Source organism: Paroedura picta, chromosome 10 (genome assembly GCF_049243985.1).
Source record: "Paroedura picta isolate Pp20150507F chromosome 10, Ppicta_v3.0, whole genome shotgun sequence".
Classification (NCBI taxonomy): Eukaryota; Metazoa; Chordata; class Lepidosauria; order Squamata; family Gekkonidae; genus Paroedura; species Paroedura picta.
The window spans coordinates 41,616,622-41,752,733 of record NC_135378.1 but is presented as its reverse complement, the minus strand read 5'-3'; the positions used below and the strand labels follow the sequence as shown (position 1 = coordinate 41,752,733).

The 136,112-nt window shown below is 41.4% G+C and overlaps 1 protein-coding gene across 2 annotated transcripts; it reads right to left on the bottom strand.

Moving 5' to 3' along the window:
* Positions 1-47,386: 47,386 nt before the first annotated feature.
* GLRA3 (glycine receptor alpha 3) lies at positions 47,387-126,814 on the bottom strand. Of its 2 annotated transcripts, XM_077302442.1 has the most exons (9): positions 126,223-126,814; positions 104,040-104,167; positions 95,076-95,143; positions 80,850-81,073; positions 77,100-77,182; positions 68,054-68,191; positions 65,822-66,036; positions 61,791-61,934; positions 47,387-55,105 (listed from the first exon to the last, which is right to left on the bottom strand). In XM_077302442.1, the coding sequence occupies exons 1-9, from the start codon at positions 126,291-126,293 to the stop codon at positions 54,833-54,835; spliced, it is 1,344 nt and encodes a 447-aa protein (XP_077158557.1). In that variant the 5' UTR covers positions 126,294-126,814; the 3' UTR covers positions 47,387-54,832. The 2 variants fall into 2 exon arrangements, with proteins under 2 accessions (XP_077158557.1, XP_077158558.1); XM_077302443.1 differs by lacking the exon at positions 95,076-95,143.
* Positions 126,815-136,112: the final 9,298 nt, after the last annotated feature.

The window sequence follows — 136,112 nt, the reverse complement described above, 5'->3', positions numbered from 1 at the left end:
CTCTCTCTATATTTTTAAACTGCAAACACTCCTGCATGAAAAAACTGATAATAGAATCCATATGGCAATGTTCATTATTTTTAGCAATGTAATAAAAGAAGTCAGTTATCCTACATTCAGCTAGCTCTTTGCATTGTATTTCCTTCTGTTGTTGAGCAAGTTAGTATGATTGCTTTACCACTCTCTGGGTAATGCCTGATTAAATAGAAGAAAAAGAATATTGCACGGATTTGCATTGCCTATAGGAGTTATAGGGAAGTTAGGGGGGGTTGTTTTTTGTTTTGTTTTACAATATCTTATACAGTGAAGTAATGATTTCACATATATAAAAGGCAAGTAGCATACTTATGATTGAATCTTATAGGCTACAATACTTACGAATAATTCTACAACTTTAGACTCACCCAAAACATATCTAGAAGTACTTTTTGCCCTGAAGTTTGATATTTGGGATAAAGTTGATGGATGAGTTGACTCTAAACAGGCCTTGCTTTTTGCACAGTCGAATACTTGCTTTTTTATGTTGACTAGCTGCTATTCTATATAGTATTTTTGCATCAGAATATTCCACATCCTTCCAAACAGTGTGGCTTGCATGACTATGAGCCAGATATGGAAGGGGCTATCGGTTAGTAGTTGAGCATCTTCTTGGCATGTCGTAGTCCCAGGCTCAATCCCTGACATCTCCAGCAAAAAGGATCAGGTGGTAGATAGTGAAAGCCTGAGACTCATGAGAGAGACAGTACTGGCCTTGATTGAGCAATGGTATGATGTGTGCATTCATACCTAATTTCTCAAGATGTAGACTGAGAACTGAGATGTTTGGAAAATGTGTGCACTCCGTCCAGGTTGGGTAGGCATGCTTTCTCACTTGGAATCTTCCATCCCAGCCAAAGGCTTTGAAGGATTGAGCTTCAGACAACTCTGCTTGAGCCACCTCATCACTACTTCCAGGCAGCTGGCTAATGCTTCTGGGGGAGAATCAGGGCAGCCATCCATCAGGAGGACGTGCTGGGTGTCATCAGTATATTGGTGACAACCCAGCCCAAACCTCTGCACCAGTTGAACATGAGGGCACATAAAGATATAGAATAGAATTGGAGAGAGAACTCTCCCTGAGGGACTCCACATGCAGGCTGGTGACGGCTTGATGAACTCTCTTCTATTGTTTGCGATCGTGGCGAAAGGAGATCAGCCACTGAAGGGCAGTTCCTCTAATCCTGACATTAGCGAGGCGGTGAGCTAGAAGCTCATGGTCGACTGTGTAGAACACTGCTGAGAGCTCTAATAACACAAGCCATGCCAATCCACCCTTTTACAACTTGCGACTGAGGTCATCTGTTAGGGCAACTAGTACAGTTTCTACCCCATGGCCAGACCATAAACCTGACTGGGATGGGTCTAAGACTGAAGCTTCTTCCAAGAATGCTTACAGTTGGTCTGCAACAGTCCTTTCAAGTATCTTCCCCAGAAATGCTAAGTGCAAGACAGGATGATAATTATTCTAGGAACTGCATACTTTTAGGGCTGACAACCTCGAGATTGGGCTTGGAGTTCTGCTGGAATTACTACTACTTTGGATACTGCAGAGATCAGTTTCCTGGGTGAAATGACAGCTTCTAAAGTTAGACTCTGTGACATCACCCTCCCCTCAACAAACTCATTTTTCAGTGTTAGAGACACCACTTAAAGGCCACATTAGGAGAGATAATGTTGGTATAAATTATCCTACTGGCAAGGCTACAGAGAAAGATGGGACATGCGTTTGGAACATTTTTGAGATGGAATATTTTTATGATTATCAGGAAAAAGATAAAGTTGACTTTGAACACAAAAACAAAGTGGATTCTTTGCTGTGCTGCTTTAATTTTACACGTTAAAAGAACAAGAAATCACTTTTAGCAAATCCTATGAGGAAAGCCTTTATTCCTGCACCAACCTAAATATGAAGCACATAGAAAGGAAATGCTGTTTGAGCAGCTGAAAATTCTATTCCTGAGGCATTTTTTTATACAAGGTAATATGCAGAACATGCTTGGAGAACCTGTTAAGTGGGAAAGCAGTCAGATTTTGGCTGCAGGATGATAACTGACAAACAAAAAGTTTATCTGAAACAAACTGATTTGCCAATCACAGGTTCATATGAGCTGTTTAGCATGGTTATACACAGAGTTCATCTTGGGAAAAATCCATGCAGCTAAGGCCTGCCTTCATCTATTTTCTTAAGTGGTGCCAATGAGAAAGGGGGAAACATGTCCTCATTCACACTTTGTCCAAAATGCACTGTGTCTCTTTGGAAATATGTGTAATAGCAGCCTTGACAGGCCTACATCAATGGCAAAATTGCAGAACACTGAGCCGTTTCTGTCCCATGAATTGAATTACCATGATTGGTGGAAGAGGTTGACATGGTATCAACTGGTACTTCCTTGCATAATGTTCTGTTGCAAAACACATTCTGAGAAAGTCCTCAAGAGTCATCTGGGGCACATATGTCATATGGGAATAGCACAAGGAGCACAGTGTAGGCCCAGAGGCAACGTTGCCATATCTGCAGCCAAGTACACAGCCTCTTTGCCAACCAACTGTACAATTAAAAAATGAGAGCTGTTTGTGGTACAGGGGGCTATTTGTGTGTTCTGAGTCAGTGTGCTGATATATGCTCCAGACTTCAGACATCAGATACAGATGAGAAAACGTGGGTAAAGGAAAGAAGAATCCGTATTGCATCATAGCATGCAATGCTAGAAGCCCTGCAGACATGCTATTAGAGAGGGAAGCGAACACAGCTGGCTGCACTGATTATAAAATAGTAATACATTATACACTGAATGTTATATTTGACATAGTTTCAAATATTCATTTAGAGATGAGCAATGAAGAAGAAATGGGAGAAACAAACTGATACATAAAGGAATGCAACTGGGTTTTCCACACTGTTCAGTGTCCTGCTGCTTCTTCAGTTCCACTAACTTAAAGTTGCTAGGTTGTCCCTGACAGTCCCAGGAGAAGTTGGAGGACTGAATCTGGGGAGGGGCATGATGTCATCTATGGCACTGTATGGCTTATTTTTAATTGTCACACACACACACACAGAGTGGTGGCAGGCAAGTAGGGTTGCCAGCAATTAGGGTCAGGGTCTTTCTGCTGTTTGGGCCCAAATCAAACAGAAAAACTTTATGCAAAACAGGCATTCTTTCCTCATCACCCAGAGTTAAATAACTATATACAATGTGAGAATCTGAACTTTCTTTCCAGTGGGTAGATGATCGTGAATCAGAACAAATTCTGAGGAAGAAGGCCAAATGAACACTGGAATTTTAACTGTGTTCAATTCTTTCTTATAGAGCAGCCAGTTTTTAAGGCTAGCTGTGCAATAGGAATGAACAAAGGGAAAACCCAGAACAGAGAGAAAATAAGCAAACTATACTTTCATCTTACTCTTTCAATTGAAAACATGCCACTTTATCCTATTTGGTGTTCTTTTATATTTAAGTTATAACAAGGTGCACTATTTTTAGGCTTCATAATTTGGTTGCAGAGGTAGCAGGATTTTAAAACTATTTATGTTGCTATCACTTGGGCGGGGGAGATTATTTCACTTCCCCTGTGGAAGAGGATCCTACACACATGATGCAGAAACAGGTTTACAACCCCCACATTATGAATGAACTTGAGAGGAGACTCCAATGCAGAATCTCTGTTTGCAGTATGTTAGCCTTTAATTAATGATAGCCTCATGGACAGACAATGACAATGGACAATGACCGGTAAACTTTGTTTAATCTATTTGTATGCCACCTTTCCTACCAGTTCAGGGTTCCCAAGCTTTGTAATAAGTCACATGAGATGCTCACTTTCCTAATTTCTTTTGGGGGTTTAGCTAGGAAGCACCCCAAAAGTAAATTGCATATCAGAAAACCAACAAGCAGTCAAGTATATTCCCTGCTGCATGCCTACAAAAAGTCAGACTGATTTCCTTCAAGAATTTCTGAAAATTCTATGTACATTGGATCAGAAACATGTTATTAAATATGGTACCAAATAAAATTAAAATGTGTAATGATCTTGTTAAACACATGGTAACAGCTTTTAGGATCCTTTACTCATCAAGATGGGAAAAAAGAATCCTTGCCAAATAATGTAGACTAGTTAAATAAACTGATGGAATAAGGGTCAATGGCAAAACTCACTTATCTGATATACAATACATCAGCATTAGAATTCAGAAAATTGACCGAGCAGTGATATCAGGACTCTCTCAGGGTGTCTGTTGTGGGGAGGGAAGGCAACTGTAAGCTGCTTTGAGACTCCTTCGGTTAAAGAAAAGTGGCATATAAGAACCAACTCTTCTTCTTCTAAATGTTTACAAGGTATAACATAGGCCCATTATGCACGGAGTGGAAAGTCCGCATTCAGGGTGGAATGGCGGTGGCTAAAATCACCAATTATGCACGTCGCAGGCGGCAACCGGGCGCAGAGTCAACGTATGCCACCAAAAAAGCCATGTTAGTGAGATACAGAAGAAAGTAGAGCTTCCCGGGACCAGGGCACAACCAGAAGCGGCTCTGGAGTATCCGCGTGCATAATTGGATACTCTGGGTTTTGCCGCCGTTGCGGTCCATCCCATGCGTATTTGATTTGCTTTGCTTTTTCCTCCTCCTCGTTCTCCATGCCACCGTTTCAGCAGCTGTGCATAATAGGCCATAGTGATCTAGCTTAGGCCAATTTTTTATGTGTTCAGAGCTGGGCAAGCCTCCTGGCCTGGGCCATGAATCAAGTATAGTGGGCCATGAACCAAGACTTAGGGACCATGATGGGGCTATTCCCCTGAAGTATTTAGGTCACCCTCAGGCCTCAGCAAATTGATGCATGCCCACAGGGTCCAAATTTGTCCTAGGTGGGCCAAGAGCAGGGAATCAATTGCTTTGAGCCAAATATTATCAGGGGTCCATCCGCAGCAGGGAAGGAAGAAGAAATACTGTGAGACTGATTTCATGGGGACAGGATCCTGGGAGAGGGCTTTCAGAGACTGTGAGGAGATATTTAAGATATCCAAAGTCCATGTTGTTAGGGCTGCTCTTCCCTTCAGATCAGTGGTTGCTGACAGAGATGGCATAGGAGAACTAACAGAATGAGGATAAGAACCAGGTTGAGTCCCAGTAACCCTCTCCCCTCAAGCCTCTGGAGAGATAACTAACTGTTCCTTGTTGAAGAAGAGGATGCTGCAGCTGAGGGGAAAATCCCATCTCATCTCTGAGACCATTTTCACACAAGGAATTTAGCCCAGCCAAGCGCTTATATGGTTGTGGGACTAATTCCCGTTTTCAGATGATGTTGGTACCAGCCCAGGGCAGTCCCAGGCCTGGTGTGATTTGGTCCTCAGTTAGCCTGTGCAAGGGAACACAGATAAATCCAGATTCCCAGGCCTCATCAGGGAATATATTGGACCCATCACGTCTGGAAAAGGAAGAATCGGGATGTCCTGGCCTGGCTTCTTCTCAACCTCGCCCATAATACCATGCTCTTAAAAATGATTTTTTTAAAGGCCCACGCAGCACAAATCCAAGGTATATGAGGGGGGGGAGTGGCCCAAATGCTCCTCCTGTGTGGTCCCTTGAGCCAGGAATTTAGCGGCAGCGCGATGTAACACCTCCAGTGCAGTAAAGTTAACACTGAATGTTCAGCTTACTTTACCTTTGGTGCCAGGCTGCCTCCTCATATTTTAGCAGTTCAATATTCAGCTAGAGCAATGTGAAGTAAGACAATCCTTTGGGGCTCAAGACTGAACTGTCTTAATGTAATTATAATAAGGATTCCCTAGCATTTCTCTCAAATGAGTATTACAGCCATTTCACATAATATTTCAAGAGATATGAAAAGGTTTGTGTGTGTGTGTGTGTGTGTGTGTGAGAGAGAGAAAGAGAGAGAGAGACAGAGAGAGAGAGAAAAGCAGAGATGTATAGAATGGAAGAAACTACATATTAGTGTAATCTTTTTAAAAAATGCATTTTGTGTGAGGACAAATTCTGATCACACACAAACTATTACTTTTTAAAAGTATTGACTAAAGCTTGGCTTGTAGATTCATCTTTATAAAGGGGCTATATTGATTTGGCAGTGCGAAGATGCTATTGTGGAGTTCGATACCCAGAATTTGCATAAGATTCAACAATGCTATACAGAGTAATGGCTGTGTAAATCTGATGATTCCAATGGACTTAGTGTTGCAACTCTGCATGTGACTGCATTCTAAAAAATTTCTATTTAAAAATGTTATTGTGACAGATCACACAATAAGCAGTTTTTCTCCCGTGGTAGATTTTAGAGAAGAAAAACTAGCTAGCTCAGCAGCCTGGGAAAAACCTTTCTGTTAGTGCTGTTGTGTATAACTGAATATGCTGTCTAAGAAGACACTCTTATCTGATATCTTTCTGCAGAGGATGAAATCATGCTTCCTGCTTTCCAGTAAAACTGAAGATAAATTCTGGAATGGCTTGCGAAGATACTGTGGATCATGAACCACATCAATGAAAACACACAATAATAGCATGTGATTTATGAGTTAACATTTCCATAGATATGCAACTTGGTGTTGATGTATTGGATCTTTAGAGGAAGAAATAAAGTGTCAACTTTCCTTAGTGAAAAAGTATAAAATAGTTGAACAAACTGAAAAGAGTTGAACAAACTGAAAACAAACTGAAATAAATAAAAATATTTATTTACTGGAACATTAAGAAATGCCTTAAAAAATTAATTGCCAGACTGATTTTGTATTGTTTGCTTGTATTTGCATGCCACCCTTTTCAAACTAAAAACTGTACTACTCGTTATAAGGAAAGCACTGCATCTGTTTAGTTTTATGATATCTGAAGGGATTTTGGCATAGCTGTACTCACTGTGATGCTTTCATCTCCAGTGAATGGCACACAAAGTAGCTTACAACAATTAATATCCAGCAAATTATACATATGTACCACTGATAGAATTTAGTTCTGTACTGGCTATAAAATGATTGCAATTTCTTACATGTACTGTATGGAGACTTGTATCTAAGGATTTATATCACACTTTTCCCAATACAATTTCTTCCCCATAAAGCAGCTACAGTAAGTTTTAGTGAAAGGTTCAGTTTCTGGGAAAATCAAAACATAGTAATCTGCCAACATTCTGATGAAAATTATACTTTTGTGTTAGTGCATCAGTCCTTGACTACGTTCTTATTTGCAACAGCTACAAAGGCACAGCAGACCTTTATCTTTGTTTCTAGAGTTAAGAACAGCTGGTAAAGAAAAACATTTAGCTTGATAAAATGGGAAGAAAAGACAAAGTTTATGAATTATGTTCAAATCCCAACGTGTTGTATTTGAATGATGAAAAATCAAAATGAAATCAATGCTGTGCTTCAAGCAAAAAATTATTCTAGAAGACAATCATTTAAATAAAATTAAAGCCAATGGAAGTAAACACCATTCACAACTGAGGTCATGTATTGCAAAACATCAAGCATGCTGTTTTGGCAGATTTGGCAGTATTTTTTGTTACCTACTAATAGGATGTTAGCCATTTTTGCATCCTTGAAACTTTGTTGCTTTGCTAGGCACATTGAATCTGAGGAGATGAAGCATGACATAAATATTTTTCAATAAATACATTAATTCTGTGAAAAAGGTGCCGAAATCTTTGAGTACCCACCACTATTTTTTTTTAATTCTGAGCCATTTTTACAAGTCTTGAAAGCAGAATAACTACTCTTTCCTGTATTTTATAATACAAACTTTCAAAACCATGCCATTTTATATTTTTTGATCTTGGAAAAACTTCTAATGCATGACACTGTATCTGCGACCTACCTTGCTTTGAGACCCTTTGTAACATTATAAAGGGTGCACTGAAAACAGAGCCATATTTTACTCTGTTTTACCAAGGAAGAGTTCTCTAGACAAATCCTCATCCTGGCTGTGGTCATTAGAAGATTCACATATATTTTATTTATTTTAAATATTAACATGCCCTCTAATTATATGCCTATCTTTCTCCTGACAGATCAAGATCCAAGGTAATAATGACAGGAAATTTAAAATACATTAAAGCTGTATACTCTGAAACATTAAACAATAAAAGATAACCAGTCTAATAAACACCAAATTCATGGCAATAACAATATTCCCTTGTTTGTTTGTTTATTAGTCTTATATATTATCATTCCCACTTTACAATTAGGCTCTGGGTGGTTCACAAAATCATCAGTTAAAACAGACAGTAGAATTAAAACATCCACAGTCAATTAAGTAATTAAAATAATAAAATATCTCAAATCAATTTCCCAGCTTAGTCCATAAGTACAGGGCAACCAATGAAGAAGCCTGGGCTTTTCAGGAGTCAGCTGTATATTGCCTGGGAACCAAATGTGGCTTACCATAAAAACAAATAGGTCTCTGAGAGCATCTAGGGTTACTCAGAGACATTCCTCTGGCTTTTGCAGAACTGCACACGGGAGCCATGTAAAAGGGCAATCTTAGATTGTCATAGAAGCATTAGGTGGAAAGTGGTGATGCAGGAAGTAACAGGAACCACTTCCCCAAGTCCTGATTGGCCACTCCTAAGAAGCCAGTTGCCTGTGAACAACCTGGAGAGCTGATTAGTCTTGGGGTCTTTATCATGAATTAGAAAAGGAAGGGGAATGTGGAGAATCAAAAAGGTAGGGGAAAACAGGCTTACAGAAAGAAGGAAAGGTCTTTGTTTCTCTATGAAGGGCTAGCTGGTGATCAAGACTGAAAAATAATGTCTGTAGAAATTGCAAATATTAGGCTAATATCAGTCATATTAAGTTGTATATTTTTTAGTTATGTAAATATATTTTTAATACTGGTTCTTAATGGATGTATTCTGGATTTTGACATAGTTTAGCTTTTAAATTCTAAATGGTTGCTATCCCCTGCCTTAAACAAAGAGAGAAAAGATAATAGAACTCATGAGGGTCATATGACATGGGAATGTATAAGGAGATGCTGACCTTCCATTATGTGGGCCCCAAGTCCTATAGAGTTTTAAAGGGAAACACCAGCCTCTCAAAAATGGTTCTGGAAACAGATAAGCAGATCTCAGATGGAACCAACATAGTCCCAGTGGCTGGCACCTAAGAGCAAATAGGCAGATTCATTTTGCAACAGCTGAAGTTTCCAGATCATCTTCAAGTGCAGTCCCATGCAGAGTGTGTTACAGTAATTTAGGCACAATCATGAATCAGCACGGCCAATTGGATATCAGGAAACTAGCTCACTTATTACAGGTAAAGTGAAGATGTGGAAGAGGGGAAGGTTGCTGTCATAGTCACAAAATCCAATAAGACTCCCAGGTTCTTAACAAATGTTCTTATCAAAATCTGCACTCCATCGATGGCAAAGATGGCCGAAGCTGCAGGCTTTTAAAAAGTGATATATAGCTAAGTATCATCATCATATTGGTGACAACCCACACCAGAACTTCTGAAAATCTCATTGAAGGGTTTAGATAGTTATTACACAATATGGTAGATCTCCTCACACCTCCATCCCAACTCCTAAGGGGCCAATTCAGTATCTTCCCTGAAGCTTTATATGACACAGAGAGATCACAGATTCTATGCTATAGAAAAAAAGAACACAAGAAAAACCTGAGATGTCCTTCTTGTAGGAAAAGAGGGGAGACTACTTCTGTACATGAGTAGTGTGTGAACAGTTAACAGTACAAGCATAAGATGTCTTCTCGAATAATCATCACAAGAATAGAAATAGCTTTCTGTTGATGTTATTGCAAAAAGTAAAGCTTTGAATTTTTTGGTTGTCCCCTGAACTTGAAAAGAAGAGATGCATTTGTGCTCAGTATTTATGTTCATCTTAATTGCAATACTGGGTGCCTCTGATTTGAAGATACAAGTTTTTTTTAAAAGCTCACTTTAAATCCCTATGGGCAAGGAGTCAAAAGGGGCGTGTGTTTTCCTAATTGTTCCACCAAAGAAAGAAGTGTAACTAAACTGCAGAATGAAACACTAAGCCAAGTATTTCCTGAAAAACGTTATGCAAGTCATGAGTAATGACGAAACAACAGTTTTGAAAGAAAGTGAGATAACAGAAGATAATTTCATTTAGAATCTCCCTCACTGTGTGGCATCAACAACTGTTTTTGTTACTGATGCAACAGAAAGCGTTCATAGGAATTGTTTACTTTGACAACTGAACTGTCAGTACTAGTACAATTTATGATCAATCAATACAGATACTACTACCACTCCTTTCTCAGTCTGAAGCAACAGTGCAAAGAATCATTTCTTTTTAAATTAACTCTGTATATTAATTTTAGACTTTTTTGCATTTTTGGCAGGGAATGCAGAATATAACTGTTTAAATAAGTAAATATTCTCTAATGTGATATTAAAACTAAACCAAAATCTCAATGAAATCCAGAATGTGCTTTGTTAGAGATGCATTAATTGTAACAAGGTACACCAGGGATCTCTAAATAAAAATTCCCTAGATTCTATGCTGGGTAGACATCCACAAACCTCAAGGAAGCCATGGTGGTGATTTAACTATGATATTCTGCAGTTATGGAAATGCACCAGAAATTTTGTTTTCAGAATGTCTGAAAATGTTTGCCATGATTTCAGTTATGTATGGGCTCAGTTATAGTGTCTAATTTTTAGAAATCAGTGTCTGTCTTTGTAGATGCTAGATATTTTTTAAAAAGCAAAGTTGGTCAGAATGCTCTTTGGAAGCTTCATGTAATAGAATTTGATCTGATTATCATTTTGTGGGGGCTGATTGAAAGTTGAAATCTGGATTTCCATTAATACAATGCTCTGCACTCTGCCTTCAAGGATACTGAATGGAACAACAAGTTCAAAGTCTTACTAGGTGCTCTTAAACTTAACACTAAACACTTCACTAATTTTTAGATTAATATAACTATTATGATAACATATTACATTACGATCTTTTTAAAGACAACTTGGAGTTCTTACTAGAACAGGGAAGTAAATCTAATACTTGTCTAGTAGTTTCTTTTTTCCCTCTTGGTATATATTTTAAGAAAAATGGGTACATTCTGCATCCCAAGAAGCACCTGTGGGGAGTCTTCTGCTTCTGCATTTCATTACAAGAAAGCAAGTTTTTTTTATTTAAAAGAAACTCAATTTCCCATGATGTTCCATGCAATGCTTGGCTTGTTATTGTGAGGGCCACAGGATTGTAAAGGACTGAGCGTCATTTTCTGCTTAGGCCAAGTTCTGGTTCCTGCAGCAGCGGCCTCCTTCAAGAGTTCACTAGGCACTCCTGCCTGCTGTGCTTCTTCTGCATGTAGATATAGAACCTGCCTGGGAGAGAGATAAGGAAAGTCTGCTTGCCCTGCCTTCTTCTTAAAATGAACTGGGTGGAGTGAGCACTCTGTAAGAGAATCCTTCTCACACTTCACATGTTTTGAAAATAATGCATTTCTAATGAGTAAGAAAGCCAAACTGCTGATAACCTCTTTGACATGGATCAAAATGGCTGTGTTAGACTGTCTGCAGCAGTAGAAAGGAGTAAGTCCAGTAGCACCTTAAGGACTAACATTTGTGGTAGGGGATGAGCTTTCATGAGTCACTGTTCACTTCTTTCACACATTTTGGTATTCGTTAATGTGCTGTTGGAGACCCTTTTCTACTCTTTGAGGAATTAGAGAGTTCTTTCTGCTGGCTTTTTTAATTTGTAGAAATCTGGACATATTCCACTTTTGTATGTATTAGTGTGCTAAAGGCTTCTCCTGATTTCTTTATTTTCGGAACTTGCACAGACATCGTGGAAGAGCATCAGCAAATGGTTTCTATAACAGAGAAAGAGTTTAGTGTATATTTATTCATATGAAAGGTATGCTCATGTTGAAATACTACCAAATTCTTATGTCTTATCTGGATGAATGAAGCCCCGTGCAGTCCTAAGCACTACTATGTCCTTCTCAGCCCATTGACTTTAGAGACTTATCAGTTATGGTGGCGTATTTAATCCTTGTGTGCATCAAACAACCATATTCTCAGGAAACATTACTGCAAGCTGAATCTTCTTAAAGGATTCTGCCTTGATCTTTAATAGCCTGACGTAACTGGAAGTTGCCATTCAGGAACCACCACTCAGGAGTACATTCTGGCTCCTTCCCACAAGGAGAGATGTCACAAACATTTAAAACATTACAGCTGCCGCAGTTGAAATTGCCGCTGTGGCATGTAGACTTTACTCACAGTTCCTGTTTAATGTTCCATTTAAAAGCAGCCTGACTGTATGAAGATATTTACTTGCAAAAGTATAGACCTTAAGACAAGACAATGGAAGGCCCTATGACCTCACCTGAACTTGTTGGGTTGTTCAGGAAAAACAGGATCTAAATTCCAAGAAGGTTACACATTTATATACAGGATCTCTTCTCTTAGCCTCGACAGCTTCACCTAAGTGGCATGTTATCACTTGCCACTGGAAGACAAACCTCACGTGGGCCAGGGATGGGAAGGAACGGGCTGTCAAGGCTTTTGTATCTCAAACTGTATCTATCTTAAACTGCATTCTTTGTTTGTAGCTCTTAACCTATTAAGGTCAAAGGACAAGTTGTGCCTAATTGTTTCTATCCTTTGTTTTCCTTTTAAAAATGAAAATAGCCTTCAAGGCTAGAAGTTTTAATGAGGAATATCAGGGGAAAGGAAAAGCTACTATTTTACACTGACACCCCCTCCTCCGCAATTCTCTAAACCCTAAGATTTTGAGTGAGGGAAATGGCTAAAAGGGACAGCATTCTGCATGGATCATTATCCTGCCAGTCATCTGTTGAAAGTGGATGTTGGTATTTAAGAAAGTATTGCTGCCAGTAACATGTAGGTTCAACCATCAGTTCATTGTTCTTTTGGGCACAAAGAGTTCACCCGATATACTTGAAAGAACAAGGCACACTGAATTCCTACATTCTTCTTCAGCAGGAGAGATGCCAACATGCCGTGGGAAGATGAAAGAACCTCTCCCATCTTGGAGCCTCAGTCACTTTATTCCAGAAAGTGTATATAGCACATTGGCTTTTAGGCAAGAATAATATAAGTTAAAATATAAAGGAACATAATATTATTCCTGAATTTCAAGTATCATGCATTAAAAGACACTGGGAAAAAATCAACAAACTTGATTTTCCTAACACTGAAGTAATGAGGATGGCCTAGATTTTAAGAGCAGGTGAAATATATTTGACAATATCCAGAGTGGTATAATTTTCATATCCAGACAGTAGGATTATGCATGTGATAGTAATCTGAATGGTCAGGAAATTATCAAAAAGTAGCTTACTTTTTCCTTTCAAGCATTTTCGATGGTAGTTTTTCTCCTAACAACCTTCTGGCTAATGATGGTGTGTTCCCAAAAGATCTATCCATATGAGCTTCAATTCCCTGATACCCCAAGTCACTTTTTCTTTTCATGCATTTTCTATGATAGTTTTTCTCCTAATGCGTTGGGATTTCAGGGAATTTGTGGATTGGGAACACACCAACAATTTAACAGATTTTCTTCTTCACTCCCATCTCCATCTGGTTCTTTTGGCATCTCTCAAGTCTCGATTGTCTCTTAGCAGCTCTCCACATGCACCAAACAATCATACAATGGACTTGTGACTGACAGAAAGGGGCAGGAGCAGTCACAGTGCCCTTCATGCAGTTAATGCTGTCTCTCCCCCATCTTAATTTGCTGGAATGTTTCTATTGTTCCACGCAACAGGAGTGCTCCCCGCCCTCCCGCCAAATGGAGAAGCAAGAGGAGAGACCACTTGAGTACCAAAAGGGTTGAAATGTATTTTGCTAGCAAAAAGAAAAGTCCCTCTACAGTCAGACAAATAAACAATTTTCAACTCAATGAAGATAACTATTTTCTTTTATGCTCTGTTTTGTTTCTTGCCCTTATGTCTCATTGGATTGATTTTAAAGTTAAGTTAAGGCATAACCTAAGGCATAACCCAAGTTAACTACACATGTATTAATTTCTGCGTTACATCAGCTCATTTCTGATGAGGCTCTGATCTTGCATTTTCCCTCTGTCTGTTCTGTCTTGTGCTGGGGAGATAGCCAACAACTTCATACAAGTGAAGTCTTTGCCACAATGGGATGAACTCTGAACATGTTCTAAAATCATAGATCCTCACGTACCACATATTGCCAAGAACACCAAAGAGCAGTAGGTAAGAGTACGTTTTTAACCTGGTGTACAGATGATGCTTCATTACATGAAAAGTCAATTATAAGAAAAGCAGCTTTCTCTTCAGATTGCATACTAAAATGGTAGGAGAGATGAGAAACAGTGGCTGTCTCCCTAAAAGTCTTACTGATGGACATGAAGACAGCTTTTCTGGATGACCTCAAGCTAGATCAATAGGAAATGGTATGCCAGGGGGAGTGGCACATTTGGAATTCTGCATTTTTCTGATTTTTCACAGTTTTATTGATTTTAACTGTATTCCATTGTCTTTTACTGTATTGTAAACTGCCCACATATTTATAAATAAGCAGTCTCCAGTGGGTCAGTGCCCTTCAGGGTTACATGGATCTAGGCAGTTGCCTACATGACTAATATTTCTCAGTTGTAAGGGAAGGCTTTATTTTCAGAGGCAATCAGGAATGCACAAGGAGGTAATGCATAATGGAAGCCACATGGTAAGAAAAGTTATCCACAGTACTGAGAACATTGCTGGAGTCATGCTCCGTGTAAAGTGCTGGCAACACTCTTGCACTGTGCTTCTGAGATGCCAACTCTTTTTCTGTAGATGATTTTCATGTGACATGTCAAAATACCATGGCGATTTGTTTATGAGGCCATTATGCAGAGGACACAAAATGGGGGGGGGGGGACAGTAAAACTGGTGAAACTTGCTGTCATTTTATGAAGGACATTTTCTGATTATGTGGTGGTTGCCAGTGTCAACAGGTGACTGTGATGAAAACATATTTGCTTTCCACAGGTGTAGTCAGAGTCCTTTGTACACAAGAAACCCAATAAATCTTGCCTAATAAATCAAAAGTAAAATGGAAAATCTCAAAGTGCAAATATTTGCATAATTATATTAGAGGTTCTTATTTGCTGGAGCACCCCTTACTTACTAATATGTGACTATTGCAGAATATAACAAATCTCTTTCAGAAAGAATTTGTACATACATCACAAGCTAATTTGTGAACCTTTTAATTCATATTTGTGGATGACATTTGTGATTTGTTCTCCCAGAAAAGGGAATATAGGCTTTCCTCCCAACAATATGCTAAACTGTGTACATGACCTGGAAATAACTTATCAAGCCACAAGACACCTAAGAATGTTTAAGTTTTCTTACATAACTTGTTATTTTTAAAAGAAATCCTGTACGCTAATTTTGTTAAATCATGCATTCCAGAGTAGTAGGAACTTGAGCATTCTCTATTTATCTTCTCGATTTATGTTCCACACCAAGGTTGCATTTAGCTTCTACAAGCAAACCTCAGTGAGATTGTTTCAAAAATTACTCCCTGCCCCTCCTGTCCTCTCCTCTCCCACTGCACTGAAAATACAACTCAAGAAACTTTCAATAATCCAGTTTTCTGCAACTTCCCCACTGGATGATTTAACAAAGTGCAATTTTTTCAAGTGTGGTATAATTCTGGTTTTCAAACAAGAACTAAACTGAACTGTATTAAAGGAACCGAGTTTGTACTTTAGAAGAAGTAGAAGTTTTCCTAATTTATAGTTTTGGTACTCTGCATGAATAGAAGGGAAGAGAAAGACTAAGCAGGAGGGAACACCTGAGTGTCAATTATACATTTGTTGTACAATAGCATGAGAACTTTGAATAAAATGTTTAATGAGAGTTTTATGCCTTTTCTCCTCATAACCATGACATCTTGTTATGTGGCTGGCATACTATCTGCAACAGCCAGTGGCACTCCCCAATAGTCTAGGTTTATGCCAAAGCCAGACACTGTTAAAGTCTGCCAAGATCCTGCTGGGCCAGACTCGATCTTTCCCCCACCTCCTCCTCAGATTGTTCTCAGCCACAGATTCAACATCACAGCCACAGCCTGAAATATGTTTTGCTCTCCTCGTCCATCTGTCCCCTCCATTGTATTGCTGATCAAGTGGTCAGCAGAGCTATGTTTGCCTAGAGGCTTCTAGGCAAGATCCTTTGTCTCACACCTCTATCTCACTCTAAGCCAATCTGCTTCCCCCACCTCCATAACTAGACCTCTTGACATAATAGCTCCTTTTGTGTAAACACAACACCCATCTCTGGACCTGGCTAGGCCATTTCCCAACTTCCTACCTATAGTAAATTCCATCATGTGCCTACCATGCCCTTATCACATCCCCATCATGAGCTCAGTATGATCCCCTCTCCCCCAAAACCTATTAAAACTCTGGCTTTGCCAAGCCAAAGTGTGCTTCTGATTCGGGACCTATTCGGAACACCCTTCAGGCTGTTGCTTTGTCGTGTCACTCTCTGCCTCTCTGCTCTCCAGGACTGGTAAAAATATCTACTACAACCCTTTCCCATCTTTAAATTCCTATCTGCTTGACTGTTATTGTGCCTGATATATGTTTGTCTACTTCTTTTTATTATTTTATTTCTTATAAAGATTATTCATTATTTTACTATAACTACTTGTTGTCTGCCTTGATTTCTAAAGGGCATCACCTCATAAACACTGGCAAACGATCCTTAACGCTACATTACCAAACATCTCACAAAGCAATTCCCCACTGCTGATATGTCTTGGACATGTGTGCACGTTTCTGGTAACAATGTGGGCAGAAGCAGCTGCAACCTTTATTTCCACCCAGTTTTCTCTCCTGAAAACCACCCCATGGAGCTGCTCCACTTGCAAAATCACCTTGCTTATATGGCTACATGTAAGTTTCAGAACAAAGCCAACAGTAGTTCCTGGGCCAGTTTAAGGAGGAGAAAACAGGAAAGAAAACTTGCAGCCACTTTTACCCATACAGCCCAGTCACCACCAGAGAAGGACATGTGTGAGCCAGGAAGGCATAAAACTCCCACCGAGTGCTTGATTCAAAGTCCATCACCCAGCAAACATGAGAACTTTGTAATGTGTAAATTGGCCTTCTCTGATGGAGACCTTTGGCTTATTGTTGTCACAAATCAGTCTCAGTTTGCTTTTGACATCTAAGTGCTGCCACAAAATGTCCTTTGTCACTTTCGCCTCTGCTATAAATGTTCAATGAGAGCTGGAGTGCAAAACTTCACCGCTCAGCAGCAAAACACTTTTTGTAACTTTGTTAAAGTAAGTTTATGACCCACAGAGTTGAGTGACCAATCTGTTTCAATCGGGGGAGCAATCAATTATTTCATTCATTCATTCATTCATTCATTCATTCATTCATTCATTCATTCATTCATATACCGCCCTCCCCAGAGGCTCAGGGCGGTTTACATAGAACATAAGAACAATACATGAAACAGTCTATAACATATGAATAACCGTACAATATGAATAACTAACAGCATAACATTATAGCAGTATAACAATATAACTGTATAAACAATGCAACAGTGCAACAGTGTAAACAGGTCTAGAGCAGTCTGGTGGAGTTCTGAGAGGGAGGGGCCCTTCAGTCGCTCTTGGTTATGCCTGGTCTCAACCAAATGCCTGGCGGAAGAGCTCCTTTTTGGAAGCCCTGCGGAACTGTTTAAGCTCCGTCAGGGCCCTGATCTCCTCCAGGAGCTCATTCTCTGTGTACATATGTAGAATCTTCAAGTGTTTTTGGCAGCTAGCAATACATCCATTCCCATAAAAGAACAGGAAGCCCTGGTTGCTGAAACTAATAACATGATTTCCCCATCAAATGGTTTAATCATTCAGAACCTTTAACAGATGTGTCTTCAGTATCTAGCCTTGTATCCTGATCAGATGCATTTTTAAAGTAAGTAAGCAGGATTTCCATGTCAAGATTCTTATAAGAGATCATTATAAAAGTAGCATGAGAAATGATAAAAGACAATCAACTCTCCTCAGTCTTATCAGTGCCTTGCTTTCCAGAGTAAACCAAAGCTAGGAAAGTAAAATAACATGGATAGCATGATTTGGATGTCTTGAAGAGGACATTTTCCAGGAGTCAGTGGTTCATGCCAATTTTTCAATTGTTGTCTGAGAAGGTGGATTTGTTCTCATTTCCCATTGTTATTAATAAAAATACAGCCATCAAGTGGATCATATAATAGCATAACCAGGCAAATAGTTTTCTGCAATGGGAAATTATAGCAAGATATGTTAGGCCAAAAATAATTAATTTTAAAAAGAAAATTAATTGATTAATTAAAATTCTGACTTCCTCCCAGTATTTGCCCAACACTCAATTTCTAGACTGTATTGAGTTATAAAATTTTTCAATTTAAAATTTTAAAATTATTACAAAGAAAAAATACGACAAGAACAACAGAAACAGAGGAAAAATAAAAGCAACGTACTTAACAAAATGAAATAACTTTTGCATTAAAAGTTTTGCTGCAGATCTTTCCGATTCCTGGAATCAATCAGTTTTATCAGTTGATATATCTCCAGACATTTTTGTGCTCATTCTTAAGTTGATGGGACTGTCTCACAAACACATTTATAGTTGCCACAATGAGATGTAGCACTGTAGAGCCCAGAGGTTTAGGAATGTTTGTACATAATTGAGCAACAAGGTCTTAACTGGCAGAGAAAAACTTTTCCCAAACTAGTTTCATGATATCTGAACAAGTTTGCCAATAGTTTTTTCTTGCTAAGAAGTCTACCGCATATGGTGAATGTTTGCTCTTAATGATTTACAATACCAACACTTGTTATGAGTTTATGTGGCATAAGTTACCACTGATTTAACATTTTCAAAAAATTCTCTATATTGAGAGTATACCACAGCTGTATAATTGCTAGAGTGTAGAAGTAGGATAATAAATAAATAAATAATATCACTGGGAACGGGTCAATGCTTGACAATTTTACTGAGGCCTGGGAGGGTAGTCTTTTGCCGAGGGACGCTCCTGCCACCTGAGCACTTGCTTTCCCCCCCAACGCCCGTGACTTCCCGCCATCCGCTGGGGGGCGCTGCCAGCAGCAGCTGCACAGTGCCATGCCGAGGGAGAGCCCCAACCATGGCGGCCGCTGGAGAGCACCAAAGGTGAGCGGCAGAGTGGCAGGGCAGCCCCTGAGGCAGCAGCCGGGGAGGAGGACAAGGAGGAGCCGCGGCCTGGTACCAACTGATCTACGGACCAGTCCCTGTCTCCAGACCAGGGGTTGGGAAACGCTGATGTAGACCATATTGAACCGAACAAACAAATAAGTGAAGAGTCATGCTAGACTATACCTAACATTGGGGGGGGGGGGGAGAGGTGAATTTCAAAAGCAAGGTGCCATGATGGATAAGGCCAGGGAATTGTCCACATCACCTCTGAAGATGAGAAATGCATAGCAGGTCATCTGCTAAACATTTTAATTTATGAGCAGAAGGAAGCTTTCTGTATCCCAGCCCCTAACAATTTAGTTTTTTAAAGGTAAGAACCAGGTCTGGAACAAATACGCCAGCAGTGTGCATAGTTTTTAGAATGCCAGACTATAAGTGGGGAAACACTTCTGTTCAAATCCTCAATGCACCATGAAACTCACAGGATCTTAAGCCTCTCATGCTCCCCAGGCGCGTTTTTCCTTAGTTGCCCAAGAAGCATTATATCTTCAGCAATACTTCAGTCATGATTTAACTGAGCTTCAGTTGATTGGCTTTCATCCAGTTACATGCAGCCTCCAGACATAGAATCGAAACTTACGCTGTCTTATCTGGCACAGTGGAAAAAAATAAAAATAAAGTAGAGCTGTCACGGGCACAGAGGCATCATCACAATCACTTTATGGTGTAATAAAATCCAGTAGCTACTGAATCATTAAGTCAGCTCGACAAAGCTTTACAAGGGACAGTTGATTTGTAAACTGAACTCCACCTCCTAAGGGTGCTTCCTTTCCCACCCACTTACCAGATCTCTCCCTCCTCCGATCTTGGAACTGTATGGAGAGGAAAGATAAGGATAAGCAAAGACCTTTAAGCTTACAATCTGTAGCAGAAAGGTAGGCAGATTGGGCTGCAAGAAGAAGGTCATTCCTCTCATTGGTAATAAAAGGTAGAACAGTGTTATAGGGATTGTGGATTGCCACATCTAAATCTAGAATTGGACTGTGCCAGGAGCTGAAGTGGTTTACAGTTGGTGCCACGTTGGACTTTGAAAGAGCATGCAGGAAATACTGAGTTGCTTTTTAAAGGTCATTCTAGAAGCTTTCTGCTCCCTGCCCTGCCCATTCCAATCCCAACCCTTTTGAGTAATTCTAAACACAGAGTGGTGGGTACAACCAAATAATAGCTCCTCCAGAGAGAGAGGTTATGCATAATTTAAATAGATCTTGACATTTCAAGTAGAAGATGTGTTTAACAGAATGCCTTTTAAAATAAATATATTGTTTAAAAATATTTTCTTGCATTCAGTCACAGAACGAAGACCCTTGTGCTGTAGAGGCAGCTGCCACTGAAACTACCGTATTTGCCGGCGTATAAGACGACTGGGCGTATAAGACCACCCCCCAACATTTCCACTCAAAATATAGAATTTGTTATATACTCGACGTATAAGACTACCCCCTCTTCCACACACCAAATAAAACGTAAAAGAGCATCAGAAGGGGGGGGGGGAGGAGAGAGAGAGAAAGAGAGAGAGCTATAAAAAAAGAAAAGAAAGCAAGAAACTATGCTCGGATTAGTGATTACCTCCCTTCCCCAAAAAAAGGCGGGAGGAGAGGGGTAACTCTCTCTCTCTCTCTCTCTCTCTCTCTCTCTCTCTCTCTCTCTCTCTCTCAGAGGCAGCGCCTCTGTGCATTGAACTGAAACAGCTTCCTCTGCTTATTTAACTGCAAAGAAAGAGGGAGCGAGAAAGCGAGCGGAGGACAGATCAAGGGGTAGCATTCCCTGCGCACCAAGCTTTCAGGCCCCAGCACCGGGCTGGCCGCGTGTTCTCTCTTCCTGAATGGGGGTGGCTTCAAAACACCAGAAACCGTGAAAGGGGAAGGGAGGGGAGCAGAGGCTGGCACCTCTCCCCCCAGCATCCTCCTCCTTTCCACTCCTTTGCCACTGGCTCACCTGGCCAGTCCTTCGGGAGCTCTCTCTCCCTTCCCCCTCCCGCTTCAGACTCTTATGTGGCAGGGAGGGCCCGTCGCTGCCATGGTTAGGTGGGGTGTGCACGCAGGCATATGTTTGGCGGGCCCAGAGAGTTCCAAGCCAGGAGGAGTTCACAAGACAGCAGCAGAGTTGGTGAGCCCAGTGGGGGGGGGGGAGCACCGCCGCAGCCTCCGCCTCGGCGTCCCTTAATTCTGGTCACCTTAAAGTATGGGCACTGGGCGAGTATCAGGAGGCCACTATGGGCAGCTATATCTATCCCAACTGAAGTGTACCCTGCGTATAGGACAGCCCCCCCACTTGGAGGCATGTTTTTCAGGGGGGCGAAAGTCATCTTATACGCTGGCAAATACGGTATATATATATTTTTTAAAATCTACAAACCAATCAGATCTCCAATGGTCAATCAGAAAACCTGTTGCCAAAAGTCCTATTGCTCCCTCACTGTCTTGAAACACTTGGCAGGCACCAGGCGTGCTGTTGATGGGTGCCGTGGTGTTCATGGGCACCACCTTGAGGGCCACAGCTGTACATGGATTCAACAATGCAATCCTGGGTGGAGTGTTGCCTTTTAAAGTCAGTTGAAGTCAATAGGCTCAGAAGGATGTGACTGTTTATGACTGCAATGCTGTTGCAGGACTGGCAAGCAAGCTGGTTCTCTTCCCCACCCCATCTCAGACGGGTGGGTGGGAGGGAGAGCTCATCTGAGGCCTAGGGCAGAGCCGAGGCCATGCTCACCGCAGCAGGGTTGGTATGGGGGCCAGCTCTCTCCCCCTCCCCCTGTCCTTGGTGGGAGGTAGGTCTGGAACAGAGCAGGCTGACTCAGCCAGGGGATCCTGTTTGCCAAGGCCAGGACCCCACCTGGCTTCCCTCCCCCTGCTTGCTTGGTGGCCAGGAGGGCTGGTACAGAGCACAGCAGCCCAACCAGGGGAGTTTGGTTGCTGAGGCCAGCACAGCACCATGGAGCACAGCCAGCTCTCTTCCCCCACTGAGGGCCAATCACATAGGGTATGCATCATCCGTGCATTATTATCATTACAGATAAAGTGTTGGTGCAAAGTTTCTGACTATCATTGTGTTGTTGTTTTTTTAAAGTCAGAATGATGAAGAGACTTTCATCTGTTTTTTGTTTACTTTTCAAGAATGAAAGCCAATAAAGCCAATGCCGCCCATTCCATCATGAACAAACCAGTGTATGTGACCTTACCAGACTCCTATAGTTTGAGGCAGTACTAATAATATTTACTGACTTAAGCCTGAGATAACGCTGTGTATGTTGGCCTAAATCTGCTTAAATCAGCAAACTCCTAACTTTTGAATGGAAGATACCCACATTCCATTTTGACTAAAGGTCATTTTATTCCTTTAGGCTATGTTTCCACTTGAAATTTCCCATACAATCAGCAATTTGTGCAATCTAAAGCTTAATTTCCAGAGAGTAAGCCCCAATGAAAAAATCAGACATATTTCTGAGTATATCTTAAAATTCCTCCCTAATTGACTTGAATGGTGTATGCTTTGAACAAATGTAATCTTCAGAAGGGATTTCCTTTATTCTCCTCCAACAAATAGTACTCAAAAATTATTTTCTTTGGGGGGGGGAGGGGAATGAAATAAGAAAATACTATTATTGTGTCCCCAGCATGAACACAATGGGAGATAGGTCAGTATTATTTCTATCCCTGTGACTAAATCTGAAAGTGCAGCAGCTGGTATTTGAACAATACCTAATGTATATAGAACCAAAGCACTCTTCCTATATTTATGTACAAAACATGATAGATGCCTCTCTGTCGTTAAAAAATGGGGGTGGAGGGGAGGATATCAGACCTGTTTTTTTATTAAGTCATCCTCCAACTAATCCAATAGTAAAGGACAGGATTAATCAAAGTAAAGAGAATGCAGCATGTTTTAAAACCACTCAGTAAATTTATAGCAAAGCTGTTTATACCACCCAGAAATTCAGGCTTCTAACACCCCAATAATTGGGGCCCAGTCTATCCTAACTAAATGTTTTCTTTTTGGGTGAGGGGATAATTCTACAAACCTGGATCATTAATTGTGGTCTGAACTTTGATGAACTTTCAGGAAGACAAAGAACAGAACTATTGTCACGGGAATGTCTCTAGATCCCTGAGGGATGTGGCCACATACCTGTGAGTCAGCTATTCTGTTATCTGCGTCCTGATACCAGTTTCTCAGTTTTAATATAAAAAATGGCTTCCATAATCTCAGACAGCAAATGGACTGGCAAGTCATGAAGGTGACCCAGAAGCATGGCTCCAACTCAGCTCTGCTTTTGGGGTTACAGTTCAGCTCACGTCCTTGTCATGAACATAGACCAGATTTTTCTACTATTGGTTTAATAGTTCATCAGTCCATCCTTTGGTGTTTAATGATTCACTAGATTCCTTCTCAAAACAATGGCTTTCACACATGTAGTTCTCACACAGCCTGATTGAATTCTATTAACCCCCTGTTCTGGTCAGCAGGGAATTGTTTAAATAGACAGATCAGTCACAAAAGATACTCTGCAGCCATAAATAAGCATTGTGAGTCAACCAAATCCTATGCTTTAGCATTGGTCTATGTAATCCTTAGAGCGAGTTTGGTGCAGTGGGTAAAGTGAATCTGGAAAATCCAGGTTCAAATTTCTGTCTATAATGACTATTTCTAGATAGGAATCTCAAAACATCACAAGCTTGGTTTATTTCATTGGGGCATTGTTCCATGATAATGAGCGGGAGATGTTTTAGCATGATTGGAGCATTACATCTTTAGTCTTTACCAACAAAAGAACCATAGAGAAATTGAATCATAGAATCATAGAGTTGGAGGGGCCATACTGGCCATCTAGTCCAACCCCCTGTTAAACGCAGGATCAGCCCTAAGCATCCTAAAGCATCCAAGAAAAGTGTGTATCCAACCTTTGCTTGAAGACTGCCAGTGAGGGGGAGTTCACCACCTCCTTATGCAGCCTATTCCTCTGCTGAACTACTCTGTGAATTTTTTTTTCCTGATATCTAGCCTATATTGTTGTACTTTAAACCGTTACTGCATGTCCTCTCCTCTGCAGCCAACAGAAAGAGCATCCTGCCCTCCTCCATGTGACAACCTTTCAAATACTTAAAGAGGGCTATCATGTCCCCTCTCAACCGCCTTTTCTCCAGGCTGAACATTCCCAAGTCCCTCAACCTATCTTCATAGGGCTTGGTCCCTTGGCCCCAGATCATCTTCGTCGCTCTCTTCTGTACCCTTTCAATTTTATCTACATCTTTCTTGAAGTGAGGCCTCCAGAACTGCACACAGTACTCCAGGTATGGTCTGACCAGTGCCGTATACAATGGGACTATGACATCTTGTGATTTTAATGTGATGCCCCTGTTGATACAGGGGCATTTGACTTTTTTTTTTTACCGCTGCATCACACTGCCTGCTCATGTTTAGTTTACAATCTACAAGTACCCAAAGGTCTCGTTCACACACAGTGTTACCTAGAAGCGTATCCCCCATCCAGTAGGCATGCTTTTCATTTTTCTGACCCAGATGCAGAACTTTACACTTATCTTTATTAAATTGCATCTTGTTCTCATATGCTCATTTTTCCATTGTGTTCAGATCTCGTTGAACTCTGTCTCTATCTTCTGGAGTATTTGCCAGTCCTCCCAATTTGGTGTCATCTGTAAACTTGATGAGTAGTCCCTCCACCCCCTCATCTAGATCATTAATAAATATGTTAAAAAGTACCCCAATAGTGGCTGGTTTGACCAAGAATGCAAAACCCTCAGGAAAAAGCTAGTCAAATGTATGAGGCTGAGCCGTCGCAGTAGAGAGGATAACAGAATGTTAGAGCTCATCAGATTAAGATCCCAATATAAGAGTCTCCTCAAAAGTAAGAAAGCTGACTATGCTAAACATATGTGGAACAAACTAAATCTGGCAGTAAAGGAGAAAAATGAGTCTCAATTCTGGAACCTTGTTTCTTTCGGGCTTGCAAAATCACCCCAACAGGTTGAAGCCCAAATATCTGGAAACACTTGGTTTACACACTTTTCGAAAACCTTTGGAGCCTGGCCACCTCCCCCACCATATACAGAACCAAACACCCAGGCTATTTCCATTGACTCTCTAAGTTTACCAGCTTGGCCCCCAGTCACAGAGGCTGAAGTCAGAGGCCTTATTACATCCCTAGCTTCCAATAAATCACCTGGAGAAGATCTGATTCCACCTGATTTATTTAAAGCGTTCCCTAACTGGTGGGCCCCAGTCTTAGCTAGGGTCTTCACCCAGATAAATGAATCAGGCATTTTCCCCAATGGCTGGAAGATGAGCATAGTGGTTCCTATCCACAAAAAAGGCAACAAGACCGACCCACAAAACTACCGCCCCATTAGTTTACTAAATATCGCATCTAAACTCTACGGAAAATTCCTCTTACATAAACTAGAGGACTGGGCTGCTGACAACCATATCTTACACCCACACCAAGCAGGATTTAGAAGAGGCCATTCTACCACTGACCACTGTCAAACCCTCCATTACTTAGTCTACTCCAGTATAGAAGGCCCTACGAGAGCCTTATACGCAGCTTTCATTGATTTAGCCACAGCTTTTGACTCCATTGATAGGGACAGACTCTGGTCAAAGCTGAGGGAAACTAACATCGATAAACGCCTACTGTTTCTGATGCATGAACTGCACTCAGGCACCCACACAAAAATTAGGGTAGGTGCTTCAGGCTCTCTAACTAATGAAATTGCAGTAAGGAAAGGGGTAAAGCAAGGGTGTGTACTAGCCCCTCTGCTTTTCAATATTTATATCAACGATATAGTTCAAAGACTATCGGGCCCAGAATTTGTACCCCCTTCTGTTGGTCAGCAAAAGGTCTCTATCCTGCTTTATGCAGATGACATGGTCCTGGTTTCCCTTACAAGAGTTGGTCTGAAAAAGCTACTTAACAACTTAGGTACTTATTGTAAGGAAGAGTCCCTTTCCATTAACTACACAAAAACAAAAGTTATGGTTTTCAGGAAAAGACCTAAAAAATTTATCTGGAGTATAAACAATATTCCTATAGAACAGTGTAGTACGTTTAAATATCTTGGAATCACTTACAGTGAGACCCTAAACTGGAATGCCCACCTTGCAACTATAAAGGCCTCTGGTCTAAAAATCATTGGAGCCATTCTGAGATTTTATTATACCAGGGGAGGGTTTCTAGTTGACCCAGCTCTAAAGCTCTTTGCAGCCAAGGTCATTCCTCACCTACTATATGGCATTGACATCTGGGGCTGGAAAGAACAAACAATCAATAGCTTGGAGCCCATTCAGAACTTTTTCTTCAGACGTATCCTGGCTCTTCCAAAAGGGTCCCCTGCAGCCCTGATGAGGGCAGAGCTTGGTTTTCCCTCACTCAAAGCCCGTGCCCACTTAGCTATTCTGAAATCTTGGAAGAAAGACATCTCAACCAAATTAGATTCTTTAAGCCATCAAAGTTTTAAGCTCTTATTGAGCAAGGACAGGACTCGGTCTGATTTTTTTAGCTCCATTCTTTCACGCTATACCATACCAGATGACTTACTGCATACATCAGCCAATATTTCTGATTTACGTGATTGGGTGTTCAAAGCTGACTCTCTGATCGACCACTCTTCAATACAGCTATCACAAGCAGCCCCATGGTATAAAACAATTAAAAAAGACCATTCCAGAGCATCATATTTAGTAAATATAACGACACGTAATCTTAGAATGGCCCTAACATCTTTGCGGTTTGAAATGATGCCATCAGCCATGCTCTCTGGGCGATATCTCCGAATACCCACAGCCCAACGCCTGTGCATATGTGGAAATCCATCTGTGGAGGACCTGCCCCACTATGTCTTGGCTTGTCCCCTGTACTCCGAACCCAGGGGCAAATTCCTTGCCAAGCTATTACCAAACTCTCACCCTATTTCTGATTTTAACAAAGTCACCTATCTGTTATCAGATGTCGACCCCTATATCTCTTATAGGGTGGCACTTTTTGCTCTGGCTGCCAGGAAGATTCGAGCTAATGCATTTTTACAGGAGCCTCCACCTTGATACACCATTTTATCTCTTTTATTGTAACTTAGTAGTCCATGTTTACATTTTTAGGTACACAATATTGGAGAAATATTGTTTTATTTATTTATATTTGTGCCATATTGTTTTAATTGTGTTTTGTAATGGCCTTTGGCTACATACAATAAATGTTTATCGTATCGTATGTTAAAAAGTATCGGACCGAGCACCGAGCCCTGAGGTACCCTGCTACTCACCTCCCTCCAATCTGATGAAACACCATTGACAACAGCAGTTTTCTAACCAATTTCCTATCCACCTAACTATCTCAAAATCCAGATTGCAGTCCTTCAATTTATCCATCAGAACATATGGGGAACCTTATCAAAAGCTTTACTAAAATCCAAGTAAACGACATCAACCGAATTTCCACAATCCAGCAAACCTGTCACTTGGTCTAAAAAGGAAACCAGGTTGGTCTGACAGGACCTGTTGGAGACAAATCCATGCGGACTTCCGTGGATCTCCAAATTGTCCTCCAGATGTTTGCAGATCACTCCCTTTAATATCTGCTCCATTATCTTCCCCACAACAGAGGTCAGATGCACTGGTCTGTAGTTTCCCGGGTCATCCTTCCTCCCTTTTTTGAAGATCAGGATAACGTTTGCTCTCTTCCAGTCCTCCGGGACATCTCCAGTCCTTAAAGAGGTCCTGAAGATGATGGACAAGGGTTCTGCAAGTTCTCCGGAAAGTTCTTTGAGCACTCTCGGGTGCATTTCATCCAGCCCAGGGGATTTGAACTCATCCAGTGCAGCTAAATGCCTCTCGACAACCTCTCTGTCCATGGAAACCTGCCACCCAGTCACTATCTCTTGGCTACTGCCATCTCTAGATGTGCCTAAACCCTTTGACCTGTGGGGAAAAACAGATGCAAAATAGGCACTAAGCCTTTCTGCTTTCTCTGCTTCTTCCATTAGAGTTTGTCCATCCGTACCCAACAGTGGGCCTATTGCCTCCTTTGCTTTACATTTGCTCCTCACATAACTGAAAAATCTTTTCTTGTTACAGTGGACTTCCCTGGCCAGTCTTAGCTCACTCTCAGCTTTGGCCTTTCTGGTGATAGATCTACAGTGCCTAGTAACCTGTAAGTACTCTTCTTTAGAGCTCTGTCCTTCCCTCCATTTCCTGAACACTTCCCTTTTCTTTTTTAGTTCCTCTTGAAGGAACTACATTAGCTTGGCATATTGTCCGCTGGGGGAAAGCACTTTTTAGGTTGTGCTTTAAAATAAAGGATTTAGTGTGAAGTTTGCTGGCCAGAGGCGGGAGGTTGGTGATGTAATGCAGAGTGCCCAGAATATAGCATCTTCGGGAGGTAAGTATCATACTAAATTTATGGCTGGTGGAAAGACCCCCAGTTTCCCTATGTTCTGAACACAGATGGCTCCTGTGTTCCAATTTCAATTTATTGTGTTGGATAATCTGAATCATGGGGGAGGGGGAAATTCTGAGTTTGATTCAATAGCTTTCTTCTGCTTAATGGGGATTCTTCCATTGGTGGGGAGAGCCATCTTTTGTTGGATACTTATTTTGATGTGGGGAGGGCAGTGAAAGAGAACCACTGGATCTCACCCTATGTAGATAGGTTCTAGTTTTCTACTGTGTGTGACAAATACAGCTAGTAATATAGCTACTAATATTCTACGAAGCTGACTCTGACTTAAATTAGAAATCATGAGGATTGTGGTTAGTCAGGCCTAAAAACTTGTGTTCTAGTGCTATACATTGCAGTCCCCAACACACCTGGCTTTTGTCCACATGGATAACAGAACTTCTGACATAGTCTTTTTGAAAGGCCCTTCTTCCCTCTTTTCCTAGCAGAAAAGCTGGCAGGATCCCATTCAATATGTGCAGCAGCATCTTCAGCAACTGGCAGATAGTAAGAAAGCTCTGAATGGGCCAGTGCTTATTATCAATATTTGTCTATCTTTGTCTGGTCAATAGAACTAGAACTTGTGCTTGTTGCTCTTTAGGCTCAATGCTCCAGCTTCAGCCTCAGGCCTTGGAGAAACAAGAACCTGAACTGGTCAGCACACCCTTCAGCATTACCCTAATATGTTTAAAGTTCACTGTTTTCACATTACCACAAGTACAATATTTAAACCAATTTACAGTCCACAGATCGTCAGATGTGCAAGAAAGTGACCAACTCAAGTGTCAACATCAAAGTCGGTTTCAGTAGCTAATTGACGTTCCTACAGAGTTGTAGCAGCTGACAGCTTTGAGAACCAAATAGCTACGTCTCTGAGTTGGCAGTGTTTTATACAACCTTTGGAACAACCTTTGCTTGAACAAACAATACAGAAAGCAAGAAAGCCGGTCTGCCCATATTTATACATCCATATCAATGAAGTTCCAAATCTCAAAAGAATGCATCAGATGAGGGTGTTTTCTGATTTACCTAGAGGGAAGGACAACACTTGAAGGGTTTTAGTTTTTGTTCAACTAAAAGCATGATATGTAAGAACAACAACCAAAATCCACATTTGTATCAGAATTTCCACAGGGCTGTGTAACCTGAATGAAAAACAAACAATACAAGGGAATTACAGAAGATCCTTCAAGATCTCTTCAGAAAGGTGTAACCTTTAAATTCACTCAACTATATGTCAGTGGCACATCCTTCACACTTTGTAATACAGCTGAGTACAAGCAGGGCTTCCGTGCCAGGATGAGACATAGGTGTGGCAGGAGAGAAAGGAGGGCTTGTTGAGGAGATAGCTGTTTTGACATAATTTTATTTTTTTATTTTAAAGGAAGTTCATTTCTCACTGTGATAAAGCATAGGAGTTGATTTGGCCCATTTCTTTTCCAAGAAAGGAAGATACCAGAAGCTTGGGAGAGCATCATGGGAAGCCTCAGATTGCCTGGCCAATCAGGAAAAACTACATTTAAATAAGTTCCACCTCTCAGGATCAGGAAGTTTATTTTTCATTCCCTTTGATAAAACAGCTTGGCATTAGCTGGTTGCTTTAAAATAAGGCAGGAATGTTTCATGCCCTTCTCTGAGTGATTGACAGAAGGACTGTCTTTCACCTGTTTCAGATCAGAAGTGTCCCAAATGTCTAACTCCAAAAAGCAGGAAACACAGCAGCTGCACAGGATACCACAGCATACCACTCACACCTAACAATAATGCTCTGGTTTGTCAACATGTGCCATATATGGGATGTTGCCAACTAGGCCAGAATGATGTTGACATGCCTTCCTGAAGTCATTCTGTGCACACCCACAGAACAGAACTATGCAAGGAAGAAAGAAAGGCACTGTGGCCCACAACTACACGCTTCTGCTGCAATATATCACTGACATTAGTGGAATAGGTTTTGTGCTTGTATATTTACTCACTATGACATGGAGTCATGGATTCTGTAATCTTAATGTAGCATACAGTGGCATCATTAAGCCTTAAATTACTTTATGAGAATACATTAATATAAGAATTTGTTGTGGTTGTTATTTGCGAAGTCGTGTCCGACCCATTGTGACCCCATGGACAATGATCCTCCAGGCCTTCCTGTCCTCTACCATTCACCGGTTAAGAGTGGTGGCTCTAATCTGACAAACTGAGTTTGATGTCCCACTTTTCCACATGCAGCCAGCTGGGTGATCTTGGGCTAGTCACAGTTATGTTCTCACAGAGCAGTCCTGTCTGAGCTCTCTCAACCCCGCCTACCTCACAGGCTGTCTGTTTTGGGGAGAGGAAAGGGAAGGCACTTGTAAGCCATTTTGAGACTCCTAGTAGAGAAAAGTGATATATAAAAACCATCTCTTCTTCTTCTTCTTCTTCTTCTTCTTCTTCTTCTTCAGTTTTCATTAATTCAAGCAAACACAAAGGCATGGATAACAGGATTTCTTTTTCTTTGACGATGGTTGTGGCCATAATCTATTTTTACTTCATTGTTTTATAACTTGTGACCTACCTTTTTCATTGTTTGACATCTTTTTCCTTTACATTGTTTCCAGTTTGCATTGTTCCCTAATTCTGTCATTCCTAGCCCTATTGAATTAATCATCCATTAACTTGTGTTGTCTGTCTACACTGGATTTTTGTTGCTGCTGCTGTTTATTTATCCTCTAATCCAGGGGTAGTCAACCTGTGGTCCTCCAGATGTTCATGGACCACAATTCCCACGAGCCCCTGCTAGCGTTTGCTGGCAGGGGCTCATGGGAATTGTAGTCCATGAACATCTAGATGACCACAGGTTGACTACCCCTGCTCTAATCCATCTTGAGAAACGTGGACTATAAACTACGTAAGTATAAAAAATACAATAGGTATTGCAGGGATAAACTGATATATAGAAGAGCAGGCAGATTTTCACCAAAACAGGTAGACTGCAATTGATTTTTAACAAAACAATATTTTGTATTGAGCTGAAACAACAGGGCTGGCACAAGCCTCTAAGTCACTCTTCTTTTACTGGTATCTTTTGGCCATGAACTCTTGTTGTGACCTTACTTGTACTTATGAATCTTGACACTCATACCAAGAGGTATTCTGCATGTAGCCAAATAAAACAGTTTAAAAAACAACCAGTTTAGACCGCTTTATTATGTTACAATCGTTGTTCTGCTTTGAATATAGTCTGTTGAAAAACTACATTGTAATGCTCTCTGCATGAAACAATTCATAGCCCTGCCCCTTGTAGTTTTGCCAACTCCACTTTGTTCTCGAATGCAGTCACTAATATGCATAACTAAGGAGTTTCTCTGCATGACTAATAGGTCGCACCAAGTAATAGGTCGTATCAGGCAGGCAGGAGAGAAATGAATAAGTGAAAAGCATCGTTCAGAAACAATGCTTAAAAGACGCTTAAAGCACCGAAGAGGCAGTTCACCATGCAGAGCAAAATCTCTGTGGAGTAAATTCACTCTTCTGTGCAGAGATCAGAAAAACAACAATGTATTTAGTGAGTTTTCATCAGCTTATTCATCATGTAGAAGAGGCCCAAGACTAGTGGCATTTTCACCCATGTGCTTTTCATGCACTTTAGCCATTGTTTACAAGTGAATTTTTTCCATTTCGCACAGTAAATTCCAGTTGTAAAAGGCACTGAAAGCATATTGAAAATGCATTATTCAGTATGTGTGAACGCAGGCTCTTTACCACTCTTTCTGCTAGTGTGAACTGCAGCAAAGCATCAATCTCATTGCTTTCCTCCTGCATTGAGGCTACTCATTTCTGCCTGCTTATTTCATTTGTGCATGAAAGTTGTGGGCAGCAGCAGGAAAAAACCTAGGAGGATACATTCTGGATCACACAAGTAACTCGTGGAAGCCACTTTGAGCTCCCAGGCTACCAGTTACCTAATCCTACAACAGAGGACGCCCTTTCCATCATCTAGCTATCAGGTACTGCTTTTAATAGTGTGGCAGCAGTGTTTGATGAACTACGCCCTTTGGCTCTTGAGTCAAGAATCCTCCCAAGGCACTTTTTAAAATGCAGTCAGTGTTGAAGGAAAATCCTAATATTTGCATCAGAGTGGGGAGGAAGAGACCATACAGATAAGTCCCTGCACTAACCAAATACTCTTGATCACCATGGCTAATTCAGTCTATTTAGCAGTGCATTCTCATATGAAATGTGCAAAATATACCACATATTTATTCTCAATGGACAGATTTATTACACCGAATATTGGCTGCTTGTCATTGAGACTTAACTCAGATCAGCTCATAAAAAAGATTAAGAATTGGCTTGCTGAGACAAGTTAATAGAGCATTTTTCAACATCTGGATTGTGAGTAATAACAGAATGAAACTAGTATTACAATAGTGGAGGGAAAACTCTGTTTAGATTGTCCCATGTAATCAAAACTATCTGGCTCTCCCTCGCCTCTGGTTCCAATCTAATCAAAGTAAATTTGGATCTGATGATTTTATTTCACTTGTATCCTACAAAATGTTGTTGCATCGGAACCACATAGAAAGCAAAGGAGCTAAATTTCCATTATTTTAATATGATTTGTATTGTTCAGGAAAAAATGGTTAAATTAACCACATAACCACAGGAATTAGATTGATGGAAATATGCCTCACTAAAGGAATTCCACAGCCATGTGTATTAATTCTATTAATGTTCTTTCTTTCTTTCTTTCTTTCTTTCTTTCTTTCTTTCTTTCTTTCTTTCTTTCTTTCTTTCTTTCTTTCTTTCTTTCTTTCTTTCTTTCTTCCTTCCTTCCTTCCTTCCTTCCTTCCTTCCTTCCTTCCTTCCTTCCTTCCTTCCTTCCTTCCTTCCTTCCTTCCTTCCTTCCTTCCTTCCTTCCTTCCTTCCTTCCTTCCTTCCTTCCTTTCATTCTCAGAAACATTAGAAGAGCCCTACTGGATCAGACCAGTGGTCTATCTAGTCCAGCATCCAATTTCACACGGTGGCCCACTGTGGGAGGCCAATAAACAGGACATAGATACCAAAGTGTTCTCTTTATGTAGGCTTCTAGTATGGCCATTCAGTGGTTTGCTGCAATGGTAAATGGGAGCACCCTTCAGTCACCTTGGCTAGTAGCCATTGATGGACCTCTCGTCCAAGAATCCATCAGCTTGTATCTAGCCCTACCTCCACTATCAGTGAGTTCCACAATTTTATTTTTCATTAAGTAAAGAAACTTTCTTTTTTGATTTCTCTGTGTCACAGTCTGTCTTGTACAATGCAGTGTGAACTGCACAATACATTACACAAACCACCTTCCTTGATACAAGCTACATTCTGTGAAGCTTCTCCATCATGTGTTAACATTTTTTCCCATTGGCCCTTTCATTTTTTTATTTTTTCTTTAGAGTTTTAAGGAACTTGAAAACTTACTACTATACAACATTTGTGTCCAGTGATAATCACTGTGGCATCCCACATATTGGATGATGCTCCTTTGCTTCTTGAGTCATATTACATATTTGTTTGATTCTCTGATACTTCACATTTTCAGTCCATATGGACACCAAGGGAGTGAATAGATTCATATTTGAAGCATACAAACATATGCAATTATTTTTAAAATTAGAGAATACTTCATAAAACTTCTAGACAGACCCATTTCCCTACTGTTGATTTTGAATTTTTTTTTTCCTGTTGGACCACCACCACAACAAAAAGGGATAGATACAGAGGTGGGGGGTGTTAAATATAAATGCTTGGAATTTGGAGAACTGGATACACAGATCATTATGCTGGCATGATTCTTCTTCCTAGGAATTGAATGGAACCATTTTCTTCACATCTCACATGCAGATTGATGCCATATGTTGCAAATCACATTTCACTGTCTTCATTAAGACTTCATATAGAACTGCTGATACATACAAACTGTGCTTGCTATGAGATATTCCAGACTGAATGGTTATCCCTCTTGCAGCAAAACAACTTCCTTCCCTGGAATCCTTCTTTAAAATTCTCAATTTCTCTATGGTTCTTTTGTAGGTGAAGACTAAAGATGCAATGCTCCAATGATACTAAAACATCTCCCACTCATTATCATGGAACAATGCCCCAATGAAATAAACCAAGCTTGTGACGTTTTGAGATTCCTATCTAGAAATGGTCATTATAGACAGAAAATTAAAACAGGATATTCTATATCAGGCCCATTGTACATGGTGGCAGCCATACTGGGCTGCCACCAGTGTGATACTGTGGAACTTTATGCTCTGCAACTTTCTGGGTTCCTATGGCATTTCAGTGCCAGATCTGCTCCAGTGCTGAAATGTCCCTACACAGGAAACACATTTCAGTGGGACACCTGATGTCCCACTGAAATGTGTCTCCCTTGGAAACACAGAGGTGGAGGAATGGTTCTGCTATGGGGGGGCTGTGGGGGTTATTTTGCAGTAAGGTGGAATTCTGTGGAATGCAATCCCACCTTCCTGCAAAATAAAAAGAAATGCCCTGGTCCGCCCTGTGGCACAGCAAAGCACCGTGATGCCAACCGGGTCATTTTTTGCCCCCTGTGGGTCACTGTCTACAAGGGGCTGTCATGGGGCAGGCTCTGCTGTCCCCCACAGTGGCTAAGGGAATGCAGATTCTCCCCATGTTCCTTTAACCCGGGGCAACTGAGGGCCTGGTCTACAGCAGGCCTGGGAGGGGGCCTGCCTAGTGGCTGCGTCATGTGGAAGCAGGAATAAGTCCCACTTCCATATGACCACCCTCTCAGCCTTTTCTGCCTGTGTGGAATCAGTCTCAGTGTCATTTTTACCATCTCATCCCAACAACATTTCTCTTATAGTTGCTTCCAATACTGCCCAGCAGCTACAGCTGTTGTTGAGTCCTTCTAGCTAGGTGCACAAATCCTGCTGTATGTTTAATTGAACCTGAGTGTGGTGTCTTAATGCATCCTGGAATGGAACAGGAGGACATCAAATCTGTAAGAGAACATGGTTGTTTTCAAGGTATAATTATTGTTTCACCATTTGTGATTCTTCTGGGAAAACAAAGGAGTTTTATTTGCCTAGTGTTTAAAACACACACTTCTGTAAAAGAGGCAAGTCATTAAACCTAAAGGGGTAAATTACAAACTTTACACATCAATGGTCAGATGGCCAATTGCAACACCTCTGTTGTCAACTAGGGCTGACTGCTGAATATACTCAGGAAGACAAGTTTGAATTCAACAGTCAGACTTGCCATGTTAAAGTCAGTCGCCCAATCCATTCATGCTAAAAAGGAAAGAATGCCTGCTGAACTGGTTTGCATCAGGTTTTTGCAGAACTGCACATACAACACTGCTTATTCAAATGGCAGCCATTAGCATCATCAAGAAGTACTTTTTGTACAGTCAATTCGCAGCTGACTTGCAATAACCCTTTAGAGTCTTCAAGGCAAGAGACGTTTGGAGGTGGCTTGCCACTGTCTGCCTCCATATCAGCCTTGCTTAGCTTCTGAGATCTGACAAGATCAAGCTAACGTTGGGCTATCCAGGTCAGGGCTAAGCTGAGTGTAATGTCACAAGCATCACGGTTCCATGGCATGAGCGGGCATTTGAACCTGGATTTTCCAGATTCATTTTACCCACTGCACCAAATTCGCTCTAAGGACTACGTAGACCAATGCTAAAGCATAGGATTTGATTGACTCACAATGCTTATTTATGGCTGCAGAGTATCTTTTGTGACTGATCAGTCTATTTAAACAATTCCCTTCCGACCAGAACAGGGGGTTAATAGAATTCAATCAGGCTGTGTGAGAACTACATGTGTGAAAGCCATTGTTTTGAGAAGGAATCTAGTGAAGCATTAAACACCAAAGGATGGACTGATGAACTATTAAACCAATAGCAGAAAAATCTGGTCTATGTTCATGACAAGGATGTGAGCTGTACTGTAACCCCAAAAGCAGAGCTGAGTTGGAGCCATGCTTCTGGGTCACCTTCATGACTTGCCAGTCCATTTGCTGTCTGAGATTATGGAAGCCATTTTTTATATTAAAACTGAGAAACTGGTATCAGGACGCAGATAACACAAAAGCTGACTCACAGGTATGTGGCCACATCCCTCAGGGATCTAGAGACATTCCCTTGACAATAGTTCTATTCTTTGTCTTCCTGAAAGTTCATCAAAGTTCAGACCACAATTAGTAAGTATGTTTATTCGGTCGATTGACCCATATAAATAATTCATCAATAGAGACTGCAATCCATTGTAAAAGTTAATCAATGTGTGTAGTAAAAAAATACAAAAGTATTGCTACATAAAAATATTAAGATAATAAAACAATGTTAAAAACAATGTATTGATGGAAACAATATGTTATTGTAGGCAGGGGGGAAGGGTTATAACATGTAAAGAAGAAGGGGGGAGAAACCTCAAAGGAGTTAACTGCAGGGACAGGGAATCAATACATCTTCTAGAACAGTCTGTTAACCCAAGTGATAAGATGGCCTTTCCATTACCCATTACTATCGTTCAGACATTCTTTCCGATCTAATTCTAGTAGAGATGTAAAGGAATTTTGCTACCATGTTAGAAATGAATGGGTCTTTATCCCTTAGCAAAAATTTAACTAGAATGTCACTATTATGAGATGATAAGGATGAGTGTCCAGTGTAGTGGGATAGTAAAGGTAGGATTAGATGTTTTTGGGAGCTTTCATAAAAAGGACAATATAATAAGTTGTGCAAAATTGTCTCAGGTCGGGAGTTATCACAGGGGCATACACTTAGCTCCAGCGGACGATTGAGAAACCTGCCCTCGAGGGCGGCTGAGGGGAATGAGTTAAAACGTGCTCTTGAGAAGGCCCAGCGGTATTTTGCTATTGAGATGTTTGTGAGATACGGAGCTGGAGTATATCCTGACCATCCTTTCAGAGTGCTATAGATTCTAGGAAGAACTGAGGGCCTTTACGCACGGGGATCTTTGTTGCAAATTGTTTGCGGAATGAAAAATCGCCATTTAAAATAGTGGAATTCGTCGTTATGCATACCTGCCTTTGTAGTGGAATCAGTTGCGTTTTTTAGCGTTTCCCACAGGCTTCCGGTCTCGGCAGAAATCGCTAGAAAGGAAGCGCTATTGCCAAGCTCGTCCCGCCCCTGGCCGTCAAGCAGCCAATGGGCAGCCGTTAGCATGCTCCCAAACAGCCCCTTTCCCTTTAAGAAAGGTTTTTAAAAAAAAAAAACAGACCCATAGCAACGAATCTAGGTAGATTCGTTGCAACGGAGAGACCCATCCAGCTGCCTAATGTGAGCTGTCGTTTGATCGTATGATCGTTGCCACGCTGCCTCGAGTGATAAAAAAAAAATCCCCCCCCCTCTCACGGGCCCGATTTTCGGCTGAATTAATGTGTAAAAAATAAAGGGACTTTATTTCAGCAAACGGGCTTTTATGTGGTTTGTGCTTAGTGACTAAAGGTAAAGGACTGAAGCCAGGGAAGCCTCTAAACAGAAAGAGGCTCGCTGGTGCGTTTATCCCCGCTCGCTCGGAGAAAAAAAAATGGCGATCGCTTCGCTGGAAGTTTGGAGGACAGGCTCAGGAGGAGGGACTTTGAAGAAACCGCAACAATGGTAACGCACAGGTCTTTATCGCTAGTGTTACAGATTGTTTGCAAGAGTGTAGCGCTTTCCGGAGGGTGAATCCACTTTTTGGGATTCCCCTGAAAGCGCTACAATGAAGCGCTTTTTGCTGATCGGTTTCAGGAGTGTTGCAGATTGTCTACGATGTCGTGCGTTAAGGCAAATCAATAGCGTTTCCAATTAGCAACCATTGTGCGATTTTGAAGCCGTGCAAAAAGCCCCTGAGAATTCCTCTTGAGAATCTATATCGGAAAGACGTTGCTGTATGACAGCTTTGGCTGTTTTAAGGCCAAGTTCTATTAGATAGTTCGGATCGAGGCCCAGAGTTTGGATTTTTCCAATGATTTTACTATTCCATGGGAATTGCGAGGAGACTGCTAAAAATTTCGGGATTAGTCCCTTAGGATAGAGGTAAATTTTTAGCCAGTAATTGATGGTTGTCAGCCAGGCACGGGTTTCTACCTTCAGAAGGCCAGATTCTTGGCGTAGAATAACATTTGGTGTGCAGTTAGGTGTTTTATAAAGGTCTCTCAAAATTTTTGATTGCACTCTTTCAAGCAGCACATAGCTCCTGTAAGGACTCAATTGGGTACCGTATAGGATTTGCGCTAATACCTTTGCAGAATAAAGCTTCAGGGCTGCTGGAATAAATTTGCCACCTTTGGTATGAAAGAATCTAAGGATGGCTAGAGCACTTTTTTTTACTCTTTAAGTATTTGAAAGGTTGTCATTTGGAGGAGGGCAGGATGCTGTTCCCGTTAGCTGCAGAGGAAAGGACACATAGTAATGGGTTTAAACTACAAGTACAACAATATAGGCTAGATATTAGGGAAAAAATTTTCACAGTCAGAGTAGTTCAGCAGTCGAATAGGCTGCCTAAGGAGGTGGTGAGCTCCCCCTCACTAGCAGTCTTCAAGCAAAAGTTGGATGCACACTTTTCTTGGATGCTTTAGGATGCTTTGGGCTGATTCTGCATTGAGCAGGGGGTTGGACTAGATGGCCTGTATGGCCCCTTCCAACTCTATGATTCTATGATTCTATGATTCTAGGGAGGCAAAGAAGCACTATCTCCGCCTCTAATCTACAGCCCTCACACTCACCTCCCTCTCCCTTCTCCCAGGGGCAAGATTTTTTTTAAAAAAGCAAACTGCCTGGAGCAACAAATAGGCGTACAAACATGCAGGAAAATACAAAAATATTTTTTTCTGAAAGTTGTCACACAAAGCATGCCTCTCTAAAGTTCTCGTCCCCCAAATCAGGAACAAGATTAATTTTTTAAAGATTCAAGACTCGTGATTCCATAAGGGATGGCATTATAAAAAGCACTATGGATCTATGATAAGATGCATAGGTGTTTCAATTGAGAACTATATATTAAAAAAAATGGCAGGCTTTGCAGGACCTTTGAAAAAAAGAGAAAGGGGATTGGCTGCCTGGCTTGATCAACAGGCGGAATAGAATCATGGATAAGCCGTGTTGCTTTCTTCCACCATTTCCAGCAGCGCTTGTGGAGTATAAGAGGTGCGAAAAGAGAGGCAGACAGCAGCGAGATGGCAAAGTGAGGAATGGCTGGAGGTGCAATAATATTTAGTGCTATGCCATTCAGCTGGCGTATTACTATTTTTTGTGATGTGCAGAGATACCCTGGAATTATTGGTCCATGGAAAGCAAGTAAATGTTGCCTTATTTGCCAGTTTTCAGACACAGGGGTTCAGAGGAACAATAACCTTGCTATATGTCAAGGCTGATTTTTAATTTTCTGAATCTCCTGTTCTTCAGAAAACAATAATATAACATTATCACTATTTCCTAAGCCCTAATTGCCTCAATTTCCCTATCTATGATAGGCTTGCTTAAATACAGGTGTATCTTACTGGTACACATTTTAAAATGTGACTCATATGAGCTATTTTTATATCAATACATATCATACATAGTTAAACCGAAAGACAACCACTTCATTGCACCATTAGGCATCAATGAGAAGGGCAAGATCCAAAGAAGGGATATGAATATGAGGGATGGAAACACCAAGTTGCACCATGGTTGTACAGCAGTAGTGCATGACCCCCTTTGAAACCATCTCTGGCAGCTTATGTCACCCCCCTATATTTACCCCATAGGTAGGGGTCGCTTTTTAAATTGGTTTCATTGCAACCATCTTGAGGTTTAATTTATGTGATGTAACTTATAAATGTTTAGGGGTAGTTTTATTGGGGTTTTTATCTATTATATTCTGTAACCCGCCACGGGCCTTTGGAGAGTGGCAGGATAAAAATCTAATAAATAAATAAATAAATAAATAAATAAATAAATAAATAAATAAATAAATAAATAAATAAATAAATAGGTATTGAAGGTGCAGAGTTGGAAGAAGTATTTGTTTTTTGAAGATAGTAGGAGTCAATTAACAGTCCTTTCAATGCACTAGTGGGCTCCCACAATGATACCTCTTGGAAATAGTATTGTATTTGTTCATAAATATTATGGAATTTGAGGTAGGCAGTGTAATAGTTAGGATTAAACAGCGCATACCAGATCACTCAGTGATAAGCAAAGTGCACTGAGCTCCAAGAATATCTCTCAGAGCGAATGAATAGGCAACCCAGTGGTAAATGTGTGAAACAAAATGTGTGGGACAAAAATTATGAACTTTAAATATAATCTTGCAGACACATTTGGAATACAGTGCACAGTTCAGGTTCCCAAAAAAGAGATAATGCAGGCAAGATGATCAAGGGCATAGGGCAGATTTCCAGTGAGGAAAGGCTGATGGGTCTGGGCATTTCAGATTGCAGAAAAGGCAACTAACTGGTCCATTAAAGGTTTGTAGATAGAGAAAGTAAATAATTTTTTTTCACCCCCTCTGATAATATTAGTACTTGGAACCATGCTATGGAATATATGGACAATAACTTCAGAATGCATTCCTAGGCAACAACATTGAGAGGTCTTGGTTTCTTTGACCTGTTTTCTGGCCCTCCAGAGAAACTGTTTGGCCGCTGTGACTGATTAAGCATGGCAGTGGCAGTGGTAGCCCGCTGCAAATTCTTAGTGGTGGGGCAGCATGCCCTGCCACATCCCGTATATGCATGAGGGGAAGAAATCCCTTGGCGGTCAGGGTCCACCCTGGAGCTGTGTATGTGTACACACAACTCTGGTTGGGTTCCATTGCATCTTGCAGTGGTGGCCAGCATGCAGGGGGGTCCCACCGCACTATTGTAGGAGAGCAGCAACCACTATCCCACCACTGTGTGTGTGTATGGGCAAAAACACCCCGTTTGGCTCCACAGCACCACAACACCAAATGGGGTGTTTTGTGTCCCTGCAGGAACATCGTATCGACAGGCCTGGCCTGGCTGGGCCTCTGATGGCTGTCATGGCAAAAAGAAATGCAGAAGAATCTACATTCCTTTGCCATGGGCCATCGGAGGCCCTAAAGTGGGCCAGGGCCTGAAGGGGGCATGGATGGTACCAGCATCAGGCATAAGCAGGGATTAGCCCTGCTGTCATGTAGGTGCTGGCCCATGCATAATCAGTCTGTGTGAGAAAATATGATGGTCCATCAGGGCAAGTCTTTTGTTCTTATGCAAACTAAGGATGCTCACTATTTGCTGGTCACAGTCAGGTAGTCAGTTGTCCATGAAAGGAAGAGCCATCGCTCAATAGGAAATTATCTGCTTTCCACTAGAAGGTCCCAGGTTCAATTCCCAGAATATCCAGGTAAACAGATAAGATAATGGGTGATAGAAAGAACTGAGCATGAAGCTCTGGAGAGTTGCTGTAGACAATATTGACCCTGACAGACCAATAATCTAATTCAGGATAAGGCAACTTTATGTGTTCACTGTTTGCAAGCAGTTTGACCACGTGTATTAGTATTGTTCAAGTATTTAAACAAAACAGTATTGTGCAGAGCAATCACATGTGTATTTTGGGACATGTTGTTTGCTCCGTCTGGCGTCATTATCTGACAGTGCACAGGTGCAAGGGAAAAGGAAATGCAACTGTAGCAGCACAGCTACTGTGCCATTACAAAGCTATCTAGCGCCTTAAATGAATCAGACTGCATTGAGGCAAAGGGATGTGAGACTTGGATCACAAGCAATTTAACTGTCAAAAATGATAAGGTGATCTATGTTTGCTGCAAAGTTCTCAGCATCCTTAACATTCTGCAGGTGCCAAGATCTATTCAATTGTAGGACGTCTGCATTTTTTAACCCAATGAACTGACTGTCTTGGCTTTGAAACCCATGCAGGCCTTGTAAAGGAACACCATATACAATAGGAGAGACACAGCTTTAAGCAACCTGTGATAGTTGTGTGTAAAGCTGTAGAAAACAGAGACATACTCTTCTAAGTTCACTGAAGAGATTAGAAGGGTTCAATGTTTAGGGTTGAAATGATCTTTGGGATAAGGCTTGACTTGTTACAATGGGAGGCTATTTCCATCTGTGAAATGTTGTAGGATATGCATACATATGTTCTGGAAGTCTAATATGGGTGATACACTCTAGCAGATGATGAAAGGGAGCCACCTTGTGGCTTTCTCGCAGTGGTATTGTCAAGTAACAGGTACTAGTACTAGGAAAAAAGATTCTCCAAAATCAGTAAAGAACATTTCATCTAATGTTTTTCAACAAACACTTCTGACTGTGTGCAGTAAATGTGAAGCTATCACATACATATTGCTCTTATGATGTTAACTTTTAATTTATATTTGTTTTTACAGCAAAAAAGGGAAAGGGGGCATGACATAAATAATCCAAAAAGTCCCAGTAAAGTGTTGTAGGAGTTTTCATTTTGTGTGCTTTTTAATGGCATTAGACAAAAAAAAAAAAAAACCAGACTACAAGTTGCATTTTGTCCTAGTTGGGTACATCAGGAATAGTAACCTATTTCTCATTTTCACAGGTGTATACATAGCAGGTTATTTAAAAAAAATATTTTTCAGACCTTGGCAATCAAGGGGTTTCAGGAGGGGAGAGACCTCAGGAGGCTCTAATACGACAGGTTCCACCTTCTAAGGCAATAATTTCCCCCCAGGATCAGTTGTAACTCTGGGAGCTCTCTAAAACTCAGAGGGAATGGCCACACCAAGCTCCTTACGCCCATCTTGTGTCCATGACATTGATTCACAGGGCGGCTACTTGTGCCAATGAAGACTCGACTCGTTGCTGGCATGAAAAAGCCACAGCCATTTATTTCCTCCCCCACCCTATGGGGGTTGGTCCAGTATGGTAGGAGCCTCCTTCAGCCATGTTGGCTGTTCTCCTGAGGGTCCCTGGCACCTCGGTTCTCGCCTCATCCCGGCCGGGAGAGCTGTTCTTTTGCACCTGGGATCCCTCACCGAGGAAGCAACCATACATGAGGGCCACCAGATGTCCACCTGACTTTGGCCCCCTCAGTTGCTTGGCCATGAGCCCCGGGCCTCCCAGCAGAGTAGGCCACACTTGTTTGTTTGCCGGTCTCGTTAAGAAGACCCGTAACTCCCAGGGAGTCAGGTACGCAGACCGGACTCCCTGCCAACAGGCTCCTACCATTGCTAAACCGCAGTTGCGACAAATTGTTCTGGTCCTTACAGGGCCTGACCCGCTGAATTACACTAAAACTACGTAACATAGGGCGGGAGGGTGAGAGCTGGCCGGCTGCAGTGCATGGGAGTGGCCGGGGACAATGTGTGCATGCCCTTTAAAAGCACACACCCCCTGACCCCCTCCACCCCATACACGCTAGCGTGGTGTGCATGCCGATGCCACCTTGCCCATCTCCATCGGCGGCCACCTGCATCATCAAAGGGCGGCCGAGGGGTGAGTCTCCGCCGCTTCTGGGGGGCTAGCATGCTTTGGAGCCTGATACAAAGTGCAGATAGCCTGACACAATGTCTCAAACATATGGGCAGTCACTGCACAGGGCGCGAGAGCTGGCCTAGCCCCCTGTCTCCACACAATCTCTAAGTGGTCTGTGAAGGGAAAAACATGCTAAAGAAGTCCCTGTGCACATCACTCTCTCCCTGTGATCAGTGATGCTGGTTTTGGAATGTTGCTGATCACGTGGAAAGGGTATATGCATGTCCCCATGCATTTCCCCCACGCACACCACTCTAATATCATATGGAGGCAGGGAATGGAGCCAGCACATTTATGCCAGCTCTCCATCCCTGAGTGGCGAGTGCCCCTGAGATTGGGATGACTACATAGAGGTGCTGCTAACTTCTAACACCTACCCAGTTAGGCAATTGTTTTAGAAAACGGCCGAAACGGTGATTTTGGGTCACATGGAAAATGCAGAGGGGTAGAAGCAAAGCAAACTGCTTATGCATGGGACAGGACACAACGGTGGCAAAACCGAGAGTAACTTATTATGCATGCAGCGACCCTGGCGCCGCTTCTGGTTGCACCCCAGTCACCCGGAAGCTGCGCTTTCTTCCGCATTTCGCTAACGGGGCTTTTTCGGCGGCATGCACCCAATCTGCGGCTGGTTGCAGCCGGCACCATGCGTTATCGGTGATTTTAGTCACCGCCATTCCACCCTGAATGCACGCTATTCCCCCCATGCATAATGGGCCCATTCAAGGTCCTTACAATGGGCAAAAGAATAGAAATATTCTTTCTTTCTTTCCCATCACTTTCCATAGACTCATGGTGGGTTACATAAACAGATAAAATCTCCAATAAAACCAATTAACTACCTTAAAACAAACATAACAAGGCAGCATAATCCCTGTCTACTCTCCCACATTCTCAGCTAATCACCATAGGACAGGGTTCTTACGATGTTATAGCATTGCCCAAAGGAAGGGCCCCAGTTGTTCCTAGCCCCAGGCCTCAACCAAATCAACGTCTTAAAAATATTCTTCTAATCGCTTTATATAAATTGGAATTTATTATTGGAATCAAATATTCTATCGACTCAAATGCTTCTTTCCCCACCTTTGAAACCAACAGTTTATCTACTTTTTTCTCAAAGAACAAATATGTACATGAAAATACCAACATTAATGATCTAATTTTATCCAATGGCCCATAAATATATCGGAATTCTTGTACAGAAGCGCTCTGTTCAACTGATCATATCAGTTGCTAATTGACTTCTAGATTCAGTTCAAGGTTCTGGCTCATCCTCCAAAACTCCACAAGGTGAAAGCAACATATAGTGTGAGGACAGTATGGAGCTGCATACTGTCCCTATTTGTATCTGTGCATCAGCTTGAAAAAGCTTATCACTCCCTGCAGATGGTTCCCTCTAGTTGGATAGTCCAGAGGCACCAAGGTTTGTTGTTTCTTGATTGTGGAGCTCACACACAGTGGAATGGCCTACTGGAGGAATATGGGAAGTTCCTCATTTGTTATCTTTTTGTGAGGCATGCAGAAGTTTTGTGGTTCCCAGGGCCTTTTCGTGATTAGATTGCTGCTGTACTTTCATCCTATTGTGCTGTGTATTGATTTGGTAAAAGTGTTTTTGAAAACTGGTCACAGGCTGCCTTGAATGCAAGAAGGGCACAGAAGGAACTCTTGAATGCATTAATTTTCCTTCCATTCCTAACATTAACTTTCAGCACAAGTCATGAATGGCTGTTCGGGGGCACAAAGGGCTGCAGTAGGAAATGGGTGCCAGAAAATGTACAGAATGCTAGCAGCGTTAATGAGGAATGGTGACTTACCGTCACAAAGCCATGGAAGAGTGCCAGGGATCCCAGTGCCTGTAGCTGAAGAGTGGTGTTACAGCAGTGTGCTTGCTCCAAAGCATTCTCAGTGCAAGGAGTATCTTACTTGACATTTTTGCTAACTATATTTTATACGCACATGCAGATTTCCCTTTCATGAAGTCTGGAGTATAAGAGAAAAAAGCTGCTTTTTCAGATCCCAACAAAAGACTTTATACTCTTCTACCCGTCAGGGTAGCTCCAACAAATGTTCCGTGCAGGTGAGTCCCCCTTGACCATCAAAAAAGGTGTGCTGGGACATGCATGGACAAAAGCCATGTGAGCCAGGAGCTGTAACAAAGAGGGTAATCAGGCAAGATCAAGGGGCATAGGATGGATTCTATTCCTAGGAAGCTTGTACATCCTACATTATTCACAGAATCGTCTTTACCTTAAGCTTGTTTGTTCCTTTGTCAACAAGAGGAATGTCCCTTCCCGCAGCCCCTAACCATTAACCACTTGACTTTCTGAAGTCAGCACTTAAGTTTCAGTAACTGCTGCAGCAGAATCTTGGAAAAATTGCAGTTTTTATTCTCATTTTAGAACAAAGATCTCTACAATTAACATGAATACCATAGCCTGCACATACCTTTTTACCCTTTCATTAGCAAAGCATTTTAACTGGAATGCCGAATATAGGATTAATACAAGAACGGAAAGGAGTTTTATCAAACTCATGCATGATGACATTTTTCATTAGATTTTACTGAAAAGAAATACATCTAGAAACAAATTGGCAATTGTTGTCCAGACAGAACTCACAGGATGATATGTTTAAAAATCACAGACATGTATTTAACACACTATTATATCCATGTTTTTGTTTTTGCTGTAGCCTTTTTAAAAGGAAGCTTGGTTCACTATCACAAAAGCTACTGTATATAATGTTTAAATTTCATGTTAAAAGCTTATGGCACAATTTCTTTCTATGCAGCTCACAAATAAATAGCCACAGAATGCTGATATTGACTTTAATCCATTGATGCCATTCCATCAGATGTTGCCATTACAAGAAATGTCTTTTGCATATTTCACAGAGATGAACATGAAGGAGTGCAATAATAGTGAAGCATTGCAAAAATACAGGATGAGTTAGCATTGGATAGCCTTGAACCTAAATGCTTCCCACAGTCTCAGGGGCTTTCATAAACTGATAATTGTTTAGGAACACCAGGGTACAACTTACCATTTTGCCTCAGGGAGCTATGTTGGGCAACCACCGAGAAGACACAATTCCCATACAACACACAGTCCATTTCTGCACTGCAGTCTTCGTGCCAGCTGGAGTTTGAGTCAGGACAGGTCGTCCTGCCTCTTCCTGCTCCCGCACAGGGGAGCATTTGGCCTGGTGTATCTTGTCTGTCCTGGATTTGTGCTCCCGTATGGGAGCCAGGGCAGCAAAGTTCCCAGTGTAGAAACTGTACACACACACACACACACACACACACACATGCACACACACAGTCCTTCCCAAACCTGCTAGTGCACTTTGTTATTTCCAAGAAGCTTATGTTTGAATTTAGATACCAATATTCTAATCAAAAGAACCCCCCAAATTATGCTTGTTTAATATAATGGATTTATTCCACAAAGTATTGAAGGTTCAAACATTTTATTGAGTTCCAGGATTGATAATTGAGAGAACTAATTTGAAACTTATCTCATAGAGTCATAAATGACATCTGTGCAATTCCTACTTTAGCCACACTGAATCTTTTCACATTAGAAGTTATTTTCTGCTCTGAGTATGTCACTTAACTGAATTAACTGTTGAATTGGGACTTAATGATTATATTAGGCATTTTTTCCATCTACTTCGAAAATAAAGTAAAAAGACAATTTATATTTTTAAGGGAGATTTTAACTTCATATTTTTAATTGCAAAAATTAAAAGAATGGGTATTTCGTCCGTTCTGTAACACCAGTGAAATTAATTAAAATGAGGAGTATGTAAGGAAAATATGTGCTTGTAATAAAGATTTGCAATCAGTACTTTTCTAAAATATAATCAATTTATAGCAATGTATCAAAAACAGCTCAGTAAAGAATATGATTAAATTAGAGCTGAACACTGATGAACTCTTTCAAAGTCCATTAAAACAAACAGTACCCATAATCGATGTTCCTTAAACCATATTAAAACATATTAATTACCCCACTTGGTTAGCATTTACCTCTTCAATGAACATCTTCCATGCTTGGAAGCATCATGGAGAATGTGAAGCAAGGACACATTGATTAACCCTTATATTCAAAAGTACAACCAGACAGCTTTGCTGTGCTTTGCATCTATATGACCGTTTATGCACTGGAGGTTTCATGCTGGGCTGCAGGCTGGAGTTTTAGTCATGGCAGGTTGCCCCACCTCTTCCTGCACCCACATGGGGGAGCATTTGGCCTGGTGCACTTCATCAGCCCCCGATCTGTGCTCCTGACAGGGGGGTGGGGCAGTGAAGTTCCCAGTGCATAAACGGTCTATGTGTTGTAAGCTGATAAGCAGAGAGCAGCTTTCAGTTTAGGAAAGCTGTCATCCTGGAACAGGATTCCTAGCTGGTGGTGTTAATAAGCAATTATCTTCTGATTCCTTTATTACGATTCTTAGTGGTACGATCCAAGCTTAGTGTACCTTTAAAATATACCAAAGAAGTGGGCTTCATGTTTATGATTTTCAGATCAGAGAAGTGCCCAAAGTTTCTTCCCCTTCCATGCATTGCCATGTAACCTCTTCCTTATATCATCATGCTGCATTTCCATTTCCAGCACCTCTGCCGTATAGAGGTAAATAGTGGCCAAAGCTGCCCCAAGCAGCATGCCATAATGTGAGGATGCTAAGATCTGGTCCTTTGAGAATGAATCAGGAGTTAACATTTCATCAAATTCCAACAATGATAGCACATTTTTCAGTGTACACTACTATATAGTCAGATACCCATACAAATTGCTCTGAAAGTATGCTACAGCAAAATGGTCCTCCTTAACACTAATATTGCCACTGATTCTATCAGAACTGAATTTATATCTTCATGTATGATTGGTTTGCCCTCCCAAATACAGTTAGACTTACCATCCCACACTAAATATTTGCCCTGGTGTATGCCTTGCAATATCCATAGGAACTGAATACTACTTTGTCTCATTTTAAGCACTAATTGTCTGCGTCAAGATAGAATATTGTGCCGAAATATATTGAGGTGAAAAAATGAAGAATCAGAAGCCCAGAGAAGGAATATCAATTAGATTGTGGAGTTTTTGCTTATGCATAGTAAGCCTACAACAGTAAAGATCGGACAGGACTCCCTCAGGCATATGATTTGGGGCTGAAAAAGTCTCCTCTTCCATATGGCATTGCAAAAATATCCTTGTGTTAATGAATCCTGTCAAAGACAGCAGAGTTGATATAAGAATTCTGGAAAACATACATTTCAGAATGTCTTCATATAGAATAAAAGCTTGTTTGGGGCTTTTCTCCATCCCAAATCGAGACAGAAGAACTCAAATTCTACACCAGCATTCATTTCCAACCACTGCCAGCCAGAAGTACCTATTCTTGTCATCAAGGCTCATTCAGGGGTCACAGACAAGCCATGCTGAAGTGAACAGAGCTGGCACAGTTAGTACTGCATGTTGGGTTGTATCCCACAGAACCAAACCATGGCACACTTTCTAGCATCCTGTCTTGAATGCCACCTCCCTAACTTGTCATCCCATCACAAAAACCATTCAGGGCTTCATAAAGATGGATTACATCTACTAGCCATAAGAATCATTTTGCCTGGCAAGCCTGTAACACCACTCCCTGAGTTATTTGTGATGAGTTCTCATATGTCTGCTGGTATTTTGGACGTTTAAAAATAGGCACTACTGGATTGCTGGTTTTTTGTTGTTATTGTTGCACGAGACAATGCAACATATTTATGCAACATTCTATACTGCAAAGGAGTGGTATGAATTAAATGCCCCTGTAGATATGTTTGACATGCTCTTGAATTTATTTATCCCTTATCTTATCCCTTTGCATATGCTTTACATTCAGTGTAAAAAATTGCAAGCAAAGCTGTTTGATTATGCTGAAAGTGAAATGTCCCTTAGCTGTAGCCTAGCCAAGAGTGGCAGGGTCCACTCCCGCAAAGGATTCAGCAGCAGTCACAGGTCATGGTTTGGGAAATGCTAAGCCATCTCTATTGGCTGACACACCTAGTCCAAAGCTAAAAATTAATGTGCTACAAAGAGATTGAATTCATTAGGGCAGCAAACTTCTGGTTGTGAGGCAGAAGACGTCATCACAGGAGCAGCCCAATCAAATATGCCTGATATATGATATGGATTTAGATACTTCCCAAACATCTCCCCTATCTGTGTTAATGAAAAAGAAGAAAATCACCTGTGGAACTCATAACCAAGATGCAAATATCTTTCCTTTCCTTGGCTATAATAGAACTGTATAAGTGTGCAAATGGCACCCTGGGTACACCTGGCTCCAGTGTGTCTGTAAAACTTAGACTTTTAGGAATTGTATGCAGTTCAAGCTATGTTCATACTGATATTTCCTTAATCCTTTAAATTATCACACAGAAAGCCAATTCCAGCAATAATATCTGAAGAGGGAAGTCATAGAGTACACAGCTTGACTACCTAAAGTTTTGTGTGTAGGGAGGTATCATTTGTTTGAACACATTCCTGAGTCACTGTCCTTCTCCACATCAAGAAACATATCTTTAGAGAGAAGTGTTTTTAACTTAGGAGTCTATCATTCTTGAAGTTTGGATGGAGGTATCACTTCAAATTATGTTTAGTCTCCATCTCTTCAAATACTTTACAGGAAAAAAAATCCAGTTTAACTGTCCTTCAAAGTAGTATCAATGTTAACCATTTTGGTTTCCCTAGTGGCACAAACCTGCAAAATAAATAATGCCACTGTGTGAGAAATGTTGTACATAGTCCCTAACAGAACTAACAAGCCCATATAAATCATCACCTTTACAGTCCAACCATGGACCCTCAGCTTGTTATATTTTGTTCTCTACTGTCTTTTGTTTACTTACTGTTCTATTGTTCTACTGGATGCTGCCTATTGTTATTACTGTTACTAGATTGTCATTTATAGCCACTGATTCTCTGTACTGTTCCCATTCTGTCAAATTTTATGTAAACTGCCCTGAGCCCCAGGGGAGGGCAGTATATACATGTATAAATAAATGTATAAATAAACAAACAAACAAACAAATAAATAACAGTCATCAGAACATATCATATTAGACTACATTTGTAGATCCAAAGAGGTAAAACTTAGGACGTGGCTAGTGACATTCTTTTCTTGAATACAAGACTTTGTTGACATATCACAAATTACTTGTGAAGGTTCCCTTCCTTGTTCTAATATTTGTTGACCATGTGGCATAATCAGTAAATTTTTTAAAACCTCTCACTCCTTCTTTGTACAGTTCTGTATGTCTGTGTTAAGTGCTGACAACAGCACTTACAGCAACTCTATGAATAAATATTTGCCAGAATGTCCTATTGTGAGCAGCCATTCTCAGGCCCTGCAAACTGAGGTCCATGGCTTCTTTTACTGAGTCAATCCATATCATTTTGGGTCACCTAGCTTGGTGTAGTGGTTAGGAGTGCAGACTTCTAATCTGGCGAGCTGGATTTGATTCCCAGCTTCTCCACATGCAGCCAGCAGGGTGACCTTGGGCTCACCACAGCATTGATAAAGCTGTTCTGACTGAGCAGTAATATCAGGGCTCTCTCAGTCTCACCTACTTCACAGGCTGTCTGTTGTGGGGAGAGGAAAAGGAAGGTGAATGTTAACCACTTTGAGACTCCTCTGATAGAAAAAAGCGGCATATAAGAACCAACTCATCTTCTTTCTCTTTTCCTGCCACCTTCAACTTTCCCTAGCATCATTGCCTTTTCCACTGATTATTGTCTTCTCATAGCAATTCTGAATAATTCTGTTTTGATAGCTGCCTTCATCTTAGATGATTTCTATGTCAATAGCCCTACTAGTCATAATCAGAGCATCATATAGACTTTTGCCCACCGACAACAGGAAAATCCTGTCCTTGTCCCCAGTCCCTCATTCTTGATGAGCAGGAGAAAAAATGGGGGCAACAAGATCACAGAGTGTGGGGACCTAGAGAGTCACCTGGAAGTTTCATCACAATCTCTGAGCCTTCACATCTCCATGATGCTCTTGGAATTTCTCCATGGTGTTTAGGGGAATTAGGGGAATTCCTAGTGAGTAACAAAGGCTATGATATCATAAACCTTAGAGACAGCCCCCAGAATCTCCTAATATCTGTCAATGCAGGGCTGGCTACCTTTAGCATTTGTAGTGGAATAATTATGTTTCCACAAAATGGGTATACATTCACTTAAGTGTGAATGCCTGTTTCCCCTTTAAATGACAGGGCTTTCCCCCAAAGAACAGAGGAATGTAATATAGTTATCTCTTCATATATGCATATGAGAAAGGCCTTGTTAGTAATTAAATTAAAACATGGCAATTGATAGGAATGGATCTGTGCCTCTGCCTACTTTATCTATTTCTCTTGAGTACAGGATTAATTTGCTGTTAATTTCTATGGGAAGGGAAAATTGATGAACATTTAAAATAAACCTTGCACAACATGAATTGAATGTATTTCACTTGCAGTGTCTTTGGCTTGCTTGAGTAGTCCAATATGTACAGCAACTCCACCCCAAAATTGTTTTTTTTTACTGAACTGCTGGTAAGCCAACATAAAGGCCCATGTAACACTTGTTAGACCACTAGTTGTGCACATGGGAAGGAATTGCATATAAGACGGCATTTGTATTCCTCTAGAAATGTGCCACTAGACTTCATGATCCAAAAAACTGAATACATGAACTCACCACATCTGATTTATAAACTCTGGGGATTTGGGTTTGTTGAATTTTGGTCTGAGGCTTCAAAACAAAGTGCTTATAACTAACTGCTATTTTTAGAATAAACAGCCTTCCTCAATCTGTATTTGGAATCTATCTATAAGGGCTATAAAACTACATAAAAATTATTTTAGATCAAGGAAGTTGTTGAGTTGGATCCTACAACTCTTCTGGTCAATCTTATCGGACTCCGTTTACAATGCTGCCTGTTAGTGTGCATCTAGTCAGTAATGCATGAGATTTAAATCCTAGAGATCTTTTGCTTATCTGAAGGAACAATTTCTATGCAGCTGCACACTATAAACACCATCCACTGGGAACGTCTTGTGCAAAAGCTCAATGAGAATGACTAGTGCAATTCCTATTTAAGCTGTTCATTCCAGAGGTGCTTGTAGCGACTACTGGCAAATGATTTCCTAAACTCTTAAAACATAACGAAACCTCATCATTAGGCCCACTGAAATGAACAGTGCAATCCTAACAGACTTCTAAATTGATTAGTAACAGTTTAGAATTCCATTTAATTTTTTAAAATTTGGTAGGATCATGCTCAGACAATTTCATTTCTGGCTTTGACTTCAATTAAGAAAAAACAAAAACAGAATGTAAACATATCTACCTATAACTATCAATAGATTTCAGAACTGGAACAAAACTACCTCTTCATACAAAGTATTGTAGATTTACAACAATCCAATAAAGTAATTTTGAAAGATGAAATGAAACAAATTGTGCAGTTTCTTGGATGAGTTTCAGTAATCATGATGCCCTATAACGTGACATTTAGCATACTAGAAAATGCTGAATTTGCTTTCAAACAAAGGGGGCATTATTTTCTAATGTCATGTTTTGGCTAAAGTCAACTGAGCTGGGTAAAATCAATGGTGCTTACAGACTGACCTTAAGAAGTCTAATCATACTTCCTAGAAAGCATATACATTAAGTAAGTCATTGTACATTCACAGTATCCCATAAATTTTCAATAATTTAAAAGCATATTTAGCTTTCTCTGAGATGTACCCTGCTTCTACTCCCCCTTTGAGCTTTGAAGGTGACACTGAAATGACTGTGACTGCCTAGCCCCACATCCCATCCTGTAGGTTACTGCCAGGAATCTGTCCAGTGTTTTCTTAAGTCAGCAGAAGGTCAATTTCTGCTGTGATTTTCACTATATGATAAGACACTTACCTTGTATAGTCTTGGAAATACTAGCACTTGGACAAAGTACACTTGTGTATCATCTCAAACAGGGCTCACAATCAATAAACTGCTTGGGTCAGAGTACCATCGAATCAGTACTAGAAACATAATGGAATTGGTTTGTGAATGATAGCTATTGAATCTTTGTGAAGGATTTTGTACAAAGTGTCCCTTTGAAGTGCCATGAATCTAAAATATCCCTGTGTTTGTTATAAAAACTACTGGCAGTGCTCTTAAGTCTAGAAAACCTGCTTTGGCACTTAAAAGGGAAACTGCCAATGGTTACATTTCCAGAATGTTGCATCTTTAAAATAAAGGCTCAAGGCAAATTTTCAGCAGATTTAAAATGGTAATAGCATCTCTGCTAGTATGGCACTTATCTGAAGACATTTGGGGCTCCCTTTTGATTGATTTAAAAATACAGTTGAATTAAAAATTACAGTAAGGAACTACAAAGAAATATTATACCATCACGTAACGGTATGTATAAACATGTTGGCAGTATCGTTTAGTCAAGGGATTTGTTTTTACTGTGAAAAAAAATGGGTTACTTTTAATTAGTGTGCAGTAAAAACTCTGTTGTAACATATCTTCATTGAGTGTCATTCTTCTATTCCATTGTGACTTTGCACAGCAAGTCAAATACGATTTTTTTTTCTCCATGCCCATTACGAGCCAGTCTCTAGTACTTAATTTCATTACTGGTGAATGTCTTCGTGCCTAATGATTTTGTAGATAACCCAGTAAAAAATGTTGAATATCAGAAAGGCTAATGGAAAGCAGGCTCTGGAGATGGTATCAATCTTTTTGGCTCGATCAATGAACACCTTCCTCATTTCTTCAGGGCTTTTTGGTACAACTTGAACTGGATTATTTGGCCCCTTGGGAGTGACACCATCTTTTGCTTGAATACATGGTGGCCCCATTCCATAGCCTGTGAAGCTGAACCGATTCTCTCTTATATCATCATCCTGGGGAAAAATCAAAATCAAAATCTTAATTCTAAAAGTATTGGCAACCATATATGATTTTTACATAGTAATTTGCTGTTGTAAACTACATTATTGCTTCTTTTTGTTACTGCCATTTTCGTCACAATTTTGCAGTTCTGAAGTTGTAATCAACAACTTATTACCTGCGATTATATAATGCTCTTTCTTGATTTATGTCATGTATAGATGGATCTATCATGAAGTTTAGGGTCTGTTCCTACATGGATAGTGGAATGGAACAATAAATTGGTAAGATATATATATATATATATATATATATATATATATATATATATATATATATATATATATATATATATATATATATATATATATATAAATTGTCTGCTATATTGGTGTAACACTACAGCATCATTATTACTTTCCTCATTATTCTGTTGCATTATGAGCTTGTATTCAGGTGAGCAGTAACTAGACTGCTAGGGAGTGATATGAAACCATAGCTAATCCTATGCTCATTGGCCTACTATAATTTTCGTTTTTTAGACTGAGTATATGGTTGCTGGCACATATCAATAACTCAGATTACTTATAATCCATCCTGCCATCTAAGAAAATCAGATCTTGCAAGAACATCAGATGTCTTGGATTAATGAAAAGGTTTGAATGCCCAATGAATTATGGGGAACATTGTACTGAAACAGGATCGAAAGTTCTCCATTTTGGGTGTATTTATTCTCTCTAAATAATCTTAATCTGCTGGGTAGGAGTTCTTCCTGCCTCAATTTGTACTCTAATATTTGTAAATCAGGGGGGAAGTGCACTGTAAGTTTTTAGTATTTTATCCTTGATGTTTGGACAAAGGAATCCTGGCTTGTTTCTATTTTGTTTAGTTCCCTTGAGTCTTGCATTATTGCTGTTGGCCAGTACTTCCTTTCCATCCTTTCTCACAATGTAAAATAACAGATTTGTACAGTATAATATGGGTCTTGTGGCTTAGCCACTCAGGCAACTTGATCTATAAAGGCTGCACTAACTTTCCACAAATAATATAACTTTTGAATTGTATTTATGTAATATTATATAATTCTGAGACATTCCCTTATTTTTATGAGCATTAAACAATTGGGAATTTGTAGACTTGCCTTAAGATTGTATTGCCCTAGTGCTGGAACAATGCATAGTAACTGCAAAATGCTCTAGTTTCATGCCATTCCTTATTCAAGCAGTCCATCTGTGGACTCAGAAATGTTACATATATGAAACTATTTTGCTTGTTCTGTCCATGATTTTCTTTCTTGTTCCTATATAGTTCAATAGAGTATGTTAAATGAAATCTTTTTAAATTTGAGGTGGTAAATTCACATGAGAAAATGTTTATCTGGAGCCTGGACCTTCCAAGCGAGAGCCTTGGGTGGCCAGCCAGCGCTAGGAGGTCCAGATAATGTTGCTACTACACCAGAGGTAGTCAACTTGTGGTCCTCCAGATGTTCATGGACTACAATTCCCATGAGCATTTGGCGGACCACAGGTTGATTACCCCTGTACTACACTATAGCATAATGTTTATTTTTGTTCAACAAACTGGGGTGATAAGATCTGATATTTAACATAAAGCTGTTTTTTAATGTAAATTTAAGTTCTCCTCTCAAGATTGTGGCTTCTGGCTTGTATGTCTCTTTCTCTCTTTGCTGCCTAGCTGTGTTGTTTTTCAGTGCCTCAGTTGCAGAGAGTTGCTTCTGAAACCAGCAGATGGTGCCAGCCCAATTCGTACAAAAAGACTAGACTCTTTCTGGCATGTGCAGCTTGTTCTGTACAGAAAATATATATGTATATTTCTAACTTGACTGTGCTGCAGCTCTTGCTGCCCTTAGACACTAAAACAAAATGCAAAGGGCAAATAACACCAAGAAAATGAAGAAGCTGGGGATTGCTAGCAAATGAAGGAGAGTCATAAGACTATAAAACAGCAGCAAAAATCCAAATGCATATGATTCAAAATGAATTATATTCTGAAAAAGAAATCTTGCTTTTACTTCATAACTTGTGAAACAACGTACTTGTTGCAGTTAATTGTGGTCAATGTTATTTAAAATTCAAGAGACTTATACAGAGTCAATGTGGCTTCCACAATAATTGCATAATAATGTTTATTATTACTATTATTATTAAATGTATGGTATTTTGTATTTTATATGTATTGCATATAGCGAGGAGATCCTAAAATTGTCTGCCAGGCAGAAGGTATTCTAAGGTAGTTTTCCCATTAACTGCCTCCAAGACCCATTATGCACGGGGGTTTTAGCACACATTCGGGGTGGAATGGCGGTGACTAAAATCACGGATAACGCACGGAGCCGGCTGCAACCGGCTGCAGCTTCGGTGCATGCCGCCGAAAAAGCCGCGTCAGTGAAACGCGGAAGAAAGCGCAGCTTCCGGGTGAGCGGGGCGCAACCAGAAGCGGCGCCCGGATCGGCGCGTGCATAATCGGTTACTCTGGGTTTTGCCGCCGTCGCGCCCCGCCCCGTGTATAACCGGTATGCGTCGCGTCTTCCCCCTCCGCGTTTTCCATGTGACCCAAAATCGCCGTTTCGGCGGCCATGCATAATGGGCCCAAGTCATGACTCTGGTATTCTTTTGAGGTTCCAAGTCCTAGCCAGGGCCAACCCTGCTTAGCTTCTAAGATCTGATGGAATCAGGCTTGCCTGGGCTATTCAGAACAGATGCATAATATTTTCTATTGTTCACCATGTCACTGTAGCAAGCACCATTCCTAGTAGAATTTAGTGACAGCAGCAAAGAGGATCATGTTAAGCTTCAGCTTCTATGTGTATTCCTTCTCCTCAGATTCCAACCAACCTGAGCCTTCCACTTATTGGTAAGGAATATATTATCTAATTTCTATGACTATCAATGAAATACTTTGTGAGTAGCTAGCTGATACTTTGTGATACAGAACAGATTAGATCACTCTGTTGTCTAAACATCTCATTTCAATGAATTCAATCCTCCCTCCTTCCTCTTCAGAACATCCTACCATTGAATACATGGAGAAGATATAGGGTAGCGATCCCCAACCTGTGGGCTGCGGACCACATGTGGTCCTTCGACTAATTGGAGGTGGGCCGCGAAGGACGCCTTCCCCCCCCGGCCCTTTACTTCATCCCCCCCGGCCCTTCACAACACACTTTGGGTGTCATTGTCTCCCATCACTCCCAGATGGGACTATCTCGTTGCAGAGAAACAAGCTCAGGGTTCCCATTGATTTGTCATTGTCATGAGTTAAAATTTCCATGAAAATAAAATGTTCCTTATGTTCATTGTTGTGGTGTGTCTGTATCTTATTTTGAAGGGATGTTTAAACATTACCATAGCGATCAGAGAGCGTTAGGGAAGTGGTTGAGAGTAGAGGAGTAAACTACCCCCCCCCCCACCGGGCCTCAGTAAAAGGCGTTGAGTGGTCCCCGGTGAGTGGTCCCTGGTGATAAAAAGGTTGGGGACGATTGATATAGGGAACTGGAGCAAGGAGGTACTTATTACTTTACTGTTTTTATTGTATTTTACACTGAATTTGAATAAGTTGTAAACTGCCCCAAGCCTGTTTGCAGAGAGGGGAATTCTATGCATTTAATAAATAATTATAATAATTAAGAAGAGATCTGGTGTTATATCTCTGATCACTTACAAGGAAAATGAGGGAAAATATGCTTTTCTGCATTTTGTTACCAGTTGAGCCTTAATTCTTACATCTTTAAATGCCTGTGAGATCTCATTGAGTGCTCTGTTATTCCACCAGTGCATGACGGAGGATACCATGCTTACTCATTGGCAGTCATACTGTTTTTCTGGAAATACTGAAATGCTAGTCCTTAAACAGCCAGAGAAACAGTTGAAGGTAACCACATGTGAACTTGGGTCACAATCTCTCAGTAACTTTGATTCCAGGAAGAAACAAGATCTATTTTTCTAATAACAGTCTTATCATATAGAGATAGCAATGGAAGTTAACAGAGCCCACATGGAAAGACATTAGTTCAGACAAATGGACTGGGCCTTTGATAATTACTGGAAATCACATTAGAACAAATGGGACATCTTTTACATAGTTAACCATAAGGTTATATTGTAGATTTGAGCCAAAGTCCCATCTGTGAAATTAGCACTTCTCAAGCCATTGCTATGCTGCAACGATTCATGGATTTCATTTCCATCACATACTCCCTCTTAAAATTTTCACCAAAATGGAAGAAATGGAAGAAAACAAAAGGAAATAAAAGAGAAAGGCATGATTAAAATGGGGGGTGGTGGTGATGTAATCAGCCTAGCTCAACGATCTGTTTGCTTTGAGAGTAATTTGTGCTGCTTAGATTTTAAATAAAAAGTAAAATGCTTCTGAAAAGCAAATATGGAATATTAAAACGTAGCCTTCAAGCAAACTACATGTTTCAGCTCAAGTATAAAATTAGTATGCATGCTTGCTTCTTTTAAAGTAGAAATGTCAACAAGCAAAAGAATTATCCATAGTATCAATTATGTATGCATATCTCCATGTTCTATTCTACTAGTTTTATTTTGGTAAGTTTTTTAAAGATCAAAGTGTAAATTCATTTAAAATATGTTTAGAAGTCAGCTCTTATAGATATGGTTCTAGAAAGGCAGGATACTGATGTAGATCAAAGAAAGCAGTGTCCTAAGAATCCAAAGGTAACTAATTTTTCCATTGCCTCCTTTCAAAAAGATGTAGGTTGGAACCATCACATTATCAATATCCTGTATATTTTTCAGGTTAGCTTTTCACATGCCACCTATGTATGGCTTCTTGGAGTTAAATTTTTCTTGCAGATTTCTCATGACTCATCTGTTGTTGTTTTTTGGTGTGGACAAAGGGAAGTAGGTAGAAAATAATGCAGTACATTATCTAACCATTCTCCAACCTGTAACCAGCCTGACAAAGTAGTGGAAATGAACTGAATTTCTTAAATGAGTCCTGGAGTGCTCTAATGTGAGATATATTATCAGTAGACTAATAGTGACTCTTCATATTTCACTTCATATTTCTCTCTTTGGGAGGAAATAAACAGGTTATCTTTATATTGCCTATATATTTTCCTTCAGATGGAGCACATAGGAATGCCTAGAAGTCATTTGAAATCAGAAACACAGTATGTGTGGGTAAATAAAGTTAAACCCAGACTAAACTCCTCTTCCCTCACCCCAACAGTGTCCTAGAGTAACTTCTATTTAGCAAGAGAAAATATACTGGAAATTTAATCATGTATTTGTGGCATCTTGTCTAGCTAGACTCACAGATTCTGAATGCCATCATTTATACGGTTGCTCTGAACTAAAAAAAACCAAATCAAATAGATATTCTGGACTGTCAAAATATAAAGCAACCATTTTTATATCAGAAGAGGCAATTATATTACCACTAATGAGCAAATAACCAATCTGTTATTCCTCACCACACTTCAGTTGAAGTATTTAGTAAAACTTTGCCAAAAACCCACTGCTTTGATCCATTTAGATTTTTAAAATGATCATTATTAAAGGAAATAAATGCTGAATCAAACAAATTGATTTCCTAACCTTGGGACACTTCCCAGACTCACTTTTTAGATCTTTCCATTTTCTCCACAGGGATTTAGATGTGCTGTACAAGCTCTGCATCACTCCAGCCGCCCACATATGAAAAGAAGTGTTAGGTGGTCCTGAACACCTATAAATGATTTCTTCCCGTGGTTTTCTCTCTAAGTTCCTTGCCAAATGATAAATCATATCTCTCCTCCCTACAGTGTAGATAGAAATGCTTCTAAAAGCAAAATTCTAATCAGTCACTTTTGTAAGTAGCTCACAAAGCAACTTTCATTTTACAGTGGTTCCATGAAAGCGAGCTATGAGAAAGCCTGCTGCTTTCATCAGAAAATGAAAACATGATACCCAGCTTTGGTCCATATTGAGAAGGCTGGAGTTTAAAGGAAGTAAATAAACACATACAATGTTGCTTGTTCCTAAACATTGTATTCTCTTTTGCTTTCATACCACATAACAGTAGTGAAAATGGACTTTCAAATGGACAAGAAACTTGTCAAGCTTTAAAGGAAATGCTCTAACTTTACAGTTCTGTAATGGGAAAATCCCAGAGAATATGGGAAGGGCAAAGTTTGTGGAAGGCAGGAAGGTCAGCGGAAATGTGATGCCACAGAATCTACACTCCCAGTATAATGCAATATAATCCATCCTCCAAAAGAGCCATTTTCTTCAGTGGCACTAAACAGACTATAGGAATCACTTGTAATTTTGGAAGATCTCCAGAGACCACCTGGAAATTGGCAAGTTTTGAATCCAGCTACAAAAGCCTTTAACTTTGTTCCTATAGGAAACGGTTTTACCATTTCTTATCAGCAGTTGCCATCCATGAAATGACAATCTACTAATATTCTCAAATGGTAAACTTAAACCATGCAGAAAGCTTCGACAGAGTTCTCAACCCACTTAAATCCCTTTTTAATCCTTCTGCAGGTTTCATTGTGATTTGGGAATTACACAGTCTTTGCACTGACCTTCTTCAAAAGAGAGAATGTCATCCTGTGTTCACATGTTATTTGCACAGCCACCTTTGAAACAGGATGCTGTTTTTATGAAGCAGGCAACCTCTGCTTGCGCTTCCCGTATTTCTCTAATCTGCACTCATCATATTTACCTTGTTCTTCCTCTTACGGTGAAATCTCAAAAGTTCCTTATGCTGTCTTGACACAAAATTTACAGCTGCATATTCCAGAAGTGCCGAGAATACAAACAGCAGACACACAGCCATCCAGATGTCAATAGCCTTGACGTATGATACCTAAAGACAGCACCAAGTAGAATATTGAAGGCATTAGAAGAAGAGTTGGTTCTTATATGCCACTTTGCTCTACCAGATGGAGTCTCAAAGCAGTTTACAATCACCTTCCTTTTCCTTTCCCCCACTACAGAGACCCTGTGAGGTAGATGAGGCTGAGAGAGCCATGAGATTACTGCTTGGTCAGAACAGCTCGGTCAGTTCTGTGACAAGCCCAAGGTTGCATGTGAGGGAGTGGGGAATCAAATCTGTCTCACCAGATTAGAAGTCCTCACTCCTAACCACTATACCAAGCTTTTAGCATTTTGTAATGTCAAGGGATGAGAAATACACTCCCTGAAACCATAGTGAAAGTGAGCTATATAAGAGAGGACCAAAGACAATCTAGTTTCCATAGAAGTTCCTGTATAACTTTCTGTTAATTAGTGTAAATGGTTCTTATTAGCTAGCAATTGTGCTGAAACAGCATCACAAACTGTAGTGCATACACCAGTCTTTCTCCTATTGGGGAGAAAAATGGAGCATAAATATATGAACAACTTCTCCTGTAAGCATGTATAAGGGAACAGTATTTTATCCACTTCAGTGTAAGTTCATTCAGCCAAATGTCTACACATTACGAAAGTGTATGCATACAGGCTCTTCCATGCAATTAGAAAGCTGACATAGATTAATCAAATGGATGAACCTATACCCAAACACGTACATGCACTGGGCTTACTTTACTTGGTTGGCTGTGCTGGAATGTAACTATGTATATTCTCAGAAATACTAGTCTATTGTTTTGCTGAAGTCATGGTTTCTGCAAAGTAAAAAGAAGTTGACCTTTGAGTAATAAATCATATGCATGCTATCACCTTCTAGTGAGGTTTTGAGTTTTATGCCTGCCATCACTTTGAAAAACACAGAAAATTGTTGGATATTTATGAACAAGTCTGTGTGGGGAGTAACTGCCAACAATGTGTTTGGTAGAAAATGAAATAAAATACTATTCATCTCTATGGTATGATGCTAGTAATATACAGAGATCTCCAGGGCTATTTTGGGGACACAATTAAAATTATTATGCTAAATTTATAATGCAGTCCTATCCAAATAGGCTTCCATCTACATACCCAGGGTGGAACATTTACCAGTCCTCAGCCTGAATTACTTACAGTTCAGGTGTGGGAGAAAAATTACCTCTAGGAATTTCTACTAGTTACTAGGAATTTCCACATAGTCACTCTAGAAATTTCTAGAGACTGGCCAAATCCAGCCAGTCTACAGAGACTGGGGATACAGCTTGGAGTATAATCAGGAAGTGATATTACATTCTCAGCAAATTCCACCTTCCCCAGGCACCACCACTAAAATCTAGTATTTTCCAAAGCAATCTGGCGATCTAATCTGGCATGCCAGGTTTGATTCCATGCTCCCCCACAAGCAACCAGCTGGGGTGACCTTGGGCTCACCTCAGCACTGATAAAGTAATTTAGCACTGGCTTGCACTGCCAATAGCTAAGTTGCCATATTTAGTTTCAAACAATTTAAATAATGGACATTCCTCACAACTCAGTCAGTCATTAAATAAACAAACAATCAATCAGTCTTTATTCGTGTAGCTTGCCCTTCCTGTGAGGTTCATGCTGGTCAAGATGTAACTTCTATACAAATGTAAACTTTTGAAATAAATACTGAAGTGCATTATCAGTTGGGTTTGGTTTAGCCAGTAAACTCCAAGTCATAAAAGAAAGCTAACAACATTTCTGAAAGATAAGGATGTCACCAAATTGAGACAATCTATGTCCATTTAAAATGCATGCCAGTCTACTTTCCTGGTGGCTTCCTATGTGCATGGAGACTTGGGATGGACTAAATCCTGAAAGGAATTATGCAGATATTATGGTCAGGGCAGGAACTGTTTGCCTCAGAGTGGACATTTTTGGTTGCCTCTTTATGGCAACTATAATATACATGCCAAGCATCCAAGGTGAGTGGCAATCTATTCCAAGGGGTAGGGATTTCTCCAGTTGTGGGCCAACCAACATGGCTGCCTCTCTATGTACCTGTACTTCCTGTACACAGAGAAAGTATTATCAAGAAAGTATTGTTTTGATTTTAGAGATTATGCTTGCATATAGAAAGCTGAAAGAATCAGTGGGAAAAAATAATATACAGATGATCCTATAGAGATAAATAGTGGCCCGGAATAGCCTGAGGCCACCATTGATGTGGTGGGATGGGGCATATGGGAAGAGACACGGGGAGGGAGCAAGAGACTCATGAAGTGCATGAGGCTGCAGTGGCAGTGTGGCGCCTTATGATTGGAGGAGAAAGCACTGGTTTGTGCAGGCACAAGGAAGCGCCTTCTGACAACCGGCTTCTTGCTTGGAAGATGCGGACGAGCTTCCCACTATCCCTTGGTACAGAGCTTGGCATGATGCCAAGATGGGTTGGATGGCACAGGGTTCATGGCAAGTTGTGGTTTGTATGAGTTTTTTTGCTTATGTTCTCATCACAGCTTGTGGGTTGGCAGGGGACTGAACCAATTGGGGAGGGAGTATGCCTTGCATGGCAAATTCCTCAAACAAGGGGCCTCCTTAAAGAGGTGGAAAACCTGTGAGTGGGTGCCAAACCCAGCTGGGGGAGGCAAGGTTTCATGGGGCCAGGTGGCCTGGGACGGGTCTGGAAGAGGTTTGCACCTCTTCTAGGGATGATAGTGGCTTGCAGGGCCTGGGTTTCCAGCTGGGAACTGGGCAGAGGGTGGCAAGTTACTGCAATGGGGATAGAGCAGTTGGCTGACTGCAGAACGGTTCCCTACCTCCTGCCAGGCCAACACTTTAAGTTGTTTGGTTAATAAAAGCTGTTGCCTTATTACTGCCCACACGGTATGTCTGTTCGTAGCCTGAGACTCCCTTCCTGCAAGTCAATCTAAATTAGGAGCATCAACAGAAATTTGGCATATTCAGATAACAAACAACATGCATTAGAGTTGCCAACTCCAGCTAGGGAAATTCCTGGAGATAGAGGAACTACTTCCTGGGTAGGGTTTGAGGAAGATAAGACAGTTCAGCAGAGATGTCTACTCTCCAAAGCTGCAATTATCTCCAGGGTAACTAATTTCTGTTGTCTAGAAATCAATCATAAAGATCATAGAATCATAGAGTCATAGTTGGAAGGGACCTCCTGGGTCATCTAGTCCAACCCCCTGCATTATGCAGGACACTCACACTCCTATCGCTCATCCACTGTCACCTGTCACCCCCTTGAGCCTTCACAGAATCAGCCTCTCTGCTTAAAAATCTCCAAATATGGAGAACCCACCACCTCCCGAGGAAGCCTGTTCCACTGAGAAATCGCTCTAGCTGTCAGGAACTTCTTCTGGAGGGTTAAGATGGAATTTAGAATCACAGAGTTGGAAGGGGTCTCCTGGAACATCTAGTCTAACCCCCTGCACTGTGCAGGATACTATTGCTCATCCGCTGTCACCTGCCACCCCCTTGAGCCTTCACAGAATCAGCATCTCTGTCAGATGGCTATCTAGCCTCTGTTTAAACATTTCCAAAGATAGAGAACCTGTTCTGTTTTTACACTTCCCATTGGTCCTACAGCCCTAACCCTGTTGCATGGCTCATGAATGCCCGTCCCATCAACTGCACTGACTCGCTCTCCGTGATCCGATAGAAGAACTCAATGTGCCGCCTGGAGGTTGATAGTCCATGTAATTCATGAAGTTCACTAGTTGACAATGCCATCTCTTTTTTCTCCTGTAAGGTGCTGTGATACCCATATGTTGTATGGTAGCTGTTTTTGAAAGCTGTAAATACTACAGCCTATTTGACTAAAACAAATATCATTTGCCATAAAAGATAACAGTCAAACCAAAGCAAGTTCAACAGTTTCCCTACCTTTGGGAGTGATGCCCGTGACCCTGAACTCTGTGTTGTCATAGTAAGCACTGTTGTTATACCTAAAGCCACTCTGGCTGGAGCAGCATCCATATTGATCCAAAAGGACACCCAGGAGAGTATGACAATCAAGAGACTGGGTATATACATTTGAATGAGATAATAACCCATTTGCCGTTCAAGGTGGAATCGAACTTCAATACATGTAAACTTGCCTAGTTAACAATAGAGAAAGATTGTTAATGGAACTACTTGTACTTTTCTTCATCAGCAGCACATGATCAAACAATAGCAATTTAAAAACCTTTTCCCCACACATTTATTTTTTTTTAATTATACCCCGCCTTTCTGCCCTCATAAAGGCTGCCAGTCCAGATAACAAATTAAATTACATAACACAGCAACAAATTTACCAGTATATGATAAAGTAAAATAAAACATATGAGCCTATGACCATATGCAAGTAAATGTACCTAACATACACAGTACAATAACATCTTAAAAACCATTAAAACCAACATAATTGAAACCAAAGCTAAAATACAAACAAAAATATTTTTAAAACTGAATTAAAACATTGGGTAGGAAAGAAGAATGACTGAGGAAATTCCAAATAAAATGAAGACTTCAGCTGCTGGTGGGAGATGACAACAGAAGGAGACAGACAAGTATCCTTGGTTTCTAGAGTTTGGCTGCCATGACCAAGAAGGCCATTTCCCAGGTGGCCACCCACCTACTCTCAGAGGATTATCATAGTGGTAGCATGGCTTTATAAGGGGTTAAGTGGTCCTTTAGATTGCATTTATAACAGTTTTAAAATAAAACTGCCATGTAGTCATGGCTCCATGCTTTTCATTCATTCTGTTTAATGAAAAAAGTTGCTCATAAACACCTCTGATTCATAGGATCTTTCTGATTGCTCTAAGCTAGGCATAAATAGCATGGAATAGTCCTTTATGACATACTGATAATCCACAACAGAGAACTGTGATTGCTAGAAATCTGGAGTAATGTAGACCTTTCCTCTGACCCAGCAAGGCAGTTTTTAACTTTGTTAGAAGAACTGCAGTGCACTGATATTCTGTCATTCAGTCATTAGATAATTGTTTTCTTTTCCTATTCCAAAGGCTGGCCCACTCTATCCAGTGGAACATGCAAGTTTCTTCTCATGCCAAAAGAGAAGAAACAGACCCTAAATTATTACAGATGTCGTCAGAGAAATCTTTGTACAAAGGAATCCCAGTTGAGATTTGCATTAGCACAGAAGAGACACAGATTGTTAATTAAATATTAAAGGAAAAGCACTCATGCTTCTCTTAAAACATAAGGAAAGCAAAAAAAGAAGAAAATGTTGTTTACTACGTGTGAGACATGTATTCTTTGCTATTTTGTGTGGAACTGTGTACAAATCCACATTGGGCTCCAAAGATTCCTCCTCTTTGTGCTCTGATAATTTCATTTAATCAAGAAAGTGTTTGGCATATGGCTTGCTCTACAGGTTGATCAACAGTGGCACATGAACAGCTGTGCTTATTTTGTTTTCCTATCTAGCTAGCAGCAGTGCACACATAATATACTTGTGGGTTTTGAGAAACCCACAACTATTACTATAAACTATAACTATAAATGATATTGAGAAAAAGGTCTCCATACTGATAAATAGTTTGGAAATCAATTTTTCTACAGAAGCAGCACGCTAAACTGCACTGAATAGCTTGAATTGAGATATAGAGATTTTAGTATATTTCAGTGGTGCTTGAGACACAGGGAGAACTCTCTGAGTATGAATTTACTGCTCTCAGTTTCCTATCAGTAAACTGGGAAACAGCCTAATTTCAAGTATGCAACTTATATAGCTTCACTTTACTTTCTGTTTTGATTTTCCAACTGCTTCCTCTTCCTTAACTGCTACAACTTTCATTAAAGACAAATCTTCAACCTTCTTATTCCTTTGCTTCAGCCAACATCTGTATCGTTTCTTCTAGACTTTAAAATGGAATGTGGCCTAGTGACAGAAGACATGTTTCTATTCCAAAACACTGAGGAAGAGATCTCCTCCAGAGTTTAACAAATCACCCCCTGGGCTGTCATTTGGGGCTAGTGTGGCAGCTGTACCTGTGCAACTCCTCTGCTCATAGGCTATGGCATGGTTAAAGATAACCAAAGGATTAACATCACAATAAACAGCAACAACTGTCTTGCAGTTGATGGCAGACTGTATCAGGCTCCTACCTGTGTTGTAATTCTTGGTGCAATAACATAAATCTTTCTCTTCTTTCAACAGAAACTGAGGCAAAGTGAGCCCATCAGCAACCTGCACAGCACCCTTTTCTTGCCACTCAAAGATGAGATCATTCATCGTGTATCCAACTAGAAAGCAAAGCAAGGCCTATAAGATGCCATCAAAGCATATGTAATTCCAATATTAACCATCTAACAAAAGTAAATAAAGTGTTAGCCTGGGAAGATTCAAAAATCTATTCTGTTCCAAACCTATGCAATTTATATAGGCCTTATGCATATTACAAATAAATTCCCCACCTAACTTGGTGAGATCTTAATTGGCAAACAGGTTTTTGACAACAGCAGATGTTGTCCCACTACCATGACCTATGGCATTATTCTAAGGTAATCAACAAAAACAGGGACCATTTCTGCATGAGGAATCCATTCTGAATGGATTTCGAATGTTGGTGGGTTTTAGAGGCCCCTCCACATGATATTGCCTGCATCCCAAGGCTGTCCAATAGCTGTGTCAAGTTTTGGTCATTTTTAACTGGGAATCACCAAAACTGGATTTACATCCCTAAATTGTACATCCCATTGGTGAGCAACCAGTGAGCAACCAGGGATAAGATTGTATGGAGGAGAAATGCCTTGGCAGCTTTGTCCCAGCCTTGCACCCTCCCTCCTCTCTCCATTTCCTTCTCTGAGTAATTTTTATTTTAGTTTGGAATTCTGTGGTCTTTTGATTTTTTAAACAGAAATTTGAAATGCAGACTTAGCTCTTAACAAGATAGTATCAAAATAATATGCAATCCTATTTATATTCATCAGTGTTCCGTATAGGGAGTGACCCTCCAATGTGTATCTTGTATCATACCTTGTACGCATTCAGATGAAAACCAGCTGTGTGTAAAACAAATTTATCATTTGAAGCATGTACATTATAGCCAGGAGAAAAATCTCCAGAGTATAACTCATTGAACTGACAAGAAACAACTGCTGTGTCAAAATAGATTTTCCTAAATGAGATTCATTAATTTAATATGTGTTTTAATTATAATTATCTGTTGGGTAGCCTCTACCTCTTTCTATGATACAATTCATTTACATGTGGGAAAATTATGGCAGTCGTTAATATAGTATATTTCCTTTTACTCTATTCCTCTACATTGCTATATATGGAAATCACCATAAAATAATATTAGACCAATACAGCGTTAGGTGGATGTAAATTACTCCATAAGGTCAACAATTTGCCACCTCATTTGTATACAAACAATATGTTCCAATGGTTTATATTGTATTGATATTTACATAGAGCTGCTTTACCAATAGCTGGGCTAATTTCCTGTCCGAAAATGTGGCCTTGAAGAAGCATCATGGCACTAGATACAATATGAACCTTTCAGAAGAGAATACCTGTATGTACACTCAGCAATTTCTATTTCCTGTCTGTTCCTGAAGTTCTGTTGCATTAAAACAGCTACTTGGAGGTCCCTCATTTTGGCTGCTCTCTATTCCAGTGATCCCAGGAATTGAATGTGTGGGTCACATGTGAGGCATTTTGGCCATCTGTTTGGTGTACCATCTGTCTAATGCACCTGTAGATGCCCTGCCAAATTTCCTGGAATTAGTTGCTGGGTGCACTATACAGTTCTCCAGATTATAAATATCTGGGGGGGCTATAATGTTCATGCAGAGAAGGCTGACTCCTTGCTGAGTTCAGACCTAGTATCAGCCATACAACACTAGGACTCATCCAATTTCCTGCTGGTCCCATACATCAAGCAGGCTGCACCATGAATCTGATCTCTGGAATGGGGATAAATATTAGCCTGGTCCAATCTACTGGAGTGCCATGGTTGGAGGACTATGTTTTAAAGGCTTGGACTGATATACAACCATCTCCCTGTATAGCTGGAGAGCAGTTTTACACTTGCCCTAGAAGACTTATGGATTCCAGAATGCTCTATGAGATCTGAACCCCACCCCTTCGGTGACTCAGTTGATGAGCTAGTGGAGGATTGCCACTGCTGACTATCTGAAGCCATCAATGAGACTGCTCCCTGATTCCCTTTCTCCCATTCAAAGCCAGCCCTCTGGTATGCACTGGAACTGCCCAAGTGGAAACAAGAGCTGAGATGACTAGAGTGAGTCTGGAGGAAAATATCTTATAAGGTGCTTATGAATGCCACTAAGAGGGAGTTCCATGTGGCCTCCATGAGCTTGCACCTGCAAACAATTGTATAAAACAATTCAATCATTATTTCTGCTAATGGATCATCATCCAACAACACCCACAGACAATCTGGATAGATGTCTGGAGGCTGTGGCAAACTGGGTCATGCAGAGTTGGCTGAAATTGAATCCAGCCAAGATGGAGGTCCTCTGGCTGGGCTGGCATGCAGAGAAACAGGTAATACAGCTCCTGATACTTGATGGGATACAGTTAACACCATCAGGAGTTTGGGTGTGATCACTCCTTATCAATGGAGGCCCAACTCATGAAGACAGCCTGCCTGGCATTTTTCTACAAATGCCAGGCAAGGCAGCTTGCACCTTATCTCTTTGACCCAGACCTAGTCAGAATGACCCATGCTACAGTCACCTCTAGATTAGATTTCTGCAACTCTCTTTACCCCATCTTTTCCCTTATATTCCCCAAGAGTATTAAAATCTTCAGATGCTCAGGATTCCTGGCCGAAAAGATGTAAAATTGGCCTCAACCAAGGCCAGGACATTTTTGGGTCTGGCTTCAACCTGAAGAAATGTGCTCCCAAGAGAGATCAGAGCTTTGCACGATCTTAATTAGTTTTGCAGGGCCTACAAGATGGAGTTGTTCCACAAGGCTTATGGTCAGGGCCCAAAATAACAATCCACACAAAAAAACAAACCCTGCTGACCTCACCAGCGGTATGTGTGTAGGGAGGGGGGGGGGAGAGAGATGGAAAGATCAGTTACACTCCTCTGCCTGGAATTTTTAGCTGAGGTAAAAGGTAAAGGTAAAGGTATCCCCTGTGCAAGCACCGAGTCATGTCTGACCCTTGGGGTGACGCCCTCCAGCGTTTTCATGGCAGACTCAATACGGGGTGGTTTGCCAGTGCCTTCCCCAGTCATTACCGTTTACCCCCCAGCAAGATGGGTACTCATTTTACAGACCTCGGAAGGATGGAAGGCTGAGTCAACCTTGAGCCGGCTGCTGGGATTGAACTCCCAGCCTCATGGGCAAAGCTTTCAGACGGCTGCCTTACCACTCTGCGCCACAAGAGGCTCTTTTTAGCTGAGGACATTTAGTTAAATATTGTTACCCTGAGCAACACTTGAAGGTTGGGCAATGAATGAATGAATGAATGAATGAATGAATGAATGAATGAATGAATGAATGAATGATAGTTAAATGTCTTAAAAGGTTGAAGTGTTCTCCTACACCTGCAGGTTTCTCATCTTGTGATTCTTGATGTCAGAATTGTATCCATTTTTCCTATGGCATAGGGTTCGACCTGTTTATCCTATGTAAAAAACTGAAGAGCATTGTTGGATCTAATGGCATATGCAATGTAAAAAGATGAGAATGTGAATCAGTCTAAAATGCTGCAGTTAAAATTGTTAGGTTCAGTAGAAGTTATAAATCACTGAAGATACATTCAGCTGTTTTGAGAACTGTATGTGACCACCAATACTGTTCTGTTATTGTCTCTTTGGGGCCTGTTTGGCAAGAGTTTTTTTTCTCTGGGTACCAGTCTGGCTTTATTAATCTGCTTCTTGACTTCATCCGGTGTATACTTTCACCACGGAAAGGCTTGTTTAGTCTACTTTTACCCTAGGGGGAGCTGTGGTGCATTCTTTCTCTAGCATTCAGGGTCTATATTGAACGTTTTCTCTTGCAGTTCAGCCTACTGCTTTTTGGTTTTTCTCTTGGCTGTGTGCTAGAATAAGTTATTACTTTTATTCTGAAGACCTCTCTGTTGTATTAGTGGCCTGCAGTCAGTTACTGACTTTTTGCAAGTCCTGTTGCAATAAAAGTCATTGAAAGCAAATTACTTGGATTATTTCTTAGACTATGCCAACACATGCAGCAGACATGAAAATCAGAAAAGAGACAATTCTAGGAGCTCTTAATCAATAATGTACAAATTACACTATGGTTTGGGCAGACCAGCCTGTGAGGAGGGAAATTTATGTGTTCAGCTTCTACTATTTTTGGTTTTCTTTTAAAGCAGCTGCAAGGGAAACTACTGGATTTGATTAGAGCTGCCATGCCAGGGAAAGTCGTTACGAACCTTCTCCTCTCTTCCCCCCTCTTTGACAACCTCATAAATAAGCTCGTAGCCCCAAGAGACGATAGCGCCATAGATGCTAACATTTTTCTTTCTTCTTTCAGCTCATATGAGAAATGATTGGTAGGAACAAACAACATTTTTTGCTGTTTTAAATATTTAAGAGAGTACAGTCTGTTAACTCAGTCGCCCTAACGCATGTGTATTATTTAATAAGTCATCCGGCTCTTGTTCTGTAAGACCTTAGCACATGAGTTCCTCCTGCCAGCATTTTTGTCTCAGATTATTTTTAACTCACTGAACTCTCTGCTGTAGGGTAAAAGTTTATTTAAAAAAAAACAGTTAAAATCAAGAGGAAAATGATCTCTATTCTGACCTTTGAATGTTCTTCATGGTCATTTATTTTTTAATATTAGAGAATATGCAAGATAAACTTGCATGCATGTTATGAACTATATGAAGGAAAACTATATGCAGGATAAACCTGCATATGTATTACAAACTATATGGTGTACAAACTATGCACTCACCTAAATGAATTACAATTTTGAGTTATGGTATTAAATTCCTTACCAGGAAAAATAGAACTGAATCCATTACTGGTGACCATTAATATGCTATTAAGATGCTGGAGATCACTTAAAGAATAATGGCTACTGTTTAGAGACCCTCTGAAATATGACTGTCCAAGGGACTCTTGTCACCTCATTCTGTAAGATGCTGTCCCAAAAATATGAATGTACATCTCTAGAAATTTTTCTGAAGTTGTACTAATTCAGTTTTCTCCTGGGTTTTCATTTCTGAAGTATTTGGTTTTGTTTCTGAAGTAAATTTGGTGCTGTAGGACAGTGGTCCCCAACCTTTTTATCACCGGGGACCACTCAATGCCTTTTACTGAGGCCCGGTGGGGGGGGTGTAGTTTACTCCTCTACTCTCAACCACTGCCCTAACACTCTCTGATCGCTATGGTAATGTTTAAACATCCCTTCAAAATAACATACACACATGCCACAACAATGAACATAAGGAACATTTTATTTTCACTCATGAAAATATTCACTATTTTAACTCATGACAATGACAAATCAATGGGAACCCTGAGCTTGTTTCTCTGGAATGAGATAGTCCCATCTGGGAATGATGGGAGACAATGACACCCGAAGTGTGTTGTGCAGGGGCCGGGGGGGATGAAGTAAAGGGTCGGGGGGGGGGGAGAGAAGGCATCCTTCGGGACCCACCTCCAATTAGTCAAAGGACCACATGTGGTCCACAGCCCACATGTTGGGGATCGCTACTATAGGAGGTCTCTATTATTCAGTTTTCTATTTCCATATTTTTACAGAGCACCACACATTGGAATTTTCTTGCATCTTTCAGTTCCTTCTGTTTGTTTGTATTTCCCCCCACTTCTGGTGTTCATGTGATAAAATTCTGCAAAAAAGCAATCTAGACAGGATTGAATGTCCAATTGTGTGAAAGATAGCCATGCTAGTCTGAAGTAGTACAGTTAAATTTGAATCCAGAAGGGATTTGAAGAATATCAAGAGGTTCAGGGTATAAGCTTTCAAGAGTCAAAATTCCCTTTGTCAGACATGTTTAACTAAGAGAGCTTTGACTCTTGAATGTTTATACCCTGAAACTCTTGTTGTTGTCTAGACATGGATCTTACAATCGTATGAAGATTCTTTTTATGTGTAGTGTTTTCTCAGTGTTTATGAGCACATATGTACATCAATGAAACCACCTGAATTTGAACATATAAATAAAATGGTAAGGGTAGGCTGACCTGGCTGCTCCATCCCTGATTCATCTGTCCAACGAATGGTGAATCAGGTAGGATGTCCTGCCGCAGCCGCATCCACCTCCAACTTCTTCCATATGGAAGAAATCTCAGCCCAGCCTGTGGTAAGCAAGGCAAACAGTGGGAGCTGGGGTGGGGAGGGCAGAGGGCTGGTGTGGGAAAGGAGAGAGGGAGCCCCCACTCACACTTATCCCTTCCCCAAGCAGCTCTGGCAGCAGCCTCGACAGGACTCGGTGGTGCTGCTGAGCAGGGAGGATGAGCTAGTCTCTGTCAGTTCTCCTGCTGCCCCGAGCTGCCCCAGCCACAGCCTTGGCAGGCCTTGCCAGGGGGGAAGGAAGAGAGTCCCTGCCAGTGTTCTCCCCTGACCTGAAAAGGCCCACCACGGCCTCGGCTGGCCTGCCTGGAGAGCAGCTAGCACCCGTTGTATTTTTAAGGGTAATGGGCTTTTTTGCTAGCACAAATAATAATCTTGATATAATCATCATGTACAATCACATAAAGCTTTTTTTGGTTGGGAGGGTAGAGATTGTGGCATGAAATGAGTAAGAGATGGAAGAAGACACAGCTTTCCCCTTGTTGGCAGAGTTTGACTGCATACCAGGCAGTTTAAGTGATGTACCAGGCAGGGATGAAATGGTTTTGTTTTTGAAGAGAAACAACTGTATAGAGAGAAGGGAGAAAATATATCTAACTAACTGTTCTAACTGTTGTCAGCAGTCATTCTATCTGTCCAATTGCTGTTCTGTTGGCCCTCAGAGATGAAATATGCTCAAAGGAGCAGGAAGTTTCCCATTGAGCCAATCAGGAGACTGATAATCAGGAGGAGATAATTTGAAAATCATCAGGAAGTTATGCTAAGTTATGCTAAGTACACATCTCCGATGTCCTCTGCAGGATAGTTTCTATTCTACTCAGTCATGCACACTGCAGGATTTAGGGTTGTGTGCAGCGGTGGCCAAATTGGCCATTCCAGGCTGACACAGCCAGCGCTGCACTGCGGTGGGGGGAGATGCAGGCACCAGTGTGTAACTTGGCACACATACACAGGTACTGGATATCTGATCCAGTCAGATATCAGAAGCTAAAAAGGACTGATCCTGGCTAGTATTTGAACGGGAGACCGCCAAGGATTTGGATGGTACTTCCTCCAAGGAATTCTAGGAGTCACGACACAGAGGCAGGTATTTGCCAAACCATCTCTGATGATCCCTTGCCTGACTGTCAGACAATCCTCAAATCTCTTAGCTACACTACACATCATATGATAAACAACAAACAAATAAATAAAAGACTCTAATAATAGGCTAGAATCCATAGAAGTAAGGTTTTAGTAGCAGCCTCTATGTTCTGTTCATTTTTATCCCACCAGCTACCAAGGCGCCCAGGGTAGCATGGATGATTCTTACTTTCCATCACTCTCAACATCACAACAAATCAGGGAGAGAGTGACTGTTGCAAGGCCACCAGCAAGCCTCATGCCAGAATGTGGACTTGAACTCAGATTCCTCAAGTCAGAGCTCTAACCACTATACTATACTATCTCTTAGTACTGATTATGCAGGGCTGGGGGAGCGGAAGACGGTTAAAGATTTCTAATGCTATTATTTTTTTTTCTTTTCCTGTGCTTTTTTCCTTTCCTATAACATTTATTTCCCATAGCAACTGTGTACCATTTCCCGCCTTTGATTTTATTATAGACATAAAGCTCCTTGGACACCCTGGATCTATGCTGTTTTGCATTGTAAGTAATTATTCACAAAGATCTCAATTGGATTAGACATTTGCGCTATACTTCTCCAAGTGATGTCCTTGATTTTGGCTTTCATTATTTTTTTACAGTTACTATTTAAGGCACAGGTTCCAGATTGGCTTTGCTTTGCTGATTAAAACTAAGTAGATCTCTAAGCATCCTGCTGTGGTTACAAAATATCATCTTGTTGACTGTATTCATTTCACTACTTCCCCCAAGTCACCCTAACAGCATGCCTCCAGGAGAGCTTGAAGTGTATGTCTTCCTTGAAGAGCAGAATTCCTCAAGCTAAGTGTATGACATAGGTGATTTAAGTGTGACCAGAACACCACTGTGACAAACATGCAGAAAAACAAGTGGCTAATATGATTTATTTTACAACACAGTTCACTTATTTCCTTCCAACTTGGAGGATGATTGTCATTCCAACTTAAAAAAATACATGGTATCCAATATTTGACTATCATGTGCCTTCTTTACTCACTGGGCACTATAGAGAACTACAACTTTCATTTATTTATTTATGCTTGTATTTGTTGACCACCACTCCTTGTGGACGTTTACAATAAAAACAATAAAACCCCCACAAAACAACAAAACAACAATCCTACTGGTGGACAACTAATCTCTTACCCTCCCCCCACCCCGTCTGATGACACCAGGCTACACTGGTCCACAGTTACTCACCATCGACTTTGGGAGAAGTACCCATGCCCAGCTGGCCAAGGCCAGGGCCTCTACAGGGAGGGACCCAATCTTCCTGGCCCAGCCGCAACCAAATGTCTGGCAGAAGAGCTCTGTCTTAGAGGCCCTGTGGAATGTTGACAATGCGATCAGGTTCCTCAGCTCTTCCAGAGCTCATTCTACCGGATCGGGGCCAGCACTGAAAAAGCTCTGGCCCTGGCTGAGGCCAGACTTGCTCCTGGCAGCCCATAGAGCAAAGAGCCCCTTGAGCTGTAGGTGCAAAAAAGAAGTACTTATGGGGCTCATTTTGTGGAAGAAATGGACACTTTCCCAATTTAAAGAATGCAATTCCTCCTCATTTGGAAATTTATAATGCATTTATAATGTAGGTATATGTGTTTGATCCAGGTGTTCATATCAAGATGTGACATAATATGGAAGAATACTTCCTGTGGGAGCCCCTGATGCAACAAAACAGTAGTCTTTAAGGTACCACAGGAATTTCTAATATAGACGAGAGAAGGTTTTATTCACACTTACAGCTTTCCAGCTGCATTATACATGTTTGGACATCCATTGGAAAATTTTTGAGATCCATTGGACAGGAGAGAATTAAAGTCAGTCTGAAAGAATACAAAGCAGTCATTACATAGCATATTTCAGACAGCACACATTCCTTCACATTTTAAGCTAGTATATGCACTTAGTATTCAGGCATGTACATGTCATTTAACAGGAGAACATAAGCTGAGGATGACACAGGCATTTGGATAATGACAAATACAAATGCAAGCTATTTAATGTAATAAGGAGCAAAACATAAGGTTGCTGAACAGTTGCTTGTGAATAAAACCCATGAATCTCATTGGCACTCACCTCTAAGTAAAAATTCTTTGGCTTTTTATGTTTTTCATTCAAGGCAATTTGGGTTTGGCTATATTGTACAATCTACAGCCTAATCTTGTAACTTCATGTAGGTAGCTACTCTACAGGGTTTGTCTTCAGCTAAAGGGACCACCTAAATGTCCCTTTAGTATATGGAAAGCTGATATTCTATGGCAAGAACAGGATTCCTCTATTATTTTTGTTAAAAAATCTGTGGTAGCTCAAACAATTATATGGAGGAATAGCCATGGAAAATATACAGAACATTGTACCAGAATCTAAATTCATGATTTCTTTGTTTCTTTTTGCTGCTGGGACCAAGTCTGATCCTACCCAACAGACAAAGGCAGAGACTGATAAGAATTTAAGAAGAGCCCTGCTGGATCAGATGAGTGGTCCATCTAATCTAGCATCTTGTCTCACACAGTGGTCAACCAGTTTTGGAGGACCAACAACAGGGTAAAGAGGTCAAGGCCTTCCACTGATGTTGACTTCTGGATCTGGGATTCAGAAGCTTAGAACCTCCAAATGTGAAAGTTCCCCTTAGCCACAATGACTAGTAGCCTCTGAAAGATTGATAGATTCCATGAATCTAGCTAATCACCATTTAAAGCTGTGTATTCCTGTGGCCATCACTACATCCTCTTGCAGCAAATTTCACTTTTTGATCCTCTCCGTTTAAAGTGAGATTTCTTTTTGTCTATTCTGAACCTGCTGTCCATCAATTTCATAATCAAACTGGAAACCAAGTGGCAAGTTAGTATATCTATGTCCTGTCTCCAATTTGGATTCAAACCAAGAGGGAGATCTTTGATACCAAATGGGAGACAGGATATTACCCTTTTCTACCAACTCTCATATGTTTTCAGGTGTTAATGCCTCCACACTAAGAGCTGCATGGAACTACTTCTAAAAACAAATTTTGAAGAAAAACCAACAGTGAGTGGGGAACTCTTGCCATGCTCCCAAAGTATTTTTCTTCCAATATATTATTTTGCTGATTTTACATCTCCACATGGAATATCGGTGTACACACAGCAGCAAAAATCTGTGAAATAAATCCTCCCAGTGTGGTTTTCATGCTGTGAACCCTGAGCCACAAGAGAGGGCTGTATAAAAATGTAATAAATAAATAAATAAATAAATAAATAAATAAATAAGATCAAAGTTCTTCCTTCCCACATGGTGCTGTTCTGAGCCTGTTGAGCAGTCCTTTCTCCCCCTTTTAATAAAAGTTCCCTGCAGCTGCTGTGTCCACACAGAACACTTGCAGTGCATGAACATGCAAAATATGCATGGAAAAAAGTAACATCTAGTTTGGCTCAAACTTTAAATCCCTTTCTGATCAGTGGTAGCCAGATAAGTAGCTATGGAAACTAGCATCTCATCCAAAGGAATTCAGCATTTCCCCTCATTTATTTGAGTTGTGACTAACAGAGACCTGATGCATGAATCTACTAGTATGCTACCTGGTCTTGAAAGACGTTACCACAATGATCCATGCAATGGTCACCTCCAGGCTGGATTACTATAAATCACTCTATATGAGGCTACCCTTGACCCTGCCCCAGAAATTACATCAGAGTTCTGGATCAGGTTGAAGGTATTGGTATTGACTTTTAGAGCCCTACAAGGTCTGGGAACTGTGGATCCGAGGACTGTCTCTCCCAATATGATCCCAGGATCGCAGTTAGGTTATCCAGAAAACTTACTGGTATTCCTGGGCCCAAAAGACATCTACCTAGCCTCAACCTTAGCCAGGTCCTGGCTCAGTCCTGGTTCTAAACAAATGGAATGTGTTGCTGCCTGAGACTTGGACCCTGATGGAGCTACTACAGTCTTTCAGGTCCTGCAAAGTAGCACTCTTCAACCAGGCCTACAGTTGAGTCCAGGGCGACCTACTGAAAACCTCCTTCAGATCCTCACAACTCTTCCCTACTCTCCTTCATCAATGCCGCTGAGGTACGTGTCATATCCAACAAGCAGGGTAAGAATGAATGGCAGATGGGTGTTTGGGGGGAGAATAGGTAGTTAGATAGCAAATCATCTAATAATAGTTGCCAGGCAGAGAAGAGTTATTTAATGATTTAAATTCTTAGAATCTTAATGAAGTTAATGTATTTTTAATAGGTTATGGCCCTATGGGAAATTGGATGATGATGATGATGATGATGAAGAAGAAGAAGAAGAAGAAGAAGAAGAAAACTTAAGCCCTGTGCTCATGAATGTGTCCAGATCTTTAAAATCTACTGGATTTTACATTCTGACAGTGCTCTGCTCATGTACTTCTCAGTATTATGGCAACATTGCTCAGATGGTTACATTAGGCTCAATTATATCTCATACTCCATTGACCAACAATGAAAACTGTTCCAATTTCTGTCTAATTCAGACCTGCCCGAGGTATATTTATTACAGCTCCCATTATCTTTATTAATTAATTTGACTCTGCAGCAGCGCTATAACATGAGGGCAATCAAAGCAAAATACAATTCTGCACAGCTGTTGCTTATTTTGATTCATTTTAAATGAATAATCATAGCCCCACTCTTGTGGTAAGTTGGGGTTGTTGTTGTTATGTGCGAAGTCGTGTCCGACCCATCGCGACCCCATGGACAATGATCCTCCAGGCCTTCCTGTCCTCTACCATTCCCCGGAGTCCATTTAAGTTTGCACCTAGGTAAGTTGGGGTACTTGTGGTCAATCATCATAATGTGTGGAAGCACACTGAATCTAGAGGTCACTGTGCCATCCCTAGAACTGCAACGAAATAGAAGACCTCCCCCCCCCCCCCGCCGCCTAAGAATAGACTCTCATCTAAAATTTGGGTTCACTAACATGAAAAAAAAATGCAAACACTTTATTTTTATTACTGTACCAGTGTCCTCCCAAGGTTATGGTTTGGATCCAGCCAACTTTTTCATTCAACCTCCACCATTTTAACCTCCAATTTTAACCCAATAGTATTCCTGTGATTTCCATCGTATCATTTTGGCTTCCTTTTTTCAACAATGAAGTGGGCTGGTATCCTGTACTCTCAGGAAAACACTGGGTTAATAAACAGCAAATAAACGGTAAGATGAATTGAATGTTAAAAGAAAGAATCCTTCCATTGATGCAAATTTCTTCTTAGTGTAAGGATGCCTTGTGGAACTTAGTCTAGAAAGGATGTCTAGAAATATACATGATATTTATATAGATTGTATCCCATGATGTCCTTCCTTATTTATATATCATGGGATACAATCTATTGTAAGAAAACTCAGTAATACGACTGTTGAAGCTGATTCAAAGGTATGATTCAATTACTGTTCAATTATTTTACTGATTGTATTCTTTACAGATGGCAAAAAGAAAGCACGGTACCATTTCTATATAAAGTCAATTATTTTTTAAACAACTTACCGGATAGAATAAAGAACATTTCCATTTTTAAAAATTCGCAACAACTTGTTGTCTGTAGTCACTTCATGAAAGTTGGCGCCCTTTTCATTTGCAAAGAATAAGTCAGGTTTCCAAATAGAATCCAACATGGAGGGATCTAGATCTAAAGAGTCATCTGGATATTCACTATAAGCAAGACGTGGATCATTCCAATTCTGACGGAGAAAGATATTCACTCGATAATCCTAAAGGAAAAGTAAAATAATTTAGTGTTTTATTCAGGATACCTCTTGTTTTATTTAGCTGCTTATTGAACCATGAAACATTATTTGCTAGGGATTTTTCTACCTTTATTTTTAAAATCAACACTTTTTAAAATCAACACATTTATGTCTGTTCATAGCAAATTAGCTGTCTTTAATCATCCTCTTCGAATGTTGAAAATTAAAAGACAGATAACAGAAATTCTGGGGTGCCGGTTACCACATGTAAACTAAAATTCTGGGGTGCCGGTTACCACATGTAAACTAAAAACCAAATTATATGAAAAAATGTGTAATACTATGATCACAGTTATCAAATACCAGTTACTTATAAAATAGAAAGCTTAAAATGTCCACCCACACATGTATTTTTATGTAAACACAAAAAACAATTACATTTCCAGAGTAATTTGCATTAGCGTAAGAGGATTTAAGAAGATATTCATTTTCTGCTTTGACGTTGTATTTTCAGAACCCCACTTCTTTTATAACATAAAAATATAACACTTTCTTACATTTTCAGTCATGATCAAGGAGAGAAATGTTGTTTTTCATCATGGTAACTTGTCACTTTACCAATATTTTGAAATTTACTAAACTTTTGCAAATTAGCTGCAGACGGAGAAATGCTTCCTTTTCCTAATTCCTAGAGGTGACAATGTCTTATTCCTAGAACAAGGATCTACCTTGTTTTTGAAGAAACTACTCACTTTTGACTAAGCTAAGGAGCCCATGCTATTTGAACCCATTTATAAGACTGGTTTTGATATTCTTTCTAATCTTTCCAATCACTCTGTTTTGCATTTATTTAAAATGCTGTTATATATACGTCTATGACACACTCATCTATTTACCTCCCTCAGATGCAAGATTTATTTCTTTCCTTTCTGTGACTGAGCTGCCCTAGTTATCTTCTTCTTTCCAGAAGAATTCTCTAGTTGTCCCATTCTAGTTATCCCATCATCCTTACAACAGTTCTCCCTAATATCTGGGAAATGGCCCTGTGGGTGGTGCGCTGCCCAGGACACATCTGGTGTCCGGCCGCTGCTTCTGCAACTGCACAGGCCAATCCAGACGGCACAACCAGGTGCAACCAGATTGGGCCAGCCCTTGCAGCACCCACCTCCTGAGGCCGCCCATGCACCACGCGGATCACCTCACCACCAGACACTGCCTGGCTACCACCACTCCTCCACTGACCTGCCTTGCCTGCCACACCTGCCAGTGCCCACGCTCGCCCGTCGACCTGTGCCCCGCTTGCCCCGGTCCCAAGGGTTTCTGCCCCCTGAACCAGCACATGAGGTGAGCTCTCCACCTCATGCCCACATGCTCACCCTCTGCTGAGGGTGTTCAGCCTCTGACAGCTTCACTACAACGACACCATGCCCGCTCGCACACACGCACCCCCCCAACCTCTCCCCCACCGCCGACCCCTCCAAAGCCTGCTGCTTCACTTGTGCAGTGGCGACTGCACTGGCACCCCCCCCCCTGAAATGGCTGGCCAACTCCCAATCCCGAAGCGAATACCTAGTGGCCAGCCGCCAATGGCAAGACACGCCTCCTGCATGCTGCCTACCCACCCCACCCCACTAGCACCTGCTGCATTTCTGAGTGCAGTGGGCCTTTTTGGCTAGTAGTATAATATTTTGGCTCTTTGCTTCCTGAGGGAAGGAATGGGAGCTACCTTATGCAATTTAAATGGCACACAAGAAGTTTTTATATTACAAATTAATAACATATTTTATTAAACATAGAGGGGAAAGGTCAGGGGATAAAATGACTGAAGTAAGGATGAAATGACTGAAGTAACTCAATATAGTAACTGGGAGGTAAAACCAAGTATATGCAGGACCTTTAGTTTTTATCTATTGAGATTTTCTTAAGCTATTCATAGTTACTTAAAATCTTTGTGTTGAGAGATTTTTGTTCCAGGGTTTTCCCAAACACTTTAGTACACTTTCTTTGACTATTCTCTGACTCTTTTGTTTTCCAGAAGGCTGGTACACTCTTTTCAGTACCCAAACACCCATACTTGTCTTGAGTTTTTAATTCACTCTTAATGTCTCTAAAAGCAGTTTCTAGCCACACCAGATAAGGGATCTCTACACTCTTCACTGCTAACCTCCTGGGTAGAGACATTTCCCTCTCACTAGAAGATCCATCCCCTTTCTTTGGTCCAAATGGGAGTCTACATCTAATTACCCATTCATCCTTGCCTACTTTCCCTAGTTTTCCCAGGGCTGAATTTCAAAACTGTTAGTACTCGACTCTTCTCATCCTTGATGAAATCAGACTGAATTCTCCTCAGCATCCAGTACAGAAGTTTCTCTGCTCAGCTGATGCTAACCAATCAGATCCCTTGGAACAGTTTTGTCACTAAAGGCTGCCTGGTTATGTGATGAATCAACCCTTCATAGTCCTTTATCTATTTACACAGCACTTCTAAGCTTCTATAAGTGTGGTTCATCACAAGCCCCTCTTCTTATACCTGTTTGATTGATATGCATGATATATTACACTGTTTATAAGTGAAAAGCTATCTTTCTCAAGGAGTTTATAGTCTAAATATTGGCACTGATAGAGCCAGAGATAGGAAAGGACTGAGGCAATCAAGGACAATAGAGAGTGTAGGTGAACAAGTGTATTTTTACAAACATAGACTCTGTTGTTCAGGGGAACATTTAGTTGTCTGGCCAGTTATAAGTTAAATAATTATATAAGCCAGTAAATAAGCAGTATTTGACAATAGTTCAACTACATCTGTGATACTGGTTAGTGATTTGCATATTTGTAGAAAAATGCATATATGGAGTAAATGAGGTATGTGTTTGAAGCATGGAAATCATGAACTACAATTATCAATTACTGGAATTTATCAGTTTTTATGCAATTTCCACTATTTCTTCCCCCATCTAAATAATTTAAACAATGAATAGACCAAGGGAAATAGGACACTTGAAGATCAAATTTGATCAGATTTCAATGAACAGATTTCAATGAATATCATAGGCTTCGTTACAGAGTGCTCTCTCTCATGCATGCGTGCACACACAAACATCTGTCCATGTCTTTGATTTGTTTAATGTTTTTTTTTAAATCAGCTTTAAAGCAAAGTTGTCTCTGCACTCATTTGAGAACCAGCGGTCTGTGAGGAATATTTGTCATTTCCATAAGTGCGTGAGGGACATAACAAAAACTGGCAGCACTGTCACTAAGGTAATTCACAACAGTCAAATTAATTTTGTCAAGGTCATCCAATCACAGGACATTGGACTTTTCATTTTAAAGAAGAAATAAGCCTATGCAAAATTATTGCTGTCCCTGCTCTATTGGCACTAAAAGGAATCTCTTCTCCCCTCCCCACAATTACCTTTGCTTTGCCCTTTATTCTTTGTCTCAATTGTACCTTAACACTTGCTCCTGTGTGTCTTCCCTTTCTCTTTTGAGCAGTACTTTTAGCTCCTTGAACAAAACCTCAAGCAACCTCTGATCTAATTGCATTAGCATTTGTTCATACCTGGATGTGCACATGAGGCTCCATGTCAACCCCCCCCCCCCCAAGTAGCTTGGTGGAACTACAAACTATAATTAAAATACAGGGAATAATATACATTGTGTTTCATTTGGACTTTTATGTCCAATACAACAAAAATCCACTTGTTAAACCTGCACCAAAAAATGTGTTTGCTTAGGACAAAGCATATGAAATTAGAAATCAGGGACTTTAGAAATGGCTTACAACCCTTGACCACCAAAGTTGTTTATCACAGAGGAAAGCAGCTTGTCAACTATTTGTGATAAGCAGATGGCTGGAGAAGATAACCAGAAGAGAAACTGAAGTTGTTACTTAGTGCAGCTGAAAGCCAAAGTTGCTCAAGGATTAATTTGGGCTATGTTGTATTATTATGGTTTATTAAACCAGACCTATGGCTAGGACTATGATGGGGTAGTCACTGACCTGGAGCCAGACATCCTGGAATGTGAAGCTTTAGGAAGTCTGAGCAACAATAAAGCTAGTGGAGGTGAAAGCATTCAAGTAGAACTATTCAATATCTTAAAAGATGATAAAGTAAAAGTGATGATGCAGTAAAAGCATCCTGCCCTCCTCCAAGTGACAACCTTTCAAATACTTAAAGAGGGCTATCATGTCCCCTCTCAACCTCCTTTTCTCCAAGCTGAATCCTTTGATTGTCTGGAGCACAACAAACTGTGGCAATTTCTTAAAGAGATGGGAATACCAGAGCATCTTATCTGTCTCTTGAGAAACCTATTTGCAGGTCAAGAAGCAACAGTGAGAATCAGTGAGAACCAGGCATGGAATCACTGATTGGTTCAAAATTGAGAAAGGAGTTTGTCAAGGCTATATATTGTCGCTTTGCCTATTTAACTTGTATGCGGAGCACATCATGAGAAAGGCAGGGTTTAGATTTTTGACTTTCTATTTGCCAAGAATTTGTTTTGTTTATTATTATTTTGCAGAATACTAATAATTCATTTGATTATTATTAATGCATTTTACTCCATCCTTCCTGTAAGTTTCCCCCTCCAGATTTTGAACACTGTTTTCCCCATCTCCATAATTTTATCCTGTGGGACAGATTAGTCTGAGAGTCAGTAAGTCCTCCAACATCACCAAGTGAGCTTCAGGGAATACTAGGGATTTGAATACAAGTTTTTCAATATTTTATTAATATTATTTATTAATAATTTTCCATTAACAGAAAACTCATATCTATACCTCCCAAAAAAGCAGAATGTCTGCTTGAGCAAATGGAAGAAGGCATAGACCGAGAGAGAAATCAAACAGCAGGGAAATTATCAAAGAGAGAGAGAAAATGGACAGAGTCAGTATTATCACTGAAGAAAAAAACGCTAAGTGCAGAGAGTGTGTGTGGGAAATTGTTGGAGCTTTGTTACTTGGTGCCAGAGTTTGAGAAATCTTTTCCTTAGGATGCTACGCTACAGAGATATAAGAAATGCAATTAAGAGTTCTTGTTTTTGAGCAGAACCATGCAGAAAAAATTGACATGTGTAATCATCTATTGCCTTAACCTGGCACTAAATGATCATTTAGCATTTGCAAAAATGAACGTTGTTCTACTGAAAATTATATATCACTAAATTTTGTTTAATCATGACCTTTCCTCACCTAGTATGGTTCCTTGTTTCTTGACAGAAGCTGAAATTAGCAGGCAAATGCATTCAGTTAATGCCAGAAAACCCTGTTGATTACTGCAGATCAACTTGCCCTTTAAAGTAGAGGAGCAGGGAAGGTTTTGTTCTACTCTCCTGCCCATATTTAACCAACTCCATTGTTGATGGATTAAAAAGCAAAGGAAGCCAAGGCAGAAAAGAAAGCAAGATCACACTGAAAGAATCTTATCTTTTGTAAAGAACTGGTATTTAGGTGGTCATAGATACTTTTGTAGATTATAGTAAATCTCAGCTACTGACAACCGTATGTGATTGAAGCGATAAGTCTCTCTTTTATTCTGTAAAGGAATTTGTTTGACAGAAAAGCTCCGTAATGACCCATGTGCCCAAAGCAGTACTGAGCATATGGACTTTTATGTAATCTGTGTGTATCATCCATGTGTTTATTGCCCATGCTATTGCAAATCAGTCTCTAGGGAACTGAACAGTTGCAAGAAATTTGCTGCTGTTTTCTACAGACTTTCTTATTCCACTACAAGGCTGCATCCTCAGAAGCCTTGTTCTCTGTTCATTGAGGCTCCCAAGGGAGAAAAGGCTATATAGTGATTAATATATTGGACTAGGAGTAGGCAGGCACTTTGGTGTAAATCTCAACCCTTCCATAGAACTTAATGGGTGACTATAGCCTAATTCAGTGGTTCCCAACCTTTTTATCACCGGGGCCCGGTCAATGCTTGACAATTTTACTGAGGCTCGGATGGGGGGGGGGGTAGTATTTTGGCGAGGGATGTCACCGCAGCAACCTAAGCCCCTGTTCCACTTGCTTTGCCGCTGGCGCCCCTGACTTCCCACCATCCGCTAGGGAATGTTGCCTGAAGCAGCTGCATAGTGTCACACCAAGGGGGAGCCCCAGTCATGGCAGCCGCTGGAGAGCACCAAAGGTGAGCTGGTGGCAGAGTGGCAGGACAGTCTCCGAGGCAGCAGCCGGGGAGGAGGACGAGGAGGAGCTGCAGCCCGGTACCGACTGATCCACGAACTGGTACTGGTCACCAGACCGAGGGTTGGGGACCACTGGCCTAATTGGTCTCTCTCTGTCTTGATCTACATGAAAGGGTTCTTGTTAGGATAAATTGGAGAAGGGGAGACAATGGGTAGGTTCCAGCTAGGGTTTTTAAAAATCAATCATACCTACTTCTACTCTTTCCTCCAGCCCCCATATAGGCTTTACCCATGTAAGTGCCATGACCCCCTTCTTTGGTGCTCATTTTCACTTCCTCATCAGTGAAAATTCTGCCTGGATGTGCTTAATACCATGAAGTGCATGGGAAAAGCATTGAGTAAAATGGTGATAGTAAGCAAGCACTGTGCATTCCAATCCCATGTGTATTCACTCAAAAATTCTATAGTAATTTTATCCCATGAGTTCTTACAGAAGGAGTATTTTATAGATAAGAGTCCAAAAGTTGCTAAGATCATGGAAACTCATCCTTATATATTTCAATACTTAGAAGCCTTGAAGGGAAATAGTCTTGCTTCAGTGGCCTTTAGATTTAAATTCTGACAGGCTCTCAAGGTATTTTTGGACTAGTCCCAAAATACATTGTAATCTAGATATATTTGAACTGCCTGCTTATTTGAGCATCTGGTAGAGACTGAAAATATTTCTGGATTGTCCCAGTCTCGTCAGAGTTGTTCTGACTAGCTTTGGGCAAATCTCTGGAAACTTCTTTCCTGGCCACAGTGCAAGCAGAGACTTCTAGAATAGTTGCTCAGGTCAGAAAACCAGGAATGATTTCTGGTAAAACAGTTCTTGATTTGTGTTGGTCAAACGACAAAATGAAGGACCAAATGAATATTTTCAAGTTTTAAAAGGAAAAAAGGAGCAAAAATGTTTAAGACATATTGAGATTTTAAAATATTGATTGCATGCAGACTTACTAAATTCCCAATTTTTAAAATGGCAGCAGTCTTGCCCATCTGTCCTGACATATACAGTATTGAGTATTATCATGTCAACTCTGAAGAATACACTGACAATGTCTAGGGCAGAATATGGGCCTCATTAAGGATAATCAAGAAATAGATTCAGTGGGGTGGGGAAAGCTCTGTAACAAAGTCCCAAATTCAGTCCTTGGTATGTCTAGTGAAAAGGAGCAAATATTGAGGCAAGACATTTCTTTGCCTGAGGCCCTAGAAAACTGTTGCCAATCAGAGGAGAAAAAGACTGAGATAGATGGACCAATACTCTCTGTATCAGGCAATTCTTATGTCTATCCTTTCACTTGAACAAAAGGAATAAAGTTTATAGTGGGTGATTTTGCACCAGCAGCGCCATTCTGGGCTGCATGCTCCACAGCATACGGAGTCCCCATGGTGGACACATGTCAGCCCTGGATCAATTCCAGTGCAGAAGTGTGTCCCACAGGGGACATATTTCAGCAGGACACCTGGTGTTCCGCTGAAAGGAGTCCCCCTGGGAAATGTGGTAACAGCAGGTAGGTTCCACCATGCCGGGGGGGGGGGATTTTGTAGTTTGTTGCACATAGAACACAATCCCACTTTCCTGCAAACTAAATAAACAATTCTCTGGTCCACCCTGAAGCACCAGGGTATTGTTTGTCCCCTGCAGACCTCTGTAGGGCCTGCTGTGGGACAGGCCCCATTGGCCCCTGCAGCACTGAAAAGGAGCATGGAAGAATCTGTGTTCCCTTAGCACAGGGCTTCTGCGGCCTGATCTGTGCAAGGTCCAGGAGGGCAGTGGCCTGGTGGTGCCATCATATAAACACAGGGATTATCTCAATGTCTGTATAGATGCCACCCCGGCCTTTACTGTTTGTGCAGAATTGACCAGTGTCAGGCATGGACATATTGCCAAAAATATTATATTTACTATGCCAGATACATAATGAGCCCCAGGAGAGAGTGTGTGTGTGAATCTGTAACAAAGCATGATGGGGCAGAGATAAAAGGCAGCTATTCATTAAAAGGAGCCTCTTGTGGCGCAGAGTCATAAGGCAGCAGACATGCAGTCTGAAAGCTCTGCCCATGAGACTGGGAGTTCGATCCCAGCAGCCAGCTCAAGATTGACTCAGCCTTCCATCCTTCTGAGGTTGGTAAAATGAGTACTCAGCTTGCTGGGGGGTAAACGGTAATGACTGGGGAAGGCACTGGCAAACCACCCCGTATTGAGTCTGCCATGAAAACACTAGAGGGCATCACCCCAAGGGTCAGACATGACTCGGTGCTTGAACAGGGGATACCTTTACCTTTTTTAAAATCCATTTAAAGGCAAATGATAAGCATAGGAAAGAATAAACGAAAACAAAAAGTAGCTGCCATCCTCACTATGGGAAGTTAGGGATAGAGATTATATGGGTTAGTAAACTGATATACCAAGAAGGCTGTGTAAAAATTGATTGTTCTTACCTTCTGCCAATGGGAAGAAGACAGAGCTGTAATCCTTGGGGAATGAAAAGCTTGTCATTGAAGTGAACCGATGAAACTATCTTCCACGATCAAGGCTAACTCTGACTGGAAAAGACTCTCTACAACCTCTGGCAAAGATTGCTCATACAGCCTTATATAACCTTATCTTTGTAATTGTAGATCCTGGGACCTTCTGCTTGCAAAGGAGGTGCTTCCCCACTATGGCCCTCATCATTCCCAGACCCCACTACAGTGGCATGAAGAACAAACCACTTAAGAAGATAGTTGAGAACACAACACTTTAAGCTTCTGCCTGTCAAGAAGCTGTTCAAGGTTCAAAACTCCAGATAAGAAAACAGGAGTAATTCTATACCTAAGACTAGCCTTGAACTCATCTGTGTTCAAAATAACTAAGAATGAACAAAAGCCAAAGCATGCAAGCATTGTGTGCACTTTTGATTTCATACTCTAGCACAGTGGTCCCCAATCTTTTTAAGGGTGGGGACCAGTGGCAGCAGGGAGGGCGATTGCACGGCCGCGCATGCCATGCATGCGCATCTGTGCACACGCGATGCGCATGCGCGGCCCTGCTTCCCTCTCCCTCCCTCCCACAGTAAGAAGCTTGCTGGGCCGCAAGCTTGCGGCCTGGAAAGTTTTTTACTCCGGGAGGGAGAGGGAGTCACGGCCTGGTGCCAGGGCCGTTGCAGCCTGGTGCCAGGGCCTTTGCGGCCCGGCACCAGGTCGTGGCCCGGTGGTTGGGGACCACCGCTCTAGCACAACTGTTTCTGTTGAGATTCAGGTCAGGAAACATGTTGGTCTGAAGCAATAGAACAAAGTTTGAGTTCAGTGGCATCTTTAAGACCAGCCAAATTTAATTCTGCATATAAACTTCCATGTCCCTGCACGCTTCATCAGATATCTGCACATGATACACACAAACACTTATACCTAGAATCAAACTTTGTTGGTCTTAAAGGTGCTACTGCACTTTTTTTCTATTTCTATTTAGTATGTTTTTGAGTCAGCTGGGTTTGGGTAAAAAGAAATTGGTATGTGTATAAAATACCTTCATCTGGTGAGTAAACACTTTCTGCTTATGCAAGTGATCCTACTTCAATTTGTGTGTGAGAGTAACTTTTAAATGGTATCCCCTTTTCATTCATCACATGTGCTTCTGGGTAATCATTTCACAGATGACTTCACCCTGCCAAATCAATTGTATATGCAGAACAGCTTCTACAGTTATCATGTTTATTTATACTGCTGCCCTTATTGTGTCAGACCCCTTCCTCTGCTTTATTTTTCGAACAGACTGAGGCAGGGGTAGTCAAACTGCGGCTCTCCAGATGTCAATGGACTACAATACCCACAAGCCCCTGCCATGGACATCTGGAGGGCTGCAGTTTGACTACCCCTGGGCCACAAGAAATATTCTTTAGATGGAAAAAGAAATTAAAAATGGGTAGCCAAAAACAAGACCGGAAGAAAGATTGTTTTTCTTCCCAAATTTGTATATATTTATAGTTGGCCTGAAGGGTGTTAATTTCAACTTGATAGCTAGATGATTTTGTCCTGAACACCTATTAATGTTAAAACCCACACATTCCTATTCATCAACAGAATGCTACTTTCTAGCCTCCGACTGTGTCAGGAGCGTACAGTTTACTTGGAGCTTGCTTTCAGATTCAAAAGCCAGAGGAACTATACAAAAATGTGAAACTGGAACAATCTAAGCCTTCCAGCTTTTCAGCCTAGCACTGTAGCTCTGCCCCTAATGCTAGCTTATATGTGGACTTCAGCAAGCAGCAGTGTTCAACTCTGTGCTGTGAAAAGTATTGCTTGACAGTTAAGGCCCATCAAGCTGTTGTTACCAAGAACAGATCAGGCCACATTTTTTTCCTGGTAACTTGGCAACCCTAAAAATGACTAGGTTTCCTCTACAGTTACACACATGGCTTCATCCGTCATCTTTAAAATTCTCTCTGGTTCCTTAGCACTACACCCAGGCACCTTCTCCACCTCCTAACAATGTCAGTGGCTTCAGGGAAACAAAGTTTGAGTCTAGGGGCACCCTTAAGACTGACAACATTTTATACAAAGAATAAGATTTTGTGTGGGCGCACACTTCTTCAGATACTGTGAACCGTTACATATAGGTAGAGAGGGGGTGGGGTTAATTGCCAGGAAGGGCTAGCTAGATTTAAGATGCATGGGTGATTACAGGTAGCAAAGCTGAAAGATTATGAATTTCATGACAAAACAATACATTGCCTTAAGATAAGAAACATATTGTTATTGCATTTCAGTTCCCCTCCCTGCAAAATCTTTATGATCTACTCACAACACTTAGGCGTGGCCAGAGGAGTGAGCCGCTGGGTGTGAGCTGAAGGGCAAAAGCCAAAGGCTTGACCTTTAACTCTTAACACAGGGCTTGCTGCCCAAGCCTTCAGACAAGCCAGCAAATGTGTCCAGGACCATCTTAAGATGTCTCTGTTTTTGTCTGGTTGCAGTGCACGGCTTGCTTTCTTTTAATTTTTTTTCTGTTGCAGACACAAAAAAGTGAATAATTTCTTAAATGTCGAGGAAATGCTGCAATACCAAATGCGAAGTTTCCTTCAAAAAGTCTGGTTAGTAGGTTTTAGATAATACTTGATCTAAAATTGTGTCATTCCCAAGTTTCAGTGAATTTTAAAGATTGTCTGAACAAAGTCACAATGGGTATGAATCAAATCCTGCTCAATAAAACGGCATTAAAATATTCTCTTTATATGAAGTGACAGATGTTAGCTTTGAAACTACTGTATGAAAGATAACCACTGTTGGAAGAGCTCTTTTTCAGCATTGTGAAGGGAAAGAATCTGCTCAATGGAGATAAAGGTCGCAAATAATGTGATGTGTATTTTAAGTGAGTTCGTATTCTCAATAATTGCTTTGATTCTGACAGATGATGACAATTGCTGACCACAAGAATGCCTTCCTTTGAGCTCCATCAATGCATAATTTACCAGCAAATAAGTACAGAACATTAGCTGGCCTGTAGTTTACTTGTCAGTTCTGAAATCTGATGTACTAGGAAGAATGTAAAGGAGAAATTACGCAGTAATGTACCATTGACTGTACTCAGGGGTCTAAGGAAGGATGCTGCTTGCATGCATCTGCTAAATTGCACCTTTCAATTTTACATGGCCGAGTTTCTGGCTCTCCAGTGGGTATTAAAAAATTTCAAAATGTGTCAGTGATCTGCTGAGCTTCAGAAACCATGAAGTTGGGGTTATCAGAATATATCACTTCTGCACATATCTCTCCCCTCTCCCCTTTCCCTAGGACTTTCTCCATATGACAAAACATATTTCTGTCTCACTCAAGCACCCCATCCTCCACAAACGTCTGCAGCAACTGTGATGAAATCTCCATGTATTTATCTCACCATTTACTTCAATGGAAGGATTAGCTCTATGCACATGTCATTTCCCTTTCCATTGAAATGAATGGGGCAGCCTGGTAACAGAGGAGTTGTTCTTGCTCCCATCAAGTCACACATGTCTTATGGTGCTCCCATAGGGTTTTGAAGGCAAGAAACATTCAGAGGTGGGTAGCCATTCCAGGCCTCCATATCATGACTCTGGCATTCCTTGGAGTCCCCCCATCCAAATACTGGCCAGGGCCAGTCCTGCTTTGCTTCTGAGAGCTGATGAGATTGGACTAACCTTGGTTCTTCAGGTCTGAGTTTATTTTATTTATTACATCAGAGAATATAGTATCCCTGGATGTGGGGCAAGGTCTCTTGTTGTCGCCAATTACTCACATATGGCACTGGTCCTGTGAGGTGAGGTAATGCAACCTTCTGTGTCCTCTATACTTTACAGAAAGCCTGTAAGAAGGGGAGGTGTGTTATTTGATGCAAGCCTCTTCTCTCTTGTGATCTGTAGCATCTGTAGATGTCTGTGGTAAGGAGTCATTTTCTTACTTCTTGCTGCTTCTAATTGTTTGTACAGCCAGCCCTGAGATCAGTGAATTTAATTGCTTCTTTCCAGAGTTTCAAAAGGACCAGGAAGACCATGTTTGTTTGTTTTTTTTACTTTGCATTAAGCTTTTTGGTATATCAGAAAGTCTCTCTTGGACCTTTTCTGCACCAGCGGTACCATGTGGACTGCCACCAGATGTTTGAGATGGGGCAGTTTGTCCACTGCTTCCTGTGTCCCTTTGGGGGACCATTTGCAGCAGAGTATCCCATCCACCCTGGATTTCTGCCTCCAGATGAGGCAGCTGGGACAGGAGTGCTCTGCTGCATAGGGGGCGAGTCCACTGGGGCTGTTTTTTTCCTGTTTAGGAGCGTGGTAGTAATACCACATTCCTAAATGAGAAAAAAATGCCCCAGGGGGCTTAGCAACTCAGCACAGCACTGCGGAACTGGCCAGGGCATTTTTCATCCCTTCTGGGACACCATAGTCATAGCCTGCCCTGACCAAGGCCAGGTTGCCACCTAGGGGAAAAAAGGGAATGCAGATATATCTGTATTCCCTTGCTATGGGACAAAGGAGGGTCTGAGTCAAGCCATGCCTGAGACAAGTCTGACTCGCCACTGATATCATGCAGAACCAGGAATTTGCCCCATCAATGGACAAGTGGTAAGGCAAGGTGAATTCCCAGTGCAGGAATGGCCTTGGTGCTTATAAACTTTCCCAAAGCCTGGCACAAAGTAACTCCCTCTCACTTAACGCCAGCTATACATGATTGCCTCTGAGCCTTCCCAGTTGGCTATATAAAGTGCTCAGTGACCCCATTCAGTCTTTCTGAACTCAGGAAAAGAGCATAAACTTGCATCCCTCTTAGTGAAATCTCTCCAATGGTTCTTTCTAGGGTTTGGCATAATAAGAGAGGCCTTTCTTTGTTCATCTGAGGAGTTAGGGGAGAGGTGGGATAGGGGCAACAACAAAATTGGCCTGATTGTAGGCGATACATTCTTTTTCTTTAGCAATGAAACCTCTACCACTGCTGCCATCACCACCCAACCTTGCAGGACTCAACACCACATTTTGAATTTAGGACTTGAATTGTATGATATAAATTTCAGAGTTATAGTTCTCAAATTGCAAGGCAGTCTCCATATCTGGCAAAGGGACATGGATTACAGGAGTTGTAATGTTCACTGATTGGAAAGAGCAATGCATTTAATGCAGGACTTTTGTGAATACATGGAGGGGCATGTTTGGCTCCTGAATATGGTGATTAATCCAAAATGAATTACCTGTTTCCTAGAATCTGCCTGACCTTTGGTTCACCTGTAGCCCAGTCTGTGTATTTATATGGTCTCAGTTCAGTGGAGTTTACTCCCTGTTGAATATGCGCACATAGGATTGCTGCCTAAATAAATTGAAACGGAAATGTTTAGAAAATATCTTACCATGGTTGTTTCTGCAATGGATCCAAAACTGTTTATAAAAATGTTGCATGTGACGTTAACTGGAGGTCCTGAAAAAAATGGAAAAAATGATCTAATAATTATGGCACATGCCAAAGAAAAGTTTGAGCTGCTATCCAAATATATTAGATTAAAGAAAAATAAAACAGAGGTCCATGTTGTGTTTTGTTTTTTGAGAAATATTGCTATATTGGGTTAATGATTTCATTGGTTTATAATTGAAATTCTCTTACATCAACTGTTTTTCCAAGTTGCTAGATGTTTAACAGGAAGTTGTAATATCTGAATAAAAGATCAGTACACCTTGGGCTAAGTATATGCTTTAATAATAGGTAGTGTGCTTGTCTCTCTCAGCAAAACAATATACGCTGCAGCCTTTGAGCACAATGACTAAAAGTGACATGATTTCAACAGGTATTCTTTTAGTTAAATCAAATCATATTTTACTGCCCTTGACAAGTTAGACAAGCATTGTCAACTTGAAATAAAAAGGACACACTCCCTCAGGTATCTGTCAAAGATGGTCTAGATGTATTTTCTGCCTTATCTCATAACATTTAGAAAGGTGCTATAAAAAAAGAAGCTTCCTTCCAAAACATGCTTCAGTTTCTTTCAAGTGCATTTGAAAAATATTCCACCTTAATGCTGCTGGTTTTGAAGATGAATGCCAGTTAACAGGTAGGTTCAAGTCCTGAAAGACAGAACACTTTCTGCTTCCATGGGAGCTGTGCAGAATGTTTGTGTAAGGTTCATTCTTCACAGTGAAAGGTACCATTTCAGCTTGAGAAGGAATGAAGTTTCTCCTAAAGAGCTATGCTCTCTCCTGAATTGTCTTTTGCTGAAAAACATTAATCTGCTCAGCAACATATTTGCCAAGAGAAATGTAAGGATGGCCTCTTCTAACAGGGCTATTGCTGCTTTAAAGAAGGTGAACGTTTCCCTTCCTTACTTCCTTCCTTTTTTTTTTTTTTTGCATGTTCCCTGAAAGATCAGTAAAAATGAGATTTGCTATTGGCAGGAAGTGTGTTTCACAAATTGTTCCCCTTGTGCTGTTCTCCCTCAGCTCTAGTTGTACTCACTGCTCTACTGAAGAGGTGGTAGAAGGATAAAGGAATGCTGTAACTCTCATTAACCAAAGCAGACAAGTTGCTGAGATCACTGAGAGTGACTACTTGCCCCATACATCCCTGTCCATCTTGGTTGCTCAAATCAGGCGACCAGCGGATAGGAGGCCCCTTGAGGGAGATTGTGAACCTCTCCATAACATATGCAGAGTTCCCTGAAGGGCTTAAGGAGGCAGTGGTGCATCTTCTACTGAAAAAACTATCACTGAATCCTTGGAAACCCCCCCCCCAACTACTGCCCAGTCTTGCATCTTGTGTTTCTGGGGAAGGCAGTTGGATGGGCTGCAGCAGATCAGCTCCTAGCATTCTTGGAGGAAACCTTGGCCCTAGATCCATACCAGTTATCTGGCAAGTTCTTGTGAGAGGAATAGGGAATCAAATCCAGGCTATCCATTAAACCAGTGGTCCCCAACCTGTGGGCCGTGGACCGGTGCCGGGCCGTGAAGGCCATGGCGCCGGGCCGCGGCTCCCTCTCCCCACCCCCCGCAGTAAAAAGCTTCCCAGGCCGCAAGCTTGTGGCCCGGAAAGCTTCTTACTGCAGGAGGGTGGGGAGAGGGAATCAGGGCTGCGCTGCGCACACTGCGCCTGCGTGGCTGAAATCGCACATGCGTGGCTCTTTTGCGCATGCGTGCATGCGTGATGTGCGGGCGGGGCAGTTGCCCTGCCGGACCCCAGCCTCAGAAAGGTTGGGGACCACTGCATTAAACCACACTGGCTTATCACAATGGCTGGTCATCATTAAATTGGGTTTTTGATAAGGATTATTGTAATTTTTATTTTGATTGTAAGCCTCCATGAGCCAGCCTGGTCAGGAGTGGCAGTCAATAAATCACATTATAAATAGATAAAATAAATAAACAAGGGACAATTCTGGTTCAAAGTCAATTAAAAGCATGCAAATAGATGTGTCCTGCCATTGTTCCTGGTTAACCGTGGGTATCATTCTTTTTCTTGACCTCCCTGTCTTTATATGATAGACTGTTGTTCATATATTTCAGATTTCCCATCCTCTGCTTGAACCCTGCACTTTGCCATTTTATTGCCCTTACATTGTAATCCTATGCAAAAATATTTCAGTCTAAGATCATTCATTTCAATGGATTACCATTGTTTGTTTCTTGCTATGCTGCTCCTATGCTGCAAACATAGCCTTATCTAATAAAAGCCAAGTTAATTCTCTGCAGTCTTCTCTGGATCACTAGGACGTCAACATATGGACACCTTGGATGTCAACTACTGGCCATACCAAGACGTCAACATATGGACACCTTGTTCTAGTACCTTGTTCTGCAGTATGTATCAAACCTGGGCCTTTCCTTCCATTGGTGTTTGGTTCAACTAAGATTGTAAAGGGCTTTCTCCTGCATTTGCAGAATCATTGTAGGATGACAATATTGTCCAGTGAAAGCTACAGCATAGTTATATGATGTTAACGTGACATCATGGTTTCTCTTTTTGTCATTTGAGTCCCTGCCTGTTGTATCTTTTGTGAGATAATTGAACTATTTAACTTATTCAGAAAACAAATACAGATCCAGGAGCAATGAGTTTAAGAGCAAGTGACAGACTTCTGTGTCCTAGTCTTCTATGAACTCACTGGATCTGGCCTTCAACAAGTCACCTTCCTAACTGCAGATCCAACTAGCTCTGGGCAAAAACAAATAATGTCATATCACAGTTGTAAGAAAGGGGAAAAGCATCCAAAATAGCTCTGGTGTGAGTGAAAATCACTTCTCCTCATGAAAGGGTTCTCTGTGCTACATCCCAAATTGTTTCTGATAGTCCCCCAAACCTCAAAGACACCTTTTTGGAGAGGATGAAAGATGCAAAAGACAGGGGGAAGACAGAAAGAGCTGTTCTCCTAGCAAAACTTGACTTACAATTCTTTGGATACAATTCAAGAGTTTTATTGTACTTAAAGTATAATTTTAATATACGGCCATTTTCAAACTGTTTGAAGTCTAGGAGAATGAAATCATAGTGCATCCTGGTAAAATATGTGAGAATTACTGCATGAGGAGGAAAACAACCTCATGAACAGCCATTAGGAAACATTAGATTATGTCTGAATGAATAACGCAATGGTACCACTGGGTGATTATAAGGGTGCGTTGCCACCATTTTGCCCTAGGCTAAAAAAACAGAAGCTTTTAAAGCAAATTCATAATGAGTGAGTCTGTCATAAAGGATAAGCAAATCAATTGTTGCTGCTGCTTTTTCTGCTTTATCACGTGGAAGCCAATAGTAAGAAAACAATGTTCTTGACTATAAATAACTGAGGGAATATGGGGGAAATAATTCTACTGTCTGGAAGGAAAAGCCTTCACAGCCTGTTTCAGTGGGAACAACTAAGTATGATGCTGGACATTTAGATCAGAACTTTGGTCCCTCACCCCACAAGCAAGACACTGGCACCAATGCTAGATTAGACTAAAGTTTTATTCACTATTTAAAATCTGGATTGCAGCTGTTTACCCAAATAATGTGGACACCTTAAAGCAGTGGCCCCCAACCTTTTTATCACCGGGGACGGGTCAACGCTTGACAATTTTACTGAGGCCCGGGGGGGGGGGTAGTCTTGCTGAGGGACGTCACCACCACCAGCTGAGCCCCTGCTCCACATGCTTTCCTGCCGGTGTCCCTGATTTCCCGCTGCCCACTGGGGGCTGCTGCCAGCAGCAGTTGTGCAGTGCCACGCCAAGGGGGAGCCCCAGCCATGGCGGCCGCTGGAAAGCACCAAAGGTGAACCGGTGGCAGAGTGGCAGGGCAGCCCCTGAGACAGCAGCCAGGGAGGAGGGTGAGGAGGAGCAGCGGCCTGGTACCGACTGATCTACGGACCGGTCCCGGTCCCCGGACCGGGGGTTGGGGACCACTGCCTTAAAGGTCAAACAATACAATGTGGGTGCTAATCAGGTGGGACTGGGTTACCTCAATCTGATTCACTTTGCCTGCAATCACACAGCAGCTGTGGATAATATTTTTCTTTTTTTAAGGGGGCGGGGGACTGATTTTGCTCTGGGCGATGGCACTGTGAGAAGAGGGCCTCCTGCCTTTCCCCTGTCATCTTGTCCTGAGGCAAAATGGCCTCAGAGGGCGTAATTGTCTCTATTTTGGAGCTGCATGTGGATAGAATTCTGCCTGAAGCCATTCTTTGCTTGTCATTTCCTGCACATCAAAACTCTACTGAGAAATGTTAATGAAAGCTATTCCCCTACTCTGTCTAGCATGAGTTCAGCAGCAGCACTGAGAAAGCTCCTTCCCCAATACTTATGTCTGACAGCCCAAAACCTCTGGTTTGGTTACTTTCCCCTATCCTAAGATATTTTAGGCTAGGGTGGAAGGGGACATGGGAACCAGGGAAAGTGGCACCAGGATGATGGCAAAGCACTACTTCCTGTGAATACTGAAGTGACATATTGCTGACATGACATCAGGGCAACACTCAAGGATTTGGGCAGAACTCTAGAGTAAATCCTGGTCTCCCATCTCAGGATGCTTGTAGATCTAATCAATATGATTTTGGACTCACACCAAAAGGGCAACTTTTTGTTTGAGTTTTTCCAGTCCCCTCTGACCCAGTTTATTCAGTTTTAAACTCCTCCAAGGGGAGGGGAATATAATTAACTTGAAGCCAGCTGTACATAGATTAAAAAAAATTTCTCACTTGGCCCTGACCATGTATGTTTGTTTTATTGTTCACACAGGCAGAGCATTTTCATATAACAATGAAATTCCTGGAGTGGATTTTCAATCATTTTTTTTTAATTGAGGTGCTTATTTCTATATTAGACGACAATGAAATAATTCTGATTTTTAGATCCATTTTTTCAAATAAATAAATTATTGTTAAATTTTTAAAGTCTGTTATGCCACTTATCATTGAAAACAATTTCTTATTGTGGAATCCAAGAATAGTATAGATCCCATACTCCAAAGCAGCCATTTTTCTCTCAGGCTGATTCTGTACTGGCGGCACTGCTCCGAGCTGCAACCGGTATATTCTGGTAAATGGCCCCTTCTAGTGGGGCAAACGACGGCCCAATCCACAGCAGACCCAGGAAGTGGCCAGCCCATTGCCATGTGGAAACAGGGATTAGCCCCGCTTTCATGTGAGCTCTTTCCCGGCCTTTTCTGCGGAATCAGCCTCAGGGAAACTGATCTTTCTTATCTGGATAGCAGTTGTAATTTCAGGAGATATCCAAATTCCATCTGGAAAACCTAGGTATATTTTCTCTATATACAGGCCTGAATCTCTTAAACCATGCAGTTGTGGCTTAAAACTGTAATTGTGAAGATTTATTAAATCCACATTTGAGAAAGAAAACATATCAGTTTTTGTCTTTTTTGCATCTCAGCAATATGAAAGAAAGCTCCCAGTAACGTGATAATAAGAATAAGAATTTGGGGGAAATGACCAATCTCATTACTTGCTGATTCAATTCAATTTTATTAATCCCCATAGTATATAGTTTGACACCAAACAGGAATGTGAAATAAGGCCCACCATCTTGGAAAATGGGAGTTACAGGAAAAATGGCTATCCCTATGATGAATATAATAGTGTATTTGACTTTATTTGCCACAAAACATATATTCTGACACCAAGATATGCATCCTATATGAATTTTAAATGTTGAAATAACCATGGCTGCCATCTTGGAAAATAGTAATTATCGGGAAACTGTCCCAAAATTGGAATGTCTACCCAAGAAAATTTTATCCTGAAATAAATTTTTATCCTGAGATATACACAATCAAATTATCTTTACATATATTTGTGTGGGGTATATAGTGTATCTAGGCTATAACATTATTTGCTTAGTTTTCTTCCTTGAAGTGTAACTTTACTTAAGACTGAAGTTTACATACTAATGGGAATAACTACGGTAATTAAATGAAAACAGTTTAAGCAACAAAGCAGTGAGAGAAGGGAACCATTAGATAGTAAAGGAACAAAGTCAGGAAAAGTAATATTAGAAACGCATACATAATTGTGCAAGTTTTGCTAGATATCGACCTATTTCTTTTTTCTGAGTTAAACAAAACCTATTAGTACTCTAAGAGCACATAGGCCAGTTGCCCATAGGGAAACATGATATCATCTGTTTGGATGCATTGGTTCGCCAAAGGTCATGCAGATAGACCAATTTAGTCCACATCACTGCAAAAATTTGGGTTTTGAGACTGGTAGTGCCATGGGGGAAAATACAAATCTCTGTACTATGGGGAACTATGGGGAATAATGGCACTATGGGGAATGATTTAAAGACATTTTCATGTAGCAGCCATTTTGTGTGTATGCCAGACCACAGTTACCTGAAGGGAGTAGTAGTCATACCAGATGGCTTAATCAAACAAATAGGCATCAAAGGATATGCAATGGGAGGCAGGCTTCAGCAGAAAGGTATGGCCAGCCTGGGGAAAGACTTTCAAGACAGGGAGATGTACAGTACAAAATCTCCACCTACTTGGCTTGCTCTGAGACCCCCAAGAATATAGTGATCTCAGAGAGAAAGTCCTAGAAAGCATGATGGCAAATTTGCATTGACATCTGCATGATACGCAAAATGATCCTGAAAAAAACCTATTGCTCAGAGAAGTTTTGAACTGGATCTAAAGATACTAAACATGAATAATATTAACTTCTTTGGTATTAACTGATTTGAGAGCCATGCATTCTATGTTGGGGGAGCAGGTCTTATATTACAAGGCAATCCTGAGAAGCAGAATAGGGTCCCTCCTCAAACCTTTGAGAACCACTGGTTTAGTATTAGTTGCTTTGACAGACAAAATATATACACTGGCAGAAGCATCCAGATATTTCATTTTCACATAAGGGATGGACTAATGGAATCTCATTTTAATATTAAAATAGAAACATTAATGAGGACACTTTAACTCACCCTCCTATTGCAGTATGCATTTATTTCCAAGTCATGCAAGGCTCAGTTGTTCACCCCAAGTTCTTTCTTTTGCTTTATCCTCCCAACATTCCAAGATATAGATTAGGATAAGAAAGAGAGTTACTGGCCCAGTAATTCTTTTCTATGAGGATTTGAACCCTGGCTTCTCAGGTCTTAGTCTGACATGTTAATCACTGCATTACATGGACTGTCTTGGGAGTTAGACTGGGAGAATAGTTCCTAGGGTGACAATTACCTAAGGTGGGATGGAGGGTGCTGGTTCTCACTCATGTGCCTCATATCCTACAACTCCTCCTTTATGTGTGAATAGGGTAATGTTGTGGGAAATGGAGTGACAGCATGGGAAAGGATCTGGGGAAACTAGGATCTTGGAGGCACAGGTTTGCTTAACTGTTCTGCCCTGGAAGCTTTCTGGGTGACTTGAGCAAACTGTACACTCTCAGTCTAACCCACCATAGTTGTCAGGATAAAATGGCAGCTATAAGCACTGAGCTTCCACTATTGGATAGAAAAGTCGGGTATAAACAGCCAAATATGTACATGAATGCTTAGTATCTGGATTGCACCCTGTTAAGTATACACTTTTGAATACCTGAACATTTCTTTTCTCTCTCTCTCATATCAGATTTCTCCCTAATGACTATATCAATTGCATATTTACTTGGATCACCAAAGTCTAGATTACCAGTAACAATTAATCTAAAGGACTCTTAGAACAATATATGTTTTGGGGATAATGTTTGGTATTTCATCTTTGAGAAGCAGCACAGAAAAATATTCACTGAATAAACTTTTTTATCCAGTTAGAACTATAGTCCTTTTGGTTTTTAATGCCTTGAGATTTTTAATGTCTTCTAAAATAAAGGTGTTTTTTTTATTACAGTAACTTGAGAACATAGCTCCTTACATCTACAACTTGGGTTTTACTGTCTAAAATCAACTTTGGATTTAGACCTAAAAGTCTCCGGAAGCCAGTTTGCACTTTTATTTAAACCAGAATTCCAAACCAGACCAAAAAGAGCTAGTGCAAACCATACTTTGCTGGTTTAGATATAAAAACAAATGGTGTTTGCCCCCAACCCAGAAATAATTAATTAGTATGTGTTGAATGAGGGAGAGGAGAAAGGCAAGGAGGGATTATGGGAGCAAGCCTGAACTTCTGTATTCATACTGTTTCCAAACCATGGCTTTAGTTGCCTCTGAACTACAACCCAAAGTGGTGCCACAACGTGCTAGCAGTTCAAGCTTGTGCTGCAATGATTTTCTCAGTATTTCAAACACCACAAAGACTCTTGGTTGACTTTAAGAAGTTTGTTATGGAGAGTTACTGCAGCCTATTGACTTGAATGAGCTTAGACTGAAGTAACTTTGTGTACGATTGCACTGCCAGAACCCTTTGCTGAGATGTGGCTGTCTGAAGTTATACAAGCCGGAAAAACAAGACATTGGGGACGGTCTGTTTGGCCTGGATTTCAGTAATGCTGCTGTGCTTTGTCACAGGCACATCACCAAACTCCTCTGCACAGGAAAGACACAACATTCTTTAGTATTCATTATTTTGGTTCACAAACATTACAGTTTTAGACACAAGAACACCAGTTTTTCAAATAAGCCCTCACTGTGAACGTTTTATGCTTCACTTGTAGTCATTTAGAATCTACTTTGCTTCCGTCACTCAAAATGTTACAAGAATGCACCACTCTAATTAAGCAATGGGATGACAACTTTTCTAAAAAGCTTCAGCAAACAGAGCAGGTTTTTGCAGAAGTGTGAAACATCAAAGTCTCAAACACATTCACAAAATGTAGTTTCTTGCCTGCAAAATATTTTGACATTATGCTTCTCTTTGTACATGTGAAAACATTATAGTCAAATCAAGATGTGGGAGCAGAAGTTACCTTTGAAGTTTGGTCTGATCCTTGCATCATAGCCCGACATTCTTCCCATTAGTTTATCTAGGAAATCTGACGGGGACATAGGCATGCTACGAGATCTTGCGCTGTCTGTTTCCTTCGTGGCCACCAAGCTAAAAGCAAAGAAAACCAATACTTGTAATCACATGTAAATTCTTACCACTTTAGTCAACATTTTGGAGTCTCAGACCTAGAATTGCCAAGCTGCGGCAACCAGCTGGAGCTTGTTGGGTGGGGGGCAGAGAGGTTACATGACTTTGTGTATATCATGACATAACTTGGAAAAAAAATAATATCAAGTTGCTTTAGGAATCACTAAAAATCTGGAACCACTCGGTGAGTGGTATCATATTTGGTTAAGGGCCTGGGGGGCAGAGAGTGGGCCGGTCTGGCCCAGGTGAGGGAACGATCCAGGCTTCGCGCCTTCCAATTGGGCCCTCACCCGGATAGGCCAGAGTTCTAGCCAGCCGGGTGAGGGCCCACCAGGACAGAGTTCTAGCCAGTCGGGGGGGTGGTGCTTCCCTATGGGGGGCTTCCATGGGGCCTCACAGAGGCGACAGGTGTTCTTGGCGGGCCCCAGGGAAGCCACAGACTTGCTGGTGAGGAGGGGGCTGGGGATGGCTTCCCCATGCCCACCCAGCACACTTGCCACCTTGCTGGGTCGCCGGGTGTGCTGGGCGGCTGTGGCAAGAGGGGGGGCCTTTCAAAGCCCGTTCTGTTGATCGAGCTTTGAACCTTGTTCTATCATAAGATCATAGAATTTCCAGCAATTCCTAGAACAACTGAAAGTGACTTTATGCCATAGAAGAATTCCTCTGCAGCTTTGAGAAGCAGCAAACTACAAAGGTTGCCTATTGGAGGGCTCCTGCCATAGAGGGTAGCCTGATAATCTTATTCAAACCAGAGCCAGCGTGGTGTAGTGGTTAAGAGTGTTGGCTTCTAATCTGGTTTGATTCCCTGCTCCTCCACTTGCAACTAGCTGGGTGACCTTGGGCTTGTCACAGCTGTTTTCACAGAGCAGTTTGGTTTGAGCTCTCTCAGCCCCACTTACCTTACTGTTGTGGGGAGAGGAAAGGAGGTGATTGTAAGCTGCTTTGAGACTCCTTTGGTAGAGAAAAGTGGGGTATAAAACCAACACTTCTTCAGATGCCTCTGGACATACACAATACCTTCATAAAGCAAATACTGAACAACAATTGGTGAAAATTATTGTGAATAGTAGTGGCTATTCCTGGTGGAAGATTTAATCTGGGAGACAACCAAACCTGGTGGAAGATGTAATCTGGGAAACAGGAAGGAGGGAGAAGCTTGGATACAGGCTGTTTTACTGAATGATACAGCAGGGGCTAAGAGCCTCTTGTGGCGCAGAGTGGTAAGGCAGCCGTCTGAAAGCTTTGCCCATGAGGCTGGGAGTTCAATCCCAGCAGCCGGCTCAAGGTTGACTCAGCCTTCCATCCTTCCGAGGTCGGTAAAATGAGTACCCAGCTTGCTGGGGGGTAAACGGTAATGACTGGGGAAGGCACTGGCAAACCACCCCGTATTGAGTCTGCCATGAAAACGCTGGAGGGCGTCACCCCAAGGGTCAGACGTGACTCGGTGCTTGCACAGGGGATACCTTTACCTTTACCTTTACCTTACAGCAGGGGCTTTGCTGCTGGTATAAACAAATTAGACTTGCAGTCCACTTCAATACAAGTTCATTTAGAAGTACCCCATTATACTCACTAGGATTTATTTCCAAGTAAATCAGCATAGGACTGTGGCTTTGGATACTGAAATCTAAAGCAATGGCATGACCTGCTGGAGCCAAGCAGAGATATTTCAGTAGTCCAGGATACCAGTTAGTCCCTGCAATTTAGGATTGCCAGGTGCAGCCTAGCAACCAGCAGAAGACAGAGGAGGTGAGGTTTTCCACTTTAGTGTCATAGGTAAAATTAAAGGGCCTCTGGCGTGACCTAGAATTAACATGATTGTGCTGGGCGCAACACTCTAGCATTTACCCAATGATTTAACCAAAGAGTTTTGGATGAATGCTAGAGCATCAACCAGACTGATGATTTTCAGGTCACACCCAAAGCTAAAGCACCATGACAAGGATCATTCTCTGGGCATTTCTTCCTATTGGTCAGCTGAGTAGCAGTTGACTACAAAAGCTGGACATGACCTGCCCCCAGCTGGAGCAGGTAACCCTACTGCAATTGCACACTGCAGCCATCTCTACTTTTACTCTTTCTCCTGCTCTGCACATTTTTGCTTGTTCCCCAAACTCTTCCTCTCACTGGTTTCAATTTTCCTTTTCTTCACTACTTTTGCATTTCCCCCCTCCTTTTAGGTCTGTTTTCACTTCATTCATCTCTTGACAGCTCTACTTCCCTTCCCATGGCAGCTTTTCCCCTCTCCTCCTTCTACTGCCCCATCACTCCTGTGGGGCAAGGGGAGACCACACAATAATTCAGTTCCCCTGGTGCCTGAATAATGACTACAAGCCTGGGAGACCACATCATAAGAGCTGAACTTCTATTTTGGGCCACCTACGTGATCCAAAATCATATCACTGAGATAGTCTCATTTAGATTTTTCTGTCTAATTTGAAGGGTCCTCCCCAGCATAATTCCTCCCATCTTGGTGTAGTGGTTAAGACTGGCGGCCTCTAATCTGGGCAACTGGATTGATTGCCCACTTCTCCACATGCAGCCAGCTGGGTGACCTTGGCCTAGTCAGAGGTCTCTTAGCCTCACAAACCTAACACAGTGTCTGTTGTGGGAAGAACTATCTATCTAATCACCTACACAATTACTTGCAGCATCCAGCATAGAGATTACTTGTAAGGTTTGGGATTATTTTAATGCCCATCACCCTTTAAATATGTAAATGTAGTGTTTCCCTGAATATTTAGGAAACTTTGCTCTAACTTTTTCGGGGGGAGGGCATTACAGATATTTTAATCTGCATTGTGGGTGTATATGGCTATAGGATAAAACAAGAAACATTATGAGATTTTTTTGGGTTGTCAGAGCCTTTAAAAAAAATTTCCCTGGCCCCAAGCCAGACATTTGCTCAATCAGGAGTTCTGCTTTAGTTGATTTGTTAACACAAGCCTCATAACTTGCCTGAAATCATATATTTCTTGAAGTTGACTCTGCCAGATTATTCCAAAATAAACCAGATTGTTCTAAAAGAAACATGATGCTGGGTTATCAATATTTATTATATTTCAAAAGTGCATGGACACTGGACTAAAGTCCTCAAAAGGAGCAATCTCAGACCACAATTCTCATATTAGCCCACATGACAGGTGTCATATTCGATATTTCACTCTACTCATTTGTTCAGAATTCCCCTGATATTCATATAGGTCTTTTGTACATATTGGAAGATCACAGGCTCTGTACAGGGATGAACTTGTTTAAAGTTTAGATTACTCAATCAATCAAATTTTATTACAGCAATTGTGGAAAGCATTTCTTTTGTTTTTCTTAGAAAGACAGTGCAGCAATAACTCCTTTAAAACTGAAAAAAAAAATCTCATGCCGCTCCACAGTGCTACGGAGCAGCAGGAAGGCAATGGCTCTCCAAACAGGGTTTCAGGGCTTCCATGAGCCAGGACAGTGACCGGCCGGATTGGGCAGCAATAGCAGCCCCAAAGAGGGTGGCACTGGCACCCCCATGGTGCTTCTACTGTTGCCTGGGAACTCCTTCAACAGGAACATAAGTGGCACCACTTGAGTTTCTACCACTGTCCGGGGACAGCCCAAACTTCTCTGCCTGCCCTCAGGTTTGCACAGCACCCCCTTGTCCTGCGAATAAATAACTCTTTTAAAAATTAAAAAATGCTCCAAACATTCTAGTCTCCTAGGAAAATGAAAGAAATGTTTTCCACTGCTTTGCAGCGGCAGAGCCGTGGGAAGCATTTTTTTAAAAAAATTAAGGAGTTTTTACAAGCAAGAGTGGAAAGAAGGCAGGCCTGGTTCTATCGGTGGTGGCAAAAAGCAGGAGGGCCTGGGCAGCCTAGCAAGCGAGGCAGGAGCTGGCAGAAGTGATGCTCGAGGGTGCTTACAAGGGCAGGGAAAGCTCGCCGGGACAGCCTGAGTTTTCCGCATCCACATGGATCAGGCCCTACACATACCTCCTTGTGTTCCATGGCAAAAAAGGAAATACAGATTTATCCAAATTCCCTTTAAAGCAGGGCAACTGAGGGTCTGAGTCGGGCCAGGCCTGGGACCGCCCCGGACTGAGCCCAATTCCATCTGGAAGCAGGAATTTTCCCTAATGCCCAAGACGTGATGATCCCAGCCTAATCCCTCACGTGGAAGAGTTCTGGATAATTGTTGTGAAAAGTGCCCAGTTATATCACATGTGATATTTGCAAAACAAGGGTTTGTTTAATGAGTGGATGTCCCACGTGGAGATGTGATTCTCTCATCTTCCCTTGTTGAAACGATGGTGCCCAGTTATATTATGGGAATTTTGTACACTCTGTGAGAATGGAATCATGATCTTTCTTGTCCTGTATATGCAAAGTTCCAGTCTGACTTTGGGACAGCAATCAAAAGAGTCCAGAAATGGCCTGAAGCACAATGGGACACACGAAGCCAGCTTGGACAGTTGAGAGCAGGAACTACTATGAAAATGAGCTGAGGTGGGGGGAGACCTCATCTCTGTAGGCCCCAGGTTGTCAGGGCTTTGTATACAACAAATTATATTCTTAGTAGTACATTGATCCTGAGCATTAAGTTATGAAGATCATGTGTATGACTCTTAAAAGGGATTATACAGCTGTGTTAACTGTCTAGTTATACACATTTTCAGAGGAAAAGCATCCTAAAGGATCTGCCAGGTTTAAAATGATATTTAATTGGGACCAGCGGAGAAATAATCATGCTGTATAAGGCTACAAATCTTTCTTGGCATTTATCAAAATCTAATCTCAGATGGGTGAATTATGTGGCTTCAAAGAGCTAAATAATGTCTCCCAAGGTGCTTCCAATAGATCCTTGGGTTGGATCCCACAGAATTTCTGTTTTCTTTTTCATTTCTTGCTTTCCTCCAGTGCAAATTCTCAAATAAAAGAGCCACCTGTGGCAGGGAAAGTTTCCTTAAGAGAAGGACTCCACTATTCACAGGGCAGGTTCATTATTTGTTTCTTTGACCTTTTGGTTGATTTATTGAATTTATTCTGCAGCATCAAGCACAGTGTCTTAGGTCACTTGCATCTAGTCGGGAGATGGGAAGGATCCCCCCCTTTCTGTTTTTAACACGATAAACACTTGGGGGAGAACTGACATTACAGCATAAGACCATGGAATATGGGTGACATGGCAGTGGTTTGAGAGTACTGGACCTCTTTGCTCTGCTACCCTAATTTAACAGTGGCATGTAAAAATGGCTAGAATTGATTATCCCTCCTAAGGACTTGTTGTGCATTGGCAATGTCCCTGAGATTTCAGGCTGAAAAGGGGACTGCACAGGTAGTCATGTTGTGCTCACCATTTTAGACAATGGTGCCACTTGATCTACCCAGGGGATTTACTCTTGCTAGAATGAGTGACTGTGAGAGGCTGCTTTTTGCGTCTTCCCTACTCTGGTAGAATTTACTGCTGCTCCCCTGGGAAAATAGACCCAGTCTCTCATATTTTATTGGAATGCCATCTATATTCAAATCTAAGATGTCATTAGAATTTCAATTATTTTAATCCAAGCAGGGTGGTTCCCTTCCTACGCTCAGATTAAATCATAATATAACATTGGATGTTGCAATTTTTTTGCTCCTTTTGTATTTAGGGAAATAAAGAGATTATAGATGAAATCTCAGATTGTTGTATTGTTTAAGGCATTGCGCTATAGAATATTATTGGACAAAGTAAAGTAAAGGACAGAATTGCTGGAACTGTCTGAACAGTTTGTAAACATATAGAATAATTCTCAGACATAGCCATCAACCTCTTCATATCTGGTATCATGGCTTCTTAGCATGCTCTGTCTCCCCCCCTTCCCCTGCCAACACACACAGAGCATGGTTGAAAGCTTCCTGGTTCTCCCTAGTCTGCCATGGAAGCTCAAAGGGAGACCCTGAGGCCAGTCATTTTCTCTTAGCCTAGCCTACTTCACAGGGTAGTTGTTGGGAGGATCAAATGGAGGAGAGACAGTTGTTGTAAAGTGCTCTAGGCCCTTGCTGGAGGGAAAAAATATATAAATAAGTTGTTCGCTCCATTTTCGTATTTCATTACTTTCAGCACTTCCCCCCCCCCCCCCCCCCCCCAGCCTGGCAAAGTTCAGGATTCAAAGCCTTGGAGGGGGAAAAAGGATACTTCTGGCATTGGAATGCAGCATGAAAACACAGAGAGGCTGGAGGATTTGATCAGCTCACAGACAGACAGACAGACAGACAGACAGACAGACAGACAGACAGACAGACAGACAGACAGACAGACAGATAGATAGATAGATAGATAGATAGATAGATAGATAGATAGATAGATAGATAGATAGATAGATAGATCTGGCTCTTCATCATTGCTGGTCTCTCTTGTGCCTATGAAGTGCATTTGTGTATGGTATTGACTGTTGGCAGGAGGAAAGCTTTAAAATTATCTCCACCCCATCCTCAGTTGCTAAGACAAGTAAACTAGTTTCTGCACACCTGCCTGCCTGCCCGCCACTATTTACAAAATAAACCATGTGCCTCTGTCCCCCTGTAGGGAAAGTGACCTGGATGTCTGTCACACATGACTGAAGCCATTATAATTTCAGCATCTCCTAACTCAAACTACTGCCTCTATAAAAATGGGGGGAGGCAATGTCTTTGCCTCTATCCCCCCCACCCCCCCACACTTCCTGCCAGTGTACACACAACCCAAAAAAATCCTTTGTCTTGGATTAACAGGCACCGGCACTGAAAACAAAATACGCACCACTCAGGGCCTAGATCACTTAGAATCAGGAAGTCATCACAAAGTCAGTGAGACAGTGCAAAAAAAAATGTCAGAGTGAAAAGGATGTTCAATTGCAGTGATCCTATTTGGCAGGAAGATCAGCCAACTGTTGTAGAAAATCAGATAAATGTTCTGATTGGAGATTGTCCCTGTCAGGCATTGTCCCTGTCACTGTCCTTGATATCTGCTAAGTCACCCTCTCCTTCCTCTGTCTTTCCTACTGCCTAGATTGGGCGTGGGTCAGACCTCAATGAGTAGAGTTCCAGCTGCATATTTGGGCCCTCCAAGTAATTCCTGTGAGGACCCTAGCAGATGCATTTTGCACCAGTTGTAACTTCCAGATCCGGCTCAGGGGCAGGCCCACATAGAGTGAGTTACAGATATCTATTCTGGATCACTGTGGCCAAATGCTCAGGAGATAGGTAGAGCACTAATAGCTGAGCTTGGCAGAGATGGAAAAAATCCTGGCTGGCTACCTTCATGACCTGAGCCTCCAGTGTTAAAGAGGCATCGAAGGTTACTCCCAAATCCCTGGCCTGGGACAGGATGAACAGTTGCATCCCTGCCAAGGTGGGTAAGCACGCTTCCTGATCTGCTCCCCTCCCACCCAGCCACAGGACCTCTGTCTTGGCGGGGTTGAGTTTCAGGTGACTCTGCTCAAGTCATCCAGCCACATCTTCTAAACATCTGGCAAATGGTTCCAGGGGAAGGGGGAGTCCGGGTGGCCATCCATCAGAAGATACAGGTGGGTGTCATCTGCATATATCAGCCCAAACCATAGCTCCATACCAGCTGGGCCAGAGGGCGCATTAAGATATTAAACAATGTGGGGGAGAGGACCAAACGCTGCAGGACCCCACAAGGGAGCTGCACTGGCCTCGATAGCTCTTCCCCCACTGCCACCCTCTGGGTCCGGTTTAGGAGAAAGGAGCATAGCTCAATGCTGTGCCCTGTACCCCTGTCCCAGCGAGGTGGCAAGCCAGCAGTTCATGGTCAATCACGTCAAACATGGCCGACAGTTTTAAAAGAACCAGCACGGCTGACCCACCCCGATCCAGCTCGTGACGGAGATCATCCATCTGGGTGACCAGCACCATCTCCACCCTGTTGCCAGGATGGAAGCCAGACTGATATGGGTCGAGGGCTGAAGTTTCTTCCAGGAATGCCAGGTGCTGGTCTCCCATAGCCCTTTCAACTACCTTCCCCAGAAACGCTAAGTGCGAGACTGGCAGGTAGGTGGCTGGGTCCTGCGGGTCCAGCAATGGTTTCTTGAGGAGAGGACAAACCCCAGCCTCCTTAAGCAGCTCCGGAAACTACCCCAACTGACAATTTCCATGAGCTGCTCTCCTATCTGAAGGACCCCACCTTTAAGGAGCAAAGATGGACAGGGATCCAGGGGGCAAGTGTTAGCCCTCACTTTCCCCAACAACCCATCCACTTTGGGTAAACAGAGCCACCTGAAGCAATCATATGTCACATCCAAAGGCAGCCAAGAGGACTCTAGTTCATTTACTGTATCAGTTGTGGCGGGAAGTTCACAGTGGAGTGACATGACTTTATGCACAAAAAAGCTTGTTAAAGCCTCACAACCAAGATCCAATTTCCCAGTATTTTGGTGCCCTTCCTTGAGGGCGGTAAGAGATCGAACTACCCTGAATAATTGGGCTGGGCAAGGGCTTGCAGACATGATTTCTGCAGCAAAAAAAAAATCACATTTTGCCGCTTTCCCTGCCATCTCATACGCCCTCATACGCATGTGATAAGATATTCTTGTAGCCTCTATCCCCACACCGAAGATCAAGTCGAGTATGTGACCAGCCTGATGAGTGGGCTCAGCAACAAATTATGAAAGCCCCAGTGTCACCATGGCCGACACTAGGTCCGAGCCAAGTCCTAAGGGCAGCACGTCCACATGAATATTGAAGTTACAGAGGATTAATAACCTCGGGAACTGCAAGGCCCAGGCAGCTGCCATCTTCAGCAGGCTCGGCAGGGTGTCTGGTGGTGTGTTGGGTGGGCGGTATACCAACCAGATGGCCAAGCTTTCGACTGAGTCCAAACTAATGCCAACACACTCCACTCCCCTGGTGTCCGGTGTGGGAAGAGCCCTGTAGGATAAAGCCTCCCGAACCAAGATGGCCACCCCACTCCCCTATTACTGGTCCGAGATTGGTGCATGACTGAAAAACCAGGAGGGGCAAGTTCTTTAAGGGCGACTGTTTCACCAGCCTGAACCCAGGTGGTTGTTGTTGTTGGCAATTGTTGATTTTGCTCATTTGCAGGTTGGTACATGAAGAAGGCTCTGTTCAGATGACTAAAGCTGTCATGGGCCTATTATGCAAGGCCACTGAAACGGCGGCATGGAGAACACGGACGAGGAAGAAGCGAAGCAAACTGCTTATGCATGGGATGGAACACAACTGCGGCAAAACCCAGAGTATCCGATTATGCATGCGGCTACTCTGGAGCTGCTTCTGGCTGCGCCCTGGTCACAGGAAGCTCTACTTTCTTCCGCATCTCGCTAATGCGGCTTTATCAGTGGCATACATTGACTCTGCACCCAGTTGCCGCCTGCAGTGTGCATAATTGGTGATTTTAGCCGCCGCCATTCCACCCCGAATGTGGACCTGCCACTCTGTGCCTAATGGGCCATGGTGGTGCATGCCAGGTGGCTGATCCATGTGAAAACAGAGGTTCAAGCTCTTTGCTAGGTAGTTACATATGGGGGGGGGGGTGAAGTGGAAGGTCTAGCTATGTAATCTGCTGCAAATGCAAACTGTTACATGCTTATCCATAATAGTTCCTCATCCTTTGCCACTCCTAACTCCTATACACTTTATTGAAGGACATTGCAAGAAACAGCAGTGCAGAAAAACTCTAGAGTTCAGATGGTCATAACTGGGTAATCCAACTGACTGCCCAAGCTTTGCATGCTGTGCTGCATCTTATGTAAACATGTCAAAATGTTCTCACATGAGTAGAGAATTTTTTCCAGAATAGATATTAAGCTATAGGAGAATGAAGAATAGCCTGGAGTGATTGCTCCCCTATGAACATTAATTTAAACTAGCACATCTCTAAACCAGTAAAAACAAATATTAAAAACTAGAGTTGCATAAAACAAATGTGTCCCATAATTAAGTTGAAGAAAGCATTAGAGCTTTAGCTACTGCAGTGGTCTTATACTGCAGTTCCATGCCACCATGCTTATTAGTATGTTCAAGATATTTGGATAGTCATATGTTTAGCTAAACAGAAGTACTGTCTGAGCTTTTGTTGAGGTGATATTTGAGAACCAGAAGAGTCACCCTGATCTGGCCATCCTTCATAAGCAGTTTGCCCTGACCTGGATAGTCCAAGTATGCACAATCTCATGAGATCTCGAAAGCTAAGCAATGTTCATCCTTAGTTAATATCTGGATGGGAGACCTCCATGGAAAACTAGGGGCATGATGCAGAGGCAGGTAATGGCAAACTACCAACACACATGCCATAAGATCAGCCAATAAATAATGTGGACACTGGCTTCTCCAAGGGTACACATAGCTTTTCTGTCATATACATCCCTCCACTGACTTCAAACAAAGCAACAGCTCTGTGAATACAAAGGGGGGTCCATGCAGAGATGTCTACTTAACCTAAAGTGAATGGTGAAGGTTTTATAGCACCACAGGGCTTGGGGTCAGTGCAAGCAAAGTTGGGAAATAGGATAGCCCCGTTCTAGTGAATATGGGTTTTCTTTTTAAACCAGATGAGGTTGCTGCTGCTGGGGGAGATAGTCATCCAGCCTGAGGTGGTGAACATCTTTGCATGCAGTGTCAAGAGTGGGGCAGAGGAAACCTATTGAGGAGACCAGTATCCAGCCACAACTCCATTCTGCTCAATGGAAGGAGTTCTTTTTAATTGTTTCTTTGTTTCTTTGTTTACTTATTATATTTGTATACTGCCCTCCCCTAAGGCTCAGGGCACTTCACATAGAAAGTAACAGAACAATACATTAAACTGACTGATTATAATGAATGGAAGGTAACAGCAATAATAACAATAAACAGAGAATAACATTTTACAGGAAACAATCTAACAGTCCTTCAGCCAGATCTTTCATGAAAGTAAATACAGCAATATAGGACTAGATGACTTCCAAGGGCCTTAATATAGTGATTGATACTATTCTTGGTAAGAATGACTGGGTTCAATACTGTGGTCCACCAATATATATAGAAATCCAATGTAGAGAAGTCCTGTGGAGTATGAAATGTTTGTCCATTACACTGGTCAATGGGGCAGGAATTGGAACAGGGCAAACTTTAAATTTCAGACAATTCCTCCCTCTTCACTACCCCCACAAGCTTTTTCTCCATGTTGGTCCCACAACCTCTAGGTATTCCTTTTTGGGGTCATGGGGGTTGTTGGGCACAGGGGAAGAGGAAGGAAAATCTTTAGCACCCATAGTTCATTGAGTACAATATCTGTTTTGTAACGGTATACTGGCACTTACTGTCAAATTGCATTATGTTTTCCAGGACTGTGTCTGGATGACTCAAGCAGAGCTGCCTGAAACTCAACCCCGCCAAGACAGAGGTCCTGTGGCTGGGTAGGAAAGGGCCAGATCAGGAAGCATGTTTACCAAGCCTGGTGGGGTGTAGCTTAACGACTCTCCCATCATTAGGAATCTGGGGATGATTCTTGAAGCCTCCCTTACTATGGAGGTGAAGGTCATGAGAGTAACCTGCACAGTGCTTTTCAGCCTATACCAGGCACGATTACTAGTGCCCTATCTGTTCTCAGAGCACCTAGCAATGGTGAGCACAATGGTCACCTCTAGGATATACCTCTGTAATTCACTCTACATGGGCCTGCCCTTGTCCTTGATATGGAAATGCGGCTGTGAGAGTCCTCACATGAGTACCTTGGCGAGCCCATGGCCAGCCAGTGCTGAGGCAGCTGCACTGGCTGCCAGTTGCATTCTGGATCAAGTTCAAGGTTTTGGTGTTAAACTTCAAGGCCATCTATGGTCTGGGCTCCACATATATGAGAGACTGCCTATTACTTTATGCATCCCACAGGGTCTTGCACTCTGTGGGTGCTCACCTGTTAGTACTCTGTGGCCCACAAGAGGTACAACTGGCCTCGACCAGGGCCAGGGCCTTTCTGATCCTGGCCCCGACCTGGTGGAATGAGCCCCCAGAAGTGCTGAGGGCCCTGATGGAGCTTCCACAGTTCTGCAGGCCCTGTAAAACAAGCACTTAGTTGAGACCAGGGTAATTAATTAAAATCAGAAAACCCTCCCTGGCTCAGCCACATCATTTGGCTCTGCATGGACATCTCCCCTGAGGCACTTGGGGAGCAGGAAGGGATGAGGACTGTTTTTGTCACCTGGGAGGGAAAGTTTTAATGGGTTGTTTTTATTATTTTATTGTGGGATCAAATACTATAACTCTCTAAGAGCCAGTTTTTTGGTACTGGCAAGTAAAAATTCAAATAAACAAACAAATATAAGGTCATATTATAGAAAGTGTCTCTAAGCTTATACGGTACTATTTCCCTGCTTTACTGGCTAACTGCAAACAGCCCACTGGATAGAGAGTCAGAAGAGTCAAAGGGTGTGTGGCTTCTAGGAAAGACTAAGTACTTCTCCTTTCATGACTGGTGGCCTAATTCAACATTTGTCACCCTGGAGCCCAAAGACCTTGAGTGTTGCAAGGTACTCCAGAGGGCTCATGCATTTGTTTAAAGGACCAAGGACGCTTAAAGAACCTTTCAGATTTCTATCTGGCTTTCATAGAGTAGGGTAGAAATGAGGTTAGGGAGACCCTCTCTCTGGGGAAGGGGAAGCATTGGCTTCCCCTCATAGATCCTGCAGTCACCAAGCTCCCAGAGCACCTCATAGGATGCACTGATTGGTTGCTGTGGAACTCTACCTGGTCGACTGACTCCAAGGAACTGTAATCCTAATACACTCATCATAGTTGCTTTCTGCACCCAGGGACTTCAACTACTCTGAAATGCAGCATCCAGGTACTGTCAGGGGTGGGACCCAAGGATAGTATAACCTTTGTGCCAAAAGTTGTGTGCTGGCTGCTCAGCTTGGTGTAGTGGTTAAGAGCAGTGCCTTCTGATCTGGCAAGGTGGGTTTGATTTCCCACTAGTCTTCTATGTGCAGCCAGCTGAGTGACCTTGAACTAGTCATATTAGAGCTGTTCTCACAGAGCAGTTTCTCTCAGGGCTCTCTCAGCCCCACCGACCTCACAGGGTGTCTGTTGTGGGAAAAGGAAGGGAAGGTGATTGTAAGCCACTTTGAGACTCCTTCTGGTAGTGAAAAACAGGGCATAAAAACCAACTCTTCTTCTTCTGTTTCCAGTCACAAGTAAAAGCACTGGTTCTTACCTTTAAGGTCCTAAATAGGTTGGGGCAGCATACTTGAAGGCTCATCTTCTTCCCTACTGTCAAGTTCATCATTTCAGTTTTTCCTTGCAAACTCTGCTTTCTGTGCCCCACCTGAATACGTAAGACAACCAGAGACAGGGCTTTTTTCAGTGGTGGCACCTAACTTGTGTGCCCTTCTCACCTGGATGACCCTGGTACTTTCTTCTGGGAACAAGGCTAAATCTTTTCATTTCACCAGGCTTTTAATTAAGTAGGCAGTTTTTTTGAGAATTGTTTTAGAATGCTAAAGGATTTAGGATGTTTTTATGTTCTGGCTGTCTCTTTGATAGTTTGTCGATTTTATCAATTTTATGTTTTTTCACAATTTTATCCTGTTTAACTTTGTAAGTCACATTGAGCTTTCACTTTAGAGAGCTAGCATGTGAATGATCTACACAAAACTGAACTGGTTTTGCCTCCAAGAAGCCCCACACAACAAAAGAAAGCATTTTTTTCATCTTCCTTTTCGAAAGTAACTGCTGTGATTCTCATGATACAGCTCTGAGGAGAAAAGAGGGCTGAGATCTCCATGGGGAGCTCATAGCTTGCTGGGTGCTTGGACAGGGGCTGTCTGGCAAATGGTGGGGGGCAGTGAGGAGGGCTTGGGGGGTCTGCAAAAAAAAGATAAAAGCTAAGTCACTACTGTTTTAATGTTGCATTATCATGTGGTGCTCCTCTGGTAACTAAATTTTGAGAACAGCTGGACTAGTTAATTTTATTTGCATTATAATTGTTTCCCCTCCCAGATCATTCCCCTTTTTTTCTTTATAGTTGTAAGCAAATTGCTCCTTTTCCAGAATTCACTTGCTGTCTCCTGAATTCTCTTAGGCAGCTGCTTTCCTAGTCACAAAACTGTGAACTTTACTATCCCCTAAAGGATGGTGCCTCTCTTTCTGCTATTGCTCACAATGTGAAGATCTCCTTTTCCCTTCCTGTGTACACCACATGAGAGTGCAACATTAAAAAGCTAATGATTCCTAACTGAATAGCTCGACCTGTTTTGAATGACTGCTCTGCAGTAAAAACAATATGGTATTGCTGACCCTAAATTAGTACTGCCTTTTACAGATTTCCAATATGCCCAGTTTAGATGGCTTCATCTTGTGCTATGTTTCTCACACTCAGGGAGTCCACTGAATGATCTATAAGATCTCTTAAATATAATTGGGATCTATTTACTGGATTTCACTGATCTGAAGACATAACAAAGGCCTCATCATGATTTAGCTGGGCTCAGAAGCACAGCCCATTCCCACAGGCATGATTTCCTCCTTTGCATATAATCTAGCAGCAAGTTTAGGCTGCCAGCTCCTGGAAAGGAAATTCCAGGCACTTTGGTGATGAAACCTGGGGAGGGTAGAGTGATGGCCAAGATGGCAGGGATGGAGTCTATAGTCTGAAGCTGCCATTTTCTCCAGGCAAACTGATCTCTGTAGTTTAGGCATCAATTGTAAATCCAGAAGGATTCTGGGTCCTCCCCAAAGGCAGCCACTTAATGGCAACTTTATAGGGGCTCATGACCTAGCAGGAATGACTTTACACCCTGCCTGAAGGGAGACCACTGGTGTAAGTGACTCTTCTCTACACTACTTGTCTGATTAGATACGTGGGCTAGACATGAATTAAACAGGTCATAGTTAGGTAGTCAAGTATCAAATATGCAATTTTATATCAACTGTGAGAGCTTGGAAAAACTACTTTGCTTAAACATTTATAAGGCTGGTTAAGGCTTTCTTTTATTTCTTCAAAAGAGCAATTATTTATTCATAGTGATGTGAGGCAATCAAAGAATTATCAGGCATTCAAGGTATGTGACCTCAGTATGAATCCTATAACTAATTAGTCAGATTGTTATGTCATAGTAGAATACAAAGTTCATTTTTGAGCCAAGGTATTTTTGTTGTTGTTATTTTCCAAAACATGTGTATATATAATTAATATTTGTAGTTTGGTTCATAATTCAGTTTGCCATAGAGAATCTCATTGGAAGAAAGTAAAAAAAAAAAGAGAGAGAGAGAGAGAGAATTCTAACTTATAATTCAACTAAAGTGCATTACTTTGTTTAAACTAGAATATTCAGCTATACTAATGTTCAGCTGATTTGCAGTTTGGTTCTAATAACACTTTTCTAGGAGTAAATCCCATTGAGTAAAACTGAGTGGGATTCTGTGTAGACCTGCTTAGCATTGGTCTCATGACCACATACTTTGGCTCTGATTAGCACATTGACTTCCTTTGTAACAGTACCAACATTGTTTCCCATGTCTCTTTCCTCTATTTGTTGTTCACATCTTGGAACCCATAAAGAGCCTCTTAGGATGGGAAATGCTTTAACACAGCAAGAAACATAAATAGAAATAGAAATCCAATTACAATTTTAATTTAGTTGTTCTTTCTTAATGACCTTTGCTGACACTCACAATGGTACATGTTTCCAGATCCTGAGAAATTATTTCTGATGTATCTGTTATTAAAAGAATGAGGAACTGCAGATGGAAATTAGAGAAAAGAAGTTCTGAATCATACTGATCCTTTTCTATGGGCCAGTTTTTAAAACTTTAGTGGGAAAGTAAAAAAAAATTAGTTGATTTATGTGTATGTAGAATTATCACAGGATAAAATCTTGAACTGTGACCTGGGATAAAAGTCGTATCACTTCTCTGTTGAATGATATACTCTGCAAAGATCTGCTTGTTGCACATTGCATGGCAGGTGGGCAGTTTTGGGCCGAAAAAGTACTCAGACACACTTAGTGGAGTAGAAACGAGGTGGCAGCTTTATTAATTTACAGGAGCAGGGTGCAGCATGGGGGGAGCTGACCTCTTGCAGTCAGCGGGCTGCTTGGGCCAATGGTTCCCAGTGGCCTTTCTTGCAACCAAGGCACATAGTCAGCAAGCAGCACCATCTGGGAGTCACTATGGTGGGGGGGGGGGCAGCAGCTGTTGGGTGCCAGTGGGCTCAAACCTCTGATTGGCAATGCTCTGCCATTGACACCGAGCCTGATAGGTCGCCCCTGCTGGAGCAGGCCTTGTTCAGCAGGTGTCCAACCTGTTAAGAAGGCCTCCCCATTCTAGACAGTCAGTGGACTGCCTGGCTCTCTGGTCCCAGAGACCTTCCTTGCTACCAAGGTGCACACTCGATCAGCAGGTAGCGTCCAACACCTTGGGACCTCCTCAGGAGGCAGCAGTTGTTGGCTGCTAGTGGGCATGAGCCTCTAGGTGGCAACCCTCAGCTACCCGGTACCACAAACTGCCAGGCTGTCCCTGCCAGGGCAGATCCTGCTTGGCATGTGGCTAGTCTCTTAAGGAGACTCACATCTGGGGCAGTCTGGTGTGCAGACATAGACTGCCCACCATAACAGTTCCACCCATGCCCAAACCACCATCTGTAACTAACAAGCCTAACTGCAACATGTAAGAAACTAATACAGAGAGGGCGTATTTCTGGCCAGCAGGAAAAGGTGGCCTGGCATGCAGTCGGCCCCTTAAATAGGGGGGCTTGCCTGGTATCCTTTTCCCTGCTCTCCCTGCCAGTTCAGGAGCTGGTCAGTCACACCTGGTGCCCTTGTCCGCCGGTGCCCTCACCCAGCTTCCAGAGGCTGGGCATCTCTTCTGGCCGTGTCCCACCGCATCTACAATGGGAACGCCTTAGATGTTGTGGCCATCCTTCTCAGCATATCATTTTGATCAAAGAAAAGAGTAAAAGATCAGTAGCTTCTTAAAGGCTAACAAAATTTGTGGTAGGGCTTGAGCTTTCTTGAGTCATTGCTCACTTCTTCTGACTGGTCAAATGAATTGGTCTTTTATTTAATTTAATTTATTACATTTCATTATGAGTCAGTGCTAGTTTCCATTGTCTCCAGGAGGGTGAAATATGCCTAGATATTCTGTAAGTGGTGCCTGTCAATATCCAGAAAGATTTAAAGTTGCACAGGCTGCCATCACTTCTGTTCACACTGTATCCTGGGTTTCTTAAATAAAAATGTAATGTGTTTGTCAGCCTTTTCATGTATGAGATAAAAAAATTGTACTAGTGTCAAAGAATCCACTGTACAAAGGCCTCTCAAGGACACATGGTTCTCTTTAGTGAGAGAGAGAACGAGAGAGGAGAGGATGTCTTACATTGGCATGCTTAATTTTGGGGATGTTGAACAGTTGGAGGCTTTCCATAACCTGCCTTGGCACTTTGTATATAGACTATGATATGCTTTCCAGGAAAGCTACTGCCAGGCTCTGAAATCAGTCTGAAGTCATAAATTAAGGATTTAATGTAAAAAGTAATTGGTTCCAAGGATTACTCAGTTCTTTGGAAGAATGTGCAGACCTCACAGCCACAGATTCTAAAATGAGAAACAGGACACTTATGTACAAGTAGGTGTGTAAAAAGAAGGGAGGGATTACAATTCAGTGGTGAAAAATATACTTTACTGATAGAAGGTCCAGAATTCAACCCTTGAAATTGCTGGTTAAATGGAGACTGGATAGCAGGACAGGCCTTGGTGACACCCAACAGATTAGATAGAACTGGACTATATGGACCATTGGTCTAACTTGGTTTAAGGCACTGTGTCATGCATCTAAGCTTCTGAATTAAACATAGCCCACAGTAGAAGATTTGAAATGAAAAATGCCATTTTAATTATGTCCTGTGTATTTCTCAGGTGTCCCCAATTCAAGTCAGAAATGAAACCTGTCAGTTGAGTTTGGCTTCTTCAGTTTTTCCTTCTGATGTTGGCACACAAAAATACAATTGCTGGCCTCATTCTGGTAGGGAATGCTTCTCCACAAGTTACACAGGTTCAGTGGGCACAGGCCAGATGTGCACAGACAATATGCAGCACAGAAATGGGTGAGGGTAGCACGGAATAATACATGAGATGATGCTTCTATGCATCACCCCAAAGGTCTTGCCTGGTCATCTAGAAGGACCCAATTCTACATGTTTGTTATATCATAGTAATGTTTTCTGGTGGAATTTAAACTGACAAGCAGGATAGCTGGACATTCATTGTGCCCTCCTCCAGTGACTTAGATCTTCTTAGATTAGTATAGAAAAGGAGAAGATCAGTGAAAGTTTAGTACTGAAGCAGCTTGTTGGTTGAGCAATGCATAATATAGGAGAAGTCACAATTACTTATCAAATGACAGAAGCCCTCCCCAAGATTTTGTTTAAAAACTGAGACCAAAATGGTCAGCATACAAAATTGCATAACAAATCATGGCAGAATTGTTTATATTGTCCAGTACATCTAGAAAAAAGATTGAACAATGAATTAAAATAGCCAAGGTCCATGCTGCCTTTCTCTAGGCCTTTCTCTATTTTTCAACAGAAAGCATGTACACAGCTATAAGTGGCAGAACTCACGTACATGGCAAATCATATGTATGTATCTATAGTGAACAGTAGTACCATCAGAATACTTTATTCTGCTGTGTTTGATTAAATTCTCAACTCGAAAACATCAGTTAGAAAGTTGGCTAATAATTTCCTCTAAATACCCATAATGCAACTCAACACATATGCAAGTGAGGCTTTGTATTAAAAATGCCCCCCAAAAGGCTCTTATAAAATACTCCATTAGCAAGACCTTGCCCATCTTCTGCACAAAAACAACTTCACTAGTAAGAGTACTGCTAGCAGAAATAAATGGTACAGCAAATAAATAGCGAACAGGGTGGTAATAGTATAAAACAGGATCCTATGTTTCATATTTATTTTTCAGTGGACATAAACTGAAAGTCGAAAGTCCATACATCATGACAAGATAAATTATGTATATTAAGGCTATGACAGAGACTGAAGTTGGTATATATTAACATTAAATGTAACATTTAATTAAAATCAATGTATACCAATAGAATAACTGCAGTCAAAAACAGATCTGCCAAAAAGCTTTGATGTTGACCCTAATCCATAATATATTTGTATAGTTTATAGAACACTCAAAAGCAATGTTTTGTTCTGCTCGAAATTTTGCTCATGGCATGAAACATGGCCTTCCAAACATGTCTGTACATCTTTCAAGCTGAAGTCTTGGTTCAGGGGTTCATAGTTCCTTTTCTCTGTGCAGTCCTATGTGGGATTTCAATGGTGTTAGACTGGAGTAACTTAACATAGGAATGTACTGTTAGTAATGCAATTATGCTGCTTTAGTATGAACGTGAATACTTAGTAAAGAAAAGGAACTAGAAGTCTACTGTTTAAATAAGTGAGGAAAGAAAACAGTACCATGGGCAAGACAAGAAGCAGAATAAGTGCATGAGGAAGATAATAGAATGGAAGCCCAATTCACATGAGCATTTTATATAAGGGAGGGCACTAGGAGTCAATTTTTCCTTCAATATATGTGTGCTTAACGGGATTGTGAATGGGCTTTTACATAGTAAAGGGGGTACTCACAAAGACGTGTGCAAAATTCTTAGGAAGATTTCATAATGACAGTCCTTTCCTTAGTCAAGAATACATTTTAATAACAAACCCATCTTCCCTTTCAGATATTGGATGTTTCAATTTGTGTTACCATGATTTCTCTCTTACCATTTTCCTAGGACAATGAGTTATTCACAGTCTAAATCTAGCATGGTTATGGTAATGCTGAGGTTGTTCAAAGTATTTCCCCTCCTAATTCTTCCCTTGTGTGACTGTTCTGTCTTTAATTTATTTCTATGTTGGGTGACCACTCAGTGTAAACTTTTCTTAATAATAATATAACAAGGAAACAGAACAACAATCTTGCATGTTACTTAGAAATGTACTGACAAGACCATTTAACTATGCACAATATTTCAGGGGAAAAGGCAGTTCCTGGACAATGGTAAATACATATGTGCTGTCAAGTTGCAACTGATTTATGTTGACCCCAGCAAGTGGCTTGGAGGAGGAGGAGGAGGAGGAGGAGGAGAGTTGGTTCTTATATGCTGCTTTTCTCTACCAGGAGTCTCAAAGCAGCTTACAATCGCCTTCCCTTTCCTCTCCCCACAACAGACACCCTGTGAGGTGGGTGAGGCTGAGAAAGTCTTGATATTACTGCTTTATCAGTGCTCTGTCAAGCCCAAGGTCACCCAGCTGGTTGCATGTGGGGGAACGTGGAATCAAACCCAGTTTGCCAGATTAGAAGTCTGCACTCCTAACCACTACACCAAGCTTCTCTCGGAAAAGCAGAAGTGGTTTGCCATTGCCTTCCTCTGCAGAGACTTCCTTGGTGGTCTCCCATTCCAATATTGATCCTGTTAAACTTCCAAGATCTGATGAGACTGGGCTATACCATGCCTCTCTCCTCCAACCAGGAGGATGTTACACATCAAAAATATTCTGGTGTATGAATGGCTGGATGGGAACATATTTCTCTAGGGAAAAGCAATTTTATAGTTAGAAAGTAAATTCCTAGGGGCTCAAATTTATCTTCTTCACACCTAATCCTAAGACTCAAAACACCTTCTGATCTTGCTTCCCTGCTGGCACACAAGTATAGATCCTGCCAATAAGAGGTCAGTCTGGTTGTCACATGGAACACTTTTTATTCCGTATGGCCTCTTCCACTTGTTGAGACTATTCTCCACACACTTGGATTAATTAAGATGGGCTGGTATTCTTATTTTTCCATTATGGGTACTTTTAATAAACATATACTGTTGCTTGTACAAGCTTTGGCACATTTGAGAAGCCTTCTTCAAATATATAAATATTCTACCTCATAAAAAACAGGAAAATGTATATACTGATCTTTAACCTCAGAATCCATATTGCATGAACTTGTTATGTTACGGGTCTCTATTCCGGGCAAATGGAGTAATGTTGGGATCATGTGATCTATATTAAACCTTATAAATCTGACTAGACATAATTATTGTGCCATGATGTTTCTACTATAGTTTGGCTGCCCAGTTAGCTAGTCTGAGAGAATGGAATATAATGGTGATCTTGGAAGATGATCAATGGAAGGGGGCACCCCTAAAGATCTTGGAGTACATTGCTACCAGTTGCTTCCAGCAACAGCTGAGATAATCCTGGAACAACATTTAAATGGATTGTTGTCTTACTTCAGCCAGTTTAGAATGTAGATGTTAGTTCCTCAGTTTCTATGTGAATCATTCAGGCGTTAAAGCTTTACCCTCCTTCAGAGAAGTATGACATACTATCAGTATGTATCTACATTGTGGTATTAGTGTGCATATCTAGTGAGCATGTATGCCTATTTGCTTGATTAAAAATTTGGTCTATATGGAGCAACAAAAACTTTCATAGAACACATAGAACACAAAAATAGTATTGTGATATATATTTTTTAATTTCAACATAATTTCAATTTGCCAGGTGCCCCCAGATGTCCCTCCAAAAGTTGGACAATCTGGTCATCTCATCTGTAGAGCTTGGATACATTGGTATCAGACGTTGATAATTAGTGACTGATTCGTTATCTGCTCTTTATAGTAATGAAAAATAACAGAGTTTGAATTATTTTTACTTCTGAAAATATACTTTAAACCCATACTTTGCTCTGATTTCCATTTGCTAATGGCAGGGAGTCCTCCCTGGAATGACTTAAATAGGGGTGGTCGATGGAAACAGAACTCCAGCTGGTATTTTTAATAAGAAGCATTTAAACATCGTACTCAATTTTCTTTTTAAATGGCATCAGAGCCTTAGCACTACAATGCTAGTTACACCTCAGCCATGCCCCCATCAGTCTTCTTTTACTAAATGACATCCGTGGGGCGAATAGGACTGGATGAGCGACCGCGCGTCCCGTTCATGCCGTTTTGCCCGCAAACCAAGGAGGGCACGTCAGCGAGAGCTAGCAAGAGACTTACCTGATCAGCAGGGCAACTTCCCAAAGATACAATCCCGAGACAGCTGCTCGCAGATATCTAATCCGTGCCATGGTACGCCGAGGTCTTCACCACCTCCTCCCAAGCGAACGCGCGCGAGTCATGAGGGAATCCAGAGGCGGAAGCTGTGGAGTGGAGAGCTCCCCTGGAAAGCGGCTGGAGCGGCGGCGAAGCTTTCAGTACCTTGGAGAGCTCCCCGACAACCTGTAAATCCAGCAAGGCGCGGAGGAAGACTTTGCCGGCGCTCGCTTAGCCGCCAGCGCCTGGGACTTCGGCCGTTCGAGGGCGGAGGGTGGCAACCAGCTCGCCAGGGTTTGTGCGGCGCATTTAAAGAGAGAGGCTAATCCCAGCGGGGAAGACCGGACCGTAGAGCAGCCAGCAAGGAGCGGCAACCAAGACCTACTTTCGGGCTTCTCTCGCGCCCGTCCTTCATCCTCCGGCCAGACGCCAGCTCGCCACATTCCTGAACGCTGGGAATGGCACAGCTTTGGAGGGGAGGGAGCGAGAAGGGGGCGGAGACGGAATCCAGGCCGTGGGCTTCCCGTAGCCAGTCAAGCAGGCAGGAGCCGCGCTGCCTTGCCGAAAGAGCAAGAAGACACGCCAAGTGGGCGACTGTGGGGGAAACGGGGCAGGGATTCGCCACATTGCGCGGGGGCAGGGAGCTCTCCCCAGGAAAGGCTTTCCACAAGCGAGGAGAAGAAGAGCATTCCCGAGAACGGGGACGGGGGGCGGGCATAGGTGAGCGGGTGGGGAGTGCAATCCTGTGCAGAGTTCTTCTAGTCACTGGCTTTAGACTGGAGGGACTCTTGGCAGGAATACACTGTAAGGACTTCCTCGTGGAGTTAGTGGGGAGATGCAGCAAAGTCTTGCTCTCTTTCCCAAGTCCTCCTCCTCCTCCTCCTTTCAAGACCTGTCCCCTTTGTGAAACTGTGGGATTGAAATAGCTGGAGGGACAAACGCCTTCCCCTGCTGTGAGCTGTCCCACAGGGACCATGATGATGAAGATTGGATCCAGCAACAGTGCTGTGAAGCAATAGGAGATACGGGTGTTTGTGTGAGAGAAAACACCAGGAAACAAATGCCATGAGAGTAGGGATTGTAAGGGGCCGTCACTGAGTGGATCTAGATTTCAGCAAGAATGGGAATAGAATACCAAATACCTAGGACGGGGAGGGGGGAGTAAGAGAGAGAGAGTATGTACGTACGTACGTACGTACGTACGTACATACGTACGTACGTACGTACGTACGTACGTATGTATGTATGTATGTATGTATGTAGTCACTTCCCTTGATCTCCATATGCTTTGACAAAACAACTGAATAATCTGGTTTGGAAACCGTCAAAATGTGTGCAGTTAGTTTCTATGTTTCATAACCTATCAAATGCTAAAATGGACATGCAGGTACAAATGATCTGGCCCCTTTTCCTATGCTGTATGTTTTAAACATTTGCCCATTTGGTGGTGGTGGTGGTGGTGGTGGCAGTGGGGAATCAGAATGAACAGAACAGAAACATATCATGAGTTGAAGGGCTGTGACTCAGTGGTAGAGCACATGCTTGGCGAGGAGAGTGCCTCAGCTCAATATCGGGCATGTCCCGTAAAAAAAAAAATCAGGAAGGAGATGATACGAAAGATCTTTTCCTGAGACCCTAGAGAGCCACTTCCAGTCTGAGTAGAGAGTAAAGACTTTGATGGACCAATGGTTTGATTCAGGTTAAGGCAGTTTTGTGTTCATATGTTCATGTGATACTGACAGAAATTCATCTCAATAAATTACCTATTTTGCTATTTTAGCCATGTACACATTTTTAAAGGCGCATAAATTTAAAATCATAATGATTGAAGTAGAACTATTTTGAGAATAGGTTTTGGTAAACATACATTGTATTAAAGGTGAGAGGAAAGGCAGGAGACTCTTCATGTCTGAGTATTGTTATGTTAAAAACAAGCCTTTGCAAAAATATTTGCATGCACGATGCTTGCTTACTGATTTGTACATTTTCACAACTAATTTATCTTGCTTTCCTCAGGGATCTAGGCAAATGCATTTTTCCCCCTTTTCATTGTATTAATTAAAAGTACTATCAGGAGATTTCAAGAATAATTAAGCTATATTTCTCATTTATAAATTCATGCTTTATGTATCCATTATTCATCAGGGTAACAATCTCACCAAGGATATCATCTGTTAAGTAGAAATTTCTTTCATCGTTGACATCATTAGAGACATATTGTGCATCAGAATAACAACACAATTATTCAGTGTGTTTAAATCACACAGTGCAAATGTGCCAGCTTGGTGTAGTAGTTGTTGTTGTTGTTATGTGCGAAGTCGTGTCCGACCCATCGCGACCCCATGGACAATGATCCTCCAGGCCTTCCTGTCCTCTACCATTCCCCGGAGTCCATTTAAGTTTGCACCTACTGCTTCAGTGACTCCATCCATCCACCTCATTCTCTGTCGTCCCCTTCTTCTTTTGCCCTCGATCGCTCCCAGCATTAGGCTCTTCTCCAGGGAGTCCTTCCTTCTCATGAGGTGGCCAAAATATTTGAGTTTCATCTTCAGGATCTGGCCTTCTAAAGAGCAGTCAGGGCTGATCTCCTCTAGGACTGACCGGTTTGTTCGCCTTGCAGTCCAAGGGACTCGCAAGAGTCTTCTCCAGCACCAGAGTTCAAAAGCCTCAATTCTTTGACGCTCGGCCTTCCTTATGGTCCAACTTTCACAGCCATACATTGCAACTGGGTGTAGTAGTTAGGAGTGTGTATTTATAATCTGGTGAGCCGGGTTTGAATCCACGCTCCCCACATGCAGACAGCTTGGGCTTGTCACAGCACTGAGAAAACTGCTCTGACCCAGCAGTAATATCAGATCTCTCTCAGCCTCACCTACCTCACAGGGTGCCTGTTGTGGGGAGAGGAAAGGAAAGGTGAATGTAAGCCGCTTTGAGACTTCTTTGGGTAGAACCAACTCTTCTTCTTCTTCTTCTTCTTCTTCTTCTTCTTCTTCTTCTTCTTCTTCTTCTTCTTCTTCTTCTTCTTCTTCTTCTTCTTCTTCTTCTTCTTTGCAGACTGTCAGATTACAATCTGGGAGACCCACGTTCAAATCCCCCTCTAACATGGAAGCTTGCTAGATGATGCTGGGCCACATTATCCCAGACTAGCCCACTTGTTTCATGCTTTCCCCACACTATGTAAGCTGTACACATATTTCTTTAGGGCGTGGTCAAACTAAAATCAAGGTGGACTTCAATAGAGGGAGACAAAAGTACAATTTAAGTCCATATAATTTAAAAATATTTCAATTTGCTAGATTGTGACCTTATTTGTATGTATAACCTGCTCTACAAGTACAAGCCAAAACTGGCAAATGATTAAATAAATGTACAGAAGTATTCCTGTAGCTAGGAAGTGCTGGGTTTCATGATGCTGAGCAATTAGTTTTACATGCCCAGGTAGGCTATACACTTACATTTCTTCTTCAGACTATCTAAGTGGACAGTTATTATTTAACCATTCAAAATAGTCTTTAGGTTGGATTAATGTGCAATTTCTAACCCAAATTCGAAGTCAAACAGAAACCACCATAATTATGTTAACAAGAATATCAGACATTTAAATTTTTTCATTTCCCTAAAGCAAAATTTATCTTTGAGCAATAAACAAGTTCAGGGTTCTGGTACTTACCTTCAAGGCCATCCATGGCTTGGGCCCCACATATCGAAGGGACCACTTGTCTCCTTATGCCCCTCACAATTTTGAATCTGCTGGTGGTCTTTGGCCCTCAGGAGGCATGCCTGGCCTCAACCAAGGCCAGGGCCTTATTGGTCCTGGCACTGACCTGGTGGATTTATTTATTTATTTTCATATTTATATACTGCCGCACTTCATTAAGACTTGCAGCAGTTTATAATAAAACAATAAAAACAGTCAAATCCCCTAAAACCCCTTAAAAGTATACAATAAACATTGACATTAACATTAAAAGATGGTGATGCAGAGTTCTAACCCCCCCCCCCAACTTCTCCCACTGTCCGGATGGGGCCAAGAACTCTCTTTCATTGGGAGCGAGGGTCTTGATCTAACTGATGTTAAGGAATGAGCTCCCAGAAGAGCTGAGGGCCATGACAGAGCTTTCATAGTTCCACATTGCCTGCAAGACGAAGCTCTTACACCAGGCATTTGGTTGAGGCTGACCTAAGGAAGATCTGAGTCCCTCCCTTAGAGGCCCTCCAGATGTCTGACCATTTAGGAAGGTGACCTCTCCCAAGATCAGCGTACAATGTGCACTGAGTCTGGATTGGTGGGTTGGGAGGGACTGCTGCTAAGACTGGTATCTATAGTGTTATTCTGTGTTATGCGTTTTATTGTAAACAGCCATGAGCCAACTTGGCCCAGGAATGGCAGTTAATAAATATAAACAAACAAACAAATAAATGTTGGAGTTGATTTCTTTGCCCTAATTTGCTGCCTAATGCAATAGGTAACCCCATAAGTACTTCCAAGCCACTATATAAGCCACTCACAAGCTGGCTGTATTTCAACCTTAAATTTCTTTGATATTCAGTATTTCAAGTTCATTGGTATCAGTGGTGTATTACTCTAGCATTTTAGCCTTACACTAGTGTAGGTATTATAAGCTGTTAGTGTTAGATTATGGAATTAGGAAGCAAGCCAAATTCAAAGTGAAGTTAAATTATGTATACATAAAGTTTTACTCAGCTCTAAGACCGGCATGTCAACATTTTTTGGCTATCATTCATTTAATACATGAAATTATAGATAAATTTGCTTTGGAGACAGACCCCTAACAGCAATCTAACCAAGTGAAGAGAACAGGCACATTAGATTAGCTGCCTGCTTTGTACATTTCTCCATCGGCCTAACAGAAAGAAGCAGCCCTTGGAGATCTTACATACATCTCAGTTTAATCGGAAATATAACTTTATCTGGTGTGCCTCAGAACATTCTGCACCTTTATTGTTTACACACTTTCCCAAGCACTTGTCAAAATAATTTACAGGAACCACAAATAATTCTTTGTGGCAATGGATGGTAAACATTATAGATGGAAGATAAGGCCATGTTGGCATTATTTGCAAAAAGTAGTAAATGATGAAATGTCTTGAAAATAAAGTCATTTAAAACAAAGAAGCCTCCACAATTACTGTACATACATTTATTCGGTGTCTTTGGATTCTAACTCTATCTGAAATTCCAATTATTTTTACAACATGGAAACTGTTTTGTGGATTTCTGACATTAAGATTATGATGCTTCATGCATGGAACTGAACAGATCTGAAAAGAAAGGGATGGTGGAGTTCCTGGGCAGCCAGCATCTCTTGCAATGGTTAGCACAATATCATAGGCTGCAAAAATTGTAGGTAAAGCTCAAAAGGCATATTAACATGATTGAAAAATGAAATGAAGCAACAAGGTTTCATCTGGTTCAATGTACTTTTATATTTTGTGTAAATGAAATACTGTCGGGGACCCGCTTGCTAACTGAAAAAACAGGGTGCCCCTTTGAAGAAAACGTCACGCCAGGCCTGGTGAACGATACAACAGGAACAAGCTTTATTTCAGCAACGTGGAGTCCGCTGGTATGGAGTAAGAGCTTCCACTGAACTCCAGGTGGAAGCTCCCTTTTATACAAAACCCACCTCCTTAGGCTGTATTGCCCCACCCAGTACTTGCGGAGGGAACATGCTGATACAATCATGACTCATGCACATATGCGAGGTTTTCCGGGGTTCCTGATGGCCCATTTTCCTGGAACAAAGGGCCATCTCCGGGCCCTTGTCAAAAGGTGGAGGGGGACATTGAGGTTCTTTAGCGGCCATTGCCACCTCAACGATCGGGTGGGGCGCCCAGCTGCCGGCTTGCCTATGATCACCATGCCCTACCTCCGTGATCGCGGGCGCCTCTGATGGCGGGGTTCGGTCCGGTTCCCAAGCCACCAAGGACCGAACCACGACAAATACCTCATCCTGAATTCTCCCCCTTCTGGAATGATAGAAACAACTACCATGTTGCTAAATTGTTGTTTCCCTACATGAGAAAGTGAAATTTGTACTCTCTTAATGGCAGAGATTATTCTTTGAGAAATAAATTACTGAGTTAAATTTCCATTATCCTAGCCCTATAAACTATGATTTAATAGTGTGTTCCAAAGAATTACTAAATCCATATTTTAGAGCTTGTTTTTAAAGCAAGGAATGTTTTAGTCATGTTAATTAATGAAACTTTCTTTCTACTCAAGATTCTGCAGGATATAACGCATTCAAGTGTGTAAACCCAAAGTCTTTGACATATTGTTAAATATACATCTCTAAAGAAAATGTTCTTGGTCATTAATACAACCTCAGATTTCAAGAAGCAGGAAACTGAAAGGAGCAATAGCAATAATTGTTCTAAATTCAGGTCCCTAGTACTGTGATCCTGAAAGTAATTAGGGATGCAATACAGGACATTTACTTAACTTCTGTGTGTGCAGAGGAGCAAAATGTATGCAGTAATCTTCAAAATATGCATTTTATGCAACATACAAATAGTGGTTAATATCAGAGTAAGCAATATATGTTATGAAACTGAGTCCAGGATTGCGGTATTTATCTAATCCTAAAACATTCACAAATATCACAATCAGGTAGGATTCTAACAATGCAATCTGAGAACATTTTCCTGGGACTGAACCCCATTAAGGAAACTTCAGAGGGATTCAGAATAGGCCTGTTTAAGATTACACTGTATAAGTACAACAATTGAACTAGGCCCATATTGGACAAAGCTGCCACATCAGACAGTAACTCTTGCCACATGGACCATTGAAGTGTTTCCCAAAGTTATTTCCTACCACTAAAATTGGAAGAAAAAAAGTGGAAGAAAAAAATGATTTGTCCTTTTGTGTATGTGTGTACAGCAGTGCCATCAAGTCACAACCAAGGGTTTTTCAAAGTCTATGAGAAGCAGAGGTGGTTTGCCATTGTCTTCTTCTACAGAGTGTTCCTTGGTGGTGTCCCACCCAAGTAACAACCAAGACACTTTCAAGATCTGATGAGATCAGACTATACCATGCTACCTTTCTCCTGCCTAGTTGCATAGGATGATGCTAATAATAATAATAATAATAATAATAATAATAATAATAATAATAATAATAATAATAATAATAATAATAATAATAATAATGTTTCTATTAATTATTACTATGAAAATATTCAAGCTAATAATAAAAAGACACATTCTACAAATTCTTTTGAGGCCTACTTCAACCAGGACAAGCATTATTTGCAACTTTCCCAGCCATGGTATTTTCTCAGCAGGTGATTTATCATCAGATAAATTTGCCAGTGAACAAATAAACTAATACATATGTCAGTCATGAGCAACTGATGTAGAAAGCTATGGGGTGTCTGCCCAAGGCCAATTAAGTAGCAGTTCATGTTTGTCAGGAAGTGAGTGCTTTTAGATGTTTTCATACTGGCCTTGAACAGCTTCATGTTAAGTGAGGGACCATCTAATCTGACCTAGTTCTCTGATTTCCCTAACATTATGAATCATAAGTGCTTTGATACATGGTATTTCTTCACCCTCTAACTAAACACAATTGCTCCCTCATGTTAAAAACCTTGTTTAAGAATGCCTCTATTTATTGTCAAGTTATCGAGTTAAAAAACAAGCAGAAATGAAGTGAAATTGAGTTGCAATGAAGAAAAAGAGAAAGCTTCTCAGTCTTGAAAGAATGATGTCAGCACTGGAAGGTAAAGAAATATGACAGCACTCTGGTCAGTATCGTACAGAACAGTACAGCTTAGGCGATTCACTAACGGGAAAAATCAGTGTGGGGAGATAAACTAAAATAACACCTGATTGTGAATACTGCATAGCAATCTGCAGGAGCACTATTTGAAGGCCTGTGATTCTGTGTGAAATTGCAATTTGGTGCAAGCATATGGGCATGGAAAAAGGGGGTACAGTTGAGATACCCCCCTTCTGAAGGCATCTAATTAAATTCCTAAGAATAGACCACTGGCACATTAGTCATGCTACTTTCAAAATGTATGCTTATACTTAAATGCGACCCAGCAGGTATATACACAGGATGATAATTTGTATGCCATTAACAGCTTTCCACAGCAAGATGACTTTGGAAAGTTAATCCAGGGTGTTTATTTCTAAAAATGTAAATTATTAATGGGATCCAAATTTAAGGTCTTACTATGTTAATATCATACAAGCCTGGCTGCCTACATTCTCCAGTTACAGCTTGGCGTAATATACAACAAATCTCCTGATGATTTTCATAGATGAACACCTCACTCATTAGTATTCAATCCTAGGGTGATTTAGTTTCTGCAGGTACAGTGCAGTGGATAAAGTATCAGGACGGGAAGATTTGAGTTCAAGACTTGAGTTCATCTCACTAGGTGATCTAGGTCTGCTACTGTCCTTCTGCCTCCTCTCACAAAAGGTTGTTCTGAAGAGAAAACGATCAGTAGATAGGAGAGAAATAAATTTGAAGTCTGCCATTTGTTTAGATCTTAAGGGAGAAACTTCCTAAATGAAAGAGGAATTTATGCAATCATGGTCTAAGGCATATCTTGCAAAATATATTTACTTAGGAGCTTTGTAACATGGAATTGGCCATCCAGAAATTATACTTGAACAAATATGTAATGACAAAGCACAAAAGATAAATCACTTTGGATGAAGTGACCCTGGAGAAGTTGCTCTGCTTCAAAAAGACAAACTTATGATTCTGTTATTGAGATGATTTTGCGTGTTTTTTCCCCTTTGAGCTAGAATCCCACAGTCACAAGCTGGACCAGCTATATTAAGGCATATTTTATTCAGATGCAGCCTCTCATTCGCCATGCGTCTGACCTGAGGAAAGCTGCTTACAGACTCATCTATGATGCTCTTGATTTGATTATTGTTCAGCTATCTCTGTAAAGTGTCCACTTTCTGTCATATTGTTCTTAGTAGCAATTAAACCATTAGTCACATCAATTCAACCAGAAGCAAATAAGGTGAAATGAGCTGCAGGAAAAGAGTTATTATACAGGGTATTGTTTCATGGAGTAATAGGGGGTGAGTAATATTATTGTAATAGGTCTGGGTCATCAAATCCCATGCCCTGTTCAGAGACAAGACTTACTATGACAGAATTGTTCCTGATAGGCATTTTTCCATCTTTCTGCAGGCATCTCCAATTTTCTTGACAAATGATTCCATACTGATGTGTTCATGTGGCCAAATCTAGACTTCATTCTGAAATCCTGGTTTTATTTCATGGAACAGATTACAAACTGTATCCATAGTTACAGGCATCTGTGTTATTAACATGTTATCTGCACAACTATTCCAAATATAAAAAGGTCTCTCTTGTATAGAGGAGACAAAAGATGTAGTGCAACAGGGAAGTCTGGAGGTCTCAGGGCTAGTGTTGAAGAAAACATGGTAGAATCTTTGAAAAATATGGCACCAGCCACACTAAAAAAGCTCATAGTAATTCTATTCTTGTTTTAAAAAGCTTCTGTTTCCACCTTGGAGTAATCCCATAGAAATAATGGTTAAGTACAAAAGGGCCAAAAAGAAATTACCTTTTTCAACTCTTTCTCAAGACGCTTTGACTTTGCTTAGAAATGCTGTTCTAAGACAAGTAACAATTGGACATTTGCAAAGTACCTGATCCAGTCTCTTTTCATGTTCCTCAACAATAATTAAATTCTATTTCTGACATTCTGTTTTAGATGTAGTCCTCAAAATAGAAGGCCATGCAAGAAGCAGGAAAATTTTTTGTTTGTTTTGTTTTGTTACCAGTTTGGCAGGACTCCAGTTTTGGCAGGAGAAAAGCAGGAGAAAAG

What these genes read in the sequence shown, in the direction of transcription:
- GLRA3 (XM_077302442.1), bottom strand. Translation starts at nt 126,293, where the DNA reads ATGGCACGGATTAGATATCTGCGAGCAGCTGTCTCGGGATTGTATCTT. An exon ending in GAAGTTGCCCTGCTGATCAG is followed by an intron (nt 104,168 to 126,222) that starts GTAAGTCTCTTG and finishes CTTTGCTTTTAG; the next exon opens with CTTGGTGGCCACGAAGGAAA. An exon ending in TATAATGCAGCTGGAAAGCT is followed by an intron (nt 68,192 to 77,099) that starts GTAAGTGTGAAT and finishes TTTGCTTTCTAG; the next exon opens with TTGGATACACGATGAATGAT.